Below are 144,179 nucleotides of genomic sequence, written 5' to 3' on the forward strand. Positions count from 1 at the left end.
TAGCGCGCAGACACACACATCCACACATTAACTCACACATACGCAATAAGCAGCATACAATGCCACATTCTATATTTGTATCTTCATTGTCATAATAATTCCCTCTTTCAGGATGAACAATAATATGAGACGACAGATCAGATGACATTTCATGTTGCGTGAAATGTTTCTTCCGGGTAATGAAAATCATTTTTCATATTTCGACTCTTACGCGCACAGATGGAATTTCCAAGGCATTTATGCGATAGATAAAAATAGATAGATAACTAATCATAATAAATGATAAAAAAAAGCATCACGCAGTATAAAGTGCACACAGGTATTTTAAGGATTTCTCTACCACCAGCTGCAGCTTCTCTGACATGTCACAGTCAGTTTGTGTTTGGAGTAATGACATTCTGGTGAATCAATACAAAAAAAGCCATGCCAGAGATGTTTCATAAAGAAAGACTGAAGACTGGATCAACTCTGCAGAAGTGCAGTTTTGACAAAACTCAAACTGGCCGTCTATGCACAATAACTGGTTCAAACTGATCAGACTACATTCCTTTTGACTTGTCCTCATTTGTCTTCTAAATGTGCACAAAGGTACATGCGGGATTTCTGAGCTTGAAGTACAACATTTGAACATAAAATACATGAAGCTACTGGTAATTTCTGCATCAATGAAGCAAAGTCTGCAGGCAGTCGACTCAGACGTACAGTTTTTCACTGTAACACATATCCAGTGCTCCCTTTTGGTCAGAGCTGTGTGCTTAAGCTGTCGGTGCTCTGCTCTCTCCTTTGCTGCGATGCCTGCTGCAACACTGCTCACCGCAAAGCTGTTCATATAGAATTTCGTAAGCCTCACCTCCTCTATTCTACAGGTGGATCCACCATAGGATCTACACAATAATCCATTCCAAAAATTCATGCATCACAGCTGAACAGTTTGGAGTTGTGTTGAACAGGAATGATGAAGACAGCATAAATACAGTACTATATGTCAAATAAAGTGAAGGTATGTGACTGTTTTGTCAGTCTCAGTTTGGGCCAGTAAATTCAGGTAAATGTTTGGTGATAGGTGAAACAGTTATAGCTAATCAGTATTTTTATATTAACAATAGAAAAATCAGTATGTGTGATGCAGGAAGCTCGCTGGTAGTGAAGAACTCACAGACAATTATCACCTAACTCTGCAGTTCCCTCAAGCTCTACAGGATTTTAGCATTTTTCGGTCACATGACTCACAACTCTTGTGTTTTAGTTCTGTCTCTCTCATCAGCGTTGTTTCTAGCTGCAGCAGACTGGTGTCATGACTCACACAATATATAATATAATAATATAAAAAGTAGAAAAGTTTGTTGGTACATAAAAATATTAAAGAGCTGATCATTTTAAGTTAAACTTTGGACTGATGGGGATACTGTTGTCCTCAACATGTGAATTCACATTTCCTGGATGGAATGTGCTGATTAGAAATAAAACATACTAACAATTATTTTCATTGACATTTGAGAAGCTGCAACCAGCAAATTGTGGGCATTTTTTCTTAGAAAATGACTAAAACAATTATTCGATTATCAAAATAGTTGTTGATTAAATTCTAGGTTGAGGGACTAATCAATTAATCATCTAATTGTTGCAGCTGTAAAACATGGCTGCCATATAATTTCATTGCAGGAAAAAAAAGCTGTATTGAGGGCCATTGATCTATGATGCATAACATAAACTGCAAGGTCCCATGTTTAAATCACAGTTGGGAACTTTATTGTATATGGTCACCTTCTCTGCCAAAACAATTAATTAAAATAAAACACATAAAGACAGCAAAGAGGCTGTAGCCTACTCACCATTATTTCTCTCTGTCTTTTTGTCTATGCAGGTTTATTTTTTGGCTTTCATACATGCAAATTATGTAGACATACAGATGCAAATTAGTTTGAGTGGAATGCATGTGAAAGTGCTGCTTAATTAAATGTTGGCTGTACTCATTAATCTGTTTGACCTTGACGAGGACCATTAAGTCCACACAAGACGTCTTTTTTTAATTGCCTTGCAGCTCATGTAACAGAGACTTTTTTTTTCTTCTTCTGCTTTCATGTAAGACAGACTGCCGGAGATTATTTTTTGGATCACTGCACTCCTTTCAGACTCAGACAGCACTTTATCCTCCTATGCCTGTAATATCTAAAGTCACATCCCGTTTGCCCAAGGCATGGAGGAGAGATATATGTGACTCCTGTGGAAATAAAACGAACAAATATACATAGTTTATTCCTTTATTCGGTTACAAAAGCATGATGACTTCCTTCCAGGACACTTTGGTTAGAAAAAAAAAAGTTTATTTCTCAAAAATCGGATTCCTTATAGTTGTATTCTCTTTTCTCTTTTAAACTCATTTATTAACCATTATTTTTTAATTTTAAAACTCATGTACACCCTTTCCTTAGTTAAAAAAAAAACAACAATAATGATGTTTCTGGTGAACAAACTGTGATTAGATTCCAGTAGTAAAATACTGTGGAAAAGGACAACGACAAAGAAATATTCAAATGATGTTAAATTTCAAGCACTTAAAAAACACCAACAGGAAATCCTTTTTGAAATTTGCAACAAAATCAAACAAAATAAACTCAAAACTGGCTTTAAACAACATTAGCGTCTATAGATTATTCATCATCATTGTGTATGTGTGTGTGTGTGTGTGTGTGTGTTTTATTTTTTTACACTCTTCAAAGTGTATAACACTTTCTGGCACCCCAACTCTCCTGTATAATACAAACATTGAGTGTCTTTTTATTTTATTTGATTTTTTACAAATCTGTTATGGCATATAAAACATCTTTCTGAAGGTAAAGCCTCCACTGAAGAGTGCTGTGCTGTGTCCTAATTAATACAGCATCAGCAGAAGAAGACGCATCGATGGAGGAAGAAAGGAAAAGTACTCACGCGGTAACTAATTCAGGTACACTGAGGCATGATTGGAAGGAAAACACACATTTTCAAGAGAAAAGCCTTTTATATACATAATAGGTGGAGATATGTGTGATTTCAGTAAACTCTGACTGCCCATTTTTCTTGCTTGTATGAGGATGTAGAGAAAGAGAGGGCATACATTAGATTTGGTAGTAAATTTTTTTTAAAGCAGAAAATTAAAGGTGAGGAAAAATAATACACGCCGTGTTGTGGAAGCAGATGATGCGTGCTGCCTTTGTACAGGCGCTTGGCCTCTGGTGTGAAATGAGAAGCCAGCTAGAGTGTGCGGTACATAATCTGAAGCTGACCTCTGACATGCGACAGCAGCAGAAATCCCATTTTTAGCAAACAACCTTCCAGTAACCTTCGTAAAGTAAAATCACACCTTTGGACACTGTTGGACTCTTGGATATCAACAACCACGCGTGATGTTCAGTGCATTTCAGGACCGATGTTGTGAGGAATTACTGTAATTTGCCATTTTGATGTACCCACTTTTCCCTCAACCTGCTTCATCTTGATCATTTTCCTATATTTTCTTGAGTGATTTGTGACATTACAGGTACATGAAATTGTTGTACTCTGAAGTGGAATATTTGAGTGTATGGGAAGGGAGAAAGTGATAGGTATGTAATAGGAAAACATGCTGGACGGTACATAGCTTCTGGCTGTGACGCGTTGTAAGAAAATACCTGCTATTGGTTTCTCTCCTTGCTTGACCATTTCTATCTTTAAGACAGTTGAGCTTGAAGGACAAGCCTGGTGACTTTCTATAATTATAGACCCAAACCAACAATCAACTGGTCCTGTGTTCATGTGTACTGTTGTTTATTTTGAGTAAATCCCACATACATCATCCTGCTGTCAAAAATTCTCACTAGTGCACCAAATGTGTATTAATACGCGGCTGAAAGTAGTCCCTAACAAATGCATTATTTACGCCTGTTTGAAAAACATTTGCCAAAAACTACAGTGCCCAGCTGTTTTAGGGTATTATTCAGCATTTTTTTTAACATGAAATTATATATTTGTGAGCCTTTTTCAAAGCTGTCATTCATCATCAGGAGGAGGAAAGTTTCTCTGTGCTCACCTTAAATCTGAGTTTAAGATGTGCAGATATGAACATGATTTGTGACGTCACAACTAGTTCTGAAAACAATTGTGGTCCAATATGTAACACAGGTGCGATGTAGAAATGTAAAACCTCTGGGGCACATACACTGAGGATGGACTTTTCAGTGAAGCGGGGGACAACTTTTGTCCAGCAGATAAAGTTCTGAAACAGATTCTGGATTTTTCAGGGAGGAGTAGATATAATTTAAAGAATTTTCACTGAAGTAATTGAACTTTGTGGAAAACCATATCAGACAAGCAGAGTGTTTCTTAATGTCTTCAAACACTTTCGTCTGCAGTGGGAATCAGTGGGTTTGGGGCTGAGTGCCACACACAGGGTAGTGTAGTCGGAAAGTATTAAAAGATGAAACAACACAATGTTGTCTTGTCCTTTCATGGAATTTGTTGACAATAAGAAAAATATATAATTTTGTAAACTTTCATTTTGTCCTTTAAATTGTCCTTTGATACCAAATCATAACATTAGCTACAGAAGTTTTAGTTTTCTGCTGTCAGTCATTCATGAGAATATAAAACACACTATTAACCAACAGAATGGGTCCAGAAATGCAAAGTACATCATCAAAAGTCATTTAGTTAACAGCACTGAAATGTTTCTGGGTGGAATTTTCCTTGAAGGCCTATATGTCAAACATAGGCTGCCCTTTGTCACCTCTGCCCTCTACTGTTCAGAGCTTGCCGCTGTAATTTTTGTTTACTTTACATGATCTGAAAGTGAAAACTCTACAACCCGAGCAGAGAAGTGACCAATGTAACCTTGGCTTCCAAAAAACACAGAATCCGTCAGTCACACCAAGTCTTCCAATCCCGCCTCCTTCCTGAGCTAGCTAGCGACAGAGAGAGGAGGCCAACTTTCCTTTTATAGGCCATACACAATCTGCAGGGGATATGCCACTCTCAATAAATTGAGTGAATAGCTCCTCTGCCCATTTCATTAAAACTGAATACAGCTGAAAATATATCACAGGAGTGAGTGAATTATGCAGCGACGACTCTAACTATAGTTTGGGGAACATTTTCTCCAGATTGTATCTGAATTTGTCAATCTCAGTTCTTTAACATGCGCTGCAAATAGATTCCCTTGTATATCAATGGATATGCTATGAATGTCACAACAGTAGAATACAGTGTAAGGTCACTCAGTGCTGTACATAGCCACAGAATAATGTGTCCGTGTGTCTTCTCTACCCTCTAACCCTTTCTCACACAGGTCAAAGTGAGCATTTCGGAATCTGCTCTTTCATCATTAAATAGTAAAACTCTCAACTTTATATATATATATATCTATCTGTTGGCCAAATACATAACCCAGTAGCAACAAGTGTGTAAGTGTATCTGAGTGCATTTGTGAGAATGGTCATATGGCACAAAGACAAGGCATGACGTGTTAAATGAGGTGTAGCAGCAATGCATGTTTGTTGTAGCCCGGTCATCCGCTGATTTAAACAGCATTAAACCTCAGTCGAGGAAAAATCAAATCAACTACTTTTGACAAAGCTCTTTGCGCTAATACAACAGTGTTAACCATATACTATATCATAAAAACTGCCTATGCTACACAGAGCACTTTGTCCTTCCAAAATGGCGTGTAAATGTGAGAGTGAAAGAGAGCGGGAATGTCCCAAAACAATATCAAATGATCATAGAAGTCACAAGTGTTTTGTCCTCATCACCACATCTGTGCAAAGACACGTTCCATCAGCCATCAGAAAGCATCTAGGTAGTACAAGGTCAGCAGTGGAGGTGAAGATATTGCACACGCAGACTAAGGTCAACAGCTCCATCGAAATGGCACAGCGCAGGCGTCACACTGAAGAATAAAGTTCTTTTTTTTTTTTCCCACATAAATGAACACTGTAAAAAATTCAAAAACACGCCCCCGTTGACGGCTTCTTTATTGCAGCACATTTCCCTTCCTTTTTTTTCCAATATCTCTTTTTCCAAACATCCACTTATTAAAAAAATTGTTGTGAGTCTCTGTTCGTAGTTTGTAAGGAGCGATTCGAGAGTGCATTTTGGCAGTAAGTTAAGTCTTGTTTGAGTCGGGCACGTTGACAGCCAGGAGAATAGATGGGTCAAACCGGACAGCCATGATTTTTGAGGACGTTAGAGTCTTGTGCTTGTCCTGCCCCACCCTGCCTATTCCTCCCCGCCTGCACAGTCACGTGACGATCACATGCCGGAGGCACCCAGTCCCATGCTGGCGGTGTGGCTCATGCAGGGCAGTGTCTGAACGGTCTTGGGGAAGTCGTGGGTGAGGATTCGTCCGTTCTCTCCGCCGCTCCCGTTGCCACTCATCCTGGTCAGGGTGGAGCAGCGCATGGCGTCGTTGATGGATTGCTGTCAGAAAGAAACAAAGAGATTACAGTTAAGTCTACGGACACAAACATGGATTATATCCTAATAAGAGCAGGGAAAGTTAATGCAACAGTTAGAGCTAGCAGCGCACTTTAAAAAGGTCTTAGAGAGATAAAGATAAGTCTGCAGAATGTTATGCATCTTCTCCAGTCTTTGTTATATGAATACATGCGCATAAGCAGCTGTTTATGTCACTATCTGTATGTGGTGCTGGCACTCCAAGAAATTCAGGAGCAGAATAAGCTGTTAGGAGTCATAGGGTGCTGGTTTTCATCCTCTTTATTTAGGCCTGAGTGATATTCGCGGGTGGTAAACCGTGGCGCTGGCCGATGTGCATCAATGTCCTAATTTGTAACAGGAGGAACAGAGCGAAGTGCGGGCAGTAAGAAGCGAGCTGAGGTTTCATTCATTGGTTTAATAGCTCCATTCTCCAGTCTAGCGCAGTAAAAGCCACTGGGCTTGAAAGACGACCTAATGATGTGTGATGCGTGTGTGTGTGCGTGAGTGTATACGAGCACATGTGCTTCTTCTGTGTCTGCCTACATCCTCTATTCTATAGTTGATTAAATTGGGCGAAGCAAGTGCGATCTACAGCAACCGGTGAGTGCTGCATGGGGATTGGAGAATTACACCGGCCTCTAATTGGAACCGCGTTGTTGTTTCTTTCAAGCCAAACAGCATAAAGGCACCGCTGGACTAATAGGCTCCTCACCAATCTCATCAGCATACTGATCAGGTGTCTCTTTGTAGGCTGATTAAAAAATAAGAGATTCATGTAGAAGATCACGCCTTGTCTTGGCTCTGCCTTGCCTTCTCTGCTGTTTACATGAAGAGTATATCAGCGTAGCCCCAGGGGGCTTTGATGTTGGAAGAATGAATCAAAGGTTGTTTGTGTAAATTGATCCATGAAGCGGAAGACTAATAGGTATGATATCGCAGCTGCTGGAGGAGAAACCTCACATCTCGCAGTCAAATACTAAGCAACAAGTCCTTACTCTTGAGATTTCTGCAAATACAATAACTTGAGTTAGACTGGTCTGGGTTAAAAGCAGTGATGGAACACATGTGAGCCGCACCGGGCCTGCCTTATGGTATACATATAAAGGATGTTCACCACAATGGGCCCTGCGTTGCGAGACAGTCAGCAAAAAGAGAAGAAGGAACAGGGGGAGAGATGTGCTCACAGCGACAGAGGTAGATAGATGTACCACTGTGATTCAAATTGCCTTTACACCTGTGCTGTGAAATTTCTTCATTTGTTAACATGTGCTACAAGATTATAATGAGTGTAGTAACGGGATTTAACTAGAAAGGAACATTTTTGTAAGCCAGAATAAAAAAAGTGTATCATGTACTTAACTATGCTTCTAGATTCTACATTACTTACCACAAAATGTCAATGATCTAAATGAAACATTTTAAATTGATTCATAGTTCAATATCATAGAGTTTAAAAGGCAGAACCTTTTGGTGAATGATTTTGGACAAATAAATGTATGATATACAGATTTAGTAATATTAAAGACAAGCTAAACTTCATGATTTGGAGCCATATAAGCTACTGTGATGAAATCTATAGAACATAAAAGAAACAGGCATAATGGCAATTTAAAATCAAGTGATTCAAGACAACTGCAGGAGATCAGTAACATAAAGACTGAGCGAGGGAGCGGCAGAGGGAGATAGAGGTACAGGAGAGCGTTTGCACTGCGGTGGAAGCCGTGAAAGGCCCTACTGTGATCACGGTTAGATGGGCGGGGGGGTGAGGAGGCGGATGTCATCATCATCATCATCATCATCATCATCATCATCATTATGGCTTGATCACAGCGTTTCCTACCCCGTGGCTGTGCTCTGCCCTTATATCTTAACAATGTTGTTGGCGTACAGGCCGTAGCTCTGCAGCTCTGTGTAGGGGGCGCTAGCACCACTGTCTAAGGCTGAGCAGTGAAAGGCCTGAGCGGCTGAGGCGGCAGCGGCTCGCGCGGTGGACACCTTCATTCGGCGCGACTCGGTCCTGGACTTGTAGCAGAACTCCACCAGTGCCACCAGCATGGCCAGGCCCAGGCCGCCGATCAGGATGTAGAAGACTCCCGCCACATTGCTGAGGCTCAGAGCGCTTGTCTTGTCCTAGAGGGGAGGAGGGAGGACGGGACAGAGCCAGTTGGTGAGGAGTGATAGTAGAGCAGAGCAACAAAAAATGACTCTATACTGTAGGTTTACATACATATGATAAGTAACTGAAGACAGACACACTGATTCACACACATGTACTTAAAGGTTATACTATGCAGGATTTGTTGTTTGGTGATTGTAAACACACAGAATTCAAAGTTGGCCCCTCCTCCCTAGTGAGCGAGCGAGTGAGAGAGAGAGCAGTGGTGGTCGAGCGAGGAAGCAGACACACAGACCTGCAGCTCTTTATACATGCATGACACAGAGACAGAGAGCAGAGCGGAGCAGAGGAGAGAGACGGAGACAGCGATGTAACCTGGTTGCTATGCTATGAGTCCCACCCTGCGCGCTGTTATTGGCTGGGGGCTACACATCCACTGCCTGAAGGTTGATGCCCAGAAGTGTCACGAACACAGCAAAATAATAAGAAAATAAGAAAATACAGGCAGAGGCAGATAAATACTCTACCACACACTTCTAGTGGGTCATAAGTGATGATTGAGAGGGATTACTTTTGTATGAGTCTACACATTGTTTGTTTTTTTTAAAGAAAATCCTGCATAGTATACAATTAAAGACACACATTTGTTTCACAAACAGGTAGGAATCACATGTGCAAGGACTCAAATGCATTAGAGTAATGTGACACACACACACACACACACACACACACAAACCAATACATACTTTTGCATACACACACGCATTCAAAGACACACACACAGATGAGCCTAAGTGCTTAGGCACACAAAGAGATACAGATGTAAAGTACGAGACAAGAGGACGAGACACACGTACACACACACAAACACAAAACAAAAACAAAACAAAATATGAACAATAACAACAACGTTTCGAAAGCCTGTCTCACAAAGCAGGATTAATCGGTTAAATGCATAACAGTTCTTTTTCGGTCTCACAAAGATAGCTTGTGTTCAAACTGAGCTCTGTTGCCATGGTAACCAACAGCGTAGACGGAACCTGTAAGGAAATTTTTGACTTTGTGCTCAGTTATCAGGAAAATATTAGTTGCTTTCTCAAGAGCACAGAGTGACATCTTTACAAACTGGTACAACTGCTCTCTGAGATGATTTATTCTATTATATCATCAATAATTTGCAGCACAGTCAGTGTTCTTTAACGATTATAAATCTTACAAAACAGCATGTTGGAAATGTGAGGGCAGGACATTTAACAGCATTTAAAGGTACGTTAGGTCATTATTAGAGCATGGCGTCACCTGTCAGAAAGCTTTGTAGCACCCACCGCGGGGCCTAATAATAGGTTAGAACATCCTTTAACATTAGCACTGGGCTTCCGTAGGAATGCTCACTCAACTTTTTTTATATCATAAATAATTTGTAGTAGCAGCGTTCCTTTCTGGCAATAAAACACGATTTTCAACTAAATAGTAAGTAGGTAGTTGTAAGTAATTAATAAAATGTACAATTGCATTCTTTAATGACTGGTTAAACACAGACTCATATTCAATCACTGTAGAACAGACTTCATAAATAGAAAATCTCAGCGTGCTATGGAATACTTTCTCTTTCTTATCATATGAATAAAAACTATTCTGACAGCAACCTAACCATGAGCAGTGATCTTTCATCGACCTTCAACCTTGATCTAGTCTTTTTTATTTTCACAACTCCTGCAACGCTCCTCTTACATCAGCAGGAGAAACATTTGAAATATTTAAAACTTCTTTGAAACTATTCAAACTAACTTTGAAAATATTTATTTATTCTGCAATAGTTTTCTTTATAAAGGAGGAGGACAAATATCAGTAAGTTATTTATTTCCCATACCAATTCTAGGCTACTGTAGACATTTTATTATCATACTTCTCTTTACTATATTCTGTATATGTATAGCTTTTTATACTGTAGTTGTGTGTTTATACTGGGTATCTTTAACATAAATTAACTTCAGCTTTAACCCAGCAGGGAACGACAGTTTCATCTTTTCTCATATAAATTCAACACTCTTCAGCTGTCAATGTAGCATATGATTGGCTGTCTACTTTAAATCTCACCCCTTCCGTGTGCACATGCTCGTAGCTGTGTTGCTAAATCTTGGGTTACAACAGAAACAGAGCGTTAGCAGCTTTGTGAGACCAGTTATCCAGAATCACCAATGTTTAGTTGTACCTTTACTAACTCAAAGAGAGCTACAGTATGTTAAACCCAATTGTGAGACAGGCCTCAGATCTTTAAAATATATACTTATTCAAAATGTTCATAACTTATTTATACATTTCTAAGCATTTAAACAATGTCTATGTGAATCTTATAACTGATTATTTCATACACCTCTCAAAACTACATTTTGTGAGGGAAGAGCTACAGGTAAAGTGCATAAACACCCCACAACACATGCATTCATGCAGCAACAGCACGACAACTCTTTGGTTTGACATAGCTTGATATTATAGGTCATTATTCTCTATCTCAATGACGCCTACTTACATTTATGCCTATTTATAGTCATGAAATGTAATCATTGAGAGTTATATCAGTCGACCTAACAGGCTCTCATGGAACAATGGGGTCTAACGAGGATGCTATTCCATGTACATCTGTCTGGGGAATACCTTAATGTCACTTTAAGAGATGGATACCACATGAAAAGCTATAGTTCTGTTAGATTGGCCATTTACATTTTATTACACCGTACAGTTAACTCAGGATATCAGCAATTTGCATTTGAATATATTTAGTCTGTCTTTTGGCCAAATAATATCTAGATATACCCTGCTGTACAGTATATAGAAGCTTTATATGATCTATATAAAGATTTTAGACCAGGGCTTGTGTGTCAAATAATGTGTTATGAAGGACTGAGAGTCTGCAAGTTTTTCCTCCAAACAGGAATGATACCTGATTACTTCAGACACTAATTCCTCCTCTCAAGCTAAAATTAAGTTTATGAAAACACCTAAAGTTGTATTTACAAAGCTACAAAGCTTGGCCCCAGTGGCCAAATCCTTAGAAACATCTTAGAATAAATGTTCTGCCTGCATGTGTGTGTTGAGAATTTCCATTTAAAAATACAATTAAAACAAGGCAAAGAAATAAGCTATTAATGAAGTATCTCAACTCTTGACAAAGCTAATAACTGTTTAGAGCAGGGAGTTGTTTTAGAGAGCAGGAGGCATCACATGTCAGGCTGTGAGTACTGCAAAAATATTAAAGGAATAATTTGATATTTTGGACAATAAGTTTATTCGCTCTCTTGCTAAGAGAAATGAGGACAATCATACCAGTCTCATACTTATGTAGTAAAAATGAAGCTACATCAAAACCATATGTGTACCAGCACCTCTGAAACTCACTAACATGTTATATTTCATTTGTTTAATATGTATAAAAGGTGTAAAAACAGCATGTTGTGGTTTTACAGTGGTTATGTGCCATAGTATTTCGTGGGCCACTTGAGATGTAACGGGTTAACCAAGAGGTGCCGGTGGCCAGTCTTGTTACCTTGGGACAGAACCTGGCTGTCAGTTTCATAGCTCCATGGTTAGCATACAGATATGAGAGGATTATCAATTGTAAATAAGCATATTTCCCAAAATGTAGAACTATTCCTTTAAAGTCAAGTTATGTTCCCAAACAACATTATAAAGTTCCTATAAATATTTACTATAGAGGGCTTTAAAATTTCACAGTAAACTGTCCTTAAATATATACTTTTGTGACTGTACTACTAAGATGTCCATGATTGACCAATGACAGTGTATTCTACTAAATCTCTCCCAAAATGGGACTCCTTGCTGTAAGTTTTATTCCAACCTCAGAGCCCTTGCAGAATATTCTCAGATTGTTTGTGAATATGTTCCCTGGAGACTTCACCCTTCATTGCACATGGTTTGACACCTCTACACTAAAGTATCAAAGTATGAGCAGAGGAAAGGTAGAAAAAAAATTGTAACAGTTGTAGTGACAGGATCAGAAGGCCCGCTGACATTTCATAGAGGAACCTAAGCTAAAGAGAAAAAGCCTCTGTCAGGCAGAACTACTTCTTGAAACAGTGGTTAACATAGACTGTAAATGCATGCAAGCACAGTGGCAGATTTGGTGCAACTCGAGCAGATTGGCAGGGTTTGCATCCATACATGCACGCTCTACAGTGAGTGAGCCAGAATGTAAAGGTTACGGCTCAACGTGTTTGAAGGGTTCAGCATCGTCCAATGGTCTAATGTCGTCATCTGTCTCACTCATGTCCTCCTTTGTTTTTTTCCGTATTCTTCTCCTTGGGAAGGAGATCTATTCTCACAAATTGCTTTCAGAGTAATTCATACGGTATTTAATCTACAGTACCAGCTCAAGGTTATCAGAACATTTGATCTGTGTGTGTGTGTGTGTGTGTGTGTGTGTGTGTGTGTGTGAGTCTGTGTGTGTTTGGTGGGTTTTACGGTCTATTTTTAAGAGGATTTATACAACCTGGATGGTAACTGTAGTCTCCATTACACTACTAACTGATCCACCACACAATATGTATTTACACACTGGTAATGAACATTAAATCTCTGACAACACAAGCTCGTCAGTGGGAAGAAATAGACACCAGAGTGCCACCAAAGTACTGGCCCAAATATAAGACAATATTTCTTGTGAAAATTACATTTCAAACATCTTTTGGGATTGAATTACATTTTATATATTCACAACAGCAGATGTTCCCTTATGTTACAAAGGGATCCTGTTCAGAGTGTGTTGTACTAATAGCTTGTTTTGTTGCTGTTTGCGAGTTTTAAACTATACACTTTCTGCTAGTGTTAGTTAGCTCCAAAAGTCTCCAGAAAGCCCTGTTTTCTGATGGATTATGTTAATGTATTGCTGCCACATACAAATAGAACATCTTTAGTGCAGAGGTGGTCCACACAGAAGTGGCAAAAAGTCTTAACAATTCCCTAGATTTGCAAAAAGTATGTTTACTAATGATAGTGTGAACAGTGTTCACCATTCATTCTCAGCAGTAGTAATAGTAGTTGTGACATTAGCAGCAGTTGACACTGTAGTAGTGATACTAACAGTGCAACTGTAATAATAAAGAAAAACTTGATGTGGTCCAAAATTACACACAACTGTCTACCAAAGTTAGAAAAGTTTTTGGGTATTTTTTGAGGTGATATCACAAATTTGGATTTAGCAACATTTGAATCACAATCTGATGACAGTTGGCAGGTTGTTTGGTAACTGTCAATCAAATCTGACTAAACCACACATACACACACACACACAGTCCGGATGAAGCAGAAGAGTTTTGATTGTTAAACTCTTGATAAAAAATGAGTTAAGATATTTTTTTAACCTTTGATTGTTGTTTATTTAGTTAGGAATATTTAGTATTATAGTGAATAATTTGAAGCCAAGTGTTAGCTTTAATATTACTGACAGAAGCAGCAGGAGTCATATTATCAGTAATAGCAAGTCTGACAAAGGATTAAGAAGTTTTGATTCAATTAGATTATTGAAGTTCAATGTATTCCTTCTCAGTTAATTCTGAAGCCTGAGTGATTTAATTAAATTGCTAGTTTTACAATGTTGAAGCATCGATATTCCATAATTTACAATCAGTGGATCATACAAAATAATCATTCTGCCCTGAACTGTATTTTATCAACTGTGTAATAAAATGTTTTATTCGGTTTTTTATTAATTTACTGCATCTTTATTCAAATGCAAAGATGCATTTAAGATGTTAAAAAACAGTGTACATGCCTGCCTTGTTGCACTGGGTGTTTAAAAGTACTCATTCAAAGACAGGTATTATCGTGTAATTAGGGTTGTCTTATATTCGGGCCAATATGGTAGCACTGCCAGAGCCACATAAGGGTTATTGCTCAGTGTAAGAGAGGCTGAGGGCTGGACGTGGGGCTGGTCTAGGATCAGGGCAGGGTTGTGCTGGGAGGTGCTGTGAGGTGACAGGATTGGGTGGGAGACTAACCTTTCTTCCGGAGTCCTTGCTGCCACACTCCCCTTTATCGTACCACCATTTGTTTTTCAGTTTGTCTAAGACGGCTTGCTCATTGAGTTTCAACACCGCTAGGTTTACTGGGATTCTTCCAACCATAAGGAAATAACATAAATAACATATTATACCATGTTATTTTATGTTATTAGTTCAGAAACACAGAGCAGCAAAATACATACACACGTTAATGCTTGAGCTTGCTTGCTTAAAGGTAAAAAAAAAAGAAAAAGAAAAAAAAGAAAAGAACTCACATCACACACGCACACACACTCACATACATATATATATATATGTATATATATAGCATAAACATCATTAGAAACATCAGAGTCAAAGTGATATGCATTAATACTCCATCTAGCTTGGTTGGCTTGCTCCCTAAGGCAGTAGATGTGTATTACTATATCACTTTGGGTAACCGGCACACTGCTTACCCTCACTTGTGCAACAGGGATGTCTCAATTGTATGTTTTGTCAAAAGAAAATGGTGTTAATGAGCAAATTTAACAACTAAAACTAAGCAGATTTCAGCCACTAAATAGATGCATGCTGTCTGAAAATATCTGTGAGCACAAGGGACCCAGCTGGTTTAATTACTACACATTGATCAATTGTAAATCAGCGTTGTTCGTTTTTGTTTAAGCAAGGGAGATGATAGAAAACTTCCCCCTTTGTGGTTTTTCAAACTCAGCAGCCCAGAGCCAAATGATCACAACCATTGGCATTCTTCCCTTTGCTCTTCCTCACACCACAAAGAGATTAAGTATTTGCTAGAGTGGCAGTGCAGTGTGGGTCTGCCGGTTACCCCCCTCCCCACCACAAACCCTCCCCTCCCCACACACTCCCAGTGGTGGTGGGTTACCCGCAGGGTTTATCAAACTGGCTCTGACCTTGGAGTCCCCGCCCCCGCTGCCGCACTCTCCCTTGTCGTACCACCACTTGTTTTTCAATTTGTCCAAGAGGCCCTGCTCGTTCAGTTTTAACACTGCCAGGTTTACTGGGTTTCTTGAAAATAATATAAAATGATAGCCATTAGGAGACACTCTATGGGACAGATATAAAGAGATTGGTCGTATGGTGGTGGTGATTATGAGAACATTGATTTATGTTTGAAACTCCTGCATATAGCTACTGATATGAAGCAGGAGTACTTGGCTTTAGATGTACATGTTTGATATATGTTAGTTGTACATCTGTAATGGGCTGAAATGCTGAGTGCCCATACAGTCGTAGAGTTAGGTTTTACCAAGCAGGGGCCTCAGAGGGAGGCAGAGCAGACACTATAAATGGAGATGCCCTGGATGCAGAACTCGGTCTACAGATGGTAATTTCCTTTCAGCTGCACCAGCATACAGATCGTTATGGTAACTAAACTATCAATATTCTACCCATAGCGGCATCATGGTGAATGGATGCCCATGTTGATTAATTTATATCTATCAGCTGAGACAAATTCAGACAGAGGCTTTGGATGTTTGAACTGTCAGGTTCACTCTCACAACAAGTTTATTTCTTAAACAAGCTGAAAGGAAACTGCGTGACCAACTATAGACGGAGTCCTGAACATGAAACTACATGAAACCACCTCATCTGAAGCATCTCCTCAAGGGTTGCTCTCTCTCTCTGGTGAGTGTGTGTGTGTATTTCCTATAGCTGACTGGCTGTGGACAAAGACTCTCTCCGTCCGCAAATCACAGAAAGGCAGAATCTGACATCAGAATTGGCATAAAAGAAATGAGGATTACAGTCTTTTCTAGAATGTCTCTTCCCTCGAATCAGAGTCAGTTCTTCTAATTTGCTTGGTGATATTCTGCCTTTCTCACCAGCGGACGCATGAAAGGGTCTTTATCCCAAGCCTTGAGTGCACAACACAGCTGTAGGGAACACAGGTATCCTCAGAGCTGGTAAAACCTCTGAATTCTTTCTCAGCACAGTGGACTCAGACAGAAAGAACGAAGTCAACGTGTGTGGACATGGATGGTCCAGAGACCTGCGGGTCATTGGTTAGTTTGGTCAGTTGGGTCAAGGCGAGCAGATGTCAGGGAGATTATGTTAGGTGGGATGGGGGTAAACAGTCAGGCAGGCATGTGGGTGGCTGGACATCATACATGAAAGAAATGAATCAGGGAGCACAGAATATATATAGAACATCTCATAGAATGATCAGAAATATTGTAGTTTGAAAGCAGGCAGTCAGTACGTCCTGTAAAATGAAGAGTTATATCATTTGGCATCTTTTTTTTTTCAAAGGGCTTCCTTCAGTTAGGCCTGCACTGCAATATAAGTGCTATAATATGTACATATTTTCATATGTCCAGTACTTTATGCATGTTGGTGCATTAACGATGCATTGCAGGTGTAACTGAACTCAAGTCTTTGAATTTACTGGACATTCATTAATGTCTGATTCCAGGTGAGCAGCACAATGATCAGTTTTCTAGTTCAACCATAAATATATTTGAATCATTCAAATGTTCCATCCTTTATTACAACACTTTCAATCATGAATGTTGATTATCTGTTCATGCTAATTAAAACTCAATATCAGACATCTGTGAATGGCCAGAGTGGCAACCTGAGAATAACATACATTATTCTGTCAGTAATTAACACAAAGAGAGAGAGAGATAATGGCGGCCATCCTCAGCAGCTCTACTCTGCATCCCGTTGCTGCATTGTAGGTCTGAACCAATCTGACTATATAACTTGCGAGCAGATTAATTTCACCACTTGTCTTATCACTAACACAAAAGCGACTTGCTGTATGAAATATAATTTGTGTAAAATTTAAAAAGGAGCCCCTGCGTAAGGCGTAGGAAACATTTCTAGTCAGCGTGTTATGACCTTTGGCTGTTAACCAAGGTGGAACCCCAAATGAATCCTAAGCAACTTTGAATGAATCCTCCCCATATGGCTCCTTTCATTAAAATGAATGAGGCCTATTAGAGTCAGATTAAAAGCTTCAGATGCCACCAGCTTCTGCACTCTCTCTGAGGTTGCAAGAGAAATATAGATGGGAAGTTCGTTAAGGTGTTAATGTAATGTGAAATGACAGCTGCTGTTCTTGGACATCAGTGGCGGAAGTGCATTCAGTATGAATTATCATTCATTACCACATTTATAATGTGGCAAATATAAATTCGACTCTGCTGACTTTGCATTCAAGGTGTGAGCCCTGGCTTAAGTGCAAAAGTGGCCATATGGGATGTGGTCCTTTAAACTGTAATCCTGCTTCAAGGGCCCTGTTGGTTTGTGAGAGGCGCATTTACATTTGTATGTGTTTTTCTGTGTGTTTGAGGGGATGCTTCAGTTTCAAAGCAGACCGAATGAAACCAGCCACTACATATGCTCATGAAGAAGGCTTAGACTGTAATTAGAGGGCAGCAGGAGAAATAGCTTCGCTGACAAAGGTTGGGACATCTCACAGTCCTACTTTACACTTCAGCAAGTGCTCACAAGCTTAGGTTAACTGCATATATACATATGCAGACACAAACATAAACTGAAGGATGTATGTCAGTGGTGAAAATGGGCATGATCAATTTGTAAATGTGCCTGTGTGCAAACTATAAACACAAACATGTTCGATGAAGTATAAGAAATGACAAGCCTTGTATGTCTGATTAGAATTGCAAAGACAAAATACTGAATATTCATGTCATGTTATTATGATAAAAAAGATGCATAAATAAAAGTAAATGCATGAAGTTTCACAGAAAGGAGAAGCTGGAAAATTTAAGATCATGCATGTTTTCATACATGATCAAATGCTACAAACAGAGGGCTTGATGGACAAATCAACAGATGTCAGTTGATGATCATGCACAAGCTTCAATAAAAGTGCTTGAAGGCTTTTATCCAGCTTCACTGCAGTGGCAGGGGTTTACCTGAGAGGGGAGCCCTTGGGAGTGGCGATGCCATAACCTTTAGAGTCCAGGTTCCCTCCCACCTTCATAGTGTCGCAGGGTTTCCTCTGCTCTATGTACTCGTTCATCGTGGACTCCAACAGGTAGGCATACTTGCCCTTGGACTTCCTGACTCTCATTACACCCTCGTCTGTGGTCTTGACAAACACGGACGGGTCGGCGGCCTTCATGTAGGACCACATCTTCTCAAACACAGCGATCTTAGACCTCTGACAGACAGAATTGTAAAAGTGAGAGGGAAGGAGACAATGTCAGTGTGACTGTGTGTTCAGACTACCAGCAACTGGCTACATGTCATTTTCAATGGAAGCTGGCGATGTGAAACTACAAACTGACGCCCGAGACTTGTCACTGCATGACGGATGTGACGCGCTACATAGTTGAGCTGGCCTCAACTTTTTTCAGCACTCAATTCCTGTTCTGTTCCATCTAAAAAATGGAAGAAAAGCTGATTCTTGCCATTAGCCAGTTCCCTGTGCTATTTAACGCTACCCTTATCATTTACCTTGACACTAACAGAAAAAATGCAGCTTGGCAGAGGGTGGCAGCTATTGTGGGAGTGCGTTATTTAATAAAACTAAATCATGTTTACTAGCTATTAAACCTCAGGAATGTTTCACTATCTGTCTTTATATTTTATGATGCTGTGTTAGTAATAAATGTTTGAATCTTGGTTTCTTACCCTGAAAAACTCTTTGGTGGAGCCGGCGTCCAGTGTTCCATAGGCAATCTCTGTTTGCTTGGCCAAATCCTCAGCACTCTCTATAGGAGACACCATCCTCTCCACCGTCAGGAAGGCAGCCAAGTTGGCAGTATAGGATGAGATGATGATGAGGGTGAAGAACCACCACACGCCTCCAACAATGCGGCCTGACAGAGAGCTAAAAACAGAAGAACAGGATCTTTGGTTGGTCAAAAATATAAAGACTGACAGTATGTTTATATGCTCGTGTATATCTTCAATTCATACATTTTGTGTCCATCTTTTATTTTTTTCATGATTACAAACACAATCAGTCATCATATGTTAATGTTGTGTGTTGGGAAAGAAATACTTCTGCATTTGTTTTTTTTTTCCTGGACAATCTTACACACAATCAAGAAAAGCAATCTAAAAACCTTGAGATGTTCACACCATTCAAATGACCTACATTGCATCACTCTCCCTCTGCACTCACACACACTCGTCGTTCCACCAGGCTTGGAGAGCTTAGTCCAATGTGCTAAGGAAAGATAACCAGTTTCACAAAGGCCCACTCAGCTTCCTGCCTGCCAAATTAATCTCACTTTAAGAAAGTTGCCAATATGTTTCATGGAACCACGCACATTAATTGTTGGGGATTAATAGGCAGAGGAGAACACTTACCCACTGCTCTAATTGCACTTTCACAAAAAAAAAAAAAACAACTGGATGATTTGTGAGCAAAATCCCCTGAGTCAAATCCCCGTCTTTCCTCTCTGTGCGTCTCTTCACCTCAAGAGAAGCCAACTTGAACAGCAACAGCAGAAATCATGTTGCGTTACATATCGGTCCCCAACAAGCGCGGAGGCACAGAGTAGTGGAGCTTACGCAATGAAAATGACACAAATCTGAAACAAAAAAGGCTTTCATGATTCACCTTTGTGCCGTCAAGCCAAATGGAGCGTGAACATGAAGGCGAGATTAAGTAGGGGGAAAAAAAGGGAGAAGCTAAAACATAATCATTTAAGATGCTTTTCAGATGACGGCTGGATGATGAAAGAGCAGCCAGAGAGCGAGCGGAGAGCAAACACAGAATGGATGCCAAGCCTTTGAAAATCAGTCGGGAGAATGCAGAGCTGTCTGCAGGGTGTGTGTGTGTGTGTTTGTGTGTATGGGGGGGGGGGGGGGGTTGTATAGATTCATATTTTGACTTTTTTACTGATCACTGCTCAAATGGGTGTGGGTAAGGTTAGGCTTTTTATGTGCAGTGAGAAAAGCAACATGCTTTTCTAAATGCCTCAGTGCACATTTAGTATCGCTGCAACAAGCAAGTGGTTGATTCTCTAATGTCAGAACTCTCCATTTTAGCTCACTGCAGTTACACAACCAAAAAATTTCACACACTGTCAATCACTTTATGACAGTTTGGTTCTTGCAGTTTCTTCAGGTAGACAAACAGCACCGGTGTCATACACATGTAAACAGCAGCAGCTCCTTGCATCCATAACAATTAAGGCCAATGAGCTTGATTAACTGTCAAAAATGTACAAAGAAAAGATCAAAATAATGCATCTAAAGAACAACTGAGACTGATAAGATGATGATGATAAAAGAAGATCCATCTTATCATCCAACTGAGGGAGGCCTCACCTACAGCAACATAAAAAAATGTATGTTCGTCTCACCTGACACACACGTGGTCAGTGAGAACCTTTGGGTTATACTGTAGTAAGAGTTTGTAACTTATGAATCCAAAAAGCTTTCTGTCTTTTCGGGAACATATATTACCTGAAGAGGGTCTGAGGACCAAAACATTGTAAATAAAGTGAGTACAAAAGGATCACTGTGAGCAGAATTTTGTTTGGTTCTTTCACAAAGTTTATGACCCAACTTATCTCAGATCAGACTCATCAGTAACACTTGCTGAGTGCAAGAACTTTATAGTAATTGTTAGCTCTGTACGATAGACTGCATATAAAAATGGAGGTAGCAAGATGTGATGTCACCCACTGGTTTGCATTGGAGCTGATTTGAAGTCCAGAGTTGCAGCTTATCACCTTTTCCATTTGGACCTTTCAAATAAGGGGTGTGGGGTGTTGCATTTTACACTCTGGAAACACGTCCTGCTACCTCAGACCAAAGTGAACATTAGCTTACTGGGAACACCAAGCGCTGCACACTTGGGCTAAAGTTAGCTACTTTAGCTAAATTGTGCTAACAGGGCAGGTATCATAATCAAATAAAATTAAACTTAGTGAAATATGTGACAATAGTCCAAGTCAGTGCAAGTCTTGGAGCCAGGGAGAGCAGCAGGTGAGCAATCATAACTGTCAATCAACGCCCACAGGGCAGACATAAAAGCTACTATAAGTCTTCAAATCTTATTAATTTTCAAAATAACCACCATCACACTTACTAGAGAGCCTGAATTTAGCCATTGAGACCATAATGACTCATTGGAAAAAATACTCAATCCTATACATTACTGTTTAAATTGCCTCTAAATGCTGCTGAGTCCTTTAGGGGTGTTAGAGCTCTGTGAAAGGGGGAAGAGTATGACAAATGAAGAACTACCAGGAGATTGGAGGGAAAGAGAGAGTGTGTGAGAGAGATGAAAAGTAAACTGGATAGTACCACCAAAGGCTGACAAACTCCTTAGCTTTGACTGCTGCTGGCCTCCAGAGATGGCAGTAAACAGCTGTCTAATCCTTCTCCTTCAATCGCCCTTTTTCTCTCTCTCCCCCTCTCTTCTCCTCCTCTCCTTTCATTTTCCTTTCCCCTTCCATCCACCTCTTGTCTCCGCTGTGGTCCATGCTGGTCTCTTCATGTGCTCGGGGGCTGACAGGGGTTTGTTTTGGACCAAGACAACAATAGTCTACACCTTGGCACAGACACTGACGGACACACAAACACAAACACACACACACACACACACACACACACACTTTCTTCCTGAGGACAAAATGTGTGTGTGTGTGTGTGCAAGAGAACAACCGGGTCACCATTTGTTGTGTGACTGGTATGAGGAGAAAGAAAGGGTGTGAGTGAGAGGGAGATATATTTGTGATTGTGTGTGTGTGTGTGTGTGTGTGTGTGTGTGTGTGTGTGTGTGTGTGTGTGTGTGTGTGTGTGTGTGTATGGGGGGGTGGGGGGGTGTTGGTTCTCCTGCAGCAGTCCTCCCTCATTGAGCAGAGCAACTGGCAAACACAGACCTATTTGTCTCTTTTTGTTTCCTTTTGAACTGCCTTCCTTTGAGCCTCCTTTCCGCTCCTCATACATTATTGCATAGCAGCCAACCTCGGTGCCTCTGTAAAACATTAACTAAGCGGTCTTATTACAGTAAGGGAAATCTTCCAAGCAGCACTGTAATTTCATAGCCTTGTTAAGGCAATGATTAATCAATTATTCACTCTGCCTCTTTTATTGCATTACGAAGAAAAGGAATGGTAATGGGAGCATCAAAGGCACTGGCTCAACAGCACTGAAGTACTGTGTACATGAATGCAACACAACTTACGCATATCATTAGAGCTGAAATGATTCATTGGTTAACCAATAAGTCAGTTGACAGACTTTTAATATATTTCATTTTGATATTGATTGTTTAAGACATTTATCACGTAACTACACCAAATTACCAATTACAGCTTCAAAAACTCAAACTGTTTTCTATGATTATAGATTTAAAATTTACCGCCAGAATAACATTTCAAGACATCACTCTGGAAATCTGTAACTCATGATAGAATATTTTATATTTTAAATAATGAGCAGTTTAATAGATTATGAAAAAAGGTTTTCAGTGTATAGTACAGTTTGGAGTCAATAGCATTTTCTAAAGTGTTTAAATCCATCTGCTTATCAAATCCACTTTAGAATCCCATATTGAGTCCTGTAAGGTTTGACTTTTTAAAAAAATATTTTTCTGGCATGATTTGCCTTTATTGCCTTTCTGTGGTCCTACATGAATGCACAACTTTTCTGCCAAAGCTAGACCATTTTTGGTTATTTCATATGACAGATCTCTGTATTTGTGTTTCTCTCTGTGCTTGCGCTGGTTTGATGTGAGCGGGGCTCGATCGGAAAGAGCTGATGTCACGTATTTCCATCAATCAGAACTTGAATCAGAATCTGATGACAGTTGCGGGGTTGTTTGCTTATGTTTTTAACGGCCCTTGTCAATCAAATCTGAACAACAGCAACAAAAAAAACCCAAAACGACCACACAATCCTAATGAGGACATTTTTTCCAAATGTTAACCTTTAGTATTGTTTATTTTGTCTTGAATATCTAGTTTTATGGAGAAAAACTTATTGCACCTGAAAAGTTTTCAGGAGCTTTCATGAATCCTGCTATTTTCCCAACTTGGAACATTTGCTATCAGAATCCAACTGTACAGTATCATCAAGTCTGTAAATGTATATTATGAACAGCTAATACTTTTATGCTCCCACATAACAGAGACCAACACTCCTCCAGGTATGTGTGTTTGGTCGTCATTTATGATGGACAGCAAAACAAATTGGCCTGTCTCTTCGTGTCAGATCCAAATCTTCATCCTTTGCTATATGATCTCCACCCACAGCTCCCAGAGATTCAGCGGTAGCACTAAACTCTCATTAGAATTCCCCTGGCTGGCCTCCTCTATTCGATATGGTAATTAGCAATGACTAATGACTTTAGCAAGTGTAAAAAATGAGGCAGTAATGGCCATATTACAATGGATTAGGAATTACAGAGGTTTAAATGAGAAAGAAAATGGTCTCTAATTATGGTGTGATTCTAAGACAAATCAGGGATGGAAAAGGAGTTTTCTGCTACACTGCTTTTTTTGCTTCTTAAAAATTAGCGATACAGCTGTATGTTCTCAATGATTGGCACTGCCACTCCCGATATGTCTGGACAGACAAGACTTGATTTGTGCAAGTCAATAAAGAAGACTAAATGAGAGTGACAGAGGCTGGCAAAGTTGAGCCAGCGAGAAAATTGGATGCATAAAAGATGACAAACATACAGATACAACAGAAAGACAATGTAATAATAGAGTCTAGAGTGCTGACTAATTGGCCACTGCTGCAAAGAAATGTAGGAAATGTCCTTAGCAACCACAGCTCACTAGGTGTGGAAATGATGACAGAGCTATGAAGAAAAAAAACAACATATCAGAGCAACCATTTGAACCATTTGAATGACCTAATTTGATATATTTGTGGCACAGTGCAGACAGAGGATGATGGGCAGCTGCTTCCTCATATTTGGATGAAATTACAGCAAAAATGTTTCATTATTTATTTTGCACTCTGCACATAAATTGGAGCTCATGTGGATCAGCAAGACCTAATGTACTGTATTTATATTCTTTCCATACATCTCAGCTGTATACTACTGGTTTAACAGCTCTGCAGTTTGCTGACTTATATCACAGCGCTTTTGTTAATTAGCATTTCCTCAACTATGCCTTAGCTCCTTGTAAATGAGTTGATAAAAATTTTAAGCTCTTGATTCCCTATAGCTTCCTCAGCAAAAACAGTTAAAAACATGCATAATAATGTGGGCATGTCAGGATAATTAACCACAATAAAGTATTTATGCGTGTGATTACCTTTTCATGTAATCCTGCCTCCATATAGGTCACTGTGGATCCTGAAACCACATGCAAAAGGGCAATTTTGCTCTGCTGCTGCGGCTCCAAAATTGAACCAAGCTCGGAGCAGACATGCCAAATTGGTTGGATGTGCAACACATGATGCTTTTATTTCACACCGGGCCACACAAAACAACATTCACTTCTGAGAATGCACTTATCTGACGCTAACAGTGTGCTTGTAGCTTTCCGCCACATCATTCTGTCTGTCTCTGTTTCGATATTGCTAAATGAGGCTCTGGGGGGATGAGAACGTGTTATGGTCAATATTGTTGCAAAGTGGTGGGTTTACTTAATTCTATGTTGTACGTGCGCAGCCCTCTAAGTGGTTTCACTATTGGCTTGTGGTTAGAGGGCTACGCACGTACTCATAGAAGTGTTACATCCAGGTATCTACTATTTTTTGTTTGCTTTGTTACTTGTGTTTTCATTTTGACGGTGTCATGATTGTTAGATTATATATTTTCAGACTGCTTTCATCTTCAAGGCCAAACTAACATGCAAGCTTTAAGCAGCGAGCAGAAATAATGATTTATTAAAACATATCCCTCTCCAGCCCCCCCCCACTCCCCCCCAAAGGTCAATATTACCATGCCATTGAGTTGAAAACAGAATATTATGATAATGTTGTTACCAGCCTGCAGCATCTACACCAAAAGCTGATAATTACACTCATTCGAGTATGCTATGGAAAATGTGACAAAAGCATTAAAATTCCAAATGCTATGTAATTGTTTAATGCATGTTTGTTTCATTAAAAAGTGGCTGAGTTAAGTGGCAGCTTTACAGCATATGGTCCGTTTGAGTGGTGGAGCATGAACGCACAGCAATTTAGCTCCAAGCCACTCCAAGTGTTAGTGCAGGAGGAATCAATATGACAGAGATACGACTGTAATCATCCAATCTGTGGCTGTACACGTGTGCAGTGTTCCTCAACTTGTTGTCGGAATGATATCATGAGATGCTGTCTTAGCCTCACGTAACCTGAGATAAGTCAGTGCTGGCGAGCTGTGAGAGCACTCGCTACGCACCCACACACATACGCACAGCTCTTAGTCACTCCAGCAAAAGGGAACAGGGATCCAAACACAGATACATCACAACTGCTAGCTTAAAAATCAATACCATGAACAGACATGTAAACTGACTAATAGTGCATTAAATACGGATGTATAATAACACAAAGAGCAGACATACGTGTGCATTCAAGCGCAGTTTCAAAGAGCAGAGACACTTGATGTGAAGCCGCACTGCTCTGACAGAAAAATCTGTCTCTTCACGGTTGCCATGGTAGCACACTCTGCACTCCAAACAGTATAGCTGAGCTGAGAGAGACTTTAGTCATCTCACTCCTCCTCCTCTCCCTTTCTGTCTTTCTCTCTGTGTGCCTATAAGGGCAACCACCCCTATAGTAGGACAGAATAGCCATTACTGAGGGAAAACTCTTATTATGTCTCCTTTTAACTTACAGGCTAGCAGGTGCAGGGTTGAGTGATAAGCCTCTAAGCATCACAGCAAGCATCTTTCCAGTCAAACTACTGGTGATGTTTACTCTGGTCCAGGTAGATTTCCCATGTGGCCTCCAGCTTGGTGTATAATTCATGATCGCAGGAAAGACATCCATATACTGTCACAGCTTGATTACAGCAAAGTCCTCTCTGCTGCTGGAAACATATGTGTGCCTCTGTGCGACTGTGTTTTAAATGTAGATTTGACAGTGTATACGCCTCTGAGGGGATGGTGTCTTTGTCTGTGTACAAAGTGTGATACCCCAGTGAGATCCTGTGGGGGTGCATATGTGTGTGTGCCTCACTAGTTTCTGTTAGTGAGTGTGCGTGCATGTATGATCAAAAGTTGCCTTTATGCGATTTCCAGATAAATAAAACATAAGCAATGCTGTGAACTAAACTGAACCGTCTCTTTATGAATAAATCATTCCTTCCTACCAAGTCTTCCCCAACAGCTTTGACAGCAACTCACTAACACCACAATTATGTAACTCAGTGATCTATAGCGCGATCTAATTTCTTGTTGTTAATGATAATAATAATAATATTAATAATAATAACGCAATGTGATACCTAATTGATCTCTGTGCAAGATCAATGATTCTCTTGATCACAAAAAATTCACTTGGCTTCTCCCTGAGGGCTTGATTAGCAACCAAACAGCGGCTTGCATCTGAACATACAACATACCAGACAACAGACTACATTTATGATTTTGTGAACTCTGTAATGCAGGCGTTGACTATAAGGAAGGGCGCATTTTCATAAAATGGCGCTACGTTAAGTACAGCGTGCTTAATTTGGGTAAAGGCAACAGAAACATCTGCTGTGCAACATCTGCAAAATAAAAAAGTTTAAAACAGTACCAGCAATAACACTGCCAAATCTTATGCATAGATGCATACATTTCCATATTTTAGCCCATTAAGTAGATAAGACAATAAGTCAACATCAAAGTCAATAAGTCAATATCAAGCCAACATCAAACCAAAAACATTAAGCTGAGATACTCTCCCACAGCGCACATTTTTGTCTTTCTTTATTTTGTCAAAGTTCCATCATCACCAAGCTGCTAATGCAAGCAGGGCCCATTTTGAAATAGTTCCTATGTGGTGTGTTCAAGGACAGTCTGACATCTAAAATATCATATTTGTAAAAACAGTTAGATTATGACAATCCAATTTTGTTACTTTGACAAATAAATAAATAAATGTCAGTCTGAAAATGATATTCTGTTTTGGAAAATGATCAGCCTGTCAAACTTTCCAGTCTCACATAGCACATAATGTAGTTTTAATGATAATAATGGTGGCAGATTTACCACTCAAAATTGTATTTTTTTGAAACAACAGGCCCTTAATTTAAAACAAAAGTAGACAAAAGCTGTCTCCTCATTTCTATCCAGCTGGCAGATTTATCAGCTATCTGGCTAACCTTGAGTTCATTGGTCTCTGGATGACTTTTTAATGTTTAAAGCAGACTTGTTTGTTAAGTACAGTCTTGTAAAAGTGGTCTTAAATATGCACTTGTTGACATAATGCTAAACTGCAATTGCTAGTTAGTCCTACAAATGTGATACTAAAAAATGAAATATCAGACTGTTATTTCATTCTAACATGAGCATGTTTGGCTGATTAGCTTATATTTGTTAATATTTTTTCTTTTAGCCTTACAAGTGAAAAAGCTTTTAGGATGTGGACTGACCAGTGTGTTTGGTAACATTAATGCTATGGTAACGCTGGCTGGGGTTGCTGGAGTGTTAACCCTTAGAGACCCACCATACCCACCTTTTTTAGGGGGGGACAGGGGATCTTTATGGGGAGATAACAGGTCAACAGTATATGCCACATGGAAGTGATATACATCATCTTAAAGCTGGGAACCTGAAGATTAATTTGAGATGCAGCTCCACACTGTGTGTCAAGTTTTTCTAGTCATCTGTAATAAACATTTTGTTCTGGTTAGGTGCATATTCAAATTTTGAAAGTTTAGAGTGTATAAGGGCTTAGAATATTATGATGGAAGTATATGATGGTCATTCCCATGCTCAGTTATGTCTCATAAGTTGTTGCAACAATATTTGGGTTGATACCATTTGTTACACAGATTTCGTATAAAATGTAGCCATTTTTGACCACTCAAGAACTGATGAAAATGGTCAAAAATCCCTCCAAAATACCACATTGAGACACCAAGACCTTGAGGAACACCATAGAAAAATTCATGCTGTGATTTGGAGATTTCTGTAAGAATTGCATTTTTGGCGATTGGATGATGAGCACTTCTGTTCTGGAAATTGCTCAGAAACCCTCTTATTGTCAATATACCTAGGAGAGCCACACATCCTCTGAATGTCCTCGGTCTCTAGTTTGTGGTTGTAAAGTTTCATGAGGCTGTGATTATCCTAGAAGCCACAATAGGTCATTTTATACAGTGAGGTCAAATTAAAAAAAATGGTCTCACTAAAATGAAATAGCTACTGTGGGGACTAACATCATCACACACGAATACAATGGGGCCCATTGAATCCACAAGAGTCTCAGCTTTCCAGTCATATCCAATTTATGCAATTCTAAGACTGTTTAGGGACCCAAGCATGTAGAAATATTCAAGTACACCATTTTTAGAATAGGGGGAAATAACATATTTATATTGCATGCAAAACACTGCATGGTTCTTGCCCAAAACTGCATGGGATTAGCATTAAGTGGGCATGTCTGTAAAGGGGAGACTCTTGGGTAACCATAGAACACATTTTCATTCAGATGTCTTGAGGTGAGAGGTCAAGGGACCACTTGCCATGCCAGTTTTTCCCTCGCCAAAATTTAGCCTAACTTTGGAGCATTATTTAGCCCCCTTCCTGACAAGCTAGCATGACATGGTTGGTACCAATGGATTCCTTAGGTCACCTAGTTTCATATTGTACCTGTATCTTACTCTCCCTTTAAAACTGAGTCCGCTACAGTCTCTGAAAGACAGTAATGTTGGCCGAGAAAATACACGGCCCCATGGGTCTTAGAGGGTTAACTTCCCCAAATCCAAAAAAGTGGTGGACAGAGATGTAAATGTATCATGCTCTGATTGCATCCAGGGTTTTACACAGTGGGGAAATACTACAGAGTCAGAGTCTTGATAAAACTTTGTTTGATCTAAAGAATTCCTCATGTAAGCTAAATCTGTATATGGAGCCTGCCGTGTTTGCCCTCTCCTGTTTGGAATTTCGAAGACGAAAACAAGCATCACTGCATGACAAAAAACTCAGTTTGAGAAATACAGATCCTCCCCAGGTTAACCCAATACACCAGATACACAATCCACTACTGAATGATCCTGACTGCCAGGCTGAGAAATTGCTGTTGTGGCAGGCGGGGTGGGAGTGACAGAGCTGATTTATTTCAGTCTACAATCATGTAATGGGAGTAACACAGGTGCCGAGGAGAGGAGACAACTCCACGGGGCCACACAGTTCAGATGCACACGCACAAACACACACACACACACACAGACATCAGACACAGACATAAGGATCTTAAAACACATTGACTGAAGGAACATCATGAACCCACGCCCTTTTTACTCACCCATCCCTTTCCTTCCTGGCAAGAGCTTCCACCCAGCAAGCCTCATACAGTAATTGAGAATCAAGTCAAAATACACAAGGGCAAGTATGATACTGGCTCCTGCTGAATTTTGATGCTTTCTTATACTATGTTCCTGTCTTTACCCTCAGCTAACACAGTAGGAGCCTGTTTTCTGATTTTCTCCCCTTTGCCATAATTTGTTGGTGCAATATTGAAGTCAATTCCTCCCGTGCACTGACCTGCTGAAAAACATCCATCTAGATTACACCACCCTTTGTCCTGCAGCTGCTTCACAGTAAAAGCTATCCATCTGTGCTTCCACCTGCAATGCATAGATTCCCTTAGATTTTGGAGGATAACAAAGAAAATACAAATCCACTTGAATCAAATGGGACCAAAACACTGCCTTTTGCTTTAAATATTGCACATGCTCAGGAAATCCAAGCTGGAATCTGAGAGTAGATCTGTTTAAACTGAACATGCCTGAAATCTGGCTTGATATGAAATATAGTGGTCAGTGTAGCTCAACATATCATAACAGTTGTTCATTTTGTGATGAAAGCACCAAATTTGGCAGATGTGTTGATAGATATATTAGGAACAAAACTGGATATTTTGCCATCACAAACTCGCACCCAAATGGCCGTGGCAGCCATTTTTCAAAATGGTCATCAGTGGTTGGTCAAACTTTCCTATCCCATTGGACCCACATGCAATAACGGACAAAGTCTAGATCCTACTAACCCTGAGAACCAAATAAAATACTCACTCACAGTTCTATGGACTTTTATAAAGTAAGTGGTCATTTCATTATACGGGCCATTTCATAGAATCAGTGCCTTTTCCATCCCCAGGACAGTACAACAATAAATGTCCATGAAAAGTATCTGTATAATACATCATTTTATCAAGCAAAGTGTCCTGGACTTCTTCCTAATTGCAATTTGAAGACACAATATGTAAAACTTTAATAAAAACTACCTAGAACACTGAAAAAATAGGATTTTAGCCCATCCTCACTCTCTAACACTACACTTCACCATGAAATATAATGATTAGAATGCTACAGAAATCTTTTTTATTTGTATTATTGTGCAACTCTATTTCCAGTTTAGACATAAAATACATGTTCTCATCAGAAATTCATAATATGTTAATTAAAATACACATTTTAGTCGCTTAGTCATCCCTAGGTTTTCACTCAGTTCTGTTACCCTGACATATTCCCTCCTCTAAAGATTTGGGACAATCCACAAGTCACATGATCAACAGGAAGTAGCAGCAGTTGAGTCTCTTGAAGGCCATGGGAAGACTAAAAGTAAGTTCTCTCACTCTGTTTTCTGTATTTTTGATTGTATTGTAAGCCCTTCCAATGTTCCATGCTTTGACAGGCTGCGACACTGTACCCAGCTTTGCTGGACATGGAAAGAAGGCAGCATGGTCAACATGGAAGTCACTGCTGGAACTGACAGATGCACTACTGATGCAGGCAAATGCACCAAAGGAGATCCCATTTGATGCAATGAACATTATTAAGAGGTTTGTCATACTTCTTTTGGACATAACCAGCACCTGTAACAAGGTGGACCATACAAGAAGGAAGCTCTTTCCACAGAAAAACTCGGCACAGCAAATCCCACCTACCCGAGCTGCTCTAGTGGAGCACATCAAGAGAGCAGTCTACCAGGGTGGTCACGTCTCCAGGAAGACACTGCTACCAGACCCTATGCTGCCATCACCAACTGACTGGGGGTTGGTGAAGACAGAAGGAATGTATGAGCCCCACTGGATGACGTTGTCACAAGCATCAAAATCCTGCCACAAGCTGATCTCTTGTTGCAGAAAGTGCTGCAGGTGCAAGAAGGCTGCAATTCAGTGCACAGGCCTCTGCTTCTGTGCAAGCTGACTCTAAGATCTCCCATTTACTCAAACATGGTCCATGGCAAGTTGTCTTGCCATGATGAACAATTAACATGATCAAGATGTGTTAATAGAATGGTTCAAATAGTATATATAGTAATATATAGTATAGTAATATAGTATAGTAAATAGTAGTATATACACTGGTCTTTTCAAGTAACTTAAGTAGCATAGTTGTTGGCTTCAGTACATTCACTGAACATTGTTACATGGCCTATGTTAATACATAACTGTACTTGCTACTGCTATGGTTTAATCCAGTTATCACTATAACATGTAGAGACAATCTCACCATTTTGTTGCATTGTCTTCCATTTATTATTGACTTACATTATAATAAAACATATTTTTCACTTGTATGTATGTAAATAATATATGTGGTACTGAAAATGTAGCAGCTTGGTGGTGTTCTATGCCAGTAACTGCTGATGGTCATCAGGATGCCAATCTGCAATGGCCTAATATCCAAATTTCTTCTAAATATATTAAGTTATATATGTATCAAATGTGGCATTTTTATCACAAAATGAACAATAGGTTAGCTATGCTAGCGATGCTAATCACACTCAATCACACTTAAATCTCATCATTTCTCTGTGTATTTCTGCGTGTGCATCTGCTCGGTGCACAGAGTTGAACAGGTGAAAAAATAAACATGAAAAGCTGTGAGATGAGAGATGAAAAGCCCCACATGATGAATTCTTAACTGAACACAACCACTGGAAGAGGAAGAGAGATCTATAAAGGATGGAGAGTGGACCAGACGAGTGGAGAGGAAGGCTAAAAACAGGTGATGGGAGAGGAAGTAAATGGGTGGACAGACAGACGGATGGATGGATGGATGGATGGATAGGTGTGTGTGTGTGTGGGGGGGGGGGGGGGGGGGATCACTCTGAGTCCACCTGTCTGCAGAGATAAACACAGGGAAGGCCCGACAGCACGGACTGGGGCTTATGGGAGGGCCTGACTGACAGTGCTGACATTTAGAAAGAGCACAGTAAACAAGGTCTCACAGAGAATAAATAGCAGGGGGAGCAGAGTGTCTAATACACACACACACGTACTGTACACATTAATGGATCACATTAATGTATGAATGCATGCCTACAAGCAAACACTCTAATGGTATGTAAGCGCATGCATGCACATATACACACAGGCACACACACACACACACACACACACACACACACACACACACACACACACACACACACACACACAGCTGCTGTAAACGTTGATGCAGAAACACCTTCAGACCAGTCCAATCAGATATTGTTGGGTCGCAGACAAAGAAAATGGCAATAAGTGCTTGCTTTTAATAGTGCAGCCTATACACACACACACACACACATACACACACGCTCGCGCGCGCAGATACAAGCGTACGGGGGAAATTAATCAAACACTGATTAATCCAGGACAGAGTGGATCGCCACTGTTGTTCCTTGGCCTTTTGTCTCTGATTAAACGGAGAAAAATAAAGAGTGTAAGAGCTGAATGCACCTCCAGAACATTCTGTTCTCAACTACTGGTGATAAGGCTCAGCGACAAACAAGTTGCAAGCACCTGCTCAGAAATAACAGCAACTTCAGAAAGAAAATATCTTTTCTGTTTTTACATTCTGTAATGATACAATGAGTGGTGGAAAGGAATTAAGGGCATTTTCTCAGATACAGTGCTTAAGTACAATTTTGAATACTATACTTGGGTATTTACATTACATGATTGTATATTATAATAATATACCATTCTACAAAATGAGTACTTTGACTTTTGATACTTTAAGTACATTTGTTGCTAATACTTTTGTACTTTTGAATGCATGAAAGTTTACTTGTAATGGGGTATTATTATAGTGTGGTATTGCTACTATTACTTACATAAATGATCTGAATACTTATTTCTGTGCTTTAAACTATGTAATGTATTGCTGATTTTTACAGAATCAAGTGTTACAGTAACTACAGTAACACTGTACATTCACACTATTATACACTAAACAGCAGATTACAAACCAAGAAGCAGAAGATATCATAAAAGGAAATTACAAAAAAATAAATAAATGAAATACTGCTTCATATAGAACCCGGATTCACAAAAACGTGCTTAAATGGGAAAGCATTTTAGTAATGTTTAACTTACAGTGCTTCATATTGTATTCATATTATGGAAGTTGTCTTGATATGATAAAATGGTTCCTCTAAATTCATCTTTGAAACCAAAGTCTAAGAAGAGTCTAACTGGAAATGGGTTCAAAGAATGTTCAAATTCACAGGTTGCAAATTAGCTTAGGCCAAAACAAAATCAAAATGAAATGAGTGCACGCTCATGATCAAAATGTTCTCAGAAAAGCATTTCTGGATAAAAAAAACAAAAACTTTTTTTCTCAAATCCCAATAGCCCAGTGCAACGGTACACTGTGTTCATGTAAAACCCAGACAACTGCATATGTGAGGTTTTGAGTAATATCGCTTTCATCTGACAAAACACAAGCAATACCGTTACATGTCCTTTTAAATCCAGCAGAGGAGCTCAGAACGCTTTAGGAGATACATCAGAATGCACCTCCATGTGTGAATACGTGCTGTGCTAACTAGAGCAACTAGGTCACCCAAATTTTCAAGGGGAAGATGTTTCCTTCAGGGCAGAATTCAGTGGGGTGAAACATTCACTGTGTTGGTTTTCAAGACACCAAGCAGACGCCACCATGCTGATCGCTACACCGCGGACTGTTGCACCCACTACCCAAAACCCCTGATGTTTTTTAAATGCTGCCATGCTGACTCCCACTCAGAGTTTCACCAAAGACTGTGAAGCAAACGACAGTGAGTCACCTTGGAAGGACATTTGAAGAAAAGGAAAGTATATTTGACTCAAGTCCTTAAGGATACAGTATGACCCATTCAAGCTGCCACCAAGGAAGTCTTCCTGATTCACAACCTGTTCTACCTGAAACCTATTTGAAAAAAACATACAAAAGCACCATTGCTGTATCCCAAAATACTTTAAGTGAAGAGCATTTCTGCTGCTCATATGTCACTTCTCCCTTTATCAGTAGGAAAATGGAACTTCAGGCCAAAAGTCTTGACACAGTTATTATAACAGATGACAAAATATATGCGTAACAACTGGTTAATTTCACAGTCAGGGGTGGCATCACCAAGAGAAACATTGCTGCAGGTCAAGTACAGGAACGATGTGTTTTGTCCTCTTAAACAGTAAAAGGTCTTGCATCAGCAGAGACTGCTTTCCCCCCAGCAAAACAAATGCAAATACTGTACAAATATGCATGAAGCTGTGTGTGGTCAAGCGCATGTACAGAAACGTACACACAAATGCACAAAAGTGTCTGTGAGTGCATTCAAAGTGAAACCACAGGGAACGGACAATTTGCGGAAGCATGGTGACATTCTCTCTCTCTCTCTCTCTCTCTGAAAGGCGTACAAGGAAATCAATAGTTATTGCAGATGCATTCTCTGGCCGTGAGAGAAGAACACATGGACAATAGGCTTCATCCTGCATGAAGCACAGCAGAGTCTCCAGGCAGAAAATGGTAAATGCCAGGTGACAGCCTGTGGGAGTAGGGATCCGGTACCTACATCATGTACTGCTTAACACATACATGCAGCATGCAGTCCTGTAGGTAGAGATTTTCTCCCCTCTGATATTTGTATTAGATAAGAGCAAAGTGAAAATACATTGTGTAAATGTCACAAGACAGAGGCCCTACTAAGATAAAAATGGAGTGTTGCACAATGCTGTAATTTCTTTAACCTTCAGCCATAAGGGAAGGTTGACTAAGCATTGTTGCTATTTCTTAGCAACACCCTTCTAGACAAATTATTATATTCATACCTGGGGGCCTTACAAAAAAACACGTGCCTCCTAATATTGGTCAGTGATAAGTTAGGTGATGTCAGTCAGTTCACCTAAATTAACAAAAGAACAAATTTTTCTCACTTACCTCTGGTGGCATCTAGCATAGCACAGATAAATGCAGGTAATTTTGGTTTCATTTGCTCAGGTTTTGAGATATAAATCTCTGACATATTCCCCAATGTAGTAGAGGTGAATTCAATTTCATTGGAGGTGCTCACAGCATAAAAAACAATTACATTTAAAAATCAACAGTCACATCACACATTGTCCAATATAGTAGGACAATATATTATACATAGATGTTTTCATTGATAATACTTTCCTTTGTATTTCTTTAGAATAGTTACAACCCTTATGAAAACATTTCACACTGTTTTCTGTAAACCAGAGTAACCAGACATTTCTGTCAATATGGCTATGATTATGTTTTTAAATTTTATTTTGGTATCCTGTGAGCACCACAAATAAAATTCCATTCCCCTCCACTGTATTGGGGTTGAGGAAGAAATCTATATTTTATCTAAAAACCATGGTAAATAAATAACTATGCATCTGGATGGCTAAGAAAATGTTTGATTGATTTAACAAATGTGGTACAAGCTATAAACTAAGTTAAGCTAAGCTACCATCCCCTGGCTGTAACTTTATATTTAAACAGATGTGAGAGTGTTATGGATCTTCTCATCTAACTTTCGGCAAGAAAGAGAAAGTGTATTTCCCAAAATTTGGAACTATTCCTTTTAAGTTTTTCAAATGATGCAATTGAATGTGTATCAGTATTCATGAGGGAATGATGATGTTAGCAACTTTCTGTTTCTTATCCAAATCTGCTCACAATTACTCTTCAAAGCAACAGCATCAGCTTCTCCATCCTCACTGTACAGTTACTACATTATAGATACATTATGCATATGTGCCCCACCACACTGCATATGTGCATAATGTATATGTATCTTAATGTTTAAAGAGACAAGGAGCTGTGTGTCTTCCCATGACCTAACCTGTCTCTGCTGGTTCAGAGCTAACAGTTATAATACTGACATTATCTTCTCATCTCCTCCAGCTAGTCCCTCTGGAAAGCTCAAAAAGTCGACCTTGGTGTCTCTAATTTCAGACACTTAATGAGATTTTTAATTGGTGACCTTTTGAGAATGGTGTCATACCACAGCTCACGAGAGCACTCGAGGGGAGCCAACACATACCACTCAATACTCACACCAGGATCTCCCATAATAATTGTTTAAGGGTCAAATATTTACCTTTACCCACTAAGAAATGAACACATCAAAGGATGGATAGATAGGTAGACAGACAGACAGACAGATAGATCTAGAATTGAAATTGTGGAGGATCTAGAGGGAGCAAACAACACGTTTTACAGTCCTAGAAGTTCATGGCATGTTTATACCATCACAGGAATTATCTGGAGAATGAAAACACAACACTCTGCAACATGACCACATCACAAACTCCCTCTGCTGCTCCTCCTCAAACTTTTACCGTTGCTCTGTATATCAAGTGACTGCCAAAGAACAAAATCTCAATAAACAAAGCCCAACTGAGTTTAAGAAGAAGGCAAAACATCATGTTGAAGCGTTGGTGTGGCAGACAGGAATACATTGTATGTAGGTGGCGCTGAGTGGCTCTTTGTGTATCAACAAACAAAAGCAGAGACTCAAAAGACTGCAGATGCAATGCATAAAAATTTGTGGCCTCAATTCCTTACCGTGGTGAGATATCACAGCCTTGCTGCATGAAGGCTCCCAGTGAGAACCACAGGGAGTTGAAGATGCCAAACTCATTGGTCTGCTCTGGACTCTGCTGGTTAGTGTTCTGCTGTGTCGCCGTCTGGCCCTGCTGCACCCCATTAGAGGCCGAAGCTTGAGTGGGACTCTGCGGCTCACCTCCCTCCTCGTAGTCCTCAGCATGCCACTCGTACGGGCTGAATCGACTGACAAGGAACAGGACGACGCTGACGCCAATGTAGGCAAACACTATGCACATCCAGATCTCGTAAGCGAGGGGGTCCAGGAATGAAAACACGCCAGGTTTGGATTTAGTGGGTTTCTTGATCATGATGGAGATACCCAGTGACATGAAGGGCTTGGAGAAGTCGATGACTTCTTCACGGACCAAAGTGATGGTCAGAGGAGCCACAGCCACATCTGCTTTCTGAGGGAAGAAAAAAAAGGCAGGTTGATAATTAAGTAGTAGCATAGGAGTATATAATTCCCATTTTTCTTATTTCATTTGTCAGTCTTTTATGTTCTACCAAGAGACCTATAACAAGAACACAAAGGTGTCGAATATTTATATGATTATATAAATATTCTTTGAAATGATTCAGCTATCAGAATTTTTTTGTTCAGTATTGTTTGTTGCTTTCAGCACATTCATTCTAAGCATTGCTTTAAATACTGTTAAAAGAACAAGAAACAATGCAAAAATAAAGCTACAATAAATCTTAAAGGGGTACTCATGCTATTTAGTACTTGACTTCCATAAAGTTAAGGAACTCACAAGACACAGAATGAAAAAAAGAGTCAAAACTGACACAGCAGAGGCCTAGTGAGGGTCAAGCTTCAAAAACACAGGATACTACATTTCCCACAATGCAGAACCTCCCTGACTGGTAACTGTCCAAATGACTGAAACTCTTCCAAAGCTACAGAAAACAATTTAGAACTGCTCTCATAGGCAAAGTAGGACTCCTCATGGCTAGTACCCTGCTCTTGATGTGTAAAATTGATCAAACTGATGGAGTGTCCTTTTGACTTCCATTAAACAGCTGACTGTCAGTATTTAATGTCCATTTTCTGTCTTTAAGTGGATAGGTAGATAATCCTACAAAAAGCTCTGTCCACTCACCCCATACACCAGCTCTCCAACCATGCCGTTCCACATCTTGGTCTCAGGATCTCGGGCTCCATACTTGCCATCTGACACAATCTTCAGTTTGTACTGGTAACCCACATGTTTGGCTATCTCCGCAGCCAGCTCAACAATGTAGCCCTCGTACTTATCATTCCCCACAAACTGCTCGTGGTTCTTCTTCAGCATCACATATGGAGACTCCTGTATATCGGATGTAGGGTAACCATGAGTAAGAACAGATCTACGCTTGTCAATCTTATTTCAGTTTACATCAGGAGTCAAAAATCACATACAAGATATCATTGGACAGTTTCTGAAATAGTTAAGAATTTCACTGATGTGATACAAAACAAAATCTACACTGGATGCATCATTTCATGACAAAAGTAAGTAGCTAGCATAACTTTTTACAGCAGGACAGTTTGTTAAACTAATTAAGTCAGAGACAGCATTACGGCTGATAGTAAAGCTTTAGCATGTAGTTAAGTTTAATATGACTTTTTTAAAATTCAGGAAGGGATGTTACAGATGCATTTTATGCTTCACTGTAATTAATCAGAAATTGTTTGCCCCTTATTCACAGCTGAGGCTTTTGGGGGAAAAAAAATCTTACTGGGGCCCAAAATATAATTGCTGTGAAACGTTTGGAAGAAAAGATAATTACATGAAATTACAAGGTATTATTTTGGCTTTGTTCCTTGAAGGTATGGTGTGTAATTCAAACACAAAAGGTGCCTGAGTATGATTATTACGACACATTGCCACATTGAAAGGAGTGTTGATAACATGGAGCAGCCCGCGAGGAAGCAGAGGAATTGGACAGGGTTATTAAAGCTGAGAAGACATCAGATCTGAGATAAAGAAGCGTCTCTGTGTGTGTGTATGTTTGAACCATGTAGACAGTGAAGCAGACAGCACTTTCCCGCCTGGGTGACCTCTGCTCTGGGGCCCTGCTGTTCTTCTTGTTATAGCGTACCAACATTTGTACATCTCACACTGATTGGGTGTCCTGAGAAATTACAGCTGACATGACACTTGGGGCTCCGCTTTACTTTTAGAAAAATGTATTTCATACAGAATCTCAGTCTGAACTGTCCACTAGCACAAGGACGGCCTCAATTCCCACAAGTTGTTATGTGTGCCTGCTTTTAGCTGAGGCTGTGCTGAGCTGAGCAAATCCTGCCTCCATATTTCATCAGGGTCTAGACATGGGGGTGGGGGGGGGGGGTGTTCCCTCTGTGTTACAGTTATCTGGGTTCTCCTGCTCTTTATGGTTGAGGTGAAGGTAATCATTGTAACACATGGAAACCCGAAACACACTGGTAGAGAAACAGCACCCCGGGGAGACAGCGGAGAGAAAGGTTTGGCGTGCAGCACTTCGAAACGGGTATGCGCTTGGACTCGCAGACACAGACAAGGACACACAAGCGAGCGTGCACGTGCGCCGGCGTGCACATGTAGACACGCTCACACTTGAACACAAACACATGCGTGCACACACAGGCGTGGCGTGGCATACAGAAGGTCCTCCGGGACTCAGTCTCATTGACCTTGAACAGTTCCACTGAGATCCGCTGTCACTCAACCATGTTAAATATAATAGAGATACACACACCCACACACAAAAAAAACACACACACATTATATGAACAAATGCAGACACACACAGAAAATTATGCACAATAAAACATAATGCTTGAAAATTGTTTGATTAGTCTGATTAGTGTTACCATTGATAAAATAGTAAAAAAAACAACCTCAAGAGAATTTTATAAAATTATTATTATAAGTTGCGCTTGCATACTACTATTTCTTGCTGAAAACCTATTAAAATAACAACCTATTCTCATAGTTGCACACAGTGACTATGCCATCAATAACCAACTCCTCGCATGCTAAAACTAAACCTTTAAATTCCAGTCATATCCTGGTTTTAGCGTAAAGCCACGATCGTGAAGCCACCAAGCCCGAGTGCTCCATTAAACACGGTCTGCTTCACTCCTCCAGATCTCCTGCTAACCCCAGGCTTGCCCGTATGCAGAGGCTGGGACAGCACGGATTGCAGGGGAGCACAAAGTCATACCTGCTTGTTGTCAAAACAATACGCTCACCCTGAAGCAACGACTCAGTGAGCACAAAAGTTATAAGGTTTAAAAACTCTCCCGCAACCCCACAGCCCAATAACTGTTCACACCTTATCTTTTCTCTTAGGTTCTGAGACAGAGAACCAATTTATCTTCCTAGAAAAGGGGACACTGATAGGAGATTATGTCACAGAGTGTTATTTTGGGTCTGTACTCTTGGGAGACTACAGCCTTCGGGTTTAAATGAGGATTTTCATGAGTATATTTTTATTAGACGCCAACAGAGTACATGTTAAGTTTAACATATTGTACTTGAAGCTCTACATACCTTGTATCTATTGCTGCTTGGTATCATTTTGCCTCACATCATGTCTACACTGCCATTCATCGATGCACTGTCTCTAGAAATTTTCCACTTTTTTGCATTAGGGCTTATGCTGCATTCACACCACGCTGGCAGAATATAAATAATGAAAAAAAATGATGATACAGTTTGGGAGTATTCATGCTTTATTCAAACATAGTTACTCACAATGCTAGCCCTGTAGTCACGCTTTATAAATGGAGCCTGAATTAGCCATTTTTACTTCTAGCCCTTCGTTATCAAGTTAAATCAGGTATAACTAAACTGTGTGGGCCATGTAGCTCCTTTTTAATTACCTGATTCAAATATATATTAGTGTTAATGTTGGAGTCTATGTAGACACTATTGCAGCCATTTTGACACCGATTTGTTGACATTTAAGCATTTTTTTAGAGATATAGTAGCAGAAATTCCCTATATTTCAATTACAGCTAGGGGGCTGACAGGTCTTGTATTTACAGCCTGTGTAATATAACATGAATGCAGCATTACCAAGTGATGCTACAAGGTCCCTGATAGAAGGCTTTCTTCTTTAAAAGAAGATTGCTCATGCTTTTTCCTGGTATTCTACATTGTCTCTTAGCTCCATCACCCCCACTATGCCTTTATCTGGTGAGCGGTGAATTTCTCTGAAGGGAATCACGTAGTCGGAATTCTTTACCCCATTAACCCTCACAGTGGAGATCAGCGGCACACACTGCCTTGCTTGACCTGAAGGCTGCGGCGGAATGGCTTAAATCAGCTAGTGTGTTTTTCCACACACTTCATCCATATATTGGATAGCCATATCTCTGGCTCAGTCCAACAATATTACACTGGCTGCAGTGATGGTCAGAGATAAAAGACACTTGAAAAATACACCAGATGTACAAAAAGAACAGGCGCTGGGCTCCAGGCGTCTTCAGACATGAAATATACTCTCTGATATTAAATTTTCAACATGATGCGGACACTGAGAACATCCTGTACCTGCAAAGATATACTACCATCTTTATTATTCTCTACTGTACTGTATATCAGACAGGTATTGCCAGCCATGTTCTTGACTCTCAAGAGAAAGTCATGATGGCCTGGCTGCCATAAGAGTTGGTCAGATTTCAGTTCTATTCTCAAACTCAACCTACTTGACTGACACCAGTACAGTATAGCTTTTTCCATACTGATGACTTCAAACCTGCATGTTTTATCTTGACGTCTCTCGACATGAAATATAAGGTTGTGTTGTCCTTGTGTGCCCTTTTAAATGTACAATAAATATGTACTATATTGAGTATGCAAGTCATCAATATGTCAACGAGCCAGTGGCACCCCAGACAAAATTCTACACCTGTATTGTGCTTGCCAGGTGAAGTGATTCTGATTTTGATTCTGAGCAGGCAGCAGTCTGACGGAGAAAGGTTTGCGGAATAGATTTGGGGAAGGGAAGGAAGAGAGGCAGATACAATCACAGATGTCTGCTGAATTCATTTAGGGGGCTGAACTTTTAGGAACTCTATCATAAAAGAAAATGAAAAATATTACCCTGTCTTTCTCTGTCTCGCTCTCTCCCATCACACCCCGCCTCAACCTCTCTATTTTACACAGACTCACCAAGATAGTGGTAACTATGTAAGTTCGGTTCTGCAGGCTGTAGGGAGTGATGTTGCAGTTCATGCTGGCGGTGGTCACATACTTCTCATCCTCATTCCAGTAGCCGACCTATAACAAGGAGGATGAGTCACAACCCGGATCTTTCTTTTGAAAACTATTAAAGAATCAAAAATGAGCTACGGGGTTATTCCAATAATGGCGTTGCAGAAATAACCAAAAATTGGTCCTTGAGCAAAAATACATATCTTAAATACAGGCTTACCTTCTTTGGTCCAGATGGGGCCAGTTCCATGACGCTAACGGTGTAGTTGGTTCTGCGGCCTTTCTCGTTGAACTGAATATGACCAGTCAATCCATCTATACGGACCTGTAATGGAGTCACAGACAATGAATAAGTAACTCTGACTTGCCTGGCAGATGGGTAAATAATGGCTGCTGTGAAGCATGATATTCATAGAGGATATTTTCTCCATTTCTGTGCGCTGGCAGCGAGCATTTGCATGTCGCTTACATACGATGCATGTTAAGCATAGCTCCCATGTGTTTGTATAGTATTCATTTGTGAAAGTCCACAGTGCCTGCTTCCCCGCGGAGGTGAATGACAGACGGTGTGCGTGTATGTGTACAGTGCAGTGTGTTTGTCTTGGCTGTGTGATGGAGTTAATTGAGCGAACACAGCTTCAATCTCCAGTCTATCCACAGGCAGATGGCTAGATTGACTCTGAGAAGGCCTCTGCACAGCCACTATGCAGACAGAGCCTCAGGCTGCACACACACACACACACACACACACATACACTCACATGCAATTACACGGATGCCCACAAACATGGTGCATTTATTATACCTTTAATCAATGTAAATAATAATAAGAAATAAAAGAGCAAGACTTTTAATTGTCTTTTTAATTGGCAACTGTATTTTTTCTTAGTTTTCTTTGTTCCTCGATATACATGGTTTTTCACACATGCATGAGTGTGTCTATGTGTGCATGAGATCAAGAAGTCTCACAGCCAGTCCAGCATTTCCATTTCATTGCCAAATATTACATTTCTAAACTCAATTGCTGATGTCATATTCCATGATGATCACGGCTGAGTGTTACTGCCTGCAGGTTTTGTTTACTAGCCACGATGTCACATTTGATACTGGAGAGCGCTCCTACGACTTAATGTGAACTTTACACGACAGAATGAGACCTAATTTGTTCAGCCAGCCCCAACTCAGGAGTTGTTAGCCAATGTGCCACTCAAGAATTTGCGCAAGTGCATGCACGTGCTTATGTATGTACATTTGTGTGTGTGTGCATTCGAGTGTTTCGGTCTGTGTGCGCAGACCTGCTGCAAGGCTCGCTGGATATCTATGCCCTGTCCCCAGGGAGCTGGTGGGTTGGCAAGACACTCTCCAGCGTTGCCCCTGCGAGAAATGTCTATCCTCTGTCTCCTTAAATTCTGGAAGGCCGTGGACATGACCTTCACCCCGTCATATGTTAGAGCGCCTGTGTACTGCAAAGAGAGAGCAGACTATTAAAACAAAAGCAAGCGCAGTCATAAAAAATGATCAAGTTCTGAAGAGTGGCAGGACAGCAGTGGGAGAAAAAGCTGTAAAAAGGTTTTCTATGAATTCCACAATCCTACAAAAGTTTGCTTAACTACACTTCAAAACATCAAATATATTTGTAGAATTCTCAAGGTTTGATTTTCTTTGTTAAGCTTTTGACCCAACTACATAATTTCGATTATTTCAATTCTAAGTAAATTTCAGTGTAAATGCATTTCTTGGTATTACAATCAGTCCTCCATCTCAGCTAGTTGGACAGCTGTTATGGCTAAAAATCCATTATCATTTGATAGTAGAAATTCCAGATCTGAATTACCAAACTCAGATAGGATCTGTCCAACAAATCTAATAGAAAACCTTTCATAACTGTTTTGCAATATGCTGCTGACAATCACAAACAAACTAGAGGGTACAGGGGAAATAACACCCTTCATGGCTGAAGTAATCCTAACTCCACACGGAGAATCAGTTATCAAATCTCCTGAGAAAGCTGATTATCATGATTTAGTTTACATTACTTTGAACATGACAGAAAAACTCCTAGTAAATCCAATGATACTTTACGACTCCTTGCGTAATCACTTTAAAGACAGAAAAAGGAAACTAATAGAGGGAGAAGAGAAAAAAATCAGAGGAGCAGAGAATAAATACTTTGAGTCCACTCTTGGGCACTTTGGAATCTTTATTGTCAAACTCCAACCACTGCTGGACGACACGGCTGACGCTGGGGTCCGAGTTGTTGACAAGCTGGAAGCCAGTGATGTTCGCCCCACCTTTCCTCAGGTCTGTCAAGTCAATGTCCAAGAAGCCCTGAGACAGGAAGTGGACAGGCAGAAGATGAGACACACAGGCAGGAAAATAAATAGGACCCTGTAGCCATGTGAATTCTGAAAACTCATCTGTGATGGGAACGACAGTAGTCTAGACCAGTGGTTCCCAAACTTGGGACTCCCAACCTTTTATTTTTTCTGATGATCCCTTCAAACAAATCAATTTCTACTTGCAACGCCTCATTATAGGTTATGCCTCAGAGTGGACATGAGCAGTGAGAAGTTCCAAACAGTGATTATTTCTTCATAGACTGTTTCATTTAAAGGGCTTTCAGGGGCCTGGAGAGTACCAGTATTTCCCATAAAAACTGCAAAAATTAGAAAAAGTTAACATAATTTTGTAGGACAGAAATCTGTTTTTTTTCTTCTTATCCATTTAATCATCTTGGGATCCCTTGGGGGATGCGCTAGATGGGAAAAAAAAACATTTCTGCTGCACCAAATAATGTTTGTTTTTCAGACTTCTCCTTAGCCTTTTTACTTACCTCTAAAAATCATTCATACAGAACAAAAGACAAATAAAAATGAATTTGGTTGAACTGGTTTGAACTGGTTGACATATGCAAATGGTTGAGGGTTCGCAACTAAGCATTACTTTGTTTCAAGGGGACACAAGCTGAAACCGTTGGGAACCAGTGGTCTAGTGAGCTGCATTAGAGGGTAATTTTGTAGAATGCACTACATTGAAGTAACTGTTTTAACTCTATCAACGGTTCAAGGGTTAATTGCATAATGAAAATGACAAATCCTTCTTTTTCACTTAGAGAGGTTACCCCAATTGAGCAGATTCCATCCCAGTCTTTCCTGAGGGACAAGAGTAGTGAGAAAGAAAATAGAAAACCTAATTTCATGGTGGGCAAAGTCCGGGGCTAATCTCTGATAGACTGAGTCCTCATAGCCTACTGTTAACAATGGAAGAATCAAAACCTTATAGGCTACTGTGAACAATGCCAGCGATGCCTCAGGCAGAGCAGAATGGAGAAAGAAGTGATTTAATGTAATGGTATCTCCTACTTGCATTTTTTTTCTCTGACTATCATGTGGAGAAGGCTGTTTTTCAGAGAGGGAGAAAGGCGAGAGAGAGAGAGAGAGAGAATGAGAGGCAGTCTCTCAGCAGGCTGCCTGTCAATGTGGAGAGAGAAGATGCAGAGAAGTGGGACTGGGTGGTAGTAATGACAGAGCAGGAGAGGGGGAGAGAAGATTTGTCTGTTTCTGTGATTTGTCTAAGATTTAAGAGCAGAGTTTTGACTGATGAGAAGAGAAGGTGCCTCTACGGATTGTCTCTTGCTCGCCAGGCATCTGTCATACAACTTTCTACCGTTTGTTTTTCTTTCTTCTCTGCTCTGATGTTATTTGTTTCATGTCATTTGAAGCTTCAGCTCTGTCTTGGCCATATGTCTCTCTGAAACCCTCACTTGTTTACTTTCTCTGATGTTCATATCTGTACCTATATCCCATATCCTTACAGGCAAACACACACGACTGGCTGTGGAGTAGCTTAAAGTTCAAATTATTCCGCGCCCTTCTGTTTCTTTGTGGAAGGTTGGCATGGCGACAGGTACAAAATGAAGGCTAGCGCAAGCTTTAGGAGACAAATGGAAGCGGATCTCACCACCATCTCCCTAATGTACCTGCGTGTGTTGCCAGGTGTCCATATTTCTCAGCTGAACAGACAGAATTGTATCTTTTTTCTGCTCCATGTATGAGCTAATGCAGTGCAGTGAGCTGAATAGGTTACTATAGAAACTAGCCTTCACTAAAACTGGACATCCAACAGATATTTTAACGGCATTTGAATATTCATTCAAAATTCTCTCTTTTCTTTATCATTCAATGCTCTGTTTTTCAGATAAACACTAACACATACAGCTGTACACAAGTAAGTAAATTAGGAAAATTCTAAAAAGGTGCAAGGACACAGAAAAAGTAATTTTTGTGCAAACCTTTTTATGGACCCATTATAAATGACTGTGGCCACTTTGCATATCAGCTGTTATTACCGTCCAGGCCTTATCATTTAAAATTAAATCTGGCAAACTGGCCAGACAAGAAAGATTGAGCCAATCTAAAACTCCAGCAGTGAGAAATTGTTCAAGCCAGCAGCTGCATATTAATGCTGTTATTACTAAGGCGTCTGTTGATGTCAATTTTCTCTTCATTTGGTTGCATTTAGTGAGCCTGTACAGTGCTGTAGGGGTCTTCATACCATTTGCACAGAGAAAATGGCAGGAGACAAAGAGAGCTAATGGATATAAGCTTGCATATATTGACTGCTTGACCTTTTTTCTGTCACCGTCAGACTGCACAGACAGTCACAGGTTCCCCTCTTGTGCTTTACTGTAAGTCTACTACTGTGCTGCTGTTACAGTGTGCCTGCAGGTTTGACAGTGTAGCGGAATAATATATGATGTAGCTGAAGAGGATAATGGCATGAAAAGACATAGAAGACATATAACCACTAGTTTCAGGCAACATTATCAGGCACATGCAAGTCTATTAAACTAGTGATAAAGTAAGTCTGGAATCCTGTTAAGAGCCACATTTAATAGCATTGTAAAGTCCATCGAAAATCTCAGAAAGCGTGTAGAGATTCAAATGAATAAAGAAGCACTGATATAACGACGACTGCTTACCAGGTTAGCCAGGATGTAGTGGTAGCTCTTTGCATTCTTGCCTTGTTCTACAATCTGGAGGACAAGGACAGAGGAGAAATAGGGAATAAAAGGTGTGACACAACAGCAGAAGGTTAATCTGTGTGTGTGTGTGTACAACTGAGAGAGCGAGGAGAGGGTTTTGACAGTGTCACAGCAGTATACCTACAACAAGGTACTTGACCCTGTACTAGACAGACAAGAAACCAGAGCAATGGGACTTAACATTGAAATCCAACTTCATAAAAAGATTAGCTTTTATCTATGTGTAAAGAGCCAACATAGCAAGAGATTACCAACTCTATTAAATATAACCACAGATAAGGCAAATCACACTTGAAAATATTAAGGAATTATAATATTTAGAACAAAATAAAGAAGTAGAGGTAGTAGAAATGGATGAATACATTAATTGAACTCTTTAAGTGAAGGAAACTGCACTAAACATATTCCACTTAATGCTTTTACCTGTCATATGAATTGCAATCATTCATCAATTTGTCAATGTAATACTGTATATTGTACTATATCTCCTTCCTTCCTCCACCTCCTCTTTCTCCTGTTTCCAATATTGTTCCCCTGAGAGCTATGGTTTGATCTTTGATCTAATATTTAAATAACTTCCCTGGAACTTCACCGTGATCTGACAATATCATCAAATAATGCAGTCTGTCAGTGCTGAACTGTGCACAGTCCCCTCTCCCATGCCTACACCTCATTTCTCTCCTGCCTGCGCTGCCGTCATTCTCTTCACGGCAGGCGTCACAGGTCAGCCGAGCGCCGACAGTCAGGGCGGTTTGAGCAACACAGTGAGAGGTGTGTAGTGTGGTGCCAGCATCAGTTTATTCATAAAAGAAATGGACACATTGGACACCACTTTGACTGACATTTAAATGAGGCGTCAGATGAAACAAAAACAACCCCCTGCCCTCCCTGTTTGGAGTCTTGCTTGCTGGTGGCCCTCAAGGGAACTGTTTCCAATGCCTAAATAAAGAGCCTGTTATACTGTACAACCAAAACGTGTCATCACAGCATACTGGGCAGTCACATAAAATAAGGCCGAGTGGGCAGCACTAATTTAAAGCCATGCATCGTCCAATTAATTGCCCTAGCACGGTGGATAAGCAGCTCATTTCTCTGTCTTTGCTCAAGCACTGTGCATGACCTCACACATTTTTCACTCCTCTTTCTCTCTCTGAGCATTTTCCCTTGTGTATACTTCAGGGAGTGTACTCATTTGTTTGCGTGTTATGTGTGTGTGTGTCTAATGATGCTGTATGTCATGACAGAAGGTGGCATTTGTTATTAATGGTGACCCCAGCACAAGGCGGGCCCTACGGCCTAGCCTCGGGCACGGAAAAACAAGAGGGAAGGAGGATAGGCACACACTAGCGCTGACACCGATTCACCCCACACCGGGGGAAAAGATACATTACTGCCACGGTGGATCGTCAAATGGGAATGTTTTGGAGCCTTTTTAATTATACATGCAGATTTGAAGTGTCATTCAGAGTTCAGCCCCAAGAGAACGGGTCACTTTTTGTCTCTCTGTAGGAAAACACACTCTGAAATATTTTAACGCTCTCCAAGGAGATTACATCAATGTTCAGCTAATACGAAAAGCTACACTTCAGATACTGCCAGTGACATTATCATAAGAGAATCAGTGTACTGTATGAGACGAATGAGATGAACACAGGAGTGAGTTTAAAGGGTAAAAGAGGCAGAGGTGTGGTGTGTGCGCGCGTTGTGCATGTGTGTGTGTGTGTTCGCCATTGTTTGGGTGCACCGTGGAGGCAGGGAGCAGATGTGGGTGATTGATGGTGGCCATCTGAATGGAGAACTTCTCAGGCTCAGCTCCTGTAAACTGGTGAGAACTGATGCAATAACCTTAACTTCAGACACCAGGCCATCAATAACATTCACACTGAGCAGCAATAGTCTCCACATACAGATGGAGGCTGTGTGTGTTTGTGTGTACACATGGTGCATTTATGTACATCATTTAAGTACAGTAAGTGCTTTTTTTTTCTTATAAAAAAAAACAATGTCCTGAAACTGAATATCTATTAAAATCTGACTGAAAAATCATAAATCATACAAGTGACGTCTACAATCAAAATAAAACAAAAATAACAAATGTGTGGCTATTTTTCTGCCTGTATGCATAAACTGGTTCCAGTGTGACTGTCATTCATTGACTGCTGATTAAGTTACTGTTGCTTCAGCCGTTCACTTTTCTGTTCTTGCGCAGCACATATGCAATTTACAAAGATAACAGTAGATTAACCACTCAAAATTTTTTATAATTAAAAACATAACACCGAGTCCTTAATTTCAGAAAGAATCAGACAATAAGCAGCAGAAATGATAGCTGTCACAAGCGGATTTTATCAGTTTTTGCTACCTAGCTGATTGAGCAACGTTAGCTTCATTGAGTTGGTTAAAAACTCTACCTCCAGCTGACTTTTTAATGTTTGACGGACTACTTTGAAACAAGGACCTCATAAAAGCGTCTTATAAGTGCACTTACATAGCTACATACATTACATCATGCTGACAGACAAGGCTGAGGCAAAAAATCTGAATCCTCATCAATGGATGATCCAGGTATAGGACATGGAAATAACTCTAGAAACAGCTTTGTTGTTAGTTGGTTCTAGCGCTGTAAGTATGAATTAGGAAAAAGAGAACGGTCATTTGCGATGCCAAGATCCTTTTCTTTTCAATAGCACAGGGGTGAGTGATGCTGTGCTGATACTGTCACAGGATCACGCTGTGTTATTTATCTCTCTTGTCCTTGATGCACTGGAGACTAAACACCACAGCAGACCACCGACCATTTTCCATTTATATCACCTCTCTGCTCTTCCTGCCTGTCCACTTTTCTTCATCCAGTTAAAATCTGAAATGTGTATCTTTTAAATTTTGCTCAAAGTCCTTCCTGCAGGCTAATCACTCAAATTATAAAAAGCCTTGTATGTGTCCAAAAGGAAAATTAACTGATCAAGTAAAAATTGTATTATTTGGAGCAACAATATAACACACAGTGTTGTATTGTGTTCTGAGGTTGCACGCTTTAAGCTGAAATTGCTTTATGGATCGAAACATTACATAATGCTCTATCATAGCAAAAACCAAAAAAGAAGCTCTTTACCTTTTTAAGGATGCCAGTAAGCCTCTCGGTCTCACAATCGATAATAATCTGGCCCTCCTTCCTCTTGTCCAAATCCTGGAACACTTTCAAGAAGGAGGCCTCCGTCATGGTCTCCACATTAACCGAGGTCACCAGCCAGTTCCGCTCTGCTGCTGTGTCCAGAACCTTCTGCAGCACTGACAGGCCTAGAAAAACATGTGGACAGAGGAAAATGTTCTGACTGAAGTTGGGAAAGGGAAACTCATGGGCATTTATAGCAAAATTTCTGCAAAGAAGCTTAAGATGAATTAAGTGATGAATGACTGGTTGGTATTCATCTACTGAGAGCAATCCGTGAGTGTCTATATTTTATTATGCAGCACGAGACATAAATTATGGGCAGGATAATCTTATCCTGTGTAGTTACATTATTAGCTACAAGATAAATTAGAAACAACTTGGGAACAAAACAGAAGCCGTGCAGAAAACCAAACTGCTCCTGATAAGCATATCCATCAGAATCTCCCCTGTAGCTTCAGTGATAAGTGTAATGAGTGGGACAGTCCATTAAGCACTCTGACACATACAGGTGTGCTTTTCCAGCTCGTACAGCGCCAAGCTAAATAATCACCACTTTCACACTAACAAATAATCAGCCCCATGCATCATAGAAGACGACACGCTCACAGCTAGGTTTATGTCCTCCAAGCACCAATTACAGGTGGCGCTACTCAATTGCACTGTCACAGATACACTGCTGAGACACTTAAGCATCATAAAGAGGCAGAGCAGCCAATGAGCTAAGGGCTCATGCTAAGACAGGAAATAAAAGGCGATTAGAGAACACATTGATCTTGAGCTCTGATTTACAATCTGACTCACTGTTCTACTCCTTTGCTGCTGGCAGTAGACCAATCAGATTCCTCTCGAGTTGGCAGCCACAGTTGTTCCACAGAGTAAATAAAGTAATTTCACCCGCAGCAGACTGGCAGCCATTACCCAAATGATTTAAAGCAATTACAAAATTTAGAAATGTAAACTAATACATGATGTAGCTGTATTTGTTTTTCCTCTAGTAAGCTGGCAAACACACGATATGTTTTGCATATCCTCCATGCTTGTTTGTTCGTGTTCGTGCAGGCATTTTGTGCATATTGAGCAAATGTATAAATGACTTATCCACAACAACAGTAACACAGGCCCTGTCAAAGAAGAATGAAGAATGTAGTCACAGCTTCTGAAGGATGATTGCTCTGCCTTATTTGAATGCATACCAGCTGCTCTCCAGGCAATTCACGCTGCCTATTTGACACCAGGTCATTAAGAAATAAAAAGATGGATGGTGTTTCACCTCCATATATAACCATTATACAGTACATGCAAATAAGTACGACAACCAGAAAAAAATGTGAGGATGTTAGATAGAAATGATACACAGGTGTTGGTAAACCTTATACTGAAAAGTATTACTGTAAAAGTACATGTATGGTACCTTTCATGGTGTCTCTTTCCATTCACTGCTCATAAGTGAATAATTGGAGTTATTGTAGTCACATTGAACAGTAACTGTGAAACTGATGATAGGCATGGGAGCACAGGAGGTAGTTAATCATGGCCGTGAATAAGGCCAGTGGGTCCAGAGGAGAAAGGACAGCTGTTCTTGAGTGGAGCTGCTAGTGCTGATGTCAGTGAAAGGTTTCAGCACCATGGACAGCACCAAGCAGTTTACCCAGCAGTTTGCTTTGATTTCTCATTCCTTAATTCTTTTTTCCCCTCCTTTTAATCATCTTCCTTTTTCTTTACATCTCTATATGTTTATTTATTTGTTAATCTACATCTACTAGTATGCATGAACATATATAAAAAAATGTTCGAACACTTGGGGCAGCGGTCAAGATAGGCTAAAATTAGTGTTTGAATCTCATTAACGCTTGGTGTTGAAAATGTTCTGTACTGATGTATTACAGAGAGACCTGGAGTCAACTTTCCTTCAGCGTTATTAGTGTGGCTTATCTCATCATATCTTCCATCTATTTTTCATTCCTCCCCTGCTTTTTCCCTCGCTTCTTTTTTTTTTGTCTCACAGTGTTTGCATTGAATATTCTCTTGCCTTTTTAAATGTAGCTGTGCGGCTAATGCACCCCTATAAATCAGAGCCAGCCTGACAGGGAGGCTTGTAGGACCAGCCAAGGTAAAAATGGTCCTCCAAAGGCATCCTGGAAGAGAATAATATCATAATGGAATCTGGCTGTCATAAGCACCCCTTCTGGCCAGAGGGAACACACAGAGACCCGGGCACCAGGCAATCGAGAGTAGAAAATAACACTTTGGGAAACCATTTCCTGAATATTGTTTATGATAGGTTTAATGGGCTATCAAATTTGTTTTCCTGTTCTTGGCTTTTGAAAATGAAAACAAGAAGCATTTTTATTAGCAGATGCTGCGCAGTAAGACAGCAAGACAGATGTCTGAGATGTTAGGAAAGTGATAATGTATGTGGTACATTTGTATGTTCTCTCCCTCAGATAATAGATTGAAACAGGTTGAAAAATGATTATTAAAACTACATGTCTAATATAAATATATTAGACTAGAGATTCAAAAACTGTTCATGGGCAATACCACCAAGCTGTGTTTAAAAAAACGTAAGATGCTTTGATGAAATATTTGAAAGAAGCACATGCACGCACACACACACATACCAGACAAATTTCTCACAACTGAAAATGATTTTTCTTAAAGGCTTAAAATAACCCTGTAGGAAGGGTGACTGCAGCGTAGTATCCAGGCAACAGAGGACTACTGATATGGATTTCACTGGCTCCATCCCACCACTCAGTCATACAGGGGTGACCCAGCACACACACACACACGCACACACACAAAATACCCAACAGTTTGTGAGTGGATAATGAAGGGATCACAGGAGATTAAAAAAATCTGTGGGACATGTGTGGCGCTGCAGCCATCATGCATCAATGGGGCCAGAGACCGCTGTGAAATCTCCCCTGTCACTGCTCAACAGTGTGCTTTGCAGAGTGACACGATGGCATCTGTCTTTTAAAGCTGACTTGAGCCTGTTTATTTGTCTCACACAAGTCAGAAACATGAGGAGATAAAAGTTGCAGTAAGCCCACACTCTGTATGAATAACAAATTTACTTGTGCAAAAAGCTCAACAGTATGCGTGCATTTGGGCACGCACACAAAATACACCCTTCATCGTCACGCTCCAAAACACACAACACCTGGGACAGATGGCACGGCATTATGGGAAGGGTATAGCTGATTGGCTAGCGAGGAGAGAAAGAGAAGGAAGCAGGCGGCTGACAGGTGTGCTGCTTTATTCCTGTGTGTGTGGAGTGTGAGGTGTTTAAATTGTATGCTACAGCACCTTTTTTTTTTTTTTTTTTTTACTGGCAAAGAAACTGTTGCAACACAGGTTATTGCTGGGGACAGCTCAATGAAAAGCTTAATCTTTTGTTCCATTGTGTGATTTATCTGCTAGTCAGTGCAGGTCAATGTTTCTTTTCTGTGTTCTCTGTCTGTACAAAGACGGTGGCCTAAAATAAATGTTCTGGTGGCTGCTCATTGCTACACAATGGCTACGATTGACCCCATTGCTGTCGCCATGGCAATATGAAGACGACTAATGATAGTTGGTTTAACAACTGATACTGCCTCTCACTGTCTTCACTGCAAATGTGTGGTGGAACAGCACATTTTTATAAATATTAAGAAATCCTATGTATTCAAAGATATTGCATTTAAGTATGTGTTTATAATGAATAATTCATTGAAAACCTTTATTTGAAATATTTTAGATTAACCTACAGTACATATACACTCCATGTGTCTTATCCCACTTCAAAGCCACATCTTTTTATAATGATGTAGAAAAGCTTAAAACATATATTCTATTATTATATACTGAAAATAACAATAATACAATATGATGTATGAAATCAAAGGCTAAATAGATTCTCACCTGAGTCAGAACTGTACATGTAGACAAACTTGGTCCATCCGTAGTGTTCGATCACTCCCACCAGAGCATCCTGGAGCTCAGGCCTCAGCTGGATGACAAACTGGTTGGCCGTCTCAATTGGGAAGGACGGTGTGACGAAGCAGACGTGCAACGCTCCGCAGAAGGACATGAGCATGTTGACTGTCTTCCTGTCATACAAGCCAATGATGGCATACACACCTTTGGAGAACTGGGAGCAAACTGCCAGGAAGAAAAGAGAAAAGAAGGAACATAAAAAACAGATCAAGTTAAATAGATTAAAGATTATGGAATATTGGTATTACACATGAAAAAAGCCCCTGAGAGGCCCACACACTAATAGATAGTGATCCATTGTGTCATTTATCGGCTAGTCAGTGCAGGTCAATGTTTCTTTCTGTGGGGGTCGCCCTGGTGGCCTACGGCACCAACCATGAACCACAACTTCCCTGCTTTCTTTCTGTGTTCTCTACTTGTACAAAGACAGTGATCCAGATTATAATACAATGAACACTACCATGATTTTAGGCACCGTATGCTACTGCACACTAATGTAAGTGAAAACACCTTTCTTGTAGCAATAAAAATATATTAAGAATTGTAGGATTTCCAAAACTGAGCATTTGTTTCATGGATCGAACAGCAGACCAGCAGTCTGTAATAAAATATGCAATAAAAAATGTTGATCTAACTCTATTTTCTCTTATGTGACCTGTACATTCTATGTATATTTGTAACATTTTTGCTTATACCTACTACATGTTTGTACTTCTACCTAAATTATGTCCTACAAATTTCCTCATGTATGAGTGAAGAGGTTGTACTGAATAAACCTGTTTCAAAACAGACAATATGATTTTTCATAGCAGCAAAGCATCTTATTATGGTAACATTAATGACAGCACTCTTTTAGTTAGGTGTCACACTGAGCTGTGACAATAGACCAGCATGAACAATACCAGAGCTCTGAAACGGATGCAGCTGAATGGAATGCAGCTGCAATTAATTTCAGTAGAAACACCGGTGCTTTTCCTACTGTGACATGTCAAAATGTCTGCCATGGAAAAGCCTAGTGAGTTTAATTGGACTGGTTTTTTATCATGTTTTCTTTTTTTTTATTGTTGTCCTTCACCGATGTGAAGAAGCTTCACTGTTTTACAAAATATCTCTGATGTTTAAAAAGGAGATTATCAGTTATCAGTCATCACATAGAGCTTATGACCTTTCAGTTGAAAACAGCTTTTAATAGCCTTGTCCAATCAACTCTGTATCACGTTTATGCAAAGATGGCCAGTTTGTCCATCTGTATACCACCAGTCTGTTTGCTTTCAGTGAGAGGTGGAGGAGGTGAAGGCAGATTAGGAGCGGAGAGGTTAATCAATGCATCCCCAGGGTTCCATTGACATTTTACTGGCAGCAGGAGGCAGTTTCCATCTCTCATTTTCTTTTCTCCTTCAGTCTCTTTATTCCTCTTTCTCCCATTGTCTGTCTGTCACTCTGACTTCTTTCACACCCTCTAATATCTTAAAATAGCTAATTTATGTTCACAGTCCTCTCATTGGTGGGTATATCCTCGCCATGCCTTCAGCATGGCATGCTATCTTTGCACACGCAGGTCTGGCCTGGGCTATTTTCTGCTGTGGCGATGGGTGGGCCTTACTTATCTCAGTATTTACCAAACAGATTGAAGTTGCTGCCTGTCCCCGCGCGAGGGCCAGCTCGCTGCTTGGAGCTGAGGGAAAGACAGTGAGGATGGCCCGTACCCAAAACGCCTAACCTGTCGCAGACCTGCACCCGCCAGGCAGGCACGTGTGTGTGTGTGTGTGTTTGCGTGTGTGTGACGGAGATAGAGGGAGAGCAAGGAAGGGGGAGAGAGAAAGAGAGAAATTCAGCGGTATCACATGAAAATACGTGCGCACACACACATGAAAACACACACATATGCAGCCTCTAGTGCTCCAAAAGCCTGGTGAGTCACCCTACTTAAAGCAAGCCCTGAAATAGACATTTTGCGCCTCGCCACACTGACTCAGTAACAGAACTATCTTTCCTTCATGGTCTGCACACGCTCTTGCTAGTAAATGGACACTCTCTCAGCTATTGCTTTCCACTACCACACATTATTTTTCCCCTTACAATTTTCTAGGGCCAATTTTAACGGTGGCCTCCATGTTCTGCCTGGATAAAAGGTAATGAGAGCTTGTTTGACTTTTTGTGCAGTGTCCTATTACTCTGCCCTACAGCAGGTTACCATGTTTCTCTGAATATGAGTCATTTGTTATACCTACAGTATGTCTGTCTGACAAAAAAAAAAATACATGCAGCCATGTGGCACGGACCTCCTGCTCCGAGCTGGCAAGAGAAGCATGTGCTCGTCTAATTCGACACGGGCATGATGCAGAACATTAATGTAACTCAGCAGTTTCGTTCAGATAACAGTATAGAGGAGCGGCGTATTGAGTGTGTTTGTGTGTGAGCGGCTTGTTAGCACTGCTCCACATGTGTAATGACATTGGAGGCAGGGCTGAAAGACCTAAAGTGATCTTGAAGACCCCAGCAACACCTGTCCACCCTGGCACTCCGTGTCTCCTCACCACAGTTACAGCTGCCATGGTGGCAGGACTAATGTTGCCCAGGCAACGGTCTGTTCCTCTGGCAGGGGTTACAGTAGCTCAGAGCTGCTAAAAGACTTTTGGAAAATGGAGAGGGAATTGTGAGTGTTTGGACATTTAATCATAATTAGGTTTCCCCTCAAGGAATTAGTGAATTTGCAAAACCGACTTTGCTTTACAAAATCTGTGGATAATTTCTGAAATAATGGAAGATTTGCAGCACGCTCCCACTGCACCACATTTGTATTTACACTCAAAACAAACCATAATAACTTCCACAAGTCAACAAAATATCAGCACTTGCATACAAATGCAGGAAAGCAGACAAGAACTGACTTGAAATTTTCACCCTTTCTTAACTTTTCCTATGAATGAACAACAAGTTGATTTGCATTTGGTGTGGCCAAAGAGTATAGGGCCGCAGGAAAAGGGAGAAAAAACTCAAATCCGAACGGGATTGACACTCGCACAACAGGAGGAGCTGTCAGAAACAACTCACGCAGCTACTGTCTTCCCTGTTCTCTGTTTCCTGTGCCCTGCAGCTGTTCCTCTGCTTAGCATGAGCCAAATATCAAATGACAGAAGTGTCTGTGCTGGCTGCTCAAAGAGGGCATGTTTGTGACAGTTGTTCCTGCATCTGAATTTGCAGATGATGGGAGGGCTGCTTGAGGGGTGGTAGGCAAGACTGCATCGTTCTTACTGGCTATGAATCTTTAAAACCCAGTCCAACTTTGTGGGTGTGATTGCAGATTACTGGTTCACTCTAAAATGTAGTTTGAGTTTGATTTGATGGCTATAAAATATGACAATAAACAGCCTTAAATTTTAAATTTTGATGGATAAAAGGTATGAAGGGCCCATTTTTCAGTCTGACAGTAACCTTATCATTATTTGATGGATGTTAAGGGATTAAATAAAGCAACATCATCCACAAGGAAAATAAAATCAAATTGTTTTAAATGCTTGTTTCGGGGCGAAACTGCAAAATCAAAGTGAGTCAATTTAACTGATCAATATTTCAATACAGGTCAATATTTGCCAGATATATTGGAACAATTATGTGTCAGTCAAAGGTCTCAAGGTGCCCTTGATGCTCCACCGGAGCTGCTCACTAAACTGTGTATCAGTGAGTGGTATTATAGAGCTGCTCCTTTGTGTGGCTGTGTGATTCTTTTTCCAATAATGCATCGCTTGATATGTCAAAAAAATCAATATAGTTGAATTGAAATGTACCGAGTGCAGTCACAAAACAATTTCTCTCTTTTTTTTTGGGAGGAGCTACAACCAGGTTTGCAAGAATCAATATAAAGAAGGTCTTTTGAGCGCAGCGCCTAATGCATTCACACTGAAAACCCAGTAAAACACATGTACTCTGGACACATGGGTTTACTGCGACCACGTACAAACCACAACTTCCCATAAGGACATTACATACATCAAACAGTGTGCCTCCACAAACACACACAGAAGTAACGCAGGGTTTCTACTATTTTCTTCCCCTGGGAGATGCATACTATTGTGCTGTGCCCCATTAAGGTCAGAAAAGAGGGAATTTCACAGCAGAAGGAAGCTGGGTTCAGCTGGAGGGAGCGTACTGATTGGAGGGTTCTTGTTCAGCCAACCATAAAGGTCTTTTTTTAATAGAGCCCCTCTACTGAAGACTGACATGTCAGGAGACTCCACAAAATAGGACATCTGATTAGGATGCTCAAACTAACAACTAAGTATATGCAATTTTCTTTTCTGTGTGTTTTTTACTGTGAAACGCCAACAAAATCTGTTTACTGATTGTATAAACTGATGTCTTTTTCCTTTGGGCGTCGATAAACAAAGACCGTGGAATGGAACAGTGAGCAGCTAAATCCAGCTCAGCTTTCTTCCACCTAAGCATAACCCTGGCAGATTGAGTCACACACAACCTTCATATAGTGAGCTTACATCCTACTACTACACCCGGGTTTATGTTGTCCACCCAATGTCACCTTTACACCACGAGACCACAGCTTTCAAATCTGTTCTCTTTTTCAGTCAAAAATGGGACCCAACAAGGAAAAACAAGGACACAAAAGACATTTCTATATATTTCTTTACATTATTAATATGATCACAATCATCAACTTTATATTGTTGTATTATACTGTAAAGGTGAATACATTACTCTGTTGATTAATTATATTTCATTACAGTGCATGTGATGTAAAATGGTTCATGGACTATGGTCACAAATCTAACAGCACAAAATGATTTCCATCAGTGTGCTGCCAAACAAGCCTGCACACAGATGACTGTACCAACCAGTGCCGGTGTAAAATCATATTGATGAAGTACCTTTTCCATATTTTGTCTAAGGTATCCGTTTGAAAGATGAGAGGGATGACAGGAGCAGAGAGGTTCCTGTCACATCATCCAGTAATATACACCACCTCCACAAGGGTGAAGGGTCACTCAATCAACCACAGAGCACTTTGAGGGGAGAAAAACACACCTGACACCAGACACTGGAAGACGCACACAATCATCCTCCACTCAGCCACCCATGGCTAATAACTGTCAGATGATGTGTGTAATAAAAACAGGGAGCATGTTGTGGTCCCTCTGGTCCCATCCATCTTCCGGAGAGCTAATCAGCTATGTTAATGAAAGGTCTAACGAAAGAAGTTGATACCCGACTCACACACATGCATCCAGATCTTGCTTGAACGCTAAGGGTGAACACACTCGCTTCACCCATCAAACACCCCACCCTCATCCCTTCCTTACCACCCCTCTCAATAAAAAAAAGGTCTCCATGATTCTGACAAGCAAGCGTCTCACACACACAGCTTGTGCTTGTGAAGAATCCCTCAGGTGATGGGGTGGGAGGGGGGTGAGCCCTCCAACATAGCATGACTCACACAGTGCAATCAATCTCCTTCTGTGAAGAGGACAGGGACTCACGGGACCGAAACACAGCACCAACGTGAATCTGCGTGAATGTCTCTCCAGACGTGAGTGGGTAGGAGGGTTTTACTGTGAGCAGTTTTCTCTGGGATCTCCTGCAAACGACTTGAAATCTATCCCAGAGAAAATGATTCATACCAACATTCTGCGTCCAGTCATAATATGTCAACACACTGCAAGGACATTATTTCATCCATGTGTAAACTGTAATATTGAGTCGAGAAATGCTAAACAGGTTTTTGAGGTTTTTAGTAGGGGTTGGGCTTTGCCTCACTACCTTCCCACCTCTCTAGAGTACCTATATGCCCCCCTGGAGTGCTGCGCTCCAGAGAGGAGTGCTCGCTGTTCCCTGGTATAAACAGCTTTAGCTCCTCAAGCTCATGGGAGATTTACTGCCTTTGCAAGAGCAATAAAACAGTGTTCATGTTGTTGCTGTTCCCAGTGTGTGTGTGTGTGGCAAAAGAGAGGGACAAGAACAGAGAAAGAGAAAGAAAAGGCAGAAGAGAAGAAGTAATAGGTGAGTCAATGAAGCAAAGGAGAAAATCATGACGAAAATAGAGAAGACACTAAACTCTTGAGCTTCCACCTCTGGGAATAGTGCGATCAGAGCAAGCTGACCAGCCAAACGCTTCTTAGATTAATGTGTGGGAGCGTTGGATACTCATGAGAGATTACATTAGTTCAAATGGGGGTAATGGAAGGGTAATAAGGATGAGCCAAAAAGCAAGCGTGTCTTGAAAATGTAGGTGAGGGCAAACAGAAGGCAAAGCTGTTTGCTGGAGAGGAGAAGAAACAGAAGCATTAGCATCTGTGAGAGGAGATGATAGGGAGACTGCGGCGAACAAAGAGAACAGATGCCAGCCTAGCAGTGGGAAATACATGGACCACACGGTGAAATCTAGATTTCTCCTATTTGCTCTAAGTAATAAAACAATGGCACTGCATCGCCTCATTAAATGGGTAATCGAGGGTGTGAGAGCACTCCCCTCAGCTCCCAACATCTCTCTCCCTTCCTGCGTGTCGCTCTCTAACCTTCTCATGCTAGGCCATTGTCTCTCCTCCTTGCTGTTTCTCACCACGTTTCCAATCTGGTTTGCTGCAGAGCCTTGCCGCCTGCTGAATAAATGCTTACCTGGGCATCGGGTCAGAAACCCAGCCCAGACCAACTCCTGTCAGGGGGTATGGAAACTCCAATTATCTCCTTAACAATTATCCCTTCACAATTATCTCCCCATCTGCGTATCAGTGTCGACAGGTGCAGAGGGACGGTCCCGATCACACACTCATTTCTCTGACAGAAGAAGTGATGGAGGTGGATGTGCGGAGCAAGAAGAGGCAAACACACAACCTGCATGCTAATTCATTAGGAGCTGCTATATAAATTAACAATTGTCCTGCACAAATTCCAGCTGAGCCGCTGGGAAATGAAGTGTTTCGCTGTAGACCTGAACAGAATCCACGAGCAGCCAGAAAATGAATGCATTCAATGCAGCCAGCATTCATTTTCTTACAACTAGCTAGAGCTGCAAGTAAAGGTAATTATTTTCATTGCTATTTAGTCTGTTGATTACTTTTGTGATTAATTGATGAACCCGTAAATCAATCTGATGTAAGAGGGTACTGAAAAATTTCCATTACAATTCCCCATAGCCCAAGATGAGGTCTTCAAATACCTTGTTTTCCTTAACTAACAGTGAAAGACCCAAAGATACTCAATCTGAAATTACATAAACCACAGAAAAGCAGCAAATGCTCTCAGTTGAGAATCTGGAACCAGATAAATACATTTTTACTTGATAAATGAGTAAGGATTATTCAGTTATTGTTTTTGATTAATATTCTGCCCATCGACTAATTATGCCCATCTTTTAACCATTCAAAAACAAAAATACATGAGTAAAAGTGTAAAGAATAGATTAAATTGTGTTTATCTGCTCCAATGTAAGCTGCAAACATTATGGCTTGGCATGTCTGGCTAACTAGCTTACTATCTACAGTAGTAATGCTAATGTAACATCACTTCCAAAGCTAAGCAGTGTATCATTAGCTAACTACACCGTTTTGTGGGGTTACAGGCTGTATTTAAAAAAGTATGTAGCCATACGGTGCATATTTAGGACCCTTCTACAAGGGCCTCATTTCATAATCAGTCATCTGGACAGGGAGTTTTTAACCAACCCATGAACTTAAGAATAATTAGCTAGCTAGCTAAAATAAAAATCGATAGTTATGATTTCAGCCACCAAATCGATGGTCGTTTTGTTGACCTATCTGTCTGCAGTCAAAAGGATATATTTTGTTTAAATACGTGAGAATGGAAAGCTTGACAGGCATAGCAACAGTAAAAAAGGGCTTAGCAAATGGATTATATACAAATTCAATATTACTATGTAGTAGCCCTGATAGTCCTCACTGGTTTGTAACATTAGCGACTTAAGTCTAATACACTCACATATATTGTATTGCACACCTGTAACACCTTGTTATTCTCTTTTTCCTTGTTTGCTGCTACAACCTTTCCACAACTGTTGCAGGTCTGGTGTCATGGCAAGGCAGTCATTTAGTGAAGTGAGCATATGCACGGCTGTGCAGATAACAGCAGTCTTGTGCTGTAACTGTGAAAGCAGTTGCACTATGTCACACTGTTTAATATGTTTGGAGGCTTTGTTCCTCATTAAGTACACAGAAGCTCCTGAGATGTACTGTATGACAAAAGAGGGACTCCGCTTCTGTCTTTGCTGCAAAAACATGACAGCTGCCATCATCCGGCGCTCCCTCCACCCTGCAGCACAAATCCTGGTCCTCATCCCCGAACACTTTGTTTTCTAATTGCCAGCCCAACACGTCTCAGCTCAGACCTCCACGTCCCTGCTGCCATTACCTCCAGAGACGACAGATTTGTTTTAAATACTTGGTGAGCTTGTTTGAATACATAGAAGGATTCAGAGCAGGCTTAGAGAGACAAAGAGGAAAACAAATGGAAACAGAGTGGACGCAGCCATTTGTAATGCGTGTGTATTTAGGGGCTAAATGTGAAGTGTATGTGTGATAATGACTGGTAATGCCATCACAGCAGAATGCTCATGCCTCAAGGCACCGCATGGTCATTGAGGTTACTTTTATGGGGCAACTGGCTCTTAGACAATGGTCATATCGAGCCTGTCCTCCCAAGAAAAACAACGCCATTGGTTGTAAATTCAGTCGCCAACAACAATATATAGTTACGTTTGAGTGACAGACGGCCGTAGTAATTGTGACCCGGGTAAGTGGTGCAGTTCAGATGACATTGATGTAAGGTGACTTCCTTATTAGGAGGAGGCTGGTTGGGTGGATAGCTAGATAGTTAGATGGCAAAAAAATGCAAAAAATGGCCTTTGCTGCAGGAGACTGCTGTTCGCTTCTCGGTTCCAACTGCAAGTCGAGACGATTTTTTTAAGTTTTGAAGATTTTTTAAAACGATTGTTGTGGTGTTTACTTTTGCCATGACGATGAAGGTTGCCTAACTTTAAGATAGTACTACCCATGTATTAAGTGATCATTTTAACCCGAACCATGATCTTTCTTTAAAACCACCTAACCAAGTGTTGCCTAATCCTCACCAGACCTTAACCACAGCGTTGTTAAATCATAAAACAATTCTTTTTTAACAGTGACTTATAATGGTTTTGGAAAGCAGCAAATTACGCTCCAATGGGTTGTCCTGAAAATGCTCGCATGGGTCGTTCTAGGGTGCATGGTACAAACGACCAGTGTGGTCCTATTTGGAGGACTAATTGGTCAAATCAGACGGTGAGGGGGACTGAATGACAGGTTGCTTATTTTCTCCTTCCTAACAATTTCTCTCTTCCTTCACACCTACCCCAGTAACACATTCCCTCTACCTTTCTTTTGCCAAGCAACAAAAGTAGACACAACACACAGAAACAATTTCTATCCCTCTTTTGCTCCACACTCTATCACCCCGCTGCTTGGGGAACAGTTTTGGCTGATCTACATTGATTGCTATGGGCCATTCTCTATCCCTGGCGCTACGGAGCAAAAAAAATCCAAGCCTTCTCATTCATCAGACTAGCACCTGCCAGACTCTAGCCCAAGAGAACAACCGTCAGTTTCTGTTCTTTCTTTTTTTTTTTTTTCTCCGCCATTGTTTCCTCCTCGACAAATAACTGTCATGTTGTTCCCACTCAGGAGGGAACAGTGATCTGCTACTCGTCCGCCTTTTTCAATATCACACCGAACACTCAGTAATACCTCTGAACATGCATGCACTGTGGACGTCAGTCACCATAGCTATACCTCAATGACTTACACAGTAGCTACACAATAAAATACAACACCCCAGAGCTTAACTGACACCAGCCACCGGGTCTAAAATTGCAGCTTAACCTCCACCCCCCCCCCCCCCCCACCCTCTCCGTCTTTACACTCACGTCCCAGCAGAGATTCTCATTTCTGGGGTGTTGTTTGCCCCTGGAGGGTGGACGGAGTGGCGCAAAAAGGGTGTAGAGAAAGAAATATTTAAATAAAGGTCTTCAAGGTGCAGACATTTCTTTGACGGTTTCTCCCGGCAGATCCTAAACAGTATTTTTCAGCATTACAGTTCTAAACAGTGTGAGTTCAGTTAAATTTTCTTTTTTTTTCTGTGGGGTTATTATTACATATTTATGCTTATAACTCCATGGAGTGATCGCTTTGGATGTGCTGCATTGAATAATACATTAAATGCATCTGCTCAGGCTCTGTCTCTTGTTAGCTATTGTGTGTGTGCAAGTGTGTGACCACTGAATTTCCTTCTCAAATGCTCACACACATTTCTTTTTAGTAGTCAGAACAAGACACTACACTGATGAAGAAGACTTCAGCCAGCTGAAGGTTGCACCTGACCCACAAGAGAAAACATTCCATGATTATTACCATCTTTTCATGCATGTTAGAGGATAATTCTTGTTTAGTACAATTCAAGTGTGATTTGCGATCATTTCTATCAATAACATTGTACTCACTAAAGTAAATGTGAGATCTGACAAGGCAAGAAAGAAAAGGTCAAATGATCAGACAGTGAGTGCACATGAAATGCTGGTATTAATCCCTCATTGTGCACACAACTATAGTAATAGAAAGCAACTAAAAGCAATATTGCCTTAGTTAACATGGGGGTGTGTTTAAATTCTATATGACTAATGAGTACAATGTTATTATCATTATGTTATTATACAAAATAGCTACTGACAAAACACAAGTGAACATGTCCATGTATGAAGACACCCAATGGAGTATAATCTGTGTCAGTCATTCTTGCAGCATCTCTGCAAATTTGTTTTCAATCACTAATTTTGCATCCCCTGCTTGTAACAAAGTCAATGATGTGTTTGATGAACATTTATTTTCTTGTCTATCAACTGCACGTGTAATATATCTGTTCATCTGGATTGATGAGCTGCTGCATACAATTTCCCTGACAGGGATATATAAAGTTGTATTGAATTGAATTGAAGGCAAAACAGCAGCCTTACACCTTCCAATTTGATCAACAATATAAGGAATGCATCCAATACCATGAAAATATTGTTATAACTATAATGTTTATAAACATTATTGAATCCCATTGACATTACTGATATTACAACAATGCAGGACTTGATTAACTATCAGTATTCGAACACCCCTGGACTTGACCTCTACCTGTACATTGTCTCTGTGACATAGACCTACATACATCCCATCTACCAACAGTAATTCATATCTGTCCTCTAGGCCTGCCCGGAGGAAAGCCTCCCCAACCCCCCCATCTGTGCCATATTGATTGGCTGGGCAGGCCTCTGTGCGGTGCTCAGTTCATTGATCATCTGCCTCATAGATTCTCTTACAGTCCTCTTTAACCGACCCTCAGAGACCCGGGGAAATACTGCTGCTTGCATCGCAGTGACAACATAAATCGTCTTTTCCATGAACACTAATTAGTCTTAATGAAAGGTTTACTATCAGAATTGCTGAACCGGACACAAAATCAAATTCAAGTTAGAGATTCGTAAAGCTAAATGTACATCATGATTTTAAATTCCACAGTTTTAAATGTTAAATTTTGTTACTACTGTAGGTGTAACATCTGCGATTTAAGACCACAGCTTCTTACCAAAAATAGCCGAAGCTTAGCCTAAATCTCACCACACATGTATGATATCAAAGAGAAAAGTAGATAAAATAGGCGTGAGCCTGCAGGGGATTTGACATGAAGCTAGAGCTTCAGTGACGTCCTTATTATAAACCAAGTCAATAGCAGATTATGGTAATGTGATATCTAACTGAAGGGAACAGTGACTAATAATCTCCATGTACACACAGCATCCCTGGCAGTTATTTTTAACCACAGGAAACATGTAAAATGAACCAGTCCAGCAAGCGCTTTGACTGAAAATCTATACACACACAGGCCCATATACAAAAAGTCACGCTCCATTCAAAATAAATGCTGAAAAATGCAAGTGCTCTATCACTTTATGACTTGTCTGTGAAAGTAAGAAAGAAGGCAGTGAAATGCAAATTAGCTGCAGTAGCCTGTCTCGCATTATGCCGACAGCGTTGCCATTGTCATTACTATCCTGATGACTCCACAGACGGCAAATAAAATGAATCACTTCACCATCAACCATTCAGTGTTTCAATCTATTATGTTTTTTCCCTTCTGTCTTTCTCTTGCTCTTTGTTTTCTCTTTCACCTTTGCCCTAGTCCACCCAACCCCCCATCTCTGTTCTCCTATTTGCCTCTTTAGGCAGGTGCCAGCGAGTGTATGTGAGCATGTGCATGTGTGTGTGTGTGTGTGTGTGTGTGTGTGTGTGGTGGGAGGGATTGCTTCAGGAGGAAGTGGCTAGCCATGAGAGCCAACTGATGAGTATCACCCTCATCCGGAGCTCCATTCATCCCCGTGCACAAGGGCCCATTCACCCGCTGCTTTTCACGCCCGTGGACCCTGAGAGCCCCGGGGACGTTCCCACCGCACTCTCACTCACGCTTACAGAGGTGAACTTTCACTCACTCAAGACACCCTACACAGATGCCAGAATAGGTGCCCAGATGCAGACACACATGTACACACTCCTCCACGTAGGCATACTAAACTGAAACCAAGGAATAGGCTGCTTTTCTCATCTGATTCATTATAAACAGGCCATGGAGCCTTTTTTTCACCCCTTGCAAACACATCACTATACAGCCTCTATACTTTTGAAATACTCTTTTAGAACGAGTGACACACAGCAGGAAGAGGTGTCATTTTCATTTTTGCCGTCTCCCTCCGCTGTGAATCTTTCTGACACGCTTGTGCCACAGCCAACCATCATACCCATGGACTGCACTGATATGCGTGACACGATGAGGAAAAGATGTCAGATTTAATGGTACTGCGCTGAAGAATCAGAAAGGGGACAGCCTGGAGGGAGAAGAAAAATCTGTGGATATCCGTGATCACAGTGACTGGCTCAGGAGAACCTCTGGTAAATCCTGAATATTGAGCTTCAAACCTTTCAGATCAAGATAATCGATCTTTTGGGGATTTAAAGCATCTCTTTTGTAAAAGATCTGCTTTCACACTTTTGATGTTGTAATGGATTTTGGAAGTGATTTAACTGATTAAGAAAATGGAAAAAAAGGGGGGGGGGGAGCAGATAACAGTAGGTGTGCCATGCTGCATGTGTGCCATATGAGTCCCAATTGCCATACTGTTCTTTAACAGCCTACTGCTGCCATTTCTCAACTGGTTGCATGCTGTGACTAAGACATCATTGTACCCCCTTCCCCCATATCCCTTCCTGCTTCTATAAGCTCCATGTTTGATCTGCTAGCGACATCCCTGAAAACGTTGCGCAGCAGCCTGACCCTCATATTCACTTCACATTCCCTTCTGAGCAGAGGACCATCTCATTAATGAGGGCATCTTGGGTGTGTTTACATTTCATTACACAGCTCTGCCAGGCCTCCCTGGCCTAAATGGCTTCGGGGTGGGTGGTTGGAATAGAGAGGAAGAGATGTCGGCTGAGGACTGTTTGGGTTACCAAATATTTTTTACAGCTTTAATTGTGTTTTTGAAGACATCTCTGCAGATATAATACACGCTATGAAGCCAATTTTAAGAAGGATGAACTTCATAAAGTGTGCAGTTTTATGGACAGGTTATACTAAAGTGCAGGGATATTTGCGCAATACTCTGACACACAAGAGTAAATCAGACTATTTCCTTTTAGTGATAGTGTTCAACATTCAGCAGCAGCCAACTCTGGATGTCTATAAATCTGCACGAGTGCTGTTGCACATAATGTTTTATTTCCAATTGACTTCTAAGCTCATAACTGAGTCTCATAAGAACTGCTACAGCCACATTACATTACAGCTCCGAGTCAGAATGTCATTATGCTTGTACTCTGTGTCTTTATAAAATTGCATCATTTCTTTCCTCACCTCTGTTTATTCTGTGAGCTTTCACTAGCTGCATGTGAGACGGTTGGAAAATGGAGTGAAGACCAGTTTTTACATTCCAGACTGATTTCAAAGTGGAAACGCAACCGTCGATGTCTGAGAAAAGTAATCAAATGTCTGTCACAGAGGCAATGTCACACACCTGGCAGAGAGACAGGAAGGCACAGCTGTCAAAGGGTATCTCCTGGAAGCGTGCGACTTCACTCGTGAGCGTGCGAGTGAGCCACAGGCAGATTCAGAGGAGTCGAGGATGGAATGAGGAAAAAACGCGGCTGAAAAGCCTCAAGGGCGACAAAATCTTGTCAGAATACAAAAGAGGGATAAGTGCAGTGTTAACAAAGAAGAAACAATTTAGAGTGGCATTTCTTTTGTCAAGCTCAGACATGGGGTTATTGTTTGGCTGGCATAATGACACACATTATCATCCGCAGGAGAGTGGCATCCCCACTGCTCTGACCAGACACTAAAAATTATGAATTTTTAAACTTCCATGTTGACCATAAATCCTGCTTCTATTATTTTTCTTCAATTATTCCTCACACTCTCAAAAATAAATGAATGGAAGATACACTGTCTTCTATAAAATAATATATATATTTAAAAAAATCCAATCAAAAAGATCACTCAGTGTTGCTGGTGATGGTTAAGTCCTGAAAGTTGAAATATTTATTGTGCGTGCATGTAGCTTATGCGTATGCGCGTGTCTTGGTAAAGGTTTTGGGGATGAGGGTTGTAACAGTGTGTGTTCTGCCAGAAAAAAATAATCGGATTGTGATCCGTGGCTAATTAGAAATGCATTTAGAGTGTTTTTTCCTCTTTGTTCACATCGCCTGAGAGCCCTGAGTGCGCTCTGGCTCTTTGTTTTCTACCTCGGTTTTAAGAAGGAAATGCGCACTGGGATCAGTGGCAGCCGCTTTAAAATTCATATAGCTGTAAAACCTGATGTTATATGACTGGAAGATCTGTAGGCTGCTGCTGCTGCAGCTGCAGAGGTTGTTTTTAAATCCCCGTGGCTTCCCCGGAGCGCAAAATCATACTGCAATCATGCAGAGGAAGGCAGAGAATATAAGTCCATCGCGGTCCCACGCAACAGTTAATAAGAAAGCATTCTCACTCAAGCCAGTCTTTGCAGTAGGGCCTATAATATATGCAATTATAACCCGTGCAGGCTTTATACCCAGTGAGTTCCAAGCGCTCCTCCTGAAGTCAATCAACAGATTCAAGGAAAGGGAAAAAATCCGCCTGTTTTTTCTTGCAAGAAAACAGAATCTGTTTCTCATTAAGCTACATAATACTTACATGCATATGTCATGGAGAAGCTATTCCCCATCTTGACCATATCCACCTGCGGCACCAGTTTGGGGATGTCCTGGTGGTGAGAGAGGGCGAACCGAAAAACCTCATATTCGTGCGATTCGGTTGGGAACAATCCTCCTGTTGAGCAGCAAAGAATCAGGAGTTAATGTTGGAGCAGGAAAATGAGCGATCACAACTTCTAAGCAAACACACACAATCAGGTAGATTTAACGGCTTGAATTGCTGAGACAAAAGCTTTGACGCGTGTGCGCCATTCTCACCTATATTGATGTTACTTGGAAAACTTGAGGTTGAACCCAAGCACATCCCCAGTAAACTGGTGTAGAGGATGGTGAAGCTTCGCTGCATATTTCCTTTTGCATTGGCGAAGGGAAAAAGAGCCGAAATCCAAGCATAGGTTTGTCCGTGTTTGAAGTTAAATCCCCCGCTTCTCCGCTCCTGTCGCCTCCTGTTAGAGCAGCATTTACACCGACGATCGATTCAACAGCGAGACAATTATCGCAATGGCGAGAGTAGGCACCTTTCTCTCTCCTGTTTTCCCTCTCTCTGCTGATGCTCTCTTGTCCTTGGCTGCTGTTGTATGAGACGGAGAATGACTTCAGCATTAACCGCACTGCAAAAAATATGCCCGTCTTGGAAAGCTGTTGAGCCTCAATGTCAATCTGAAATCATTTTTCTTCTTTAAATAACGGGGTTTTCCTCCCACAAGAGCTGTGAGCTGATCTCTCTTGTTTCCTCTTTGCTGGGGAATTTTGGTTTTTTAAAGAAATGTCTGGAAACAAGTGTCACAACAAGGCAGGGGAGAGCACATCACTCATAGCCTACAGGAAATGATAAACCGACTAATTACAAATAATACTTAAAAAAAACCCGGTTTTGCATAGGGAAGAAGTGACATTCTCTCACTCTATTGGAGGGTGTCTTCGCATCTGATTTTTTTTTTTTTTTTTTAAAAAGGACATTTTCACTCTTGACGAAATGACTTATTTTTTTGCAGTGTACACCCTCAGAGCGCACAAGTCCCGGTGGAGACGCACGAGATTTCATGAATATCCATTCACTTCCCTGCACTGCAAAAAGTATCAATATTACTATGCATAGCATGTCCATAATGTCTACTGTCACTTTTATTTTATAGAAAATTATTATTTTTTGATTGTGTGTATTTTATTTAACATTTCCTGTTTACTTTCATTACATTCAACCAACTGCTACATTTTACCCAGAAGTGGGTGAAGCACAATATGGAGTTTTGTTGATCTGTATATATTTAGTGAAAACAAGGTTTAGCCTATGTGCATTTAAAAAAAAAAAAAAAAAAGAAATCTCCAAATAGTGGTAGAGCTCATAGTAGGGCAGGGGTGCAAAGTTGTTGCATCCCAGCTTAGATGTCAGTCACACATTTTGTTATATGATCTTAAACCATTCAAGAATTTTTTCGCCACATTTTCTTCTGTTTCCAACGTCAAGAATGATCCTTGAACTTCAACTTCCAAGCAAACATGGATATTAAGTCATTAAAGTGCTGAGATAATAAAAAAAAATGAAAATGTGAACATCTGCAATTTTATGACAAATGGGAAAAGTCCATCTTCTGGTGAAGATCATGTGATGTGATTGAAAGCTCCAGAACAGTAAATAAATGGACCTTGTGGTGAGATTGGTTTCTCAACTGTTGTTCCCAAAACCTTAATTTCATCTCTCACTGCAAAGTCTAATTTCTAAAGTCATGAAGCATGACAAATCATTGCAGTTGTGATGGAACACGTTTGATGCAAATGGTTTTGTCTGTGAACTGAATTCAATAGAAACACGCAAGACATCTAAATGGATGTAAAAGTATGCAGGTATTACATCATTAAGGCTTCTTATGCTCTTTGAAAGAGCGTTGGAATAATGCATTTAGCAGGTACTTTTACTTTCAAGGATACTTCTGGCTGTGGTGAAAATAAATTACCAGTTTTCCACCTTTTCTATATGTGCCTGTCATTGAACACCATAATGTCTATTTACTTTAGATTACAAAAACTGATGAAGCTGGTGATGCAGTCAGCAGTATGAAGACCAAACATAGTTTTTACCATTTTAAAGTCTTGTCTCCTGGTTCTAAGTCCTACAGTTTTAGCATGGTTAAGAGAACAATTAGAGGTCTAAAGACAAAATGAGTCATTCTTGCCATGGCCTGGTCACTGATACAGGATTATAAAATAAAAACTGGAAACTGGCTGGAAACATCTCCACCAGGGATCATACTTTGTTTCTGGTGGCCATTTAAATTGAATGTATGTAAATTTTGGGTTTTTTTTTTTAGAAGTTTTAGAGGTGTAAAACTGGTGTAATATGGCCAGAATTAACTCTTTAAACTGGCTTGGTTTGATAAAACATATTAGAATTCTGAATGTGAAAAAGGACTTGCATGCTGCCCCTCCCTGACACACAGTGCAGGACTGGTGAGCCACTGATAAGGGGGGTTATGATTTAGACCATGTATTTACACACAGCTACAGCCAATTATTTCCTGAAGAAAAAGGTACATGCCCCCATGCTTTTGTACACATGGCAAAATTAACCAACACTGGTGATATTCACATGAGATTGATTGCAAAGCATACTTTGGTGCGATGCCCTAGTGCTTCTTTAGAAAATGAAGTGGTAAATCCTGCCTTTGACACAATTAGGATTACGGATGAGCTCATTTATCAGACCAAGGCAGTGTACTTTCTTGTGTTAAAATCACTTTCCGCACTTATTGTTTCCACAACACCAGATTAGAAGCTTATGCTGAATTAGATTTCCAGTGTTTCCAATTGAGCAGAAACATTTCTCTTAAAAAACAATCTATGAATGACTACCTCTGGCTGTTTTGAGCAATAGCATAGTGGAAAGTAAAAGGTTATCTAATTTATGAATGATGGATGTCCCATAAATACAGGCAGAATGGTCAATTTTCCTTGCCTTTGTTCAAAATGATGAGGGTTAGCTCAAACATAAACGGTTGGGACGCCATTCATTACAGTACTTCAGTCTTTTCCCACATCTTTTGGTATTTGTTTTCTGTGTGCAAGAGCACATTTGATTTATGCATATTTTTCCATCCTGTTTCATAGTGTTTATTTCAGTATTTGTGAGTGCTTTGTGTGTGTGTGTGTGCGTTTGCCTGTGAGCCCCATGTGTAACGAGTGCCATGCAATCTTTTTTTAAATCCTGATTAATGCAAATAGATCTTAGAATAGCATTAGTAACGATGGCTAAATATTCTATGGTGCTAAGTAGAGGAATAACAATCACGGAGGCAATCTCTTGTTGTTCTGGGTTAAAAATATCAGAACCATCAGACAGACACCAGAGAAAGAAGGAAATACACTGTCTTTTCTGTTCCTAAAGATGTCTTCATCATAGATTATAATGTGAGTGTCTGTCTGGGGGGTTTTTAATAGAAGTCTATGTGAAGTGTATAATGAGGCTAATCCGTCAAAATCTGCTGGTTCCACTCCAGTTTGAGTGAGAGGAGAAAAAAAAGAAAAACTCCCCAGCATGTTATTCCTATAATTGAGCCACCATACTTGTGCTGTCAAGTACTTGTGTAGATCATACTGCTGGGGGCAAAACTATAAAAAATATGTAGTTGCAGTGGTGACAAAGGAACAAAATATGTCAAACAGGCCGAGGAGTAGATATGGATTAGCAAAATAATGTCAACCTGTCATACATAGCTCTCTGGGGACAACATGAACTATTGACAGTGGGGACAAATATCCTGGTAGGGATGATATTAAATATAGGGCTTGGAGGATATGGCCAAAAAAAAAACAACTGTTTGATGGTTACAGAGCATGTAGTGCTGAAAACAGAGAACTGACATCCAACTCTGCAGCTCTACAGAGCTTTTTAACTGTGTTAGCTCATTGTTTTGGTTCTAGTCTCCACATTTTCTTCATGGCAGCTATTTCCAACAAACAAACTCTGTTAAACCAACTGTACACTACCTGCCCAGCACCAAACAGCAAGCAGACAGAGTTAGTTAGCTAGCTGGTGAGCCCAGTCAGGAATTTAGCAATCTAAATAGACGTATTTTTCTCAAGTGTTAGTGGAGACCAAAAAAATGTCAATAAATATTGGACTTAAATTTGTCATACTTCCAGCCAATGCTAATGTTGCTCCCTGTCTGCTGAATATGAAGGTAGGCAATGGTTTGCTAACACATTAGCTATAACAACTTCATTAGCCAGGGGTATGGTGGTGGCTGTGCATCTACCAGCCTGGTTTAATGATTTTCTGCCCCCTAGTAGCCAAAAATCGATTGCCGCTTTAATAAAGTCTATACCAAATAAATTCACCTTCACTCATGTTGTTTACTGTCTAAGGAAACCTTGAAACTAAACTACTCTAGCTTTTGTTGTCTCCCTCTCATTCACATTCCCACAATATCGAGCAGATGCAAAGTAATGGTTTTAGCAATACTGAGGTCAAGCAACCCCCCACTCCAACTTATAAGAAAAGATCTTTGATATCTTTCTCTGTCTTTGTATTTTTAACTGAAAACAGTTGTTTGCCACAGTTTCCCGAAAGCTCCAAGAGGAACCAAATTCTAGTATTGAAATTGACACAGTTGTATTAATTTATGTACTGTGTCTTATTTTTTCTTGGCCCTAGGCAGAAACTTTTTTTTCAAAACATATTATTTTTATGTTAAAGTACCCTATTATGTGTAAGTTAAATTGATAAAATGTAAACTGCACTTAAGGTCTCCAGATATGCAGAAAAAAACCTTGAGCTTGAGTGACTAGTAAAAGTAATAGTTGTTTATAATATTTCAGTGGTAAAAGGTGTAGCATTCTTTTCTTTCATTATAGCAAACAGAACTGCAGTTTTTATTGCTGTGGTTTGGTTTGCTCTGTAAGTAAAACTATGTCAAGAATGAACTGTGAATAGCCAAGATTTTCATAAGACATTTCAAAAGCTCTATGAAATTTTCCAGTCCATTAGCCTTTGAGAACATAGTATACTGTATCAAAAAGGCAGCCTAGACCAATTAAGACCAAAGCTACTGTCTACTGTCCTTCTCTAACAAAAGGAAAGAAAGCACAGCAAAATACAATTCAGAAAGCGATAGTCTGAAAATTATCCTCCCATCTCTCTCAGTGTGATCTAGCAGTTGCACAGGGGTGATCAATCTCCGTGTCACACATAGAAATCAGTAATGGATTCTGATGGTTTTGGCTTGTTATTCGCTTTATCTGCAGACTTGATTACAGCATTTGTTGACTGACTGACAGACAATACACCAGCTTTGGACAAATGCTTGGCATTAGCACAAAATCGATAAGAAGCAGACCGGCCTGGACTCTGTGCATGCCTGATTTCTGCTCTGTACCTTAATTGGGATGAGTTATTGACATGTGGCTTAATTAGTTGCCCCCATAATTGATTTAGCAGGTCTGTCCGGAGAGGAAGCATGCCTTTTGGAAGTGGGAGAAAATTGGGACTTTTGAAAATACTGACAATCAAAGTTCAAATGCCATACGTTTTGATAGAAGGGAAGATATTCTTGGTCCTTTACACTCTTTGCTCATCAGTGGTTTTGAAAATATACCATGAAAAGACCAAAACCAACAATGCATTAGTCGTTTTCTCAATGCTCTCATGTCCGAACCTATTTTGCTTTGTACTGAAGACATTTTTTTAAGGCTACAATTTCATAAATCACCTGGAGTTCTTAGCAAATGTTACTGAAATAAGAGTATATGATGCACTTGTTGGGGAGATTTAGTGCTCTAGTGAGTATTTGGTCTCAAAACAAACAAAAGTGCCAGTGTTCATGGTAATGAAGAAACTTAACACCCAGTTCAATGATAGGGTTGATGTATGTGTTTTAATAGTTTTTGGAAAACAGTGGATGTCTATGGCACAGAGAAACAATCATTTTTTTGTTGGTTCTGGGTTTTTTTTATGGGATTTGTTGACCATAAAACATAGAATATCACCAGACATTTCCTTTAATTCCATTGTTTTCCAATTTCCATATGATAACAAAATTGTCTTAAAATGAGGTTGGGTACTAATTACAGTGTTATTAATTATGTCTGTTTACATTTTATCAGAGTAATGTTCTTGTTATATTTTTCAAATTAATCAGCAACTTCAGCTGCATCAGCACAGAATAATAATGCAACTTAAAAAAAATAATAAATGAGAATATGATGTTGACTGTGATTCAATGCAATTGCATTTTTATGTATCTTCAAGTTGATATTACACTAAAAAGTGACAAAAAGATGCTTGTTTGATATTTATACTGTATTGAAATAAGTGGAAATCGGTTACTGAGGAGGAAAACATTCAGATATATACAGCAGCAGTACAATGTCATGTAGTCATGGCAAAACACTGGCATGTTCCTTTAAGGTATTCTACACCTTAGGGCAGCTTTCATTAATCAAATTATGGAAAGGTATTGCAGATGGTCACACTTATTATTTGTATCTTTCAGCCTCATGTACCCAGAGAGGCTGTTTATACACAGAGAGCACAGTCAATCAGATAATGCCAATTATCAAACAGGCATACAGTACAAAGAGAGAAACATTAAGTGGTGTGAGGCATAAACACGTTCTCTTCATGCCTGTCCGTTTATTGCTGTTCAGGTGTTCTCTCTCTCTCTCTGTCTCTACCTCCCTCTCTCTCATATGCTACCTGCATAATTGCCTTTCCCCTCCACTAGCCGCGGGGGAAGTGGAGCTCTCACAACGTTACCGTGGTAATACTGATTGATGGAGTCGATACTTGTGCGGTTCCAGAACATCGAGCATCGCCGCACACAGACATGACAAATTTCAGGGAACAAATTATAATGGCCTGCATCATGATGAATCCCCTCTGGGAAAATGGAAATATTGTGAATACCTATGAACTCATAGAGGACATAGAGCTGTACAATAGGACCAGACTCAGGGGGCTTTTGTATCCATTGTCTAGTTGCACAGACACAAGGGGAGGATGACGAAGAGGAAATTTATAGTGCTGCCTAACAATGCGTGAAAGGGGAGTAAATGATAAATCAGCCAAATTTCAAATGATTTTTTTGGTGACGTGATTAGAAATTAGTCAGGTTGTCTCCAAATCCTTAGAAATTATTTTCACTATTCATTTCCTGATTAATGGGAACTCACCAGGAGCTCAGAAGAAATGTTGGAATAATCACAGAGTCATCATCACAGTTGTGATTTCAGGGTAAATAGGACGGTGTATCACTGTTAAAACCAAAGTATGTAATGTATTCATTGTCATTATGGCTCACTGACCTGATGTTTATCATTAACCATGCAAATAAGAACACAGTTTCATAAATCAAGCTATAGAAACATACCCTGTATATTCATTAATGATTTCTGATTTATTTAGCAAAACGCCTTTTAGCATGTGCAATACTTTGAAACCATAAGACACATGAGCAATCAATTATTTAATCATTACCATGGGTTATTGTATAAATACAAGTTCAATTCACATAATTAGCTTAATTAATTGGAGAGAGAGACAGAGTAATGTCTTCGAAAGAAAAACACCTGTTGGCATAGTGATGATGTTGGTATGTGTCATCTATGCAGAGTTTATAATTATTGCAGTGGTGGAACGTTTGTAAAACACAAGCAACAATACTACAAATGTACAAGTAGTACAGTATAATACAATGGTCCCATGTGCTCAGTTATATGGAGGCGTCAAAATTAAACTGAGACTGATAAACAACAAAGAAAGTCTGTCTACCAGCTGTTTAAAGGGAATTATTCTTTAAAATTAGTGAGGAAATGACTAATTAATCTCTTATGAAGCTTCACTGGGGAACCCAGAGTCACTACTGTAACTATATCACTTTCTGAGGCTGTGTGACCTGGTGAACTGACACTGTATCATACAATGACAGTCTACCATAGATAGACTAACTATCATATACTTACTAAGTACAGCCATTGCAACTTGTGTGCATAGCAGTTAAAAGCAATTATATATAATGGTCAAAGTCATTACACCACCTTGGTTTAATTACAATAAACAAATGAGACTGCATGCTTTTTTTTCTTAATTGCTCTTCTAAGAAGTATAAACATCTTGTTTGTTTTTTTTTTTACACAAAACCTTTAGTCCCTCCACCATCTGCTATTGCAAGAAACATGCAATAAAAAATTCAGTAATCTGCCTAAGTATTGCTTTCTTTGGATTTGTTAATTGCACGTTACATTGTAAGGTTGTTGATACATTTCAGGTGAATGTGCTGGAACACCAGTAAATTTGTGGGGTGCAAATTGATACGTTACCTAACTGCCTCGCAGTCTAATAATTTTGAATATCAAGCCTGCCGTCTCTGTATGAATGTTCTGCCTCCACTAACAGGCATTTAGGATCAATCAAAACAAATTAACATTCTGCACAGCTAACAGGGTCAGCCAAAATGAGATCAGACACGCTTACAGGGACAGTCAAAGCAAAATAAATGATTAACAGGACCTCAAGCTGTCAATCTTGCTGTCCAGTGTTTACTGGTGGACTGCTTTTGGGAGAAATGTCTGACTAAAAGTGGAAATGGCTGCATACTTTAATTGTAGTCTTGACCATTTAGCCACAGGAAGGGAGAAGGAGAATATAAATGCACCATTGATATTGTTAACATTAACATTAGCATATTTCTGTTAGACAGTGGCCTCTTATTATTACACAATATGGTATCAGTGGCTTAAGAGTGAGGAAGAAGAGGCCTAAAAAAATCTTCATTAAAAAATGAATAAGAAAAATTTGGATGCAATTTAATTAATTTTTTATCTCTGAAACCTTTGAGGCTGGTTTGAATAACCACTCTCTGCCGCTTTATTCCTCTTTATCTCTCTCTCTCTCTTACACACACACACACAGGGTTCAATATCATGGCTCATGTGTTGCAGTATACTTTGCAGGCGTTGGAGTTGACAGCTCCCCCCCATGAAAGCAACCACACATCACATATTTGCCCAGGGAAATCAGTGCTGGTCCAATCAATTTAGACGTTTGTGTGTGTGTGTGTGTGTGTATGTGGCTTTACTGCTGCAGCTGCACGGGGTTCTATGAGCTCATTAAACCAGCAGCTGTAATGATCTCAATCACAGCCTGATGCAGTGACTGACTCAATACTTTGCAGAGAAAGTCTTGGAAAGTGGGAGACAGGAGTAGAGGTGGAAAGGTCAGCTGACATGTCATGGACGAGAGACAAAAGGAGAGTGCGCACAATCAATAAACAGCAAGGGCTGTAGGAGGTCTAAACTGTCTCAAGCACGCACACAAGCTCAGTTACTCAAGTTCATTCACAACAAAAATGTCCAGTAAGCAGAGTAAAAACTTCATCATTCCCTGAAACATGACTCAAAGTCAAAATCATACGGAAAGATCATACTTGCTGCTTGCCTGTTCAACATTCAAGCCTCTCGGGGCACGTTTCTCTGCTTTGATCATATGGCAAAACTGTTTACAGCAACCCCCCCCTACAGGTTTCCTGTGGTTCGGTTGGAGAGTTATGATTCAGTAGTCAGCTGGATAGATAGCAAGTCTACTGTTGGGATGCTCGTGCTGCGCAGAGCAGGCAAGTGTGAGTAATACAGGTTAACGTAGCCACCGTTACTGGGTCAGCAAACCAGGTCTCACACACACACACACACACACATAGTACTGCATATATAAACAAAAACACAATGGGATGTCATAATAGTTCTCTAGTGTACTGTTACTGTACTAGATTTCCTTTATAACATTATTCTGAAAAAGATCTTACAGTGTACAGAGGATGGTCTTGAGCAGCCAATACCACAAACCCAAAGAGAAAAAACGATACTTGGCATAATTCTTTTTTTCGGAAAGCTTGTCAAACAATGGTTGCACATGCTAAAAAAAAAAACAGTTCCTTGTGAAATAATGATATTAAATTCTGTGGGAAGAGTTAAGTGTAACCTGCTTGGGAAAACTTTTCTGAAATTTTTTTTCAAATATTTATGCAATGTCAGTCTGTCGGTCAGTCGGCTGACCACTTTGATTCAGACTGAAATGTCTCAACAACTATTGGATGGACTGCCATGAAAGTTTGTACAGACATTCATGACCCTTTTTTACTGGATGGATTGGCATGGTAAACATCATACCTCCTTAGCATCAGCATGTTAGCATTTCTCAATGTGAGCATGTCAGCATGCTGACGTTAGCATTTAGCTCAAAGCCTCGCTGTGACTAAGGTAGCATTCAGACCAACATTAGCTCTGCGTGAAAATATAGGGACAGGGTGTTGACGTAGTGGGGACACTAATGCAGGGAGCTCCGGAAAAATAGCGCAGGGTCCTCCGGCAAAAAAGTTGAACCAAGCTCAACTTTTGCAGCAAGATGCTACATTAGCCAACCACATACTGTACATGCACATAAACATTAATGACGGATTACTTTGTAATGTGAACACCGTGTTTCTGCTGTTTACCTTGTGATTGCTGCAATGAAAGATAAAATATATTATATATTGTTTAAATACTGGGACAATGGCGCATATTTTAAGACAGTCTCTCCTGGAAGGCAGTCATAGTGTTGCACTCGGCTGTTCACATGAAAAATGACATAAGTAGTTGTGTCATGAAAGAAAAATGAGAGCTAGAGAGAGAAATTCAAACTCTGACTCCTTTCTCACCTCCACACAGCTGGCCAATCACTGTGTGAAGTGGGTGTGAATGTTGGATTGTCCATTTCAGAAAGTTACAGTACAGAAATGGTCCTACACAGCCCCCCCTCATCCACTGTCAGAAAAGTGCTGGGAAGGGGTTTAATGGGCATTTCCACTGTCTGACAAGCATGTCGGAAGGAGTATACAGCCACCTTAAGAACAGCCTCACAGGGCTACTAGCATAGCTGTTTCCATATAACAAGTCCTCAGGAAATATGTAAGAGTATGGCTGTCTTATGTTGTCTCCTTTTCCCCCTTTAATTTAGCTTTGTTATGTCTACTGTATGTTGTGGGTTTTATACTGTACTTATCATAAGGTAATGAAAAAAGATCTCTATGGCTGTGCTGCTTCAATACCAAGCAGGAAGTATAATCATGTTTAAAATAGCACACTGTGATCTCTACACATAAATATATCAAGACAGAAACTTTAATAAGGAAATAAACATGGATTTACTAATGTGTTGCTCAGTAGATTAGTACTTATTGTCATGAAAAAAAAGAAAAAAGAAGAAACTGAGTCTTTGAATATCTGTGGCTACTCAACCAGATATCCTGGGCTTAAACAACTATGAAACCAATTGAGCTCTTCCATGAGGTGATGAGTCCAGAATATTGACTAAAGCATGCTGTGAAATGCTGAGGGGCCATGGCAGCAGCAGTGGGACTTGTTTGGACCAAACAAGGGACAAAATGTAGCTCAATCCTCATAAAGTCACGAGAAAAGGGTCTATGAAGGTTTGTGAAGGTCACAGCACATACAAGGCGCCGAGAAATCAATTTCCTTTTGAACTAAAACATCCCTTGTGTTTTATTGACCCATATCTTTCAAGTCGCCAACCCCATTCTCCGGTCACCCCGAGTGTCTTGGTGCCAAAAATGGAGAGCAGCAATGGACTATCGAGTGAGTCAGAGGAGTGTGTCGCCTGTACAGTACATGTACATCCATAACTGTTTGTGTGTACGATGGGACTGGATTACCTTCTAATGCTATTAATTCTATTAAATTTTAAATGTACATATTCACAGTAGCTTCATGCTTGAGTGCTCACCGTGTGGATTTTTTTCCCATTTGTGTGTGGATGCCCATGAATGTATGTGTGTGTGTGTGTGTGCGTGTGTGAGCATGTGTGTCCCAGAGTGCTGAATTTGTGCTTTGCTTTGAAGGACAGTGAAGGAGGGATGGGAAGCCAATCTGTTCCTCTGCAGATTAAGTCTCTCGTTCCAGACCCCTCTTTTCTCCAAAACACCCACTATCTCCAGCGTCTGTCTTTCCCTCGCACCACCCCCCCCCCCTCCTCCTCCTCGTCCTCCTCCTTCATCACTGCCTCCAGTTCCCCCCTTATTGCTTCTGTATACTCTCTGTGTCTCTCTTGCTCTCTATCAATCAGGCTACCTGCATGGGCATGGGCTCCTGTGTATTTGTGTGGGAGAGCGATGAATCTTTAGCTGTGTAGGCGAGGAGAGATCCACCCTCGTCTTGAGTGCGTATAGCCTCGGCTCCAAAGGTTCTGTCTGCAGAGAGGGGCAAAGCGAGAGAGACATTGAGGGGACGGACTGAAGCTGTGCCGGCGCGGGCAGTGAGACAGAGTCCATGAGCTGAGAAAAGGTGGAGAAGTGCACTGCTTTTGGCCGCGGTCGCTGTGAGAAAAGGCGCCAACTTCTTTCACTCACTGGGAGTGAATAGGAGAACATTGTTTCCTGTCCAATTAGCCAAGCATTCAGACGCTTCCTGTCTATTCGGCAAGCTGGTAGCAAGAGGCTAAGAGAGAGTGATTACAGAGAGAAAGAGAGACAGAGAGAATGAGGGCATGTGAAGGAATGAACAACACACCTTCATGACCCGTGGGATCTCCTCGCATCACCCCCTTCCCCTCTCTCCAATCAGGCCAGAGAGGGGAAGAGGGGAAGGAAGAAAGGGGAATGATTCAATAAAGAAAGAAAGAAAATGGTGAAATATGAATAGAGCAGAGGTGGTGATGCTGGTGCTGGTGACGGACGGAGTGAAAAAGAAAACCCTGTGGGGCTCCGCTACCTCTCTCCCACACATTCCTCTTTTTTAAGTTTTAAATCTGCTCTTCTGTAATTGAATTCTGTGCTGAATACACTGAAAGAGAAAGCGATAGTGAGACAGAAGGGGCTTGGACAGGTTGGGGGGAGAGGTGCTGCAGATAGTGCAATGCAGCGGGCGGCGTGGGGTTGGATGAGTGGAGGCGAGAGGAGGTGTAGGAAACAGCGAGGGTGCTAGCACTCTGCGTGCTTTCATTAGCACTCTAAATGCTAATGAATAAGTTCGTAGCTTTGAAGATGCAGCTATGTTAAATATGCATGGGATATCCAACACAGTACATAGAGTGAGAAAAAAGAGGAAGGGAGAGAGGAGAGATAAAGGTGGAAGGATGGGAGAGGAGGTGGGGAGAAGACAGGAAAAGAGGAGAGGAGCTGGGGGAAGTCTCTTGTCTCCTCTCCTCTCCTGTCTTCTCCTCTCCTCTAATGGGATGATGATGCTGATTTCTTTGTAACGGGACATATGGAACCCCAAAACATCCTCATGGAAATAGTTTAAGAAAACTCATGAAATGAGAACGCTTGCCTTAATTGTTGCAAATAAGCGTTAGCGTGACTTTTCATAGTGCTCCCGTCCGCTCTCCTCCCCACGGGGACAGATGCAGAGTCAGTCATTAGTCTTAAGTCAAAAGACATTAAGCCAAGCTGCTTGTGGTGCAGTAATGACCCGGCAGTTTGAAGCGATGACAACAGCAAGTAGGGACAAATCTCAGTGGAGAATAGCTTCATTTTCTTCCTCCCTGCAGGAAGGGAAAGTGTATCGTGTGTGTGTTTGGGGAAGCACTTGACAAATAAGTCTCTCTCTCTCTCACACACACACACACACAGAAAAAAAAGACTATACATTAACATTATCTACATTTTTTGCACATTTGTGGCTTCTCATTTTGTGTTTTGATGTGATGTTTGAACTCTGCAACACAAATTGAATAAATGCATGTATAATACCACTTAATTGACCATTACAATATGTTGGTCGTTAACAGGTTAATGGCTTTCCATTAATACCTCTGCAGAAGTGATGTTGGGGGGCTGAGGAGCTCCTTCAATTTGATTTCCAATTAATATGTATGAGTAGACCTGTGTGAGAGAGATGATATGAAGACACATTATCGGTGCTGAGCGGAGGTGACAAAGCTATCTGATGACTTGGCTTAAAGAGGAAGTGACCACACTATTAGTGGTCACACCACTGATACAGCAGAGTAAGGACAGAGGAGGGAAGAGAGGAGGAGGAGAAGGATGGAAGAGAGGAGAGATGGGAGGAAAGAAGGATTGAGTCTAAAAACGGGCATGCAGATTTCAGGACATATGGTACACAAAGCTGGATAGGTGACTGCTGAAATATGCTGATGGCAAGCGCAAGAGCCAGGAAATCCAGGGGAAGTTGGATAAAAGGTTTAAAAGTTGGGCGGAATTTGCATATGTAGTGGGAGCAAAATAAGACCCTACATTGCAGCATAAATCCCATGCAATGTGTCGTTTTGCTGGGGCAATACTTTGATGTCGAAAACGCAGCGCTTACTGTAACATATTCTATGTAAATGATAACAACACTGGAGCATCTCCTTTTTTCTCCCCCATGCATTGATATGGATGTTAATGACCAGCTATTTGTCTACTCACAGTTGACAGCATTAAAGCACATTACTCCTCCATCTGTACCGCTCCTCTCTGTGTTATGAATTATGCTGTTTAAATGGGATCCCTTCTTTAGAAGAGCTCTGGGCAGGGTCTGTGGAGAGGCATCTAATGGCAGCTACGTAAATGAATTCATGCCAAGATAAGGCGTAGGCTGCAAACACAGCAAAGCAACAACAGCTGTCAGAGATAGAGAGGGAGGCAGAAAGAGAAAGAGGGGGGGGGGGGGGGGGGGGGCGACAGAAGGGGAGAGAGCGAGAAAGGGACCAGAGCCGGAGAGAAGTACAAAGATGTAAAAACAAATGGAGTGTGTGAGTGAAAATGAGAAAAAAATCAGCGCTGTGCTATCTAGCCTCTCAACAAGTGAGGAGGTGTGTGGGAGAGAGCAGAACAGAGAGTGACATTAGTTGTGAAGAAATCTATTGATTGTCACAGCAGGCATTATTCTAAGTCAAGAGACTAAAGCAAGTACGGGGGGAGGATGTGATGGATGGTATTTGATGTGAGTTTGAATTTTCTCCTACTGGGAGCCCATTGATTTTTATTGGTTGGCACTCACATTTTGAGGCTGATAATCGGTTGTACGGGAAAAAATAACATACTTTTTCCCTCTTGCTTCCATTTACCAGTGGCCTTCAACACTGGCTCCATAGCTATTGTCACTCCCCTATAAATCTAATAAGAAGGAGGAGGAGCATGAGGCAAAAACAGAGATGAAATCCATTCATTTCTTCCTAGAAAGATGTGTACTTTGCTAAACTGCTGCTGACGTGCAGTCACGCTTTAGCCCAGAGCAGGCAGAGATATGCCAGTGGGGAGAGAAAGGGAGGCAGAACATGTACCAACAAATGAGAAGAGGGGGGGGAGGTGGCTCAGTGATGGAGGGGAGGGTAGGAAAGCATTTATGCGTGATGGATGAGAGGTGGAGAGGGTTGCAGACTGTCAGATGTTCCCTTTATCTCTCTTATGCGTTTTTGATACGCAGAGTGAGGGAAGGTCGGACAGGAGGAGCGAAGATGGAAGACGATGATGGAATAAGGGGAAGGAGGGGGGTTGGATGAGGAAAAGGAGGAGATGCTATCACAGTGTTACCTGGCAGAATGTTGCCGCCACCTCTGCTCATCTTTAATGAGGCCAGGAGGAACATTATGCAGATGAGCCTTAATGGAGCGTGGACCACAGCCCCAAAGCAGGGTCACCAATCACTACATCTCCCTCTTCCTCCTCTTCGTCTCCACTTCTACCTGCCTTCTCTCTTTGTCCCGCTCATTGTCCAATTTCTTTGCGTCCTTACTTCCCTCCTGTTCTTTTTAATTACCTCCTTAACTTGCCTATCTTCCCCGACGTCCTAATCTTCCCTATACTCATCCTTGTGTTTGCTTCTCCACCCCATCCTCATCATCCCGTTCTCCTTTCCAGAAGGCGAGACTGTGTCATCGATCTCCACTTCAGACATGCTGGCTGATCAGAAGATGAATAGGGCCCCCATGATATAAAGATGAAACTCATTGCAGAAAAGCACGCTTTCAACTAGCATCTGGTGAGGAGAGGAGAGGGAAGGGGAGACAGAGGAAACACAAGCGACGAAGAGAGGAAATGAAAGAAAGGGAGTCGTGCAGAGGACTTGGCGCCTCTCAGATGGAATTTCGAGGACCATTCCTGAATGATGGCTCATCAAGCTTCATTTTGCACATCATATCTAATTGCTTTTAGATCTGTTCCTATGGAAACTGCAATTCGCTTAAGCTGCTGAGGGGGGATGTTTCATCACCTTTTCTCTTTGGGGTTGGTACCACTGCTACATGTATGGTTTGGATGAACATTCTACACTACAGAGGGATAAGCTTACTGGGCCTCGGAGGACAAGCATCATAAACCAGAAGAAGATATGAGAGCAGAGAGTGGGATAAAGACATTTCATATACGCGGAGATATTGAATGCATAACTTGGAATATGCATTGGCTAACACAAATCCTGCATGTGCACATGTGAACAAAAAAATGATTTCTGCATTCAGTTGCTGGTATACTGTACAGCACAGCAGACTCTCAGATGTGTATGTATCCAGGAATCTTTCCATGGTCATATCTGGAAGCTACAAAATAACACTAGCGCTGCAATAAAACTGTCTGTCTCATTGTATGTTACATTATAATAGTCAGGAGGTGTTATTATAGTGGGTTTGTAAGAGCAGATGTTATATATTCCTGTGCCATTTCCTCTCTGCAAGCTTATTCTTTTATGTGTTTCTTTCATTCTTCTACCACTAGCGTTTGTTGTTATGCAGCTACCCCCTAAAGTGATGGATGAATGTTTACTGGTAAATTGGGCATGATTGATATAAAACATGCTTCCTTTCAGGGGGAGGAAAACAGAAAGAAGCATTTATTCTGCACTAGCATTTTACTTCACAATGCCTCAGAGTTTTTTTTTTCTTGCTTTGCTGCAAGAATGTCAAATATTTCCTGCATATTTACGTAAGCAACATACAGTACACTTTTACCCTTGTTCATCCTCAGGAGTGACAAATTCTCATTGAGTAATGCTGGTTTAATTGTAATACCCCCACCTCCCAAACCCCTGAAGCGTTTTTTTCCAAATTAACATGCCTAGTGGGTTGTGAAACATCAGAGTGGTTGGCAAAATGCAGTATTGGAGACTCATTACCAATTATATTAATTTAATTTTATATACAATAGCATAACATTGTGGTAATGGTAATTTAATGGTCGTGGAGTTTCTGTTTGTGATTTGCCTCATTACCAATGCTACATGGGCTTATGGTCTTGCAGTTGGTTGTGGTCTCAGCTAAAGTAAAGAGGATCCTTGGTGGTTTTTGGGTAAACAGTGATTGTATCTGTCTCTTATCTTTGCAGCACTCCTGGCTTAAGACTCCCATGCTATGAATTATGCATGGCTCTCTAAATCATTTGTTGCTTAACAGAGAGTAATGAGGCTGATGCGTAGCAGGATTGTGAATTTCTTAATGGGAATCATGTCTCTATTTTTTGCTGTCTTACTACTTCTAGTTTAACTGTGTCAACCAGCAGTGATTGCTGGTGTTCAGTAAAAGCATTGTCTGAAGACCAGTCTTTTGTGTAACTGTATAGATTCAACAGCTGGGGGTAGAACACGAGTAAACAAGAAGGCCTTCACATGAATATTAAAATGCTAGTCCACTGATAATTAAGGGGGAAACTGGTCAAGCTCGGCAGTGCGTTTGTGTTTGCTACCAGATCCCAAACAATGCATCTTATGGCTTGAAAAGAAAAGCCAAGAATAAGACAAAAGATCCACACACTGTACTAATAGCTCCCAGCAATTTTAATTCAGCAATGTTTCAATCTAACAGAGATCTCTGTCAGGCATTGTCAAATCACCATCATGAACAAGCAATAAACACACAAACATCACTCTCAATAACGCAGATCACAATCACCTGAGTGATGAATGTGTTTGTCTCTATATTGCTTGTTCTGCGTTGTGATGGTGATTTGACAATGCCTGACGAAGATCTTACGTAGATTGAAATGTTGCTGGGAGCTATTAGTGCAGTGTGCAGATCTTTTGACTTATACTTGTCTTTAGTTTGACTTTTCATCATCTTTTCGTCATCTTCTTCACAATTGCAGTCCAAGTTCCTTATAGGTACTGAAAGATCCTTTAGAGGCAAATCCACTTTTGTTCCTCCCCAAAACAGAAATGCCTCATTAGACAATTATTGTCACCTAGTGGAGAGAGATATTTTTCAAGCCCTTAACAAAAAAAGAGAATACAAAGTACATAATAATTTATCATTAGATCAAAGAGAGGTCCTATTTGAACTCAAAAAAGACAAAAATATTGTTGTCAGGCCAGCCAATAAGGATGGTTCTGTAGTAGTCATGGATTTGTGTGACTATGATCAAGAAATAAATCAACAGCTTAGTAATCAAATGTTCTATAGGAAACAGCTCAGATCCAACTTATTTCAAAAAGACAATTCACAGCACCTTATCCTGTTATTTTGAGAGTGGAGACATTACTAAAATATTTTATGAAAGTAGATCATCTAATTACACCAGTTATATACGCATTACCCAAAATACATAAGAATTTAGAAAAGCCACCAGGTAGACCTATTATAGCTGGTATTGGTTCTTTAACAGAGAAAATATCTACATTTGTCTAAAACTTCATGTCACTTCTTATACCGATACACCCCATGACGGAGGCATTGAAGCGGTTGATTTTTGTCTATAGTCAGATTCAGGTATAAATCCCAAGGTTGCCTGTAGTAAAGAATTAACTAAATTGGTCCTAATAAAAAAATGTACGCTTCCTTATACGTTACATATTTTGAACAAGAGTTTGTGTTGAATTCTTTGCATAATCCTTTTTTTCATCATACAGGTCTTTGACAAAGGTATATTGATGATATATTCCTCCTTTGGTCAAATACTATAAAAGAATTACTGTATTTCACACATTGTCTAAATGCAAGCAGTCATCATCTTAAATTTGCAGTTAATTATGATTACTCACAAACATTTTTCTGGACATTTTGGTAATCAAAGAACAAGACAAATTGGCAATAGATCTTTATAGGAAACCAACAGACAAGAACACAATATTATATGGCAACAGTTTCTGTCCCACCTCTCTCAAAAAAAGTCTTCCAGTCAGTCGATTTAATAGAATACGCCGCATTTGTAGCTCAGATGAGTCTTACAATAAACATAGTGGTGACATGATGGAAAGATTTACTGATAGGCAGTATGAGGAAAGCTGGATCCAAAATGCTATAGAGAGATTTAAGATTGTCAGCCAAAGTGAATGTCACAACAAGAGAAGGATTGATTCAAATAATGGAGGCTCCCTCTGCATTATAAAATACTCTCCTTTGGGAAAAGAATTTCCAGAGATTGTCCAGCAATGCTGGCATATATTTAAATCTGATCCTAATCTTAAATCAGTCTCTACAGATTACAGATTTACAGATTCCTCACACATTGTTCACAAATGTGCTCCAAACATTCATGTTCGCATAGTCAGAACCGACCCTCCACCAGAACGACCTACTCGTGTCTTATTGGCCATTCCAGATGGTAATTACAAGTGTGCACAGTGCGCACAATGTAATTTCACTTTCAAATGTCACTTATTTACTCATCCACATTCCGGTGAAAAATTCAATATCAAGGGTATCATTACTTGTAACACAAAAAACATCATCTGCATGATCAATGTCCCTGTGGCTTGGGTTACATAGGAAAACAACACGCTTTCTCAAGACTCGTATTTCAGAGCATAGAATTAGCATACGTACTAACGATCAAAAGACCCCTGTGGCTGTGCATTTCAGCTCATTCAAACACAATCCATCCACACTGAGATACACTGGGTTTGAACACGTGAGAACCCCCGGAAGGGGAGGGGACATCAACAACATCCTTTTGAAAAGGGAGGCATTCTATATTTTTTACCCTTAATACTCTCTCACCTAAGGGCTTAAATTTAGATTTTCATCTTAGACTTTTTTTTGTAAGTGGTTATTGTTGAAAAAACAAAACATTTTTTCTACATATGATTGACAGACCCTACTTTACAGACATCTTAATGAATATGATTGTCTCTTCCAAAGGGTTATATCTGTTGATGCAACCTCCCTTTTCATTCTCTTCCTTTTTGTTTGTGTTGTCTTCCCTGTTGTAGGTATCCATACAAATTCTGGCTAATTGCTAGGCTGCACTTGCCTGTATTCTTAAAACATTTTTTGGGGAGCGAGTAATACTGTAGTAATGTTTTCTATTTTCTATATAGTAGTTTTTATAATGGTTTTTTTCTAGATGATTTATGTGATTTACGATATATATTTGACTCAGCTTCTGATGTGTTGTATTTAACATGTGCCTGTATGATAATGATCTTGATGTTTCTAGTTTTTTTGCCCATGTCATAGAGGCATACTCTGTCCTCCAGCTCTGATTGGTCCAGCTTGAGAGTAGGGTGACTCAATTGTGCAGATCAAAATCACCTGAGTGATGAATGTGTTTTTGTCTATATATTGCTTGTTCTGCTTTGTGATGGTGATTTGACAATGCCTGACCAAGATCTCTGATAGACCGAAATGTTGTTCAATTAAAATTGCTGAGAGCTATTAGTACAGTGTGCAGATCTTTTGTCTTTAGTTTGATTTTTGATCTAGTACCTGTAAAAGTCTTTTGGATTTGCGTACCCTACAAATTAGTCTTTGAAAAAAAAGCCACCCACAGGGGTTTCCTTCCTCCCTACAGAGCTTGATTCCCTTCTTCATGGCCCTTGTCCATGCCTTGGCAGCATCACAGAAGCAGAAGGTTCTTGCAGCCCTCCCTCTCCTTGGTCACTCTAGCCTGAGAGGGTCATCAGCCGCTGTGCAGGGGTGCTTCATTTAATTTCAGTTCCCCTTGTGCTTATCTAATCCACTGGGGCTGATGATGAGGAAACATGAGGACTTTCTAGCCCCATGGCGGACTGCTTGTCTGCCTCTTTGTGTTATGTTTTCATGGATTCCTTAAATTTTCTTTTTGGAGTGTGGGAGACCTTCATGTTCTTTCAAGGGGAAGTTAATGCTGTTTCTGGAACTGCTGCAAAGAGATGGTGGCTGATATCTGTATTTTTATGGGAGGACAGGTAATTTTCTGATGGTCAAGAAGATATGATATCTGGATTTCACCCACAGGATGCTTGCCTTGCCAAAGAAAAAAAAGACACCACCACTGGTTGACTGGTTTACCAAGATACACTTGAAAATCACATATCAGTGGTTTCCAGGCACAGCAAATTTCCTCCTCTTTACCTTTCAGGAAGTAAAGCAATTTACTGTTTGGCTACTTCCTAGTGCCCTGTACCTTTTCAAGTTGGGTGGACAGTGCTAAAATCACTGCAGCACCAGGTAGGTAATGCCTTTCTTCTTCTACCTAGATGCCCTACTTATCTTGGCTAGGTTGAAAGAATAAGTCAAGTTCTATAGACTTACGGACTGACAGAGTTAAGATTTGGACGCAACTAAGTGACTTCTCCAACTGTCATACATTTCCTCCATCGGATGTTGGCAGTTCATCCTGTGTGGTAGGTTTGTTGCAAATTAATGGCTTGACGTGATAGTTCGCTAGGCTGTCACTAAAACTTGAAAAGTCATAATCAGTACCTGATGACCAACATCAGAAAGTCCGGATGGGAGTGTAATTGGTTTCAAGTCTTCAGAACCTACCAGATGGCATAAGTCGGGGAAAGCATGAGCTCAAGCAGGTGATTGTTGAATCCACACGTTACCTACACTTATCTATTTTAAATAAGGTACTAGTCCCACAGTATTTAGGAGGACCACCAACTACATTACAGTGCTTTAGGCATGGACATGTTTGTTGCCATGGCCAAAAAGGCTACAGTCTTCAGCACTTTCCTTCGTTTGATCTGCTTCCCCAATTCTTGAAGAGAGTCAGACAAGAGAGGGTTTGCAATCATCTTGTTAACCAACAGTGGTATGGTAATGGCAATCACTCAGCTGCTTCTGGTTGCTTAAGCCCACAGAACTAGAGGAGAGGGTGTTGTCTCAGGACAGTGACACAACAGGCACACTACCCAGCCTGGGGCAGCCCGTCAAGGCTTGAATCAACAAGGAAAAGTTTGTGTATTTAAACTGTCAATTGAAGTAGTATAAAACCATCCAAGGTGATCGGATGCAGTCCACAGTGTACGAGGCAAGCTGGTTGGACCTGCAGAAGCGGTGCAAGGAAATAATGATGATGATTCAGTGAGCTACTCTGTTGGTTCTGTGGTCTCTTTCTTGCAGTTTCTACTAGGTAAAGGTCAGTTGCACACCCTGCTTAATCTAATAATGATCAGTGTCTGTGGTGCGATTGTTTTCACAAGACTGATACTGCCCTTTAAATTTGTTCTACTTGGGAAAATTACAATGCGTTCATTCCTCAGAGGCAGTTATTTGTTATGTACTCTCATCTAACAAACAGGAATACAGCATGTTCTGAGGGGCAGAGAGCCTCTTTCAAAGATACAAGTTTAGTTACTGAGCATCCCTTCCAAGACACATAGGTGCTTTCACCTTTTCTTTCTTCCTTTTTTTTATGTGCCCCTCCCTCATTCTTTTTCTTTTTTTGTCTTTCTTTCTCTCTTTCCTTCCTTCTTTCTTTGTGTCAACTGTTGGCAGTCAGTTGTTTAGATAAGCTGACGTATAAATTCCTCCTAGCCCCTCATCATGGCTGGCTGCCTTATCAAGGTCAAGAGAGTACTTTGCAAAACTTGCAGCATTTTATCGGCATATTATCCGAGCGCAGAGGTAGATGAGGAAACATGCCTGTGGGCTAGAAGTGGAGAAGCTTAATAAGCCCTGTTCTGTTTTGATGACAGGCCATGAGTAAGTTTAATGTTGCTTGTGCTGGAGCTCTTACCACATAGACCTGCGGATCATTAGAGTCTAATCTTTAGCTCCTAATCCTCCCGTTCTAGAGCAGACTATAGCCTCACCTTGCAGCTATGCCCGCTCCCAAGCAAATCCTCAACCTTGACTTGGCTTCATCTGTTTTTACATGAGCCTATCCCAAGGCTTAGCCTTGCCCTGGACTCAAAACATCAAAAGCAACACTCTTCCTCACTCCATCTTGAAGAAAAAAAGCAATTCAAATGCATATGAATACACAATGCCTGGTGTGAGGCTCAAAATATTTTACTCACCAACTGTATTTACAATACTTCCCAGTCCCTGTGGTTGAGCTGAGCATGAAACAATAAATTGTATTTGAAGCCATAGCTGTAATTGCTGTTTTACAGAGCAAATCAACAGGGTGGTTAATGTAATGGAAATTTAAAACAAAACTGTTTCTTTGATGTCTGTCTTCTAAGCCTGACAACAGGGAAAGAAGGTTAAACCCCAATGAGTGTAGTCTTTTAACAAGAGGCTCTTTAAAAATCAAGTGCAACATAACTCAAGGAACTATAAAACCAATCAGGACAGAAAGGATAAATACCTCATTACATTTTAAAAAGCAGCCCAGCCTTTGAAGGAATAGAGGCCCAAGGGTGTTCATTCAGTTGGAGGTCAGAGTATGAGGCTGGAGTGATTTATTTTTGAGAAATGCTTTTACTTTGTCACCATGAGGAAAATACTTGTATGTTATTGGCATCAATAAAAGCATCATCATCATCATCACCATCATCAATGATGTTTACCACCATCAATGCTCTCATTGCTACATGCTTAATTACTGTTAATTACTATTATGATTATTATTATAGCTACTGTATTTCCCTATATTCCTCTTTCCGTAAGTAGCCTGAAGCTGTGTCTTCTGTATCAGCAGCAACTCTGAGTACTAATATGACCTTAGTGTGGTGAGTCTACAGATGATCCATCTCTGTAAAGTGTCAGGGTTGAGTCAGTCCAATTTGCTTGCTATGGGTCACTGGGTTTGGAAATTGGCAGCACGACTGACATGTAATGTATGACAGAAATTAAAGGATGGCAACATGGCAAAACAACATATATACTGTATTTAGAAGATCTAAGTGAAGGGTGTAGCCTGTGGGGCTGCACGGCTTGTTACACACCAGAAAACAATGATTGCTGGATGGATATAAAATGGGGAGACAACAATGCTGTTCTTACCCCTTCATTAATAGTGGGTCAAAAATCTGATGTTTGGCTTGAGAGTGGTGTTAGAAAAAAGGCCATGCCTTTAAATCAAAAGAGTTTATCCTGCATGGAGAGCATTTTTGCACATCTTTTAGGCTAAATGTGTTCGGCTCAGCTCTCTGTAGTTAGACTCTGTTGGCTCAACTTTTTATCAGTCTCAGCAGTTCAACTGTATAATTTCGGCTATGCTTTGATCTTACTGCTACATTTAACATGCTTGATAGTATGTTTACATGTTAACATTATGTTAAATAATTTACAGGATGAACACATATTAAATGTTTCATTGTAAAAAAAAATACTTATGCTAGACAAAATCTTAGCTCTTTTAAGTAAATAAATTGAAGGCCCTCTGTTAAAATGTTGCTCCTGTCTTTCCACTTACATTTGCTTTGACAGTCCATTTCAAAGGTTCATCAACCAATACTGATAACCAAAATGCAGTTGATATGTATGGTAAACCATGGATAAAAACATAAAAATAAAATTTTCATAAAAAATGTTTAAAAAAACATCCAAACAACAATGTAGGAGTGAAATAGGTAAAAATCACAATTTACTTCCTTACAAAGTTCTGTCTGATTTACTTTGTTCGCTTGCTGTTTCTTCCATTGTTGCCCTGATTACCATAGCAATGTCTATGCCCTGGAATCACCTCGACTGTTATTCAGTTCATTTTGGTATGCTGGCAGCATGATAAAAATGCATTGTTTCATCATCAAACGACCTTGTCAAGAGGAACCAAAAACCTGCGAAAATTAGAAAGTGGCAGACATAGAAGAGTGAGAACAGTGGGGGAGACCACCTGTGGCAAGTTACAGCCTACTCTTCCGGTGCTGCTCACTCCTGGCAGTGCTGCTAGTGCTGCTAGCCGACTGGCAGACAGAGGAAGGACCCTGACACTTGGCTTTGAAAAAGTACCCCTGCAAAAACTGAGTAAAAACAGTGAAGTAGCTTCAGAGCTGGTATAAGCAGGACTCTGACTGGAATATTCTGTCATTAAAGACACAACTTTTTATAGGCATTTCTTACAGTCCTTGTCTGTGTCACTTGTTTGCCAAGATGAGGGTTGTGTTTCTCTGTTATTCTGACCATATTTCTCAGTCAGTTTTCTGAGTTTTACAACATTGATTGTTGTCTGCTTCCGCATCTGTCTGCCTTCTGTCTTCACTTGGGGACTATCAACCAGTGCTTTCAGGCTGGTAATTTTGAGGTTAATATTACTGTGTATTACATTTGAATCATGTTTGTATTAAGCATTTGATGCTTGAAATTAACTTTGAACCACCATGTCTAGCCACGTCTATTTATGTGTTTACCACATATTCCGGCAATAGATAATTCAACCCAAATCAGCCCTAATAATAATAAAAAATCTGTCTTTGACACAAAGAGAATCCAATGTTTCTGTTATCTGACTGCTAGTCTGTCAATCTGACAATGTTGCAACACAGTGATGTTGTAGTATAAAAAATATTTTTTTTTGATACATGTTTTATTGACATATAACAACATATTCAATTAATCGTATTCAATAGTATTAATACTATTCAATTAAAAATTCCGATTACAACTTGAAAGGAAGTAAAAGGAATATCCCTTAACAGAGGCATACCACATAAGAACACAGATTTCCTTTTGATCGGTGGTATTTATCCTATTTTACAAGTATGCATGAGTAAAACATATATATACCATGGAATTTCACAAACCAAAACCAAAAACAGAAAGATTCAATTATCTTGAATTTAGACCACAACAATAAAAAAAAGACCCGTGCACAAGTGGCTTAGAGGCTTGATGCTTTTCCTGTATTAGTATTCCTTAGGTGAGTGCTCAATACCTGCTCAATGCCCCTACTGTATTATAATTCAGTTTTACTTTAAAACAAATTCTACCAATCCACTTAGCCCAGCTACAGTATTTTTGTTGCGTTAATACCGTATGAGGCAACAGTGCTGAAGGTGCATACATCAATTAACGCAGTGAGGACGGGTTCCAAGAGATGCTGGTAAGTTCGCAGGTTCAGCCAAACAGCTCTTATCTCCAGCTGGCAGCTGGACGTGGCAGAAATAACTCAATTTAATACCCATGGCTGTTGCGTGATAATGGCCGCACTCCTGTCACGATGGGAGACTTCTCACCTCTTTAACCCTGCTGCTTCCCTTCTCTTCTGCAAGCTGCTGGCGTTTAGCTGGAGGAGGTAAAACTCATTGTCTGCCCTCATCCATCCTTCATCCTTACCCTCGTCAATCATATCGGGCATAACATTTCTAATGCTGTCCTCTCTATTCTTCTCCTGGCTTGCCTTAAGACAATAAGGCTGAATTATTTTCATTCGAAGTACAAAGTTATAAGTCTGGTGCACTCTATTGCACACTTCACTGCAGTGTCACACACCCCTGACTCAAAGTCATGCTGGTGCTCCAGCCATTGGAGTTCTGAAAAAAGCTTTCATTAAACGACCATAATGCAACCTTTCAGGGAGAGCGACAGCTTGGTGACTCATAACCAGTCTCAGTCTGCCATACAATATTTGGCCAGTCAAAAGGATTTCAATTCAGTCACTCTTAGACGTGAGGGCTCACACACAGCATAGCAGAGAAATTTGAAAAGCTCCACATGACAAGTTTGCCCACTCTTTATAGATGAGCTTTTCTCAAAACTCCCCAGTTTTTTGTGGCAGGGCCATGAGCTGTCCTTGCATCTGACACTTTACTCCAGAGCAAGATATCTCATATATTGGCCAGTCTACAATGACTTTGATTTTGGGTGAAACCCTCATTTTTTGTCTAGCACTAGTCCAAAATTTCTCATTGACCAACACAATGGTGCATGATAAAGTAACTCAAAAAGACACAGACAGATAAGTATGCTCCCACAGTGGATGAATCATAATGACCTAAAGGTGGATTTATAGCTGTATGTCAAGGGGTAAAGAATGTAAACAGTGATCACATACATCCGTCTAGTGTCAAATAATCGAAGACCTAAGGATAGAGGATGTTGTATGCTGTAAAGATTGTAAAGCCCCTTGAGGCAAATTTGTGATATTGGCCAATATAAATAAAAAACAGACTTGACTAGTGTTGTGGTGGTGCAATCAATTGGAGAAATCCAACACTGACCTATAAATCAGCACCTACACTATAGGTATCTGCAGCAGGACACCCATAACCCTTTTGTGCTGACTATAAATCCAGTTTAAGCAAATCTGTGGGGTGTAAAGAACATCTCATTCAGACTGATAATGAATGTTTTAGTCCTATTTGAAACAAATTTAACTAAAGGCTTGGACCAAATTTACAAATGAAGTGAATCCAATTACTGTTACTGCTCAAACAGAAAATTTCACAATTTTAGCAAAAGTTCTGTGGTTACTGTACCCACTAACAAATACTCTGGAGAAGCAAACTGAATAGTTCAATGATTAAAATTGTTCTTACCGCTTTAAGCTTTTTATCACTGACCACAGCTGGTTACACAGCCTGGTAAAATATCAATGATGTAATGCGATTGACTTGCAACCATTCCTCAAGCTGAGTATGAATCAATGATCTAATGTACCAGTCAAAATTACTCATGAAGCATCATTTTCTTTTTTGTCTTAAGGGTAACTCTCAATGTACAGTATATTTTAATGCTCATTTGTCATGTACAAGCCACAGAGTGATTTCCCTCTAATTTACATCAGCTGACTTTGCCAGAGCTGTCAGCAGAATTAGTCTCTGCTCATCACTGACGAGGCTAAAACAAGAGATGCTGTATAAATAAGAGTATAGAAGAAGGTTAATTTGACTGTTTTCTATGTGACCCAAAGAAACAACTCATATGTTCTGCTTAGTGACTAGAAACAATGTGATATTAACTGGGTGCTCTATGTGGACATCTTCCTCTGCTCTCCCTCCCTCCAGCACTTTGTGCATTTTGTTGACCCCTGCACGCGCACACACACACACATACACGTACACACACACACGCACACACACACACACACACACACACACACAGACACAGACACGCACACAAACCCACAGAGGGCTGATAATGACTGTGGCTGGTGATCCAATTCAATGACTATTAGGAAGCATAATGTGTTGTTGCCTTGTGCTGTTCCTGTGCTAAACATAAACAACTGTGCTCCTTAATACCTATGTGGTGGGAGGACTGATTTTGTTAAGTAACTCAGCTGTTCACTTAATTCACTTGATGCCTTTGCCTGATGGTCACAATTAATTAACCCACCAAAGACACCAATCGTGCATAATGTCACTGTATTTTTTGACCAAAACTTGGCACCTCCAATGGCTGAACTAACTTAATGATGGCTTTCTCTCAAGAAATGCTAACATTATTGCGCAAAAGCTAGGTTCTTGAATTGAGAAATTAGGTCTTTTGCAATGCTAATGTTGTTAGTTGTAGTTAGATCACCAGAGAGACAAACTGAATCTTAAATTGCAGGGAAAGCAGTGGCCTACAGCCATTGGTAGCACTCACAAAGGTCAGGGCAGCTTGTTATCAAAGTTCAAAAACAGCTGTTTTTTTTTCCCCATGGATAATGTGAATATAACTTTAGTATAAAACAATCCTGAATAGATAGCCCAAGACTGGATTCTGATCCAGCACACGAGCTTGTAAATCAAAAAAACAGCCAGTAAAAACAAATAAATTACACATTTCTGCTTTTTGTTGTTAATATGTGTGATTACAAGCCTGTAATCTGGTTTGGAAGTAGATGCAGCACTGTCTCTTTATGGACTTTAAATCCATGATTGCTCATTAACACAGTTATGATCAAATGATTTATACAGTGTGTAAATTGTCCCACTGGCAAAAGAGATTTGAGTACATTACTATGGGACATATACTGCTGATGAATGAACTGGATGAGTCAGTTATTTCATTTATCTTAGTCAATTTCAAAAGTTTCAAACTAACATCCACAAACCATAAGTAATATTGTACAACATGAGTGAGCAAAAACCTGAATATTGGATCAGCACCCTTGCTCCAGTCTTCTACCTGTTAGACAATGGCTGAGCTGCCTGAGTAAACCTAATGTTGATGGAAGCTGGATGACACCTGAGCTTCTGCTGACTCTTCCCTGAGAGAGGGGCTTCACCCAGCAGTCAGTCCCACAGACCCTGTGACCTGAACTGGCCATCTGAAAGTTACCCTGCCTAAAAGCCTCCATTAGACGAATCTGAAGCGTGGCTGCAGCCAGGAAGGCAAAGCTATGACTAATGCAATTTCATGCACGACAGCGGTCTCTGCAGCTGAATTTATACTGGGTCCCACATGTGAAAAAGGGGGAGAAAGGAAGACAGGAGCAGCAACGGAGCAGAGACTGACTGAGAGAAGGGAAGCTGAGCAGAGCAGATGTTTTACCACGCCATATCAAATTATTGAACTCCATTTGCAGTATTATCATTGTAGATTAACATTTTTATGAGTGTGTGAAATTACCCATGAACACCTATTGCCATGCAATACAATGAGGCACACAAGAGCCATTCTGCGGATGGAAAAGCTGAGGATAAAGAGGCAGCTTTCCCACGTTATCCGGTTTTTAGGAGAGGGATCTCATGAGTCAGTTTCAGGTCGAGGCAGTAAAAACTTTTGTAGCCCTTTAAAAAACACTGGTCACAATACTGAAACATCAATCTTACATCAAGGTCACCTCAAGACATTTATAAAGTGCTTCAAAAGTTGCTAATCACACAATGAAAGTTGACTGTACATGTTTTACGTCTTTACCAATAAATCCAGCGAAACTGACCTCTGTTGTGTCCTTTTGTGGGGTCCAACGCTGCAGCTATTCAATGACAGATCTCTTTACTTTCATAACTCTCTACGGCTGGACAACATGTAAAAATGTATTCCCTGTGGCTCTACCGGAGTGTTGCTGTGTAAAATTGCTAGACTTATCGTGATCACTGTTCCAGAGCACAGCTTTACAGGGGATGAGCGGATCGTGAGGCAGACTGGAGTTTGGTGAGTGTTTTTATCTTAAAGCACATATAGGGGGATAGACTGCATCAGCAGCCTGAGCCTCAAGTACGGCACAATGCTCCTCGATAATCGTGTTGCTACATTAAGAACAAGGATAAAAGTGTATCCTTCTCCCACACAAGAGACCCTACACACACACACACACACACACACACACACAGAGGAATATATCTGCCAATAATCTGAGTCCTGTAAACATAAACAACAAGGGTAAATACATGTTTACTTAAATTGCCGACCACATTGCGAGAGAGGCAAGCAGCGTGGAGATACCAGGATCACTTTATTTCACAGAGCAAGACTGACATACTGATATGCTGCCTCCAGTCTGACCTTTTTTTCAAGTTCAAGTTTTTTCAAGTCAGTTCAAAGTCACTGTTGAAAGTTAATGTTTTACTCACGTATTAATGTGGTAACTTTGGATGAGCTGATCAGATCTGCTTTAAGGATTGGTTAACATGTTTTAAAGTTAATCCCAAGACAGTACTAACATATTATATGATATGTACTTTGAAGGAGTTTTGGGTTGATGGAATCACCCCTCATTTCCATACTGGCTGTGAACACGCACACTGTGAATATTTGAAGGGGAAACAGACTGGAACATCACTGGCAACCTACCTGCATTTGACTACCAGTACAAAGAGGATATTTCATAATAAAAAGACCAAATTTTGGAGGATACCTACTCAGTTTGACTGACTGTTCATATTAGCCTCAGCTAAACTTTGGAATTCATTTTTACACAGACAGAAGGCTGTTGATTTTGTCCGCCATTTCCAACAGTAGTTGTTCTAGTATGGAGAAGAGATGAGTACAGCAACCAATAACTCTTAGAGTATTGTATAATGAATGATTTGAAAAAAAAAACCTGTCTGTTAATTTGATTAATCTACCAATTCATGAAGCAGGAAAACTGCAAGATCACCTCACTGTCTGTTGAAAGAAAGAAAATCTTTGCCACAAAGCTTCAGTGGATTACGGGTTTGATTTAGCAAAAAAAGAAAAAGAAAAAAGAGTAAACAGCAGAGTGTTGGCCAACAGCAAAATCTCAGGTTGTTGGACGCCTTCATGCTTGTGTGTTTTCTAGCCACGCTCCATGACTGCTGTCACATGTGATTTATGATCCTTTTTGCCTTAACACATCACTATCAATCACTGTCAACACAATTACTGACCATCGCTTTTCATTACAATTGGCTTTTACCCCCTTCAGGTAGGTGTGGTTTTTCTTTACGGTATAGAGTTCAATGCAAATCAACTTGAACAACTTCCAATATATATTCGAAAAGCAGCAGCATCCACCCAAAAAAGTGATATATTTAATTTGCACAGTGAGCCAGCGCTGTGTTCAGAAAGACTAGATACTATCCTGTTGTTGCTCCTGCTGTCAGAAAGGGGCAAGGCTCTTTGTTTAAATGCCTCAGTGTTGACAAGTATTACCACCGTGAGCGGAATTGAAAAGCCAAGTAGACAGATTTCATTCAGAACGTACTGATGACTCACAGAGTCAGTGAAGTGAATTCTGATGCCACACACCCGAAACAGTTCAGAGCTGCTGCAGATATGACTACAACACTGCCTCCACATATTCATTATCTTCGAAGGACCTTGACACGGTAGTAGTCAAAACAGCTATAGTCAGCTTTGCAAAGGGCTTTAGATAATGGTAAACAGTCAGAGATACATTAATAAATAGAAGACCCATAAGCCAATAAATGACAGTGGACCTAGACGGGGAATTAAGACTTTTCTTCTACGCAGTGTAGAATATTAATTGCCTCGCTGGTGAACATAAAAAATAAGAATAAAAAAGTCTTGTAAACAATAATTTGTCCATGATGTTGACTTAAGGAGTGGGAATAGTAACCCCGCCTCTTCCCATCTTTGATCTGCTGATCAATATTCGATTAGAAGAAGGCTGGCTGCATCAGTGGACACACACACACACACACACACACACAGACATTCACAGTGTGTGGTAGTGTCGGGCAAACAATGGAGGAACCAGGATGAGATGGATGAGCTGGCAGACCAGGACCACTCTTAAGGTCAGGACTGTAGATAACTCTGCATCTTTCATTATCCGGTCGTTTTGTAGCCTACTTCTCCCATTCAAAGTGACCCTTTTACAGATTCCCTCTGTGCTTAAGAGTATTTTCACCAAGATCAAGCACCTCCGGGTTGCACATTTAACAAGGGGTATCGAGCCAACTAATGTGTGGGTATAATCAGCATGATATATTACAACTTACCGGCTAAGCTAATAGGGTCATTCATTGCTCCACATAATGCATTAATTAACAAATACTTTAATTACTTCACACAACACTTGGGTTGTTTTAATTTAAACTCTGTATTGTAAAGTACTGAAAAGTAATTTCAAGAAGACCATATTATACTCATTAAGATGCATATTTATTCATAAAGGTTCTACAAAAATAGATCATGCATTCAGTAGGGGGGGGTTTCTCTACTCTTAAATGTAAAATATACTTGCGTTATTGCATTCACAAAAATGTGGCTACAAGCACACAGACACCGAGATACCACTCTGATGATGTAATTATGATGATGTCATACGAACCATACGCATAAAAATGTGATCTTGAGCTTACTGACATCCCCAGCTCTATTTTTTAAATTAGATTTATATGTTTTCTTTTATTTTAAGATTTGGCTGTATATACAGTTATGGCCCGCAACAGCCTCCTATATACCATACTCACACATACACAAGCCATGATAGCGTGTCTAAGTGATTCTCCACGAGATGCCAGACAGAGCTGAGTCCTCCTTGCTAATGCACCACATGCTCTCCTCAACACCACTGATCACGGCTGACTGTCTGGTTGGCTTACAGCTCAACCCAAAGCCCCATGTTGGGATTGAACATGCTGGCTGGTATCAAAGTCAGGCGCCACCCGAAGACATGGCCCTGCATCAATATGGCTACCATTTGTGTACCATCTTCTTTACTTCTTCCTCCCAAGTTCAGAAAGACACCGAGGTGGGGGGAGGAGGTTGGAGTTGAGAGAAACAGAGTGTGGGCTGACAGAGTGAGGATAAAGGTAGAATGGATAGATGCTGCTGCCAGGACCTGTCAGCGGTGACAAATGGATGTTTCGAAGATGAAGCAAGTAAGACATTAGAGAACAGTGATGTGGTGAATCACCGGTATGAGTGTGTGCGTGCACCTGTGTGTGTTTTATACGTGCCTGTCTGTGTGCTTTAGTGACTGTGTGGGTGAAACAAAAGAGAAAGTGTGTGTGTGTGTGTGTATGTGTATAGGTGTGTCCCAAGCTGCAAGGTGCCAACCCTGACAGCGGCCCTCCAAGATGGGAGAGTGCTGGGAAATTGATTTAGGTGGTGTCTGAGGGCGACAGAGATGAATCTGTGTGTCTGATTACAGGAGAAAAATAGCAAACACCATGAGATAGAAATGGCAGAACAAAGAATACAAAGAGGGAAGGGAGGTGAAAGGGAGAGAAAGAGAGAAAGAAAAAGAGATAGAAAGAAAACAATTTTCCACATATGTAAATAGATGAACAAATCAGAGAAAGAAGGAAACAATCAGTGTCAAGCAGTAACACATGGGTAATGTTTGACAGTGATGTTAGCTTTTTCAGTAACACGTAGTGTATGGAATTACACTTTGACTTTCACTAATTACATTACAGCCACTAACCTCAGTAACACTCTGTAGCTTCAATAATATGTGGGCATGTTTGTTTGCTGTCTTACTTCAAGTTTGATGGATAGCTGACATTAGTTTGGTCTGTGCTCATTTGACAGGCTGGTCCACTCAACGTTAGCTTGGCGCAGTAACACTAGCTAGCTCCTACCAAAAGTGGAGGAACGTGGCTCCAGGTAACTCTAAAATGTCATATTTATGTGTTAAATCTTAAAATTGTTAGCTGGCTTACTAATGTTATCCACTACATTCAGAAATCAGCTTGTTTTGTTCAGTTGGAGGGCACTGTTTGAACAGAACCTCTGAAATCCAGGGATAGCGGTAACATTAAGCTAACGTTAGTAGTTGATGATATGGCATGTTGCCTGACTGCTTGTTAAACCATAATGTCTCTTTTTTTATGATATTGTTCTATAAATTATTCTTTTTTCTATAAGTTAACTGCAGAATATATGACACGTTGGTGTTGAGCTGTGCTGAGTGATGAAAGGTAAAGTAATAAAGCTAATTACGTCTGAATGATTAGTAAAGTATTGTCATTACTTTTTCATGTAACAAGTAATTGAAGACATATTTTAAGTAACTTGCCCAACACTGAAAACAATCTAATGCCGTACATGTGCTAGACATGTTTTTCTCAGTTCGAAACTTCACAGATTATTTAACAAAGGCTCATTTTCCATATAGCATCTCATCTGGAGAGCCAGAGTGTCAGCAGATGCTCCGTGCCTCTCCCCACACAAACATATGGCTCCATCCAGAGAGGTGCACTCGTATGAATATTAATACAATTCCACTATGGAATAAGCCTCCTTGCACGAGGCCTGTTTAACTTAAGTAAATACTGATTGGCATGTGTTAAAATGATTTATCCCATAACTTACGGTGCTAAAGACGGGAATTGAAAATTTCTAATGTTATTGATGTTATCATTCTGTTGTCTCTGACAGGCAATCTCATCCATCTGATTATGATTTTATTGTGATGTCCTGTTTGATAGTCAATATTCTCTCTTTTTATTAACGCCTGTTCCCTCATCATCACTTTCTCTTGCTTTCTTCTGAATCGCTGTAGCCTTTTGGAATGCAACTTACTAATTATCTGTTATGAAGTTCATAACTTGCAGTGCACCATCATATCTAGATCTGAATTGGTTTCTGGCATTGTGTCTATTTTTTAATGGCCCCTTCATCTGTTTTATCAGTCCTTTTTCTAAACACACTTATCTGGATAAAAGAGATGGCTTTAAGTTTATAGATTTTTGTCTATAAAGTTACATTTCCTTTTACTGAAATAAGATAAAATTGAACTTACTTTGCATTACTAGCCAATATAACTTCTATTCCCCGCTCCTGGTGAATACAGTGCACAAAATACAAAAAAGTAGGTGAACATTCATCAAGGTTAGATTCACTCACAGACAAGCCACTGGTGGTTAATAATACCGCAACTTACTTTTATTTCACAGTCATAAAGAAGTTTTTTTTCCAGTGTTTCTTTTAAAAGGGGGTTGTGACTTTGCCATACTTATCATGTTGATCACATACGCATGATGAATCTCCTCAGTTCTGCGGTCAGCTTGGCCTAGGTTGTCTCTTCCGTTCCTCAGCCTCAGGCAACCCATCTGGGGACACTTCTGTTGGCGCCCGGGGTCTGGGCTCCTCAAGCACACAGATACAAACACAGGGCTGGCCAGGGTAAACACATCACATGTCCTTAGACTGTCAGTACCACATGTTCCTTCCACATGTACATATCAAACTGGAACTATGATCCCAGATTTTGGTTCATAGCCAGTTCTGACATCCTTTGTTTAAGACAATTTAAAGCAGTGGTCCATGTTATACTTTCATATGAAATAAACATCCGGTTTTGGGACTTTATATTGCCAGCACACTAACAATAATAGGCTGGCACCCTTTCTCAGTCAATAAATGATATTAGAAAGGTGAACAGGACCATGCCAATTACAACGTTTAAAGTCTAGGGAAGTCTGGAAAATGGGGGACAAGGCTTGACGTTGAGCCATAATTTGTTTTCAGTACAGAAAGGCTCATCATGGTCATGACCTTTATCGACCTTTAAATCTATTTGCAGGACTGGATCAAAGCTGTAGGCTGATCTGTGCAAAGCCAGCTGTTTAATACCAGTGGCACATGTGCACTTTGAAAAAGTCACATCCACCTCCTGAGAGGAGCCGAGGATGTGGACAACATAAGTTATCATGTAAACTGAGCTGGAGCAACCACATAAAGATTGTCGGCTCCATAATTATATGTTAAGCTCATCGTAATGGGCTCCATATCAGTAATAATACAGCTCTGACAGCTGTGAAAAATATATTTAAAGTCTCATTTGCCACATAATTCTACATCCATGGATTTGGCCCTCTGCATTAGTTCATATCAAGAACCTTAAGTGTCAGCAACTTGTAAAAAGGCCTATACATTGCAGCAAAGGTCAAAGCTTCCCTGAATACAAAAAATACCATGACCTGAATAACAAAGCAAGAAATTGTTAATCCAAGCTGAAGACTGGAGAGATGATATAAGAATAATTGCTGCTCAAGGCTGAAAGGTTTTTATTAATATGAAAATGAAGAGCGAGCAGCATATTTGTGCTTGTTGCAATCCACAAATTAGAGTACTCTGAGATTCAAAGAGGTACATCTGATTATTTTAAGAACCCACAGTGAGAAAATAACATACCTATATTGGAGGGAGAAGGAGAGTAGAAAAGAAAACACAGGAAGACAGTGAGAGAGAGGCTACAGGTGCTGCTTTCTTTGAATTAAGTGATTGCATGAAGACTCAGGCTGACTATCAAACACAAAAACACTCTGTTACTGTAACAGAGGAAATGTACGGACACGTGTTATTTTGCTCACTTTGTTGATTCCCACATGAGGATGCAGAGAAAACGAGAGAGCCGGTTGCAGACAGAATGAGTAAGAGTGGGTTCAGTGACGTAGCTGAGCTATAAATACAGTGTTCCAAAGGCCATATTGACATTTAGGTGCTGATTTATATGAGAGTCTGGCTCTGGTTTATGAGGTCTTCACCACTGTTCACAGGCAGATGTGATGTTATCGAACGCCCTCCTCCTCTTGCATTGTGAGGAAGCACCATGTAATGGGAACAAATTGTTTCTTTTTTTTGCTCTTACAATGAAACAGTTAGGGAGGGCTATAAGTCTATAAGATAATTCCAAGAGTTATAAAGATGACAGCCATGATGCATATAGAGTTATGAAGAGGGAGGAGTTATTTTGGGAGCCCCTGTAGTGGAAGTAAGTCATATTCATTTTCTGCATAGACAATGTCAGTTGGACAGTTGGAGCACTTCCAGAACGATGATGGACATGAATCAATGTGAAAGATGAGCAACAAAGTGTGAAAATATTTGAGGTAAAAGAACAAGCCTTTATAGAGTTGCGAAGTGGGAGGAGCTATTTTGGGTGCCGCCGGTTGCAGAAGTAAAAATCCCATAAATGTTTCCTATAGACAACTTTACATGACTCACAGTTGGAGCTCTTCTGTGGCTTGGATTGGCATGATGCTCTTCCGGTTAAATACAACTGTGTTACAAAATGTCTAGTTCTTTAGTAGTCGAACATACAAGACTGTGTAAATGGGGGTACATTGGGGGGTAGAATTTAACTACAACTCCCAAGGTGCATTTCAGTAAGAAACAGCCAATCACCAAGCTTAAAATTCAGTTATGTGCACCGCTAATGGTGAGCAGAAGCTAAAGATTACGGTGTTGAGGAAACCTAAAAACTGAGAAGACTGTTTTTAATCCACAGAGTGAATCAGTTTAGTTTTAGTTTCTGGGAAACTTTTGAGTGAATTCAGCAACTATGGCTATTGGTCACAACTTCAGCATTTTGAAAATCATTACGCTTTGATTCACACCCATGGCTTCTTCTCCATAGCAAGGCTCAGCACAGCATGTTTAGCCTAAGCATGTTTACAATACCTAGATGGCCTTGTAAAATACACAAAACTCAACAAGAAAACACGGTACATACAACAGCACAAGACAATGATACAATTAAAAAACACTGGCAAGCACCAGATCATTTGTGACTACAAGGCTGATCTTTCTTGTTTCAACCTGAATTTAAAATGATCCCCCAAACAGAAAAGAGAGGATTTATGAAAGGGCCACTTAGTTTCCCATAGTCTCACCCTATTATTGTTACTGAGCCAGAAACCCTGAGTGGAACCACCAGGTCACTGAGCGCCTCAGGATACTGGTTATTTAGGCATCTATGGATGAGTTTACAATTAGCAAATTTAATGAAAGGATGAAAACTTAGCATATTTAATTTCTTAAGAATATGCCAGTGGTGAGATTGTATCGTCTTCCTGTCCAAAATTGTAATTACACGATTATACAGTATAATATCTAGGGAGGCTTGATAAATGTAGATGCTGTATAGAAAACTGATAATATAACATGAAGCTTAAATCATATTTTCTTTAAGATTCTGGACACATTTGCCATTAAGGTGCTGTAATTGGGTCCCATCTTCAACAACAAAACATTTGAATAATGATTCACATTTCTGACTCGCTTCTTCTTCATAGCAACAGCGGCCAGGACTCATGGGTTATTATTATTATAGTATTTAGAGTCATCTCTTGTGCCAAACTGGCAGAAAGAAAGTGGACTTGATTCCAAAAATTGACTCCAATTTGAAATTGGAATTTGGAGTGAGGAAAAAATTATTTCCCAAACCTCCCACTTCACAACTATTATGGCAAGGGCTAAAAATGATCATCATAATAATTTTGGAAGAAACAAAAACATCTACTTAGCAGGTAATAACCTTTGTAAACAAATATAGCATATTTATTTCTAGTCATTGTTATATTATGTAAATGTGAAAGTCAATCTTCATTTATCCTGCACCAATAACCCAAAGGCTCTTCATTTAACAGAAATCATGCTATAATTCATAATAAAACAACATCTTTCATCCTCCTTGTTATCAAATCAATCTTTTTATCAATATCTAAATGGCCGATCAAATCTTCATTTTTGAAGGACTTCCTTTCGGAGCTTTAGAGCACATCTTATCAGGCCATATTTGCATTGTGGTTTTGACAGTTAGAGCTCCTTACTCGCATTTCTCTGCAATGGATAATACAAACTCCAACCTCTGTCAGCAATACTCAGGCAATACAAGGTCACAAAGTTCTTTACTGAGAAAAGTTTGCATCCACTTCCTGCCTCCAGCCACAACTGCTGTGGCTCACAGAGTGTTTACTCGCTCTTCCCTCTCTCTCTCTCTGGCTTGTCTTCATTATGCTGCCAAGAAGCATATGACTATGTGCTGACATAGTAATTATATACATTTCCACCCCCATCTTTTATTTTCACTCCCAGCATTTTTTGTATGTGTTGACTTGTGTAATCCGCCATTAAGAGTGTTCATGTTGCAAATGAGTGTCAACAACATTTATGCAATTTGCTAATTCCTCAAACATATGGCTTCAGGAAGGATTGAACCCAATCAAGGCTAATATACAGTACATTGATTTCAATGAGCATTTTGCTAATTAAAGGAAAGCAGGTCCAGAGCTGCATATTGAAATAATGTTTTTTGCTCATTTGGTTTTTAATATAATTGACAACAGACATCCATTTTTTTCATATTTTCTGAATAGATTAGCTTTTCTTCTTTGTGAAGGTATAAAAATATGGACATGTTGTGTTATATGTTGACATCAATGCATTGAATAAGCAGGGACTTTGTTGCAGCTGATCCATCCAGAAGGTGGTGAATTATTCACTGTTTTGTTGGCAAGAGGCCTGGGTGGGGATGAAAGACCTGGCTCCCACCCCCAGGAGGGTTAAGGGATGGGAGGGAAACAGCTCGCGGTGCCTGCCCTCCACCACTCCAAGCCCCAAGCTAGGTTAGCATAGTTAGCAGTCTAACAGCAGTTTGTTCATTAGCGGTCCCTTGCTGGGTGACAACATCCAGTCAGTGTCAATTAGACAGTAGCGGTTGAACAGGTGGGACTGTGACTGCTGGGAGGAGAAGAATCATTAGGGTGAGCGGTGAATGCCAGGAAGTGCAGCACCAACATCTGAGCTTAGCTGACTGATGAAAAACCAAGATCACTGGCACAGGTACTGTCACAGCATTTTGAATAATAAAATACACTTATTGTCCTGCAGGCTTTTGGCAATATGATGCAAAGTGATACATTTCCAAACCACAATGTTTCTTATTTTTGTCTTTTGAAAACACAGCATAACATTCAATGACTACAAATTTCAGTCATGCTTTCATGGTTATCACTTTTAATTATTTCAACTTATTTGCAGAGAAATCATATTTTCCATCAGTTTGGCATGGTAGACGGCTCGACTACTACACTACCCATGAGCCACAGCCACTATGGCTATGAGAAAGTAGCCAGTCAGACGCACAAGTTCAGAACACTTTGTCGTTGAAGTTAGGACCGAAACACAGTGCCGCAGATGTTGATTACCTGCACTGTGTAGGCAGCAGTGTTCACCAGGTTGCTAGGTTCAGTCGAGCTCACATTGCACTGGGATACATGCTTTTTTTTTTTAGGCATGTAAACGCAGTACAAGCATCACGTGTATGTAATTTCCTTAGCTTACCATTTGTTCTCTCTAGCTCTTTAGTGTTAAGATACAACAGGTGGTCAGTGGGTGGGAAGTAGCCCCGTTCAATAACTGATTCACAAAAAAAAACAATGCATTGGCTACTGTTGTTTATGCACCTGGTACATTTTGCTGCCCTTCAGTATGGCACTTAAGCTGTATCCAATGGTGGCTTTAGATGAATAATAATAACAATAATAACACTTTTTCCTAAATTCCCATAAATTGCTCAAATTAGCTTGCACTGGATATGTATTCATCAAAAGAGCAGCGATTGGGAAACTGCAAAAAAGTAACACAACAGCTGGATGAACAAAGTGTCTGTCAGTAGTCTATCGATGGTGACAGCTGTTTCTTGCCAATGGCAGAAAGCGGCAAGTGCATCCAGCAGTTTACCTGTTTATTTATACTCTCTCTCTTATATACTGTCCCCTCCACATCTGTGGTGTGTGACTTCATGTGGAGCAACACTTCACTGAGTTGGCAGAAGGGAAAACTCCTTTCACTTTGCGATTGTAATGTGGCTGCTGTACAAAGTGTGCATTGATTTAGAAATTATTCTGACTAAGAAAGGGTTGCCATTTTTCTGTTCTGTTTTTGTGGGTATACTCACCCAAAAGCCATCTTTTGAGTTAGACTCACCCTCGTAGGCTTGAAAAGTGGCACTGTTTGTTGTTCCCTCAATGAAGGAGAAGAGCAGCTTTGTGGTGAGCTAGAATTCAGTCAGTTACAATGGATTCCAAGGATGACAAGTTTTCACAGCAGGGGGAAAAAAAAGCAATGAAACATCAACAGAAGTGTCTCAAAGCACTGCTGCTGTATAATCCTTTTCCACTGTCCCTCCATATGCTCAGTATGTTCCTACAAAATCACAGCTTTGGCGAAATATGGCTAAATACACTGCTTCGATATTGTGATATCATCCTCCAAGAAGCTCTATTTCAAGCAGTGTACTGTACATGTGCCATGTAGTGGTGACTATCATACTATAGATTATACTGCAGGAGTGGTTTGAGAAGTTTCTAAGGATGTCTTGAAATGTTTTTCCACTGTGAAGCTTGTCAACATTGGTATATATATGAGTGACAGATTTAAATAATATTATTTGCAGTGCAAACACTCAAATTTTTCTTGGTGTATAATCATCACCTCCTCCTTTATGGTTTTGCCCCATTAGAAGCATTTTCAGAGCTTCACAGGTGAGTCTTGTTTACTATAAACTGTGGTAATTATTGTTTGTTCAGTAGGAAACAACTTTTATCTTTCAAGAATCTTTTTATTATCATTTTCCCAAAGAATACATGCCCTTTTCCATCCATAAAAATCTGATTTTGGCAAAATACTATACTAAACAAAAACCCATCCTTCTCATTTCCTTCTCTTTCTTCCTACTTTTTTTCTCTACATAAACAGAGCAAATTCACCCCTGTAAGGTTAATATATCTTGTAAGGTATACCATTACATTTACATTCAAACATGACCCACTACTTAATTCATGAGGAAACCCCCAGAAGGACACAACTTTTACATGTATGGGGACATGAGTGAATCAGTGAAAAATGGTAAAAAAAAAAAAATAAAAAAAAAACCCAAACAAACAAAAAAACAATAGAAATAATAAAACTTAATTGTGTGTCACAAAATCAAAAAAAACGTTTAAATGACCTTCAACACCTAAGCAAAGTCTCAGACAGTATCTTCAAACATACATATGAAGGTAGACGTGCTGCCCACTACACCCTGGTCACACAAACATGCCCTTGCACATGTACACTTAAACACACAGCTACACACACTAAGCCTTAACCCCCACAGAGAATCTAATCATCACCAGTCGAAACATGTAGTTCACCTCCTTTGGGTAAGAGACAACCTCCCTAAATAAGAATGTCTCTATAATGAGATTTTTCTGATGGGTCTTCAACGTTGAGACTGACCTTGTTCAGCACCTTACCCTCATTTAAACCACAAATCCATCTGCACGATCAAAACGGAAGATTTTTAATTAAATGTGAGATAGCAAAATTGGAATACTTATCTTGGTATTTTTCATTTTCCCCTTTGAGCTCAAATTCCATTATCTTTGTCTCAAGAACTGTCAACGCATCAAGATTTCACCTCATGCGACAGCACTTTAATACTCTCTTTAGAGAGGCTGACTGCTGCGAGGATGAGGAAATTAAACGCTCAAAGCCTCTCGCGGTAATCCCGAAAGTGTTGCGAGAGTCAAATAAACTGCACCTTTCTGCCCTAACAGAGGCATTGTTTTTTATCATTGAACCAGAAAAAAAGCATGAATATGACATTTTCTACATTGTTAACAAGCCCGGCTACATGTCATTGCCTTTGGCAAGAAATGTCCTTTGTGTTCACAGCAGGCATTCCAAGGCCTAAACTGTACATCAGCTCCTCATATGACCCTTAATTCAGAGCTAGAGGGGGATAATGCTGCTCCTGATTGCATAAAGATCAAGATTTCAGTTACATAAAGGAGGATGTTTGATATTTATACTGTTATAAAGTAGAAAGGGAAATAATATTTAAATTAAGTTGCATCTTTCCGATTGAAACATGTCTAATTTAATCAGGTCATATTACAGGTATGTTTGCTTTTCCCACTTTCCATCTGGAACTGCAATTCATTCATGTCCCTTCCTGTGGTTGATATAGAGGGAATATGTTTTACATTTATGCATTATCCATTTTCAGTATTCATCGGTATATGAGACATGATTACCACCAGTGGGCCTCCTCCTGGATGATCCTCGCATTCTTCTCCCTCCCCTTCTCCACTTCTCTGATGTCCGCTGCCCTCCAGAGCATGTAAATCTCACCAGTAAATATTTCATCAGGGTCATGCAGAGTTTCCCCTTCTCTGGTGAGGTTAATAAAATTCGGAGCGTGTCTTTGCCATCAGGATCCGTCTAATTAAATCAGGAGAGAAAGCTTGCGGTACACACCTTCGCTTGCTTGCTTACCTAGTGCCATACTTTCCAAAGATACTGGAGGAAAAACAAAGAAGGGCTGCAGTGATAATTGATGGGAGAGAGGGTCCGAAACTGCTCTCAAAACAGATTTAAGGCTGTTTTGTCCCTGAGCAGTTCATCAAATGAGAGCACCTCGACTAATGGCTTTAAGGAAGTCATTTGGAAAAAAGTGTCTATGTTTTGTCAGCCGTTCCACATTAAGTGTCTCCAAACGTATTAGACAGTTGCACTGAGGTCTAGATACAATTGATGACACAAAAGCCACCAATCAAATGCATTGAGAGAACAAGAGAGCATTGATTTCCATGTGACAGGGATTTCTGAAGTGCAATAATACCTTGCAACACAATTCTTTTTGGCTTTGTATTACAACTTCTACAAACTATTACATAGCAACAGCCAACAACTAAGCATGAATGATTATTACATGAACAACTGAGGGAGGTATCGAAGAACGTAATCTAGAAAACAAAGGAGACAGAGCTACTCCGACTCTTGCTGTGTTAAAAGGAATATCCCAAAACAATAAAAGGGTTGGTCATCTATTATCAAGGCTACTAGAGGTTAGGGAAATGAGTGGAGTGAAAAAATTCTTGAGGGAATAATCAAACTGTTTTATTTTAGCAGGATTAATCCAAGAGAGACGGTTTTAATTTCCAAATCCCCCACAGCGGTGACCCAAAATTAATTGTTCCTTTTGCTACAGAGGGAGACCCCTTGAGACAGACAGAGGAACGTCAGAAAAAAAATTCTGGGTAATTACACAAGTGTAGAGCACTTTTCCGTGGAGTGGGAATCTCGTTGGCCGTGGATTATGTGAGTTTAATGGAAACGATGAGCTGACCTGAGGCTGAGGAGGAGAGAATTAGAGTGTTGACATACAGGACTGCTGAAGCTGAGAAGGCTCCCACAAATCATGAGTGTCAGCAGCCCGGGCAAATTAGGCATGTCTAGCAATGAAACATTATTCATGGTTGGACAATATGTGCTGTGCAGAGACGGGTATAATTTTTCAAAACTTTGTGACCGTTACCAATCCAGGCACATATATGGGCAGAACATTAGGTGAGGAAAAACATCTGTGGGCTGCAGTATTTAGATGGAAAAATGCAAAAACTGCTATTGCTGTTTCTGGTTTGTTTGGTTCATTAACAACATTCTAAAATATTTCTAAAAATACATATCACACTTTGTCAGCAGCACAATAAAGTCCTGGATTTATTTCCATCATTATCCCTGGTAAACATTTCCTTAAGGTAGATATACAATCGGATATACAATAACAAGGTTCAGTTCAATAACAAGGTACAGCACTATGTTTAGCACATATCAAAGTACAACAACTGTATATAAAACTTATTTTAACGCAGCTCCTTTGCAGAGATATCCACCAAAACAACACGATTAGCATATTTCCTCTGCTGGAACTTTTTTTAGGATCTCAGGAACCTTACTTACTTACTATTTCAACCAGAGGAATAATGGTTTATATTTAGTTCCTGGACCATAGTTCCTCTCTAGATGTAGGTATTTTTAGTGGTCCAGGGACTATAGTTGCAGGGTGCTGAACTTCACTCACTAATCAAACACAAACCTCACGGCTGCTACAACTTGCATACAGCTATATTCACACAGTAAGCAAGCGCTGGGTGCCATGCTAGGATAAGTTGGATATTTCTTGTAATGTTGATTGATGTTAAACACAAATGTTATGTGGTAAATTAATAATAATAATAATTAAAAGAGGGAATTCAAGCATAAAAACAAAAACACAGAGAGCAGCAATGGAGAGAATGAGGTAGTGAAGGAGAGAAACAACCCTTTAAATGTAGAACACATGAAGAAAGTCCTGAAGGTCTTCTGGCCAAATAACAAGAATACAACATACTTGTTGTTAGTCCTCATTGGTCGTTGATCAATTCTCCAGCTTCTTGCAACTGTTGGTTCAGCTCATCTGCATCCCACTATGTAAAGTACACCTGGCTATGGGAGCCTTTTAGCTCATACTTGCAGAGTATGCTTAGTAGTTTGTTCCCACCACAAACAAACCACTCCAGAATTTGTTTGGGATTGGTCCAACACTGCCATGGTTGTTTTGGTCAGCACCCGAGTTTGATTGCTGTATTCAGACCTACCCAAATAAATCACACCAAGGGGGGAAACAAACTAGTGTCTGATTCAACCAGACTTAACAACCCAGATTTGAAAATGCCATTAGTTCCTGAGTTTAGTTTCTAGGCTCCATAGAACCTGGAACTATTTGGTCAAAAAGGGGCTGATGCTTAATTCAGTTAAACATACAAGTCAAAAGGTATGCTCTTGAGAATATCTGTACTGTGTTACACACACTGAAACACAAAATAGATCACACAGAGTCATAGGTGACAAACTTGGCTTCTGAACACAACACTGCAACATCATAGACTATGCAACAATCATTGAACATGAACTATGTAGCAGAGTTGGTGATCTTCAAATAGGTGAAGACAAATTGTCCATTAGTCCAAGACTGATTGTCCTCACCTGTATGAGGATCACCAACTCTTCTATCTTGTGTGATTTCTGCATTGAAGTGCTATTAACAGCAACAGCAACAGCAGCATATACACAGAGTCCCATTCCACAGCAAATACAAAGCTAACATTGGAGAAGTGGTCATTAAATCTAAATACACAGATTAAAAGAGTAATAAAATAGTTGAAATCAATCATTGGCTTAACATAGTGAAGTACTGCTTATCCGATCAGTCTGATTATTTATCATTTTGTAGGAGAACATTATTGGAATGTTAAGAACTTCAGCAGCCGAAAGAAAAACATAACACACAGAGCGGCAAAGTAAGACATCATAACTGAGAAATAACAGTAATGATAAATAATCAATCATATCTGATTAGCACTCAGGGAGCCTGTAGTGTTACTTCAGCTGTATTTATTTCATACAAAGTCCTGCTGTTTCTCCTTGCTGTATTGAAAAGAGCCTGGAGACTCAGCTAGTAAAAACTAGTCATCTCCTCTTCCTCGTATTGCTCCTGTAATAAAATTTCCCACATCATTGGAATAACAGATCACCCCCATTTCACATAGACACAGACCCTACTTCATCCGATTTACTGTGCCAGTAGCTTCCACAGTGAGCTACAGTGGGACCATCATGGAGGGATTTTTGATGTATGTGTGTGTGCATGCATGCTTGTGTGTGTGGTTTACATTTGCCAGGGGACTATATGCTTCCTGCCTTCGTGAGTGTTATGCTTCTTTAGGATGCCTCTTGGATGCTTTAATGCACTATTAACTTGTTTAGCTAATATATTTCTTCTCTTGCCTCATCTTTTTTATCTCAGAAAGATGCTATGCACTGCGCCCGTCTCCACATGCAGCCATATCTGGGAATAACAAAAATTTCTCCCACAAAGACGTGAAACAGTGGTGAAAATGAAAAATTAGCAATTTTGCTCTTGGTGAATTTTGGCAGCGCAGAGGAAATAAATAAAATAAAATCAACATCTCGCAGGGTTGTATAATCAGGTTTGCTCTCAAGAAATAACATGTCACATTCCCTTAGTCTCAAGTGAGTTACAGTCTTTGTCGAAGAGAAGGAGATGGTGTACAAGTTCACCTATCGTGCCTTAGCTTCAGGCTTTTAGAGACTTTCTGTTGTCTTTTAGAAAATCCTTAAAGAGTAGACATGAATCCAGAGCTGTCACTGTAGCTAAGTCAAACACACCCCATTCAACCCTCTCCCCCCTGAGGTGGTGTGATGAAAGAAAAAGGTCGAGCCTGTGTTAATAGCTTACAAATCTGTCTCAAAACCTTGAGTGAAATCGAGCAGTAAGTGTAATAGGGATGTGCCGAGTTTCTCAGGATTTCCTCTATGAGCGCTTTTTATTCCATGCGAGAGAGAATCGGGTCAAAATAGGACAGAGTTGGCGAATATACAGTGGACATCCCCTGCTGTAACGATAATCCTCAGATAATAAGTTAGTAGTAATGACACACCATTAATCAAATGAGAACTCATTACTACCCGTATCTCCATTTGCATCTGCATTACAGCAATTAGGGGAACAAAGCGATTCTGCCATATCCAAAGCACTGTGAATGAATTAAGATGATCTGATTACACTGAAGCGTGTGGAATGTATACTGGCAGGATTTCAATGAAATGAATACCAAGCATTAGTAAAGCTATATCAGCTATGGACTCCTAGTCTTACAGTTAATGTTGGAACGATGGTGCCTCACTGTGTGGACAATAAGAAAAGACTTTATAGGCAGCTGCCATCCATCCGTGACAATGACAAATAGGTTATTTTATTAGCTTTTTTGTAATTTTGTTGATAATCAGATAAATAGATTTACTTTACTGTACTGTTTACCTACAATCTGGCCAGTGTAACCAGGAACTTGTTACATGTAATTCAATAGTTTTTTGGTATACTGTTTATCATATAATCAAATACCCAGCGCATTTACAGTTTGAAACGCTAACCATACCCTCACTCATCACTTGAGTAGAACAGAGCCCTTGTTAATGTTATCACTAACACTTGTGCTTTTCCTGTTATGACAAGTTCAAATGTCTGCGGTGAAAAAGGTCTATTGTATGCTGTACTCTTGAATAACGTAATTATTTCTTTCTCATGTAGACAGCAGCAATGGGCATAAAGTTAAGGATTTGAAGTATGGCACTAGGCTTGTAACAAGTTCCTGAGTCACACCCACACATCTTCATAGGATCAGGATTGAAAAAAAATGTCCAAAATGAGAGGTCTGAGATCTGCCCACTCTCCCTCACCCTAATAAGGTTTAAATTTTTTCACTTCACTGCCTTTGGAATTGCATCACATACTCATGTAACAATGAACCTCGAGCAAAAACCATGTCAGAAAAATATTTTTAAAAAATGTTATATGTGTGAATTTGAATTAAGGCTATCAAATGAGAAAAATGCACCAATATAATATTACGTGAGGCACACTGACTGAAATTAAGAAGACATTTGATGATATTAATTCCAAAAAACTAATTGGACAAATCAAGTGTCAACGACTGCAGCAGGAAAGGGTCAAGTAGAATTTACTGTCATGAATATTAAAAATAAAAACTGCCTAGTAAGTGATCACATGATGACTTTTGTACATCTAAACCTGCTGCAACTGCATGTTTTAGATTCAATGCACCTTCACTCTTCAATAAATCTTTTAAATGAGTTACTTTTCACTTTAGATACATTTTTATACCAATATTTCTATCTCAAAAATATCATTAAATAAACAGTGCACTTCTACTTAGGATAAATTTGTATTTTCCTGTTATTGTTTGCCATGTACACTAGAGATGGGTATGTCTCCGAATTTTAAATGCCCTTCTATTTCTAAATTTCTACTGAATCTCGAAAAATCCATTTAATTATGTTTTGTCTTGTTTTTTTTAATACTCCTACTCTGGGTAGCACCAAGGAACATTCCTGCTCTCAACAAATCCAACCAGAGAAATGGAAAGTGAAAGCTAAAATAAAAGGTTCTCATTCATTTCATAGTGTCTTAGTTTATTAGGATCAAGTTGAGAACTTTCTCGGTAGCTGCGGCTCAAATTAACCTGATAGGATAATGTGAGGCACGGAGCCGTCACAGAGCCTTCAAGGAGGCCTGTCTGAGGGCTGAGGAGGAGTGAAGAGGGTATCAGGTGGGTGAGAGCCCAATGGAAGCAGCCACGAGTGAGGAGTGGCCTGCTGACCTTCATTAAAACGCCTCAGTGAGCTATGCCAAGCAGTGTGCTGTGTGTGATAGCGCCTGTTTGCCCACACAGACGGTGACAAATTGCATCTAGGAAAGAAGATAGGGCAGTTATTAGAGCTGTTCGTATCAAACGTGGAAACGGGAGAAAGAATGAGAGGAAAAGAGCAAAGATGATTAAACAGCGACCCAGGGAAACATACATTTCATGTGAAGAAGTGTCTTGTCTACAGTTTGCCTCATTAACAGATGATGCAGATGGGTTAGTGAAGACCTTTTTTGATGTCTGACCATTTAAACAGTCCGTCATGAAATTTTTTTATAGTATCTTCATGCATACAGAATTCATAAATAGGAGAAAAACAGCTTCCATTCTCTGTGCTATCAAACTTAGCAGTGATAAAAGGAGAGGTGCATTTGTGTGTGTGTCTGTGTCTGAGCCTGTGTACTTCGACCCAAGAGACTCCCCTGAAGCAATGAGGTGTGGGTAGAAATCAAACTTCATTAGATCCACAGGTAGTAAGCCCTACGGCGAGCCAGGCAGGCAGTAGAGAAGAATAGAACTGAACTAAACCACAGAAAACATGCAATTGTCTACCAATTTTCTTTATTAATCTTTATCTTTTTTGTGATAACTGTGATATAAACTAGTAGGGATGTGCAGAGAGCCCAGTATTTGTATTTGTATCTGTATTTGTTGAGGCAGCAAAATTATTTGTATTTGTATTCGAATAAAAGTGGAAAGAGGCTTAAAAAACCTGTTTTTGTTTTTATTACGCTTTTAATTTTAGAAAATTGAAGTGTTACAATAAGTGTTCATGAATAAACTACCTTACACAGGAGGTCCCCACACTGGGTCTCAAACTGGATTCTCCCAGATCATAGACGACTGCGCTGACTACTGAGCTAAAACTTTGCTCATCACCTCATTGCAGACAGACCTCTACCTATTTATACACCCATAACACAGAGACAGCACACCGTGTAACATGTAGGGAAGAACTTCAAAGGCAATTTTTGCTTTGCACTTTTCATTTATTGCCTATTTTTTACAACCTAACTTTGTGGTAAGGTGAAGGGAAACAACAGGTTATGGAGGGTCTCTAGGGAGCACTTTGCGTGTGTCAGTAGCTCAGGTTTATCTCTGGGGAACACCCCCAACTCCGGGACTGATATCCAAATTAGGAAATGTGCATCATAGCAGGTTGATGTGACTCCCCTTGTTGAGACCTGCTGATAGACGTAACAGTGGAGCAGAGGACATTTGGCTTTTTTTTTTTTTCTTCCCAAAAACAAATAATTTTTAAAATGTTTGTATGACACAAATATTCGTAAAAAATCCACTATTTGTGCTTTGCCGAATAACGTATTTGTATTCAGGCACACCCCTGTAAATTAGGAATGTTTGTGTTTTCTTCATGCCATGCAACATGTTTTCTAATATGATGTGGAATACAAAAGAAAACTGAGTGACTGATTTTGTTCAGACTATTTCTGCAAGAAAAAGGACAGAAGTAATGGTTAGGAATGACATGATTCAGTGTGGTAATGGAAGTAAGAATGAGTTTGAGAAGATTAAAGAAATGACTGGGCTTCTTAGCCAAGAAACTTTCATCTTACAACTCACATTGGCTGCTCCTCTTGTTCCATTACTCTCTGCAAGATTTAAAACTTTCAAAAATGCTGAGAATGGCCCTTGTTCTATGAACACATTTTTGATTGCAGTCCGTGCTAACTGCTGTGACACATTCATTGCATTTCCTGTGGCCTCTTCACAATGAAAAAATAAACTGTGAGGCTGATATCAATGAGATGAAATTACAGTAAATGCATTCCTTGATTCCTGTGTCCCTTGAGCATATGAAGGCTAATTGAATGCACTGCGGGAATGGCGGACGCCGCCACTAATATAAGAAATATGCTATTTAGAGAGGTAATTACTGAATGTAAATAAACACTTTTTAAAGCCTGCACATAAATAGTGGACTATCAAAGGATTTGATTTCATGAACATCTTAAGGATTATAACTTTAAGTACATATCCCCCTGCAAGCAGATATAAATGTAAATATGTTTTTCCTCTCTGAAATGCAAATTGTCTCCTGTCATTCCACTTTATTTCATTGATCAGTGTTCTGTATGTGCTTCAGTGCTTATGATGTTTTATTTGACTTTTGGTTATTTGTTGTTTTATATTTTCAGCACATGCTATATGCATGAACTGTGTGCAAACTTGCAACTAGCAGTGGATCAGTGGACCATAAAAATGAACAGTAGCATCTGTGATATTCCCCATATGTTATGGGATGGATGTTTTCAAGCTTCAATTTGGGTGCCATCTTCGCAGTTAATGGAGCCATAAAATCCTAATTTAATGGATTTTTAGCTGAGAATTTATGATCAGTCAACAACACAGCAGCTAAATCAATTAAATCAAGCAAAAATGTTCAGTAACCTTCTTCCAGACATGTTCTTTTGATGAAACAATTAAGAAAATCTCTTTTCTTCTCTCTTATTATTTTTAGAATAAGGGAAATAGGCTGCTGAGACCATAACATTTAAAAATGTATTCACCTCACATTTTAAGAGAGAAGTTGGGAGCTTTCTTTGTCACTTAATAGTGCAGTCAGAGTTTTCTTGCTGCCACAGCATCTGTAGCCATCAGAGAAACTACAGCTTAAAGGAAAACCTATTATTCTCATTTCTAGCTCTATATTTTTATTCTTGAACTCCACTAGAGTAGCTTTGCATGATTCACAGTTCAAAACACTCCTTATTTATAGTATACTGGCCGCTTTATGCAGCCCCTCAGTTAAGACTCTGTCTCTAACAGGCAGTCTTAGCTCCTGTCTCTTTAAGGCATCCCTCCCGATGAGCCCACTCTGTTCTGATTGGCCAGCTTCAGGAAGCCTGCCAAGGGGCAGCTCTATCAGAGTCGTATTAAGTTACTGCTGATGCAAACCCAGCATTTCCTGCTTTCCTACTTCATATTCATATTAGGAGTTTTTAAATAGCTAAATAACGGGAGACTTTTATTGTGAAGAATTCACAGGAAATGAAATGTGTTCCCCACAGAATTAGCAGAGCTTTGTTAGTGGTGCTAAAAACTGGGCGACATAACGGCAGATCAGCAGATTAGTTAAAAATAATGCAGGGAAGAATAGTATAAGCAGAAACAGCCACAGTGATGATGTTTGATGACGAGCTGCAGACGACCAGCACAGCTCCAACAGGTAAACTACTTATTTTACTTTGATGTGCTGTGTCATGGAAAAACACTCACAGTGTGCCAACTCAACTCGAGTCATGGCTCGATGTGACAACCCCCAAAACAATGTTAGCAGAGTGGAGCAGTGAACTCGCGTGCTGTGCATGGAGCAGATGACCATATTAAGAAATCTGTCACAAGCTGATGTCAGCTCAGCCTGAAAGTAGAAAAAAACATTGGAAACTGAGTGTTCAGAGCAGTCTGAAGCCGGTACTTTTTGCTCACAGGGATTACTTCTACATAGGTTTACCTCATTATTTGACACTTTAGCTACGTGTAATATGAACATCCGACATTGTAACATTATATATATGACTGAAAATAAGGAAACCATTAAAGGTCTCCTTTAATGGTTGATGTGAGTTAACCTTTGCAAGTTGATCAAAAGTAATCTGATGCATTTACACCTATAACCTATGCATCTAAAAATGCATCTCTTTTCTCTGTATGGTGGGTGTATTTAAACCAAGGTTTATCCAATCACACAAAATAAAAATATAATACCAAGTGTATGGGGTATTGTATCATCCATTCATGATGGAGTGTTTTATTCCCTTGCTGAATCTACTTTTACTGCCCTGCAGCCAACTCTATTGTGACTCTACTCCATTTTGCCAGTTATCTACAGGAATAAGACTTAATACACCAGCAAATAAAAACAAAATAGCCTCAGAATGCTGAGTACTAACCAATGGTTTGTACTCATAATAAGACATCATAACTTCCAAGATCTGCAGATTTTGTGTGTGCAACTTAAGTATCTGTGGAAAGTGTCCAAGTTCATGACTATGAAGGAAACTGCACACATATCAGGGTGTGTGTGGGGAGCTCTAGAAAACCTCTTCACTCTCTATGAGAGTCAAATGGCCATGTGTTGAGACTGTGCCAGTGGCCCTGCCAACACTAGCTATCTGATGAAGCCTTGCCCACAGCATTGGCTTGCCCTCAGCCTCTCTGCCAACCGGCAGATCTCTGATCAGAGCCTTTGAGCAGAGAAACAAAGAGATGTCTTCCACCGATTACGTGTATAACAATTTTTCTTTTCATTCCCAGTTCTCATCTGACTAAGCTAGATTCCTTTGGGCATTAACTCTGACAAGGCAATCTCTTTTTATTATTCACAGGAAGTGAACTCTCTTGACTTTGATCAAGTCTCATATGAGGCCTTTACTTTTTAATACATACTATGCAAGTGGTGTGGCATTGTGACAAACAGCCCCATTCGGAAAACAACACACATGCAGAGCAGTACACTGAATTTCACCTCCTCACTAGCATTGATCTGTCAAAGCCAGCCAGCATCCCATGCTAAGTATTTCTCTCTATTAAGAAATCATGAACCATCTGCCTGCTCAGCTGAAACTGTACATGATGTGAGGGATGTCTATCATATTATGCTTAATTAATGAGGCATTGTATGCTTGCCAAGGAATCACACCATCACAAACAGATAATATTATGCAAATGTTCCTTGTCTCTGTGAAATGGAAACTTCAGGACTGCAGTGAATGCCAGGTTTGCATGAACTGGATCATATTTGAGCTGAAATGTTGTTCAAGTGGCAAAGAAGAAATTCTGTAAAAAAAAATGTAGAGATATTTTATCAAACAGTCTTATTGATGACACAGCTAGAATATAACAGTAAATGACAAAATCAAGCAGGTATCCACAGAGGACTATTTTTATTTGATATTTTTCCTCCAAAAAAACAGAAAAAATGTCCAAAATGAAAACTGGCCAGCAACTAGTTCATCAAAATTGGAGTACTAAAATCCACATAAAGTTATTATATCTTTCAGCAACTCTTAAAAAAGATTGCTTTTGCAAAAGAGACTTGGGTGCTGCAAAATTTTTTTAAAAAGACACAACAAAACACAGCCAGTCACACACAAACACGTACGAACAGCATCAGAAACAAGAGCCTGAGCACACACAAACTCCACACAAGCTCCTCTCATTTACCACCAATGTTGGATGTCTGATTGTCTGACCTGAATTTGCCGTTGATGCCTCCGGCTGTGCTGTGGGACAAAAAGATCAGCACAGAGTAATTTTTTGAAACTCCAAAAAGATGATAATTAAGTGCATGTTCTAACTCAAAAGAGATCTGTCCGCATTACCTAATTTGTATTTGTTGAAAATAAGAGGTCAAGACAACATCCATATGGCAGGAGTCAGAAAATTCAGCAGAGGATACAGGTAGGTTGTGTTGCGTAGATGATATTGAGGAAACTGGCAGAAACATTTTACTTCTCCCTCAAAAGAAAGTGGGATAACAAAGTTGTGAGGGCAGTTGTAATAAACAAGTTAAAGGAAACAACTTCTTTCCCCCTGTGCCCTCAGTACATTCAGAAAATACACTGACAGACAATCAGATTTCCTCCCACACACACACACACAGGTACAGACAGACAGACAGACACACACACACACGCACACACACACACACACGTCAAGTTAATGCAGACTGCAATGAGCCTCTCAGGAAAGAAATAGCTCGGTGAGAAGCGATTAGAGCTCCCTTTGGTTGCCATGGTGTTACCGATGATTGATGTGATTAATAAAGCTGTTGTCATGGCGCCCTCTATGCTTCTGAATGCAGGCCAAAAGACATAGAGAGGGAGAGAGAAAGAGGAATAGGTAGAGACAGAGACTCTAAAGACACTCGTGTATCTAACCACTGTGATTTATCTTTCCACAGCTCTGGGACAAACCCCACTCATCAGATTACTATTTTACACACCACATCACCAACATATACAGTCTTCACAGTGAAGCTGACCACTATCACTGTTCACTCACTAAAACCAACTCAAGCCAATTTGGCGGATCAATGTATTAAATGGATATGTACTCAAAAAATTCATTTTGAGTATTTTAGCCTTCGGGTATGAGAATTTCCCAGAACACAGAATCAATGTTCTTCACTTTTTTTCACTACATAACAGCTGAGAAATCAGGCAGTTCAGAATAACCTCACTTCAAGATTAAGTAATGCTTCACTCTAGTTTCCACTAATGCATGTCTTAGTGCAAGAAATAGGCTAATGGGTTTGGTCAGGATTCCTGTTAAGACATGCACTAATTTTCAGTGATCACATGCAGGGGGGGATCACGGTTTTTCTCTACTCTGCCCAGTGCTGAAGTCCACTGAATTTCTTTTTGTTGGACTCAGATTAGAGTAGTAAAATAAGCCATGCATAATGAATAGAAAGCCAGTCTTGATGTCAGCTCCAGTCTAACTTCTGTTTCACTAGCTTCTGCCATGTTTCTTTTTGGGTCCTCTCTGAGAAGATGTTCCTAGGGCTTAATATCCATATTCTAAGATAAATAAGCATCTACTGCAGCATTATTAAAGTTTAGCAAATTTAAACCAACATTATCTCATTTTATGGCCATTTGGGGGCAGCAGAACAAGCTGTAAACACAACACTGACATTTTCACCAAGTAATATTCACTCGCCTTTTAGCTCTGTTTTGGTCTCCACCAAGTCCATAAGGAAATATCCAGCCTAGTTAAATGCTACACTATGTTCACAAGCTAGTTGCTAACTTTGTCTGCTGTTAGGTGCTGGGTAGGTAGTGTACAGTGGGTTTAACAGCTGAAAACAGCAGCCTGCTTTGACTGAAAATGATGCTAATGAGAGCGGTGAGAGTGAATCATCACTCTTTCACATTACAGATAGTCATCTGATCTGTTGTTAATATGATAATATTGATTTGAGCAGCTTTAACTTGAGTACTTAAGGCTGGATTTTTAGTCATTTGCATTATTACAAATGTCAGTATGTTTATGAAATGAGTTGAACCTGGATGAACCTGGAAATTCTGGTTTCACTTTGACTCTATAGATCGAGCAACCATCATCGTTCTCATATCCTGGCACAAGTTTACTGATTGGGAAACTACTAGTTCTACACTCTGATAGCTGTAAGGGATTTTGCTGTAATTATTGTATAGTGGATACAATCCTGTAATCAAGAAAAAACAAGTCTGATAGCAAATAGAAAGTCTTACTTCACTGAGCAGGGTGAAATGGAAGAGCTTTTCAATTTGCTTTGTATGTTCTTTGACATTTTAAAAACTGGGCAACCTTTTTTATTTTTTGTCAGGCGTATTTTAAAAAGGCTCTGTAGACCTAATCCTAATAACTTTTTCAAGCATCCCAACCGTGAATGGTATAACACCGTGGTTTGATCGATATTAGTTTCCCTTCATGTCTCAACAGCACAGAGCCGAGGGAAATAACGTCATTATGCTTCATAAATGGCGGCATGCAATGTAATTAAGAAGGAAATTACCCAGAGGTCAGCTCACACCTGGTGGAGCTGAATAGCACAGATAACGATGGGATTGTTTTAGCTTTGATCTCAGCTGCCTGCTCATCGTGTGTTCCCTGTGTGATTTGGGTGAAACAGTGAGGGAAGGCAGCGATGTCCCACTTTGGCTTGGGCCCAGGCTGAAGGTTGCTTTTGGATTCACTGAGCCAAGATCATTTCCCTGTAGTTTATCTGCGACCTGTCAGTTTTTCATGGTCCATCAATGATCGCTTTATAAACAATGGTTTATTTTAATCACAGCTGGGAGGCTTCACTTTGCCCCGCATCTATCCATTATACCTTTCCTATCGAACGTGTTCTCCAATTCATTAGGGTTCCTTTTTGTGAGAGAGCCTTGTGTAACACAGGGACAAATTCATACAGTATGAAACCACACTAGAGATGACAACGTGACTTGCTGGGCTGGGAAATGAACAAAGCTGTGTTGTTCCACTGCTATAGACAGTGGGTGGATATGATATGTCTTTCCCTCGCCTACCAGCAGAGCACCGAATTGAATGAAAATATCCTCTACAGAGTGCAACAACACAGAAAAACCCAACAAGATATGAAAATATTATCTGCATGATTTGTTAAAGCCTGCATCCATTTACTGCATTACAAACTCAAATTACATTGATAGTATTCTTTCTGTGAAAGTTCTCTGACATTAGAGGTTTTAATTGCATTATCCAAGCACTGATAACCCACCGCACACTAGCTCAAGGAGGACAGAAATATTGTAGCTGTTGCCGATGTGACTCAAACCAAATCAGACATGGCCCTGGGGGAGGGATTGGGAGGCCCGAGGTCCACCTGGCTGTGAATGTAGGCCACTGGGTGAGGAAGAGGGATATTCTCAGAATGCCCCTCTTCCCCGCACTAGGAAGTAGTCCTATCCATCGGCGATTATTACAGGCGGCGTGATAGGCTCTGCTCCTCTGCTCTGACATGTTAATATTACATGAAACTGTTAGGGATGACAATGAGCCTGGGGCGAGAGATTTTTTTTTTTTTTCTCTTTGCAAGATTCGCCTATTTCTTTTTGCCCCTCCATCATTCCCAGTGACTTTAAATAACTCATGCCCTCCTTATCCAAATAAGGGAAAGCACAGAGTAGCATGTAATTAATTTGATTTTGGTGTATTGCATTTCATATTGTGTTGCAATACACAGTTTACTGCGGAGAGACAGTTGCAGAGTACGCTCTGTTCCTCAAGTGTTTGAAATGAAATACTCAACATGTCTTAAATCATTTTGGCCCCATTTCACAGATTGAGAGTCCCTATTCTCATCCCCCCCGAGAGGAAATGAGACATCATTTGTCACAAGAAGAGGTTTCCCAAGCTTGTTTTTCTAAAGGTTGAAAGGTAAACACATCAGAAAACCTCAGAGAACCCTATAAATTTGAAAACATTTATCGTGCATTAATGTGTACCCAATCCCGCATAGAGTCTAAAACATTCAAATATTGTGCAAACAGGAGCCTTCGGGTGCTTTTTATCCTCTACACTCTGCACCCTCTCCTCTGTATGACATTCAACATTTCTGACTTTTAAACGACCTCTCTCTCTCTCTCTCTCTCTCCTTGCCATTCCATCTGCTGCTTAATCTCAGCCACCTTCCTGCCTTTCCCCTCACTTTCTCAGTTCATCCCTCCAAGGATACAAACACCAGGTCATTATCTTCTTGCTGCTGGCATAAATTTGAAGCATATCTATACAGACCGCTCACAAACATAAACGCTCAGATGCACTCTTGCTTGGCCGAGGGCTTGTGTTTGATGAAGTCAAGCGGAACTAAATTGATGGTCATTTCTCTCTTGTAACCTTTGCATGTGCCTCCTTCAAATTGCAAACGTGCACACACACACACACATGCATGCATTTGTGTGTGCACACGCCAATTCACATCTGTCATCTGTCACTGTTCTGTCCACCTGAGAGGGCCTGTGCCTCCGAGGCAGGCCTATGAAGCCCGGTGACAGTTGGAGGGGCGAGCAGGAGGCATCAGGGAGGTGGCTTATTACAGCGACACAAAGGCACTAGTGTTTAGTGAGGGAGGTTGTATCATACATTAGACTGCTGCATCGGCCTGCCACTGAGCTGAGGTAACCATGGCAACAGGCTGCTGGGAGACAGTGGAGCGAGAGTCAGCAGGCTGGAGTCAGTGGGCCTTCAGCTTTTGAACACCAAGAGAGATTAGCTTAGAGCAAAACCCTAAACCTCACACTACACGCAGCTCTATGACGGGTACTGATGTTGGAGAAAGTGGAGAGTAAGAGCAGTGGGGATACACAAAGTTTTTAGGCAAAGATCCAACCAAATAGTTGACATCAAAGCACTTGTGCGAGCGCATCCTCTTAAACTCAGCGCTCATGGCAGTATGAAATGCAAAAATTATGCAGAAAGCATCAAGCAGCTGAGAGCATGGATAGTACAGGAATGAAGATAAAATGTCCTGTGATTTTTCAGCAATCATTAAATTAGAATTGCATCATTTGTGAGCGGTGGATCAATTCCAGACATTAATTATATTGTTAGGAGATGTGAAACTCATTGCCATGATGTCTGTAGCGCATTGCCATGGCAATAGAAAACAATGAGTTCATGGGAGATAAAAGGAGGAGAGTGGTGCTTACATAACAAACCAAGGGCAAGACGTGAGGAGGCTCGATGAGCTACAAAGACAAAAGGCAGAAGAGCGAGATGGCTGGAGGAACAAGGAGGGATAAATCGATAACAAGAAATCTAGACAGGAGGCAGGAAAGAGAGAGGAGATGAAGACAGATATCAGGAATGTACAGAAGTAAAAACAAGCTAGAGACCGACTAATATCTAATCCTTCAGAGAGCTTTTAGCTTAGCTTAGGAAGTCAGGGATGCAGTGAAATATTATGAGTTCTTTAGAGCTGAAACACAAGGCGGTGTGGACAGGATGTTGTGGTGGTAAATACTGGAGGAGAGATTATTTACCGAAGAATCGTGTCATGAAATAAACATGAGGAATCATCTTTACTCTCCTCCTTAATCCACCTACTCAAGTACGACATGACACTCCCCTCCCCCCATACCCATCTCTCTCTCACTTTATGCAATTTGTATATCCTCCAGGGAAGAAGCTAAGACGATGTCCAAACTAATGGTGATAAATCTAAAAAGACTGTTTACATGTAGAAAGTTTTACGGCCAATGCCTAGCATTTTGAGATCATTTTCTTATAGGCTAAACACAAAGCCAAACAAACAATGTAAGTAGTTCAAGCTGTTCTGCTTTTCTCTACTTAAGTTTAATTACAGTTGGCAAATAAATAAAAAAATGCTATATCTCTTTTACCATCTACTGTCACTCTCCATTCTTCTAGTTCTACCCTTTAAGAGATGAGCTTTGACAGAGTTTGTAATGCAGTATGATCACATTTCTTATATTTGATCGCTAACACCTTTTAAGCTCATAGGTCATGTTATCATTTTGCTAGGTTAATAGATTAAACATCGGGAAAACCTCTTTGGTGCATTTTTTAAGTCAGTGCCTTGGGTGTTTCTAATCAGTATTTGGGTTTAAATTTTGAATGATCTCTGAGCTACTTTGGGATATAAAAAGGACCTGGATTCTACTGCCAGAGAGTTCAGCAACTAAACCAAGCATGTCATAGACACACACACACTTACATTCCTATATGCTGTTTTAAATAAGGCTACTCTACAGCCACACTAGCAGCTCTGTGAGGCTGTAATTAGGCACGTCCTCATACTAATATCCTCACGATGACAGAGCTCACATGCTGATGTTAGGCAGGTATAATGTTTACCAAGCTGACCAGCTTTGTTTAGTGTGTTAACTTGCCAGTAATTGCTAATTAGCACTAAATGTAAAGTACAGCTGAGGCTAATGGGAATGTCATTAGTTTTGCAGGTATTTGGTCATAAACAATTAGAAGTGTTGGCCTGATGATGGCACATGATGAAAAGGTAAGGGATAACATCCTGAGTGGAATACAAATATGTGTACCAAATTTCATGGAACTCCATCCAATAGTTGTTGAGACAATTAACTAAAAACCAAAAATGTTAACCTCATGGTGGCACTAGATAAGGAAAGTTAAGGGATCACCTAAGTTAGTTAAGATGTTTTAGTCTGGACCAAAGTGGTGGATCAATTGAAAGACCGGCCGACTTTGCCATCCCTAGAGCTACACCTCTAGTTTGCCAATAAACACATGCATATACATTGATATGAATGCACACAGAAGACACAGAAGTATGGTATGTGGGTACACACACTCCAACTCCATGTTATTGTAAAATGTACATCATCATAATTAAAGATAATAGAGTTAAAACAGAAAACAATTTGGACCCATTCTATAATTAATCATCAATCATAGTACACATTTACAAATGAATAATAGATTTAAAAAAAATAATAATCATTTTATCATCCTACAAATATTATCAAGCAGTATGTAGGACACATTGCCCTGCTTTTCTTTAATTCCATGGGATAAAGCAATCTTTCTTTGATTCAGATATATGGAGGTGAGTGCAGACATCCAAGGAAGTGCACTGACCCTCCCCAAAATGAACTCTTTGCAAAGTGGGGGTCTGACAGTATGACACTGACCAAAGTTAAACACTGTGACACAATGGATATTAAACAGACCTCCTGAGAGGCCATTTCAGGCCAATAACTAAATTATGGCCTGAACTAAAAGCATAAATGACCTTTAAGGTCATATTGAAAGAATGAAGTTACTGAAGTAATAGGAATGTAAAGAAGAGTGTGAAGAATTTCAGGTTGAACATTTTCTTTTAATATCACATAATGGTCAAATTGAATGTTTATACATTATGAAGTAAGAGTTATGTTGAATTTATATTTTAAATTATGTTTCTTAAAGTTTATCACGTAATTGTCGCTTTAAACTTTTATTTCACTACTAGACGTGTAGATGAGAAGGTTGAATCAATAAAGAATGTCTAAACAACAGGAGAAGCATTAATATGAATGTTAACCTTTGGTATGTTGACAGGAAAGATTGATTTATGAAATGAATGTATAATGCTGAACTGTTTTTCTAAATGGTTTTACAATATATTATTTACAATGTGCCATGGTGTATTCAGACGATAGTGACTCTGAAGTGTGAATTTTGCATTTAAAATTCAAAACTTTATTCTCCAGTGTAGGAATGTAATTTACCATCTCAAGTCAAAGTCAGCCAAACCTTAAAAGTCCCCAAACAAAGATGATTAAATATTTATCACAATTTTGGCTCAAAAATGTTTAAAACACACCCAAAACTCTGCCTGTCTTGTCCAAACATATAAAAACAACCAAAGAGGACCTTTCCTTTGAGCTGGTCTCCAGTTACTCATGAGCTAAGACACAATTCTTCTATTAAGACATCTATTTTGTTTTCCAACCAAGCATGCATGTTTGTTTTTTGTTTTATTTGTAACATTCTCATTTTTCCCCATATAGTATATCATTTTTGAAGTTTACGCCAACCCACATGAAGTTTTTCCGTGACTGAATAGAGATTTGAGTGTAGATTACAAGAAGCCAGTGAAAGCCTGAATCCACAACTCAATCTAGCACAACGCTCTGAAGTAGACAGCAACGCTTGAACCAAATACCGGCTTGCTTGCAGAGAGCAGTACAGCCAAACTGGGATTTAAACTGACAGGAAGACTCTTTCACAGCGTAGCCTAAACACAGCTTGACTCCTCTTCACCGGTGGGCAAACACCGCTGCTTCCACAGAAAGACTCATGCCCAGCATGGCCAAAAGCCGGGCTGCACCACCCAAACTCAACACTGTAGCCAACTACAGCTCAACCAACACAAACCCTGCTGAGATGACACCAACTACAATGAAACTCATCAACAGTAAGGCATAACATGGCTTTGTGATCAAGGGTTGATGTCAAATAATAATTTCTTTAGAGAAGTTGAGTTAGCTTTCCCCTAGCATTTCCCATTGCGATATGTTATCCTCGAGTCACACACTTAGAGCCACTATTTCTAAATGATTTTTTAGATGATTTTATTTTTATAATCATTTAAAGGCCTTATTTTTCTTTTTCTTTATTATCTGATGTTTTATCATGTATCCTCAAGATGTTTAGCTATTAATAAATGTCTTCATATATCCTAAGTTGTTGTTGTTTCTTTGGGAAAGCAATAATCAGAGGTCACTGTTTTGAAAAGAACTTTCGGTTATGAGACCAATTAATTGACCAAATTGAGAACTGAAATCAGGATTTAATGTTTCCTCCAGACATTAAAGCTTACCCTCCAAGGAGGTGGCACCCAGACAAGAATTTTATATTAAAAAATGTAGATAATATTCCTACAAGTAGTAATGTCAAATTAACTCCATTGAACTTTTTGGTCACAGCTGATAGAGGTAGAAGTTGTACAAATAAATGCTCTCTCATAACTTGCAGTCTGTGGCATATGTGACATTTGGCTGCACACACGCACACGCACGCACGTGCACACACACACACACACACACACACACACACACACACACACACACACACAGAGTACCTTAGAGAATCACTCCGATGGGGATGCCAGGGGCCTTACCAACAGGTGTGAGAACGAGAGTAAGGCAGACTGAATCTATAGCCTGGAGCCTGGTTTTCAATGTTCCAACACTGATCATACTGATGCTACCTGCACTATGCAGAGTAGGGAAAACTACATTTATCATTGAAAAAAACATAAAACCAACATATAAAGATATTTCTTATTACAAGACAGGTTTCAAGAATTAGTAACAAAGTATATAAAAAATGATCATGTTTACGACCATGATATACATCTTTCAACCAAGTAATTAGCACATTGTTTAATTACTTCCCAAAGTATTGATCATTTAAATCATAATTGGCTTCACTAATGGCTCCTTTTTGCTCTTGCTCTGTCCAAGTCTAGCTGAGACATTTTTTAATTGCAAGGTTTTTGCAAACGCCAGTGTAGCCAAGCCCCCAAGGAGCTGTACTTTCCTCTCCCCAAATATCAATCACTTGAATGAGATTGTCCCATTAAAAGAGCTTTAATGGGCCTAATCACTGAGGCGGGAGATGAATAGTGAATCAATTAAACAGATTTGTGTAAGAAGAAAACACTGATGTGATTTCACACTTCTTACGTGAAGACTTTTAAAGATGAAGGAAAGATCATGATTTGGGTTAAAATGATCAATTGAAATGCGGTTTATACTTCCTTAAAGTTACCTTTGTCGTCATGGCAAAATGACCATCATGTTTTTTTTTAAAAATGTCCCGCCCCACAGTTGGAACAGGAAGTGAACAGTGGCCTCCTGCAGCAACGTTCACTATCTATCTAACCATCCACCCAACCCGCCTTCTCCTCACAAGGCAAACGCATCTTATCAAGTCACTTTATATTGACATCATCAGAACTGCATCACTTCCTCGGGTCATTATTGCTAGCTATAGCTAGATGGCGTAAATGTAAATATAGGTTGTTTTTGCCAGCCTGAGTTTTAGACCTACACTGTCGTTTTTCTTGTGAGGATGGGCTGGGTAACCTGTTAGAATCTGTACAAACTGTTCAACTCAAAGATCTTCTTAGTAGTGCAGAAAAATACTCATCAGGTGATATAATATCTCCTGTTGGTTCACCCTGTTATACAATGGACTGATGACAAGGCACTTTCCAAAAATGTTGTGTCATCTTTTGTCAGTAAAATCAATAATACTGACAATTTCTATTCAGATTTTAAATTTTGCATGTTACTCACATGTATTTATGTCATTTTATTCATCATTATATTATTGTTCTTTTTATCTTTTTGCCTGTAATCTGATATTTAATGACTTCACTGATGTGTTAAAGTGAATTGTTCTGAAATTTAGCAATAACTAATATCTTCTTTTTATACATTTATTCATAGTCCATTGTTATTATCATCCATAACATAAAAAATATCACATAAATGTCAACACTGAAGTCAACCAGGCTCTTACAGTCAGACAACAACATGTCAGGTTTGTACATTTCACAGAGGATTTTGTTCCTCCACCTCTGCTTTCACCGCAGTCTGTATCTCTGTCGCTTGTGAATTACTATTTAGGAAAGGCAGTCTCAGTGAGGGAAGAGATCCATGGTGTTTAAACAGTGCATTGCTGTCTGTCTAGACTGACAACTTCACCTGGCTTTGGTCTAGTTTTCTGCTCGGCCATGAGTGGAAAAGGGAGGAAAGAGAAACAGAGGGAGTGGACACAGCTAATGCATATTTCATCAGGGCATTGTGGTCCCTCAACACTGGCGGTACCTCGGTGAGAGAGGGGAAGGAATAGAGGCAGACAGTACGGTGGTCTCACATTAGTGCTTTTCTTCTATTCCAGTAACCTTAGATGCATTCAAAATAGCTGTTTTCATTAGATCCCAGCATTATTTCTGTTGCAAAATGGCAAAATAGATTATATCAAACCCACAGTCGCAACCGTGTTCCATAAGCTGGCATGGAGACTTGCTGTAAATGTCAAAACCTCAGACAGCAACATTAATAATACACAGACATCCAATCACCAAGTGAGGGTGGTGGATTGTGTGTAAAGTACAACTTAAAGCAATACAGCACTATGCAGAAAAACACACATATTGTAGTAGGGTGTTTAGTTTGTTCATCTGACTAAAGAATAAAAATCGGCGTATTACCTTACAAGATGTTCAGGCTTTAATCTGCGTTCGTTGATTTTTTGGCCACTTGGGGGTGGCGCAACAAGCTGAAAACACAATACTGACAAATTTCTTATTTACAAATTCAGGAGACACATAGAAAACATAAGCATTCATCTGGAATCATTTTACTGGCTGCAAAACAAATTTCAGTTTACCCTATTGGCCCGTATAGAGGACGACTTGTAAACTAGACTGTTACATGTTCATGCGTCGCATTATGGGTAGTAACCTTAATGTCGCTAGGCTAACAAGTGTATTCATGTTTATAGTGAGTCTGTTAATCAGCCCTGAAAGTCTTTTGTTAGCTCAGTTTCACTTGCAGGAGTTTCTCAAGAGTTGTGTAATACAAGTGAAAACAAGTTAAAAGCGTCTACCGACATCTTTACTGCAGAATTGGACCAGGGTCTAAATTGTCTGTCAAGCAGCAAAGAATTACTGCTGTCACAGATGATGAGGAGCTCAAAAAGACAAACAGACAGTCTGAAAAATGCTAATTGCCGGAGAAAGAGCCAAGAGCCTGACAGGAGAGCGTGTGAGTAAGTGACTGATGTGACAATCTACACCCATGTGGGCTTTCTGCTTTAAAGGAAGTATTTCACTTTTATGAGAAAAAAGGCTGCAAGGATGAGGACTCTCCTCTCCTTGGATTATCTGTGTATCAGGGAAACTTTTCCAACAGTGTGAAAGTGTATCCTCAAAAAGTATTTTTCCTAAAATAGGTGTTGGAAAAGCGGGTTTCGTCTTATAATCGGGGTCATCTTACATTCGGTCCAATACGATCATATTCTGTACTTTTAAAGCACATCTGGGTCTAGCTCCAAGCTACATAACAGAAATGCTGACCCTGTATGAGCCAGCCTGTAGCCTTAGATCCTCAGGCTGTTCCAAAGTCGAGGCTTAAATCTAAAGGTGACTGTGCTTTTGCCGTCAGGGCCCCTCGGCTTTGGAACGACCTGCCTGAGGAGATAAGGCTCGCAGAATCAGTAAGTTCTTTTAAATCACTCCTTAAAACTCATTTCTACAGACTTGCTTTTATGTGATGTCATCTTATCGTCTTTTAATCTTTTTATCCTTTCTTTATTGTTTTTCATTGTCTTTTACTGTCATCTCCGTAATGTCGGACTTGTTATTGCTTTCTGTGTCATGTGTTTTTGCTTTTGTATTGTACTGCCTTTGCTTTGTCTATAAAAGCACTTTGTAAATTCTGTTTTTAAAGGTGCTATGTAAATAAAGTTATTATTATTATTATTATTATTATTATTATTATTATTATTATTATTATTATCATTATTATTATTCTGTCCACTGACTCCTGAGGGATAATACATGTGAGATTCCCTTCCTGCTGTTAGTTTCATGCAATTCTGCTGTTGGACATTTGGTGGCGGAAACGTGCCAAAAAATTTAGCAATGCACCAACAAAGACAGTGAAGAATAAACATGGATAATGCCCAATTTAAAATATTTTAAAAATTGGCCTTGCAAATGTTTTATGAGGATGGAAATAATTTCAACACATTGCACTTTGGTAAGAAACACTGAAACATTTGGTTGTTTACATGAAGAATCCTACAAGGGCACCTTTAATTTGAAAATATTGATTAGCTCTAAAGTGGCTTACATTTGAATGTATGGTTTGCTCATGCTCATCTGTGGTGGTCGCCATCGCTCTTTCGCTATGGCCACCACCCCTTTTGCCTCATTTCCTTACTGCGATGGTGGCAAGCAGTGAACAAATCCAAGCTTCACAAGTCCCGTCAGAAATCTACAGGGTGGCATCAGCTGCTACTTCCAGGATTTTCCACAGTCTATGGTTCATGCTCACAATCTAACTTTATTTACCACTTAAGTTGCCTTTGTATTTGCCGGGCAAAGCATTCTTCCGTAAGTGAACCTTTGGCATTTCTCGAGAGAGTACAAGGACAACTACATCTCAGTGCCACTGAGCAGCAGAAAGCTTCCGTTCCGGTTCACATGCTCCGTCCTCTGCTCCTCAGTGGGATTATGATCGCTCTGTGAGATGTCAACAGGAGTTAATGAATATCCCTTTTCACAAAGCCAGGGTAATCCTGCCAACAAAATGCCCCCCTCATTGATAAGATCTGTCATAATACCAGGAGGGAGACCACTGGCATCCAGCTCTCAACCAAAGAGGGATTTTTCACGCTTTGATGCCTAAGCTGCATTCCTTTATTTCTTTATTTTGCAACACTCTGATTAAATTGGGTGCAGTTATTATTGGGGGATTTGTTGCTGGTGGTGGCAATGAAACAGTCTACCTCCTGCTTAATCTACCCCCAAGTCCTACGTGCACTGTTTTTTGTCTCATTTTATCAGTGTTCCTTTCTGCTGCTCTCTCTTTTGTTCTCTCTCTCCCTACTTCACTCTCTCCGCCGTTCTCTCTTTCTGATCCTCATCTCCTCTAAGGTGCGAACAAGTAATTGGCCAACCTCCTTCATGTAATCCTTTTGTGGTGGGAAATGCATTTTTTATCTATTTTCATAATACAGAACCTGAATTTACATTTTAAAACATATAACATTTCTCAAAACTCTAGGAGACCAGAATCCTTATGCTTCTCAGCCCCCAAGCACTGCAAGACTTTTGTGTCGGCGATGGTCAGTGCTTGACATTCATCTCAGTGTTCCCCCTGTGTCTCAAACTCACGATATCTCTTTCTTTGAATCCATACAGCTACTGCACAGAGGATGAATTATGTCCAGCTTTTTGCTATTTACAAATGTGCTCAAACATATACACTCCCAGCATGTCAAAACACACAACGTGAAACACTGATTTCTGAGTGGGGAATAAAAATCATCATAATCATATACTTTTTATTGTTGACAATTTTCTGGAACAAGATATGCAGTAAATCCTCCACACCAGACTCTACAACCATACAACAAAACAACACCACCATATACTTGTTTAAAATAACAATCATTTTACAAATAATCACAAAGTAGCTTCATAATTATATAAAATATCCTTTGTTGACCATAATTTATCCACTCTGTTTTTTAAAAAGTTAACTGAAGGAGTCCGCACTAGAGTTCCCTCCAAAAGTAGATGACAGGCTCAGCTGTGACATCATGTTCTGTGAACAAGCTTATAGACCTCAGTCATGTCTCCTCTATGTCTCCTGTATACTAGAGTTGGTATTTGTATACCCTCATAAGACGTCTCTTTCAGATCTGGAATCAGCTTAGTAGCTCTTCTCTGAACTTTCCCTTTTTTCCCCATATATTTTAATTTATACGGACACCAGACTTACAAATTCGAGCTGAAATGTCTAACCAAGCATTTAAATAATGGTAAAACAATTTCCTTCTTTTCAAAATCAATGCAAGGATATAGGACTGTACATGTACAAACCAGTTTTTACATGATCTGTAATGAAAGCATGTATTGGCACACTCTGTGCTTGTCTTCTACAGTCAGCATGCCGCAAAGCTAAATACAGTGACTTCTTATAAGAAATGGATGCAGACCTATATTGGTATTCACCAAAAGAGATTACAAACTGACATTGGTCCAACATTTTAATAAACGTATGGGGATTGCTGCTATCAGTAAATGCCAGCAAAACCCATTAGGTCAATTTAAGAAGAGTCACATCAGTGTCTCTCTTTGCTTTCACGTGGTTTTTAAATGATTGTTGTTTTGGAACGACAAAGCCAATGAGAGATCCAATCAATCAATTAATTGTTTATAAGCTCACGTCACTGGAATGTCAGAAAATATTGAGGAATGCTCATTGCAAGTTCCCAGCATCTAAACTGACATCTTCAAATTGCTTGTTTTTAGCTACCAAAACCCAAAGATGTTTAATTTATAATGATATAAAACCAAGAAAAACGGCAATGCTCACATTTTAGGAACTAAAATCAGGCCTTTTTGCTTGATAAATGACATAAATTATTAATCCATTGTTATTGATTAATTTTCACTGAACTAATTGACTGATTTATCGTCAAATGCCAACATTCAAGCTAGTTGTTACAAAGACAGTCCCTTAAGAGTTTCTCTTTCCTTGAATTTAATACTGATAAAGTTTGGGGTTTTACAGTATATGTACAACTGTTATTTATTTGTGATTGTATTGTTTGTCTACTTTGTCACACAGCAACCACATTCTCCTGCCATTTGCAGGAAGATGTCGCTTCAGCAAACTGTAAAACACACCACATCCTGTGTGCCTTGCACTTTTTCTTGGGGAATGTGGTTTTTTGCTCATCGGTGTGAACAACAGCAAATAGAATATCTTTGCTGAACTGGAAACTGTCACAGATATGGACATCTTTTTTTCACCCTGTTTCCCCTACAAATACCTGTTCAAGTATGAAGACAATATAGACCATGATAACTATATATGATAGTCACACTTAATGAAATTAACATGTCAAACAGCTCTTAAAAGACCATCCTGCCAAGCTCAGTGTGTGTTCTACTAGGTCATTAAGCATAAGGCTTGAACCTTGTTTCACTTCACTTCATCACATAGAAGTGAATCTGCTTATATTAAGCAGTCGTAAATCACCCTCTCCGTGATATTGATCCCAAGACTAAATTTTGTCCTTTAAGTGTCATTTTGTCAATGGAATTACCGTCTATGCAGACACTAATGTCCATGATTCCAAATCGATTGTAGTCATTGACATTCTGTATTGGATCCCAGTAGGCTGTTAAATAATACTTTAAGGCACCTATTAGACTCTTCTGATGAGTTATATGGTTCCTTAGAGAGAAACTGGGGAAAGGGGTTGGGCACATTATCACATCTGGGCTTATCCTTTCAATCATATTGTAATTTAAAAAGCCATATAGGCAGAGGCACGAACCATATTTTGTGTTATTTCATTATATCCAATGCAAGACTGCAGTAAGAAGAGCGGAAAGATAGTTTGTTTTTGAGATTAGTGAGAGATTCTTTTTTCCCCAACTGGAATTAATAGAGTGTCTAATATCCATGACGTCTAATTTGATAGTGTCCCCAGATTCGAGGATGTGTTTTAGTGATCATAATTCTTATTGCTTTGTTTTGACTAAGAAAGATGCATGGCCATTCACTGTTTTAGCACATAATCAGTAATGTGTAACTAGTGTAATCAATATTAGTGAAATAAATCCTCCCCATGTGGCTCTCTGCGCAATAACAAGGTTTGAAAAACAACATAATGCTTAACCATTTCCACGCTGACATGCATGGAAAAGAACATTCTCAGATGTGCTAAAGTTCAAAAGACTCCGGTATTAATCCTCTTTATTTTCCATCAAAATCGACTGTCTGTTTCTTAAACATTTTATGCACAATTTACACTCCGCTATCCTGCGTGCTTTCATCTTATAGAGGAATAAATAGGACAAAAGCTTGTTATATTTAAAAGCGGCTGTCATTACTCTGTGCTTCCTGTCATAGCTGATGCCACAGTGGGAGTGATCTGAGTTGAGCATTGTCTGATCTGGCGTAGGCTGGTTTCCATCTGTCAGTAATAGCGAGTGATCAGAGAGAAAATTTCAAGTCTCTCCCTCGCCTCTCACGTCTCGTGCTAATTCATTGGCAATTTGATTCTTAACATCTCAGCACAAATTGTTTGCTCACTCGTAGTTTTGTCCTCTGCCTTCCTGCTTTTAAGATGCTGCAGGAATTTGCTCAGTATTAAAGAAGAGGATGTTCCTTCTCTGCATGTTTTACTTGTCTGGTAACCTTGTTTGTTTCTGTTGCTGCAGTTTGACGGTACTGTGAAGTGCTGGGGCTTATAGAGAAATACCCTGTGATGTAGGACCTATGGTAAACATAAAGAATATTGTTATTTCTTGCTTGAATCCACAATGGAAACATATTGTAACACACAAATTCTATGTAAAAGAAGACAAGAAAGCAGTGCCAAATGAGGTAATGGAACTTATAAATGGACAGATAGCTCAGTAGGATTTATCAAGGTGTTGAATGTTCTTAGCGAATACATACCCTCAAAATCTCACCTCGAATCAGTCATACCCAGACTGACACCTGCAGGTGTAACTGTCTCCTGCTCGTGTTCCTTATGTAACAAGAAGTGTTGCCTTTCCCGGTGCTCTGGCAGCTAAGAGCTGGTGAAGCAATCTGAGAAAAGGCATGTTATGCCCTTATCTGACAGCATGGGCCAGAGACAGGCGACACCTTCCTAACACAAAACCAACTGATTGCAACAACTCTTTATCTCCCACAGCCCCACAGTCAGAGAACCAGAAAGCAGACCCAGGCACCTCCTGGGCAGAAACCAGACCCATGCTTGACAACAAATGTCCATCTGGTCTTAACCCTCAGGAGAAAGTAACGACAGTTTTTCCAGACATTCATTTCAGATATTTCTACAGTGTAATGTATCAGAGGCTGGCATTCACTAGAGGGTTTTGGTATGTTATCAAAGTTTAACTGAAAATTGAGTTTTCTCTGCTTTTATGTAAGGAAATAAACTAAAATTATACTGCAGTTATTAAGCACATTTTTTCCACTTTTCAAAGAGGATAAAATCGTGTTTGGACACATTTGTGGAAACAGAGTCTAGACTTCAATCCTCTGGATGGGCAGTGGCAGTGGTTGACTGACATCTGAGAGTCAGTGTTGCTAGGAGACGCCCTTTCAACTTCCATGGTATGCTAGTGACAGGAGGCGAGGATGTATTAAAAGAGATAGATATGGTGCTGCCACATAGCCTTGCTATGTGTCCCAGTGACCACTCGTGGTACTGCAAATAAATGATGCCCTGCCAAAAAGCTCTTTCCCCATAGACCACTATTATAAAAGAAACTTACTCTTACTCTTTGTCCATGGCGTTTTATATTTGTACAAATAGAAAAGCTATTTGTATGTGTGAAGGTTCCAATGTAAAGCCTATAGGCTGAGTAGAACTACGTGGGCGGGGCCAACAGCAGTATCACTAACATGCACACTAATGTGTGGGCCACACAACACAGGAGCAAGCCTGGAAGCTAGAATACTTTTTTGGCTTATGCGCCCGGTGAGCAGTTTTCATTGAAATGAATGGCATCATAGAGTCTGGTATCAACTTCATACCTCCCTGACTTGCTTTTTTACTTGTTTCACTTGTTTACTTGTGTTTCATTCCCTATGCCAGCACTCAGCCTGCCAGCAAAAAAGGATGACTAAATGTAATTTCAGTTAGCCTTTTAAAAAATACATATTTAAAAAAAAAAAAGAAAAGAAAATAAGAATGGGTGTAGCTGATAATGAAATGATTCTCACCTCGCACAACCCCAGCTTTTTCCATCTGATTGTATTTCTTCCCACCCACATGCACTTTGGGTAAGGGATTTGAAGGGAAGCTGAAAATCGATTCATTCCCACACATGGAGCACCACACACACCTCACACCTGATGATGAAGTTTACACTTGCCTGGGAGAGAAAGATTGTAAAAGTACAGTATGTGGAATTTAAAACTCAGAACCTTTCACTCTGTATTTGATAGTAAATGCACATTCATAGGGTGCAAAGTACAGAGTACACCCACACCTATCCTATACATCAGTTACCACCCACACACATAAACGCACACACAGTAGAAACATAAAAATACGACTGAATCAAAAAGTGGGGGATCTGAAATAGCAGAGCTAAAACAGGTAACGGATATGCAACTTGTGTATTCTGTTCAGGTGAATGTGTTGACATGAGGTATTTTCTTAGTTGAAAAATAGAAGCGGGCAGAGACATCTGGACCAAAATGTATGACACCTATCACCATATTTCATTAGTAGCTGGCTGTGTTTGTATAACCTGAGAGCTAAATGTAGGCAGAGGAGTCAGCAGTGAAAACAAACCTCTCACAGATGGCAGGGAACGAAGGAAGAAAAAATAGCTTTCAGGATGTTGCTGACAGAGCAGACATTAACACACGTTGTATCTTCTTTCTGTTCTCGTTTTTTTTCCGCATACATTCAATCCATTGTGCAGCAGTGAATGATGGTATGTGCAAAGATCATTTTTCTTTGAACCCAATGGTCAATTATTTTCAAACAATACAGCTTTCATTCCCAAAGAGAGGGAGGCCAGGCTTATTCGGGTTTCTATCTGTGTAATAGCTAAATTGCTATTTGGTTTGGTTTGTTTGTTGCTTAATAGAAACAAATAAGTTCCAAGAGCTCTTTGTTCAGTTTGTTTATATGATGAAGGCCACTGCATGGCTGCAACATGGTACTTTTAATATGTTCTTTTGAAACTGCAGTGGAATACAGACTTCTACATTTCTTTGCCTTAAGAGTGCCAAAGAATGCTGATAAGGCCAGGACATCCACTGGTTGGTGAATGAATGAATGAATGAATAGAAAGGCATATATTTAAACTTGACAATGATGCGTACAGCTGTGGACTTACACGCAGAGAGCACACTCACTTCTACATATTATCATTGATAGTCTAGTAAACAATATGGCAATCTCACAACAGCAAGAAGAAGAGCTCCTTTGTTTGTTGATTGGCTGAACAAAAAGAAAAAGTCAAAAA

At 40.0% G+C, this 144,179-nt stretch overlaps 1 protein-coding gene across 1 annotated transcript; it reads right to left on the minus strand.

The window, feature by feature from the left end:
• Nucleotides 1-2,247: 2,247 nt before the first annotated feature.
• gria1a (glutamate receptor, ionotropic, AMPA 1a) lies at nucleotides 2,248-73,363 on the minus strand. The gene is given in 20 exon segments (XM_044363767.1): nucleotides 2,248-6,218; nucleotides 6,220-6,269; nucleotides 6,271-6,338; nucleotides 6,341-6,377; nucleotides 6,379-6,432; nucleotides 8,446-8,580; nucleotides 15,498-15,612; nucleotides 18,495-18,742; nucleotides 19,216-19,414; nucleotides 37,478-37,923; nucleotides 38,620-38,826; nucleotides 42,664-42,771; nucleotides 42,926-43,030; nucleotides 44,001-44,168; nucleotides 44,875-45,033; nucleotides 47,687-47,740; nucleotides 50,862-51,046; nucleotides 54,828-55,067; nucleotides 70,167-70,301; nucleotides 70,445-73,363. Coding segments are annotated over 20 exon segments (2,901 nt in total). The 5' UTR covers nucleotides 70,533-73,363; the 3' UTR covers nucleotides 2,248-6,118.
• Between the last annotated feature and the right edge of the window lie 70,816 nt (nucleotides 73,364-144,179).

This window comes from Thunnus albacares, chromosome 10 (genome assembly GCF_914725855.1).
Source record: "Thunnus albacares chromosome 10, fThuAlb1.1, whole genome shotgun sequence".
NCBI lineage: Eukaryota > Metazoa > Chordata > Actinopteri > Scombriformes > Scombridae > Thunnus > Thunnus albacares.